The sequence below is a fragment of the Prunus persica genome, chromosome G5 (genome assembly GCF_000346465.2).
Source record: "Prunus persica cultivar Lovell chromosome G5, Prunus_persica_NCBIv2, whole genome shotgun sequence".
NCBI lineage: Eukaryota > Viridiplantae > Streptophyta > Magnoliopsida > Rosales > Rosaceae > Prunus > Prunus persica.
The window spans coordinates 10,208,752-10,327,854 of NC_034013.1; the positions used below are offsets into that span (position 1 = coordinate 10,208,752).

General features: G+C 36.8%; 15 protein-coding genes and 1 long non-coding RNA gene across 27 annotated transcripts in view; 9 read left to right on the plus strand and 7 right to left on the minus strand.

Annotated features, from left to right (window-relative positions):
- Nucleotides 1-93, minus strand: part of LOC109949372 — a 609-nt gene extending 516 nt beyond the window's left edge. The window contains exon 1 of the long non-coding RNA XR_002271880.1: nt 1-93. This exon is cut by the window's left edge and continues 181 nt beyond it. This is a non-coding gene — a long non-coding RNA (uncharacterized LOC109949372).
- On the plus strand, nt 6,417-11,408 carry LOC18777419 (probable transcriptional regulator SLK2). The gene is made up of 10 exons (XM_007208963.2): nt 6,417-6,810; nt 7,502-8,042; nt 8,199-8,330; nt 8,521-8,569; nt 8,672-8,886; nt 9,009-9,077; nt 9,233-9,333; nt 9,590-9,683; nt 9,760-9,829; nt 10,332-11,408. The coding sequence occupies exons 2-10, from the start codon at nt 7,581-7,583 to the stop codon at nt 11,111-11,113; spliced, it is 1,974 nt and encodes a 657-aa protein (XP_007209025.1). The 5' UTR covers nt 6,417-6,810; nt 7,502-7,580; the 3' UTR covers nt 11,114-11,408.
- On the minus strand, nt 11,689-14,832 carry LOC18775901 (F-box protein PP2-A12). The gene is made up of 3 exons (XM_007209369.2): nt 14,010-14,832; nt 13,579-13,697; nt 11,689-12,384 (listed from the first exon to the last, which is right to left on the minus strand). Exons 1-3 carry the CDS (start codon nt 14,328-14,330, stop codon nt 11,961-11,963), a joined length of 864 nt encoding a protein of 287 aa, XP_007209431.1. The 5' UTR covers nt 14,331-14,832; the 3' UTR covers nt 11,689-11,960.
- Nucleotides 19,205-22,571, minus strand: LOC18776291 (scarecrow-like protein 28). Its single transcript, XM_007208994.2, has one exon. It carries the CDS (start codon nt 21,715-21,717, stop codon nt 19,624-19,626), a length of 2,094 nt encoding a protein of 697 aa, XP_007209056.1. The 5' UTR covers nt 21,718-22,571; the 3' UTR covers nt 19,205-19,623.
- LOC18775932 (plant UBX domain-containing protein 8) lies at nt 24,582-29,810 on the minus strand. Of its 2 annotated transcripts, none has more exons than XM_020564144.1 (11): nt 29,565-29,810; nt 28,287-28,357; nt 27,594-28,179; nt 27,416-27,496; nt 27,220-27,335; nt 26,939-27,149; nt 26,615-26,815; nt 26,403-26,534; nt 25,314-25,457; nt 25,148-25,204; nt 24,582-24,932 (listed from the first exon to the last, which is right to left on the minus strand). In XM_020564144.1, the coding sequence occupies exons 1-11, from the start codon at nt 29,646-29,648 to the stop codon at nt 24,825-24,827; spliced, it is 1,791 nt and encodes a 596-aa protein (XP_020419733.1). In that variant the 5' UTR covers nt 29,649-29,810; the 3' UTR covers nt 24,582-24,824. The 2 variants fall into 2 exon arrangements, with proteins under 2 accessions (XP_020419733.1, XP_020419732.1); XM_020564143.1 differs by having other exon boundaries at nt 27,416-27,499.
- On the plus strand, nt 37,869-43,383 carry LOC18775819 (phosphatidylinositol glycan anchor biosynthesis class U protein). Its single transcript, XM_007209918.2, has 14 exons — nt 37,869-38,301; nt 38,384-38,431; nt 38,520-38,580; nt 38,893-38,925; nt 39,127-39,251; nt 39,644-39,778; nt 40,411-40,487; nt 40,680-40,942; nt 41,581-41,637; nt 41,741-41,909; nt 42,046-42,103; nt 42,188-42,273; nt 42,358-42,414; nt 42,693-43,383. Exons 1-14 carry the CDS (start codon nt 38,130-38,132, stop codon nt 42,786-42,788), a joined length of 1,437 nt encoding a protein of 478 aa, XP_007209980.1. The 5' UTR covers nt 37,869-38,129; the 3' UTR covers nt 42,789-43,383.
- LOC18776652 (cytochrome P450 87A3) lies at nt 49,774-52,648 on the plus strand. The gene is made up of 9 exons (XM_020564431.1): nt 49,774-49,967; nt 50,081-50,402; nt 50,492-50,641; nt 50,767-51,018; nt 51,109-51,198; nt 51,352-51,430; nt 51,531-51,637; nt 51,745-51,872; nt 51,973-52,648. The coding sequence occupies exons 1-9, from the start codon at nt 49,774-49,776 to the stop codon at nt 52,100-52,102; spliced, it is 1,452 nt and encodes a 483-aa protein (XP_020420020.1). The 3' UTR covers nt 52,103-52,648.
- On the plus strand, nt 55,464-56,141 carry LOC18775832 (putative B3 domain-containing protein At1g78640). The gene has a single exon (XM_020564746.1). It carries the CDS (start codon nt 55,464-55,466, stop codon nt 56,139-56,141), a length of 678 nt encoding a protein of 225 aa, XP_020420335.1.
- Nucleotides 59,106-62,073, plus strand: LOC18776946 (cytochrome P450 87A3). Its single transcript, XM_007210019.2, has 9 exons — nt 59,106-59,333; nt 59,439-59,760; nt 59,851-60,000; nt 60,173-60,424; nt 60,521-60,610; nt 60,701-60,779; nt 60,867-60,973; nt 61,067-61,194; nt 61,281-62,073. Exons 1-9 carry the CDS (start codon nt 59,140-59,142, stop codon nt 61,399-61,401), a joined length of 1,443 nt encoding a protein of 480 aa, XP_007210081.1. The 5' UTR covers nt 59,106-59,139; the 3' UTR covers nt 61,402-62,073.
- LOC18776904 (protein HAPLESS 2) lies at nt 62,090-72,041 on the minus strand. Its single transcript, XM_020563410.1, has 20 exons — nt 71,771-72,041; nt 71,543-71,686; nt 71,363-71,451; nt 70,400-70,439; nt 69,851-69,908; nt 69,693-69,753; nt 69,084-69,162; nt 68,612-68,746; nt 68,033-68,227; nt 67,578-67,658; nt 67,396-67,496; nt 66,601-66,718; nt 66,248-66,280; nt 66,078-66,171; nt 65,907-65,995; nt 65,571-65,686; nt 65,147-65,247; nt 64,612-65,057; nt 62,265-62,442; nt 62,090-62,156 (listed from the first exon to the last, which is right to left on the minus strand). The coding sequence occupies exons 1-18, from the start codon at nt 71,969-71,971 to the stop codon at nt 64,660-64,662; spliced, it is 2,133 nt and encodes a 710-aa protein (XP_020418999.1). The 5' UTR covers nt 71,972-72,041; the 3' UTR covers nt 62,090-62,156; nt 62,265-62,442; nt 64,612-64,659.
- Nucleotides 72,885-78,191, plus strand: LOC18775738 (raf homolog serine/threonine-protein kinase phl). Of its 4 annotated transcripts, XM_020563495.1 has the most exons (16): nt 72,885-73,315; nt 73,958-74,351; nt 74,439-74,558; nt 74,660-74,783; nt 74,877-75,146; nt 75,480-75,520; nt 75,628-75,696; nt 75,788-75,888; nt 76,143-76,221; nt 76,517-76,615; nt 76,693-76,761; nt 76,933-76,982; nt 77,135-77,216; nt 77,314-77,408; nt 77,492-77,570; nt 77,884-78,191. In XM_020563495.1, the coding sequence occupies exons 1-16, from the start codon at nt 73,023-73,025 to the stop codon at nt 77,974-77,976; spliced, it is 2,058 nt and encodes a 685-aa protein (XP_020419084.1). In that variant the 5' UTR covers nt 72,885-73,022; the 3' UTR covers nt 77,977-78,191. The 4 variants fall into 4 exon arrangements, with proteins under 4 accessions (XP_020419084.1, XP_020419082.1, XP_020419083.1 ...); XM_020563493.1 differs by having other exon boundaries at nt 74,660-75,146; XM_020563494.1 differs by lacking the exon at nt 77,884-78,191 and adding an exon at nt 77,810-77,877 and having other exon boundaries at nt 74,660-75,146.
- On the plus strand, nt 82,408-86,626 carry LOC18777293 (protein IQ-DOMAIN 14). Its single transcript, XM_007210444.2, has 4 exons — nt 82,408-83,210; nt 84,701-84,901; nt 85,555-85,632; nt 85,713-86,626. The coding sequence occupies exons 1-4, from the start codon at nt 82,788-82,790 to the stop codon at nt 86,343-86,345; spliced, it is 1,335 nt and encodes a 444-aa protein (XP_007210506.1). The 5' UTR covers nt 82,408-82,787; the 3' UTR covers nt 86,346-86,626.
- Nucleotides 87,689-90,718, minus strand: LOC18777322 (RHOMBOID-like protein 2). Its single transcript, XM_007209296.2, has 5 exons — nt 90,090-90,718; nt 89,248-89,411; nt 88,671-88,834; nt 88,279-88,529; nt 87,689-88,060 (listed from the first exon to the last, which is right to left on the minus strand). Exons 1-5 carry the CDS (start codon nt 90,365-90,367, stop codon nt 87,949-87,951), a joined length of 969 nt encoding a protein of 322 aa, XP_007209358.1. The 5' UTR covers nt 90,368-90,718; the 3' UTR covers nt 87,689-87,948.
- LOC109949378 (60S ribosomal protein L24-like) lies at nt 95,945-97,200 on the minus strand. Its single transcript, XM_020564928.1, has 3 exons — nt 96,797-97,200; nt 96,557-96,705; nt 95,945-96,306 (listed from the first exon to the last, which is right to left on the minus strand). The coding sequence occupies exons 1-3, from the start codon at nt 96,983-96,985 to the stop codon at nt 96,153-96,155; spliced, it is 492 nt and encodes a 163-aa protein (XP_020420517.1). The 5' UTR covers nt 96,986-97,200; the 3' UTR covers nt 95,945-96,152.
- On the plus strand, nt 98,225-102,207 carry LOC18776222 (E3 ubiquitin-protein ligase At1g12760). 4 transcript variants are annotated; one of them, XM_020564237.1, is made up of 5 exons: nt 98,225-99,170; nt 99,717-99,836; nt 99,931-100,063; nt 101,094-101,252; nt 101,462-102,207. In XM_020564237.1, exons 1-5 carry the CDS (start codon nt 98,599-98,601, stop codon nt 101,633-101,635), a joined length of 1,158 nt encoding a protein of 385 aa, XP_020419826.1. In that variant the 5' UTR covers nt 98,225-98,598; the 3' UTR covers nt 101,636-102,207. The 4 variants fall into 4 exon arrangements, with proteins under 4 accessions (XP_020419826.1, XP_007209235.1, XP_020419827.1 ...); XM_007209173.2 differs by having other exon boundaries at nt 98,226-99,170; nt 99,714-99,836; XM_020564238.1 differs by having other exon boundaries at nt 98,228-99,170; nt 101,097-101,252.
- On the plus strand, nt 102,632-116,251 carry LOC18776106. 5 transcript variants are annotated; one of them, XM_020564380.1, is made up of 26 exons: nt 102,632-103,029; nt 103,116-103,180; nt 103,571-103,841; nt 104,093-104,159; nt 104,332-104,482; nt 105,162-105,329; nt 106,023-106,121; nt 106,249-106,455; nt 106,558-106,659; nt 107,060-107,290; nt 107,612-107,692; nt 107,872-107,958; nt 108,042-108,227; nt 108,319-108,459; nt 109,238-109,330; nt 110,045-110,116; nt 110,437-110,554; nt 111,225-111,397; nt 112,307-112,391; nt 112,946-113,068; nt 113,698-113,804; nt 113,907-113,984; nt 114,064-114,159; nt 114,574-114,669; nt 114,760-114,943; nt 115,624-116,251. In XM_020564380.1, exons 1-26 carry the CDS (start codon nt 102,849-102,851, stop codon nt 115,791-115,793), a joined length of 3,432 nt encoding a protein of 1,143 aa, XP_020419969.1. In that variant the 5' UTR covers nt 102,632-102,848; the 3' UTR covers nt 115,794-116,251. The 5 variants fall into 5 exon arrangements, 4 of the variants coding, with proteins under 4 accessions (XP_020419969.1, XP_020419971.1, XP_020419970.1 ...); XR_002271806.1 differs by lacking the exon at nt 115,624-116,251 and having other exon boundaries at nt 114,587-114,669; nt 114,760-114,876; XM_020564382.1 differs by lacking the exons at nt 114,760-114,943; nt 115,624-116,251 and having other exon boundaries at nt 114,068-114,159; nt 114,587-114,669.

Below are 119,103 nucleotides of genomic sequence, written 5' to 3' on the forward strand. Positions count from 1 at the left end.
GAGGGAAGACCTCATCTTTTATCAATGTCAGGACCAGGTGGAAGGTCTTGTGGTTGGTTGGAGCAATTCCTCTTATTGTGACATTTTTTCTAACACTTGGTGCAAGTCACAGTCCCAAACCTCTTGAGCTTGGTACCATTTGTATCAACTCCCTTCTCTATTTTAAGATCTTTTTTTATGCTCCTCTTTGGTCTCTCCGATTGTTTTCTAACAATTGGAGTAATAGTGGTATTTGAGTTGACTTAGGCCACATGTTAAAGCTTTTCACAAGATGGATGATTGGCTCATAAGCTTTTAAGTAAGTGTCCTTATGATAACATTCAGCCACATAATCTTTAGGTTTAGCCCTATAAAGATATATGACAACAACCAAGGTCTAAAATATCGAGAGTTTCAGAAATATCGGTGGTCCAAAAACACGGATATATTGATGGAAATATCGAGAAAATATCGATATCGATAAAAATTGAATAAAAATCACGGAAATTGTGAGAAAAACTTAGAAATTTTTATTGAAACTTTAGAGGATGTTTATTTAGTCAATTGTCTATTATTTTATCACAAAAAACTGGAATAAAATGCATGGCATGGTGGTTAGAGTGATTTAAGTTGATTATGTAGGGACCTAACAAACACCGTGTCTTTAGAAAATATGTAGTAATTAGTGAAAGAAAATTAAACACACCACAATTTTTTAGTTATATTAATTTACTACAATATATTGCATATGATAAGATATATGAGCTTGACAAATATATATATATATATATATATATATGAGTAACTTACTACCACGTAGAAAGAATTCCTATTAAAGTTAAAACTTACTATCACATATAATGAACAATATTAAAACTCAATAGTGAATAATAATACAACTCCATAATATATAACCACAAAAAAAAAACCTCCATAATAAAATAATAAATAAAATTAAACATATGCCTAAATTTATCATTAGGGATTTTTTTTTTTAATAAATAAAAATTTATCCTAAATAATATTAGCTTGCATAAATTTTTAAGGCCATATAAATATTACACGTCGTAACATTAAACATATGCCTAAATTAAACATAATAAAATAATATTAGAGATTTTTTTTTTTCTAAATGAAAATTTATCCTAGATAATATTAGCTTGCAAAACTTTTAAGACCATATGAATATTACACGTCGTAACATTGTTAACAAATTGATTCGCAGTGTGTTGGATAAGGCCCAGTAGATGGATGGGACTGAGAGTGGTTTGAATCCCCTTGTTGGCAAAAGCACAATTTCTCAACAAATTTCATGTATTTTTCAGTTTCAATCGCGATATTATCGATAATATCAATAATATCGCGATATATTGCCCAAATAAAGCGAGTAGGAAATTATCGTGATAATATCGACGAAAATATCGATATATTGACGATAATTAAGTGGATATGGGCTAAAATATCGCCCATTCAAAAAAACGATGTTATCGGCCAAAGATAATATCGATATTTAAGACTGTGACAACAACAATGTGGATGCAAGGGATGCCATTAAGATCCCATCTCTTACAACTAAATGTCCTAGAAGCTATATTTATCACAAGTTGATCATGTAAATACTCCCTCACTTGAAATTCATAGGGTCCAGCTTGAATTGGCATACAATTCCTAGATGAATGTATCTTGATCTGTTCCAACTTCTTTTGAATTTTAGGGATGGCCTCCCTATTCTTTTGTAACCTTTTCATAAGGTTACACCTTATCATTTCAAGCATAGTTAGTATAGGTTTATCAAGAGCATCCAAAATGTAGCTGTTAAAGACTTCACACATGTTATTTAATAGCATGTCACACTTAGTGGCAATACGAAACCTATGCCTAGCCCACTTATCTAGGTCTTTTCCCATCAACCATTTATAAGCTCATGAATTCAAATAATTCAACTTATTAATCTCAACCTCAAACTCATACCTATTAGAAGCCCTAGCTGCACTCCATAATAGATCCTTGAACATTTTGCCCTTGAACTTTTCCTTAAAGTTCTCATACATGTGCCTAATACACCATCTATGTTGGGCTTCAGGCACTACAATGTCAAATACTTTGTCAAATCCCTATAAAACAATAATTAGATAACAATTAAAAGGTGCAAAAAATTAATCAAACATCAATCAAATAATAAATATCCCTATGTTGAAACCATACATTTTGTTGATTAGATATGAATATCCATCCATGGTCACTTACAGGACCAAGATCACCAATCAACAGCTCCGTGTCTCTTTAGTTTCCAACTCAACAGCAACATATGCAATAGGGTAGATGTTATCATTAGCATCAACCCCCATTGCAGCTAACAATTGCCTTGAGAAAGGGCCCTTTAAGTGGCTCCATCAACTCCTATGATGGGTCTGCAACCAGCCAAAAATCCCTTCTTGCATGCATCAAGGTATACATAAAGCCTTTAAAAATGTGGAGGAGGCTCTACCCTTATCTTTATTGTGCTCTGAACATTAGTTGCTTTCACCTCATCACAATACTCCCACAACCTTGAGTATTGCTCCTTGTAAGTATTTTATATTATCTTCATGGCTTTCTTATTTGCTTTGGAACACTGACAATGTGATACATTATACCCTAAATTCCTCTTCACTGCCTTCCTTAAATTCTTTAACTTTATCTCAAGCTCATCCATGATACGATCTAAATATTTTTTAGCAATATACACACAGTTGACATGTGGGTTAGTAGGGGTTCACAAGCAAGTATGTTTATCATTAAAGTTCTTGATCTGCAGAGTTTGCTCTAGTTGCACAAATGAAGCATGCAACATCCAAGTGCAGTTTCTACACTTCGCAGTAAGCCTCCTCTTATCATTTTTCACAAATTTAATTGCATAGTTTCCCATCACTGAATAATTCTTTAAAGTTGTTTTCAAATCTTTCTTGCTCCCAAATAACATTCCCTTTTCAGACTTAGGGTTATTCAAGTCAGACTTGCAAAACTCTGAATATTTCCTTTTCTTTTCACTTTCCTCACCTGAAGAATTGTTAGGATAGTCAAATCTTTTCTCTGAGTTGTTACCATCACTATTGTAAACACGAATTTCTTGCGACAAATGAGACAAGAACACGTGTGCAAAATAATTTTGTATTAATGAAATTTAGGGTTACAATCTCTGTATTGAATCCTCTGATTCGATCTCCAAAGCGTTTAAAGAAAATTTGTGTTTGATACAAGGGTCGTAGAGACTTGATCTTGATCAAACGGGTAGCACGAAGCTTGTTTGGTGTTTGAGATTTTTCTATGGTGAAGGAACCGGCACGTATTTGTTGTGCTTGGTGGCTCTTCCAAAGTAGGGTGAAGAATGCAGAGAGTTTTCTGTTTCTTCTGAGTGCTAGGTTTTTTTCTGACCCCCTTCTTTCGTCTTGAAGCCTCCTCTTTATAGGCTTTTGTCGGATGCTTGACCTAAATAACTTTCCCTATTTAAAACCTTGATTTGTGGGATTCTGATTTGATTTAAATCAATTCCCATAATCTGGCAATTTAACCAGATTATCTTTAATTGATTAACCTGATTAATATTTGATTTAAATCAAAGTCAATCACAGAAGATTCTTTCCTTTAATTTTGTCTTTATCTTGAACCGTTTGATGCACTCCGTCGGATGTCGTCATTTGTCATTTTTGACAACTAATCCGATTTTGATGAGTCACACGCCACATGGGTGAATTACGGGGCCCACGATTTAATCCACCGAACCCTAATTATTTTCTTGTCAATGGAATTTATTGCACCCAAAATTTCTTTGTCTACAAATTGCCCCCACTTCATGATGCATTGTAGACATGTGCCTTTTCACATGTAGGAGGTGCAGCTTGAAGTGTTCCTCTTTTTTTTTTTTCTTTTTTTTTGGTGGTAGATATCATTGAGAATATCTAACCTATTTCCAACGTTGGTTTCCAGGGGTCTTTTTTTTTTTTTTTGATATTATTAAGCTTAATAATATCCAATATTGGTAAGATCTTGGGAAGCAAGATACAAAATCCCATACTTTCCTAAACTAGGAATGAGAAACCCTAGCATCACTAGGAGCTTTGATGGTCTTTGGTTTCTTTAAATTGCACTATGTTCATGAATATTGAGATCAACCAAATAGAACAGCAGAAAAACTCCTCTTGTTGGCGAGAAGGTCTACGATTTTGAAGTTTGCATCATCCGAATCCTTAGCAAACAAAGTGGTGAGAGTTGCTTCTTTTCCCTCGTTGTCTGATTCTCTCATATATATATATATATATATATACCTACAACCTTGATTTGTGGGATTCTGATTTGATTTAAATCAATTCCCATAATCTGGCAATTTAACCAGATTATCTTTAATTGATTAACCTGATTAATATTTGATTTAAATCAAAGTCAATCACAGAAGATTCTTTCCTTTAATTTTGTCTTCATCTTGAACCGTTTGATGCACTCCGTCGGATGTCGCCATTTGTCATTTTTGATAACTAATCTGATTTTGATGAGTCACACGCCACATGAGCGAATTACGGGGCCCACGATTTAATCCACCGAACCCTAATTATTTTCTTGTCAATGAAATTTATTGCACCCAAAATTTCTTTGTCTACAACTGTCTTCTTCATCCTCAGAAGCCACAAAATCCTTAGGTAGATGAGTATTTCCTGCTCTTCCAAAGTTGGACTGTATATTTGCATCAAACAAGTCATTGTCATATAGGGCAGCGTCATTGTCAATTTCATAGATTTCCTTATCTAACTCATTCACCACTGTCCTCTATTCTTCTCCTCCTACCCTCAACATAAGTGTCTTCTTCACTATCCTCTTCTTCATTACCCTCTTCTTCACTACTCTCCTCTTCATGAACAACCAGCAATTTGAGAATGCACAGGGACCTCTACAGTTCCTACATTTCCATTTCCCACTTGTACATTGATTTGAGTAATCTGTGATTGTTGACTAAAAAGCTCATAAAAAAAATTATATGGGACCTCATCAAATGCTCCATTATAAGGAAATTGGGGTGGCCCAATATCTGAAAAAATTTGACAGAAACAACTTTTATATAATTGAAATGCATGTATCTCATATACTTTATGCAAATAGGAGGAACTTTATGCAAATAAGAGGGGACCACAACAAATAGAGATACCTTATTTATTTATTTACTTCTTAAAGTCTTAACTTTTTCGAACAACCATTCCACTAAAAGACAAATCTTAACCCAAAACACTACACCTTTTAAAACTAGAATCTGACAAAGTAAAAAATCAGAATCTGACAAACCCACCACAACTCTAGCACTAAGAGCATCTCCAGTAGACTTCTTCTCCTCTAATCCCTAGCTACTTTGGTTAAAAAGAAGGAAAATTCTCCTTCCAGCAGATTCCCTACTTGGCTATCTATTTTGGAGAACCAACTTTTGGCTCTCTATATCTAGCAAGGAGGAGAGAGAAATGGAGGCTCTCCAAATTGAAGAGAAAGAGAAAGAGAGAGAAAAGGGGGAGAGAGATAGAGACATTTGGGAGGTTGGTGGGGTTGGGTTTTCACTTTTCTTTTTAATATATTTGATTTGCAAGAGAAAGAGAAAATAATAATAAAATATTTCAGATTAGCCAACATAGAGAACATTGCTGGAAGAAACATCTTTTAAGTGGTTTGCTATAATAGTTTTCTAGCTATTTTAGCGAGAATTTGGCTAAAATTTGAAGACTCTCTTGGAGATGCTCTCTAAAACAATTGAATAAAGAATGCATTGAAAGCCCAAACAACTTGGAATATTGAAAGCCCGAAACAATTGAATAAAGATCTCAAACCAACTTGAACCTAATTTAAAAATCGAGCTCTCACCTTGTTTATTCCTGCATCCACTTCCTTCACCTCTCTTCGTCATTGTTGATGTTGTGAATGTCTGAATCCAACATAAGAGATTGTTTCGAAATTGACCAAATTGTATTCAAACCATAACCGTAGTTTGCCCAAAGTTGCAACTCTCGTATAATGGAGAAAGGCGTAATTTATTTATTTATTTTTGGTTGGTTTTGAAGAGAGAAGGCAGCTTTAGGTGGGCACGATTTGACTAAATTGCCCCTCCACATGAGGGGCACGTGACCAAAACATGACGGGCGTTAAAAAAATTTGACAGCAAATCACGATTGTCCTTGAATTGCTCGAAATTGAAAGTATAGGGACAAAATTGACAAAATTAAAATGACATGAACAAAAGTGGTAAAAGTCGCAAATTACCGGAACCAAAACGGACTTTTTATCTTCTTCTTTTTTTATTTTTTTGGGTATACTTTGTATTTCTACTTCATTAACAAATTTTTTTAAAACAAACAAAATGAAATAAAGGACAGGACAGCAAGCTCATTCGGCAAGGGCAATTTCGGAATAACTGGAAAATCCTAGGACCAAGGGTTGAATAAGGACGAAGGAGACAAGAAGGTTCATATGCCCTACTGCAAAATCTCCTTGAAGCTGTACGTGGCTTGTCCTAGGCTGACGCGTGCCTTAAGTCTTACCGGGACGTCCGGTTAACCCAAGTCCAGTAACCGGCACAGCCGGTCTCCACTCGCAGGCATCCACACTCTTTAACAAAGGTACCACTTCCCGCTCACCATAGCATACATACCAACCTTTGCTGCTACCTCACGGCCATGGCGGTTCTTCCAAACAAGTTCCACGCCACCTCTTCGTTTTCTGAAAGCTTCAATCGATTCTGAGTTGAGCCAATACTTTTTTAATATTTGGCAACAAAATCTGAGCTTTTTCAACTTATGCTTCAAAGTTCATGCTGCTTTGTGGGTGAGAAAATAGACCCAGCATTTTGTTTTATTTACTTTGCATTACTTTGTTTTGGCTTTGATTCTTTTACCAAGAAAGTAGATCCGTTTGGTTTCCGAGAAAATGTTGGAAAAGAACGTAAAAGAGAGCTTTGATTCTTGTGCCTTCTTGGGGCTGAAGATTGGACATTACCTTATCTACAGGCTCCATTTGTGATGAGACTGTTGTTTCCCTGACTATTTACTGGGAAAGGTTAAGGTTTTACTTAGTTTCTCAAAAGAAATGACTGGAAGGAAGAATTTTGGACATGGGTTTTGCTTCTTAAGGAACTTCTGTGCTTGCCCTCTTTATTTCCATAGAGAGTTTTCTTTGGGGATGGGTTTAATTGTTGTTCCTTGCCCCTTTTCACGGAAACCAACCAGTCTTATTTGTTGGTTTAATGCTAAGTTTGGTTCTTTGCTATTATTTATGTATGTGTATGAAAGCTTGAAAAGTTCTATGTTTTTGTTTCATAGTAAATGTGTAACTCAGCTCTTGGTTATATTATTGGTAGATATCCATGTGGAAAAATATGTTATTCGGTATCTGAAAGCCATGTACTTGTCTACTAGATACTATAAAAATTTTCAACCACGAGGGAAAAGGGTGTTTAAGATCTCTTTTTTTTTTTTTTTTGAACCGCCTGTGACTTTCTCTCGTTGCATAAATTCAGGTACCTTCAAACTCTTAAGTTATACTTGGTTCCTCCAAATTGCAGCAGACATCGCATTTAAAAACATAAATGCAACCAGATGCCGCCTAAAAGGAAGCAATATCAATGGCATTTCGGGGCTGCACCTCAGCCAGCATTGAAGAACCACCATTCACTTCTTAATGGTGGAGAACAGGAACCTCTTACCTCAAGTCAGAGGCATAATAAACCTAGAATAGACGTCAAGAAAGAGGCTAGTCTTAACAAGCATGCTATTCAGCAGCTACTGCAGAGTCAGGACTCTGAGGAATTGCAAAGAAATAAATTGCAAATACAGGAATTGTTTCATTATAATATGTCACAGAATCAAGATCAGCCAAAGATTTTACATCCTTCTCTGCAGTTGAAGGGTGATGACAAAGAAAAGCAGCAGCAACCGATGAGGCATGTAGTAACACAACAGGAGGTGGTGCATCAAGCATCTGTTATGCAGCTCCCTGATGAAGGTGTTTGTTCACGCCGGCTAATGCAGTACATATATCATCTCCGAAACCGGCCAGCTGTTAGTAGTTAGCTTAATAGATAATATACCGTTTATATTCATTCATGAATTATAACCATTTCGCAGTTCCTTTCATGTTTGTCATGACTGCTTCATCTTTGTTTTTCAACTTATATAACTTGAACATAATCTTACTCTCTTCTACCCCTCTTTTAGGACAATAACTTGTCCTATTGGAGGAAATTTGTGGCAGAGTATTATGCCCCAAGTGCTAAGAAAAGGTGGTGTCTGTCCTCGTATGATGAAGTTGGGCGCGATGCCCTTGGTATTTTGCCCCATCTAACGATGGTCGGTTTTCATTCTGTGGCTCCATTTGTTGATTTTTGTAACTTATGACTCCTACTAGATGCACAAATGTAGTTCCCCACTTGTAATATCTCTTAGCATGCATGTCTTGATATGAATGCACCTGATTCTTCTTCTTCTTATCTTTTCTACAAACTGAAAATTGGTAGTTTTGCTGCTGTTGTCTTGTCAGGTACCATGGCAGTGTAACATATGTGGTTGTAAATCAAGAAGGGGATTTGGTAAAAAAAAGTTTGCATTTTACTGAATCTATTTTCTCTGAATATCTGGCTTTATTATTTTTTATATCCCTCAACTTCTATTGGTCCTTTACCACTTGATAGAGGCATATTTTGAAGTGCTTCCAAGGCTAAATGAAATCACATTTGGGAGTGGTGTGATCGATGAACTCTTGTTCCTCGATTTGCCTCGTGAGATTAGATTTCCTTCTGGAGTAATGATGTTGGAATATGGAAGAGCAGTTCAAGAGAGTGTCTACCAGCAACTTCACGTTGTTCATGAAGGTCAACTTCGTATAGTATTCTCTCATGATTTGAAGGTGAGTGCACTTTGTATAAGTTGGTGGGTTAATTGCATACTGTTTCTAACTCTTTATGTATCTTGCTTACTAACTCCTCTTCATATAACTTTTCCTTGTTTTTATCCCCAATGATTTTTCAGATATTGTCCTGGGAATTTTGTGTATGTTCTCATGAAGTTTTCTTCCGTCGAACTGCAGTTGCACCGCAGGTATGAATCTTTCTTGTTTTGTGCTTTGTGTATTTTTGTAAGCTTGTAAAAGAGTCCAATTTGGTCATTGCTCAATGTAGGGTTCAGTCATCTTATGATTCCTTCCAGGATCTACTTTCTTGTAACTTTTTTTCTTCAATTTTGTCTTATTCTAGGTTGTTCAGCTGGTTCATGCCGTACAGGATTACAAGTGCTCAATTGATGATAGAGGATCTGATGGGGTTTTGTTCCAAGATGTACAAGCAAATTGCAATAGGTAAGAATGGATGGTTCTCCTTTTCTAGTTATATTGAAGACCAGTTACCTATTATTGTATAAATTGGCGTAGTGATGAAAAGTACTTGAGATAATAATTTTGCTTCTCATGTTATTCTAGAAACCTCATCTTTTAGGGGAGAGAACTGTATACTGCAGCTAGTGTGTAACTATTATTGGGCCTTTTTTTCTTCCAGCTAGAATGCTGTCATGATAGGTAATGATAATGTAGTTCTTTATCATTTAAATTACTGTAGGATCCTAGCAGCCGGAGGACAACTTGCAAAGACTGTGGATCAACAGCTGGTTGATGATTTGGGATTTTCCAAGAGATACACCCGGTGCTTGCAGGTATTGAACATTCATTTAGCTTTAGTTTGAAACTAATGTCCAATTTTTTTAACAGTTTCTTTTGCATTCTTAACAGATAGCTGAGATTGTCTACACTATGAAAGATTTAATGATTTTATGCCAGGATAATGTTACTGGCCCAATTGGTAAGTAGCAAGTCATGTGTTTCTGTTAATGGCTTCTCCCGTGTATTTAGTTTTCAGTTTAGCAATTCAATGGTTTTCCACCTCCATGGTGGTTATGCCGCTCTGACAAACGATGGAACAACTGCAGTTTTTTTTGGGCTTCAATAATTTGTATTCAATATGTTGTTGAGTAGCCCCTAAGATGGCTCTTTGCACCTCCTTGTGCATGATAACTGTGCTTGTTTGTCAAGCACATAACTCTCGGAGTAAAGGGTTGATTGTTTTTCTGTTTTTTGGAGATAAATTTTTTCAGATGGTGCTGTGAATGCTTGACTTTGTTTTTCATAATGGCAAGGAAGATTTTCTTTTTGTTGGTAGGAAGGAGATAAACTCATGTTCCTTATTTCCCCCCAGATGGAAGTTAAAATAGTTTTTTTTTTTTAATTTTAAACTGTTGCTTGAGTTCCTATTATCATCGTATTTCATCCCTAGTTGAGGTAATTGCTTACAAGTTTACTTGTAGAGAGCCTGGAAAGTTATTGCAGAGGAGCTGCCATGACCAAGCTCCAGAAACAGGAAATAAAAGGAAAGGAGCAGCTAGAGAGTGCACGAGATCCTCCAAAAGACAACAATAAGTTGATGGCTGCATCTTGTGGTTTTAGAAGCAATACAAATGAAAGCTCACCTATGAGTCACAAAGGACTTTCAACTAGCGCAGAACTGGCAGCATCATTGCTGCGTGGTTCTCACCACAAATTGATGGGACAAAGCAACTTGACCTCCATTGTGAGCAGAGCTAGCCAGGAGCCGCACATCCAGGACACCTCTTCTGAACCATTTCAGGGTCCTAGAACCTCAAATCCAGGACTGATTAAAAGCTCAGTGGAAAATGGCTTGTCAAGTTTAGATTCGTCTATGAAGCAGTACGCAATTCAAAAACTAGTACAGGAAATGATCAACAACAATAGCCGATCAGCAAATAAGCATGATAGGGAAGAACCCATCTGGGGCAGTGGTAAAGGTTCAGTTATAGAGTTGCCTTCAGGAGTTTGGGGCTGCCCAACAGCTGCAGCTGCCCAAGGAAATGTGTTCAATAGTATTGCAGGAAGGACCAGCAGCTCGAAGGCAGCCTTCAATGGGAACTCGTCCGAAGTTCATACCAATAATTGCTTCATCAATGGAGAACCAAATTTGTCAGGAAAGCTTTGTTTACCGGAATCAATAGTTAATATTTCTCATGGCTATCATGATCATAATTCAATTTATGGCAATGGCAATGACGTGGGTTATGGTTGGAAGGTCTGAATAGTTCTTCTTGGGTTGGTTTCATTGTGAGATTCTGAGGTATGATGGGTAAGTGCCTAATGCCAGAGTTTGTACAAGACTACAGGTCTCCAGATGCAGATTTTATCTTTTCGCTAATATTACCAGATATGTATACTGACACACTTCTAATGTCATTTCGAGTATTAGTTTATGATCAGTTTCAAACATATGTAAGGGCTCTTTCACAACCCAAGATCTTGTAATATTATCAAGCTACATGCTGTGATCTTTATAGTATTGGTATTTACAGCCTGAGCTGGTTCAGATGTTGCAATCAAAACCCTTTTCCAGTTCATATTTCTTTTTCGCTAAGCAAGAATGGACTGGAATGGGGAATGAGTTGCAACTGCTGTTCTGAGGAAGTAAAATATGATAAAACACTCGTTGATAATTCTGCAGTAGTTTAAGCCAAACAAGGGTTTTCCCCTTGACTGTAAATATATATGTGGTTGTGATCATTTCTCAAAATCAAATTCTATTCTAGACAGAAGACCTTGGCTATGTAACAGATACAAAATCTTAATGCTATCACTAATTAAACGAAAGAGCAATAAGAAAGTTCAACTGTAAATATACCCATCATTAATTTCTCAAAATCCCATACAAGGCAGAAGCCCCTTTGACTATGGAGACAGACAGACATACAAAATCTTAATCCACTGTCGCTAATTAAACGAATCAAACAAAGAGAGAATGAATTTACACGTTTCTTTGCTTACACACATATGACCCCAAGGAGACATTCACTATCTCTAAATTGGCTTTCTGCTGAAGATGGCCTAACTCTATAATACAGAACTACCTAACTGAAAAGGTAAAGCGCAAATTAAAAATGCTTTAGCCTTTCTCGAAATTCACTAGGGTATATAAGTACAGAGTCTAAACAGAGACCACCTTTGGTGTGGGTGCAATCAATCTGGGTCATAGAGAGTTTAATCTTTGTTGATGCATTGGGGTTCTCCACAACAAAATCCCCAACATGGTAGTAGTTCCATTTTCCAGGTTCAGTTAAAAAGCATTGGGACGAGGCATAGTGACCTTCTGAAGTCCATAGCTGAAACCTCACTGGTTTTATGTCCCAACCATGGACATGCTCGGTATTGCAAATTCGGCGACCAAACCTCTTCTGCGAAGACCGTCCCAGCTGCAGCCTAAAGAATAGGCTGTATGTCCCTGCTGGAAACGGGAACTCAACCTCCCCATCGACTTCTAACCACCATATTTGCTGAAGATATGCAACGCTGCAAAATCTGTGTTCAAGAAAAGAAAACTCCAACTTAGTTCCCCAAATACTTTTAGTGCAAAGGTAAATGGGTAAAGCATCTTATTCCAGTGAGGCAACCTCAATCAGAAAATCAGAACCAGGAGGGTATGCAATTCCAAAAACCCAAGAACCAGGGATCTTGGGACATCATAGCCACAACAGAAGTAAGCAATCCACAACCTTTCGGTTTATTTCACATGATCACATTAAGATGCATTGTATTAGTCATGAGGCCCAAATGAGCACCAGAATAAAATTAAAACAAAAATACACATCAATCTTGAATTGTATATCCTTTGGGATTCATTCTGTAAATGCTTTTAGACAAACTAAGTAGGATGAAGTCAACTTGAAGAGAAAGCCAACCAGCAATGCCACAGTACAAACAGATTCATAAAAAAGCCTATTAGCATTCAAAATAAGCTCAAATCAGGTTGAATAAATCTAGATTTTTCATAATATGAGAAGCTTTTAATTTTTGAAGAGTTTAATGGCAATTTAAATTAGCTGAAACTGAACCTTTTCTTAATATCGGATGCTTCATAACTTCTGACAAGCTTTTGTGGCAGTTTTAATAAGCTCAAACTCCAGTAAAGCAGTAACCATGTACCAAGAAAATTTTGCATTCTCATATCCTAGCAATGACAAGAATTAAGAATCACATTATCTATATGTTAGGTTGCTCTAAAGATTTGTTAATTTTCATTAGTTTCAGTGGACAAAACGAACAAATATGTTAATAAACTCCTTCCTCCTCCCTCCTCCCTCCTCTTCCAAGAACAGAAAGCAAGTACCTGAACAAGCAGATATTATGTTGATCCAAACCCTTACCACCGATCATTAATTGATCAAAAAATGGTGGTTAACCCCAAAAATACGAAGTTGCCCAAGGTTAAAAAAATTTGGCACGCTTTACCACAAAAACTTAAAAAGTCATTAACATACCACAAACGATCACAACCACAAACTTCCATAGCTCAGCATCATGCATTAAAACCGAAATATCATTAAAACTTCACAAAAGGAATAACCTAAATAAATAAATAAACCTACTTGGGAAAATTCCAGCAAGGAAACTCGATGTAATACTTGGACGTTCATCAGCAATCTATAACATACAAAATTTCCCATTTCACTGGAATTTCAATGAGAAAGGAAAAAGAAGATCAGTAATTCTCACCTAGATTCTTCAGTTTGAATATGATTCCAATATCTTCGATCGTCAATGCCAGTGATTGCTAATCCCTTTGAAGAAATCGACAAGCAAACAGATCCTGTACTTTTATCCAGCCAAACCGTCTGCACCCAACACAAAAAATGTCAAACACCGCACACCAAATCCAAAGCAAGGAAATAAAACATAGAAACGATAAGATAAAGATAGTAAAGCTTACAAAGTCAAATAATAGTCCCGAAACATGAAAATATCTAAACTTTCATTATAAAGTTTTCATTATAAAGTTTACTTCTTTCAATACGATTTCAATACGATTTCCTCGCTGAGACAATTCAAGTCAAAGCCTCCAATTTCTATCATTTTCCCACGCTTTCTCGATACCCAAACAGAGAAAGAAAAAAAAAATGAAAAATGAAAATCGAAAGATAACCCACCTTGGTACCATCATCGAAAGAATTAGGCTGACAAAGCCTCGTATAAACATCTCTTTTACCCAAATTTTCCAAACCATCACCGAACACTTTTCTAACAATAGTTTGATAATTGGAAGGCAATTTCGATTCCCAAATGAAGTCAGCCCAAGAAGCTCCACGAAAAGCCCGATTGAGCTTCGCCAATTTGCAAATCTCCGGTGGGTCCAAATAACCCAGAATCAGCGCCGCGCAGCTCTCCGGCAAATCGCCAAGACTGGGTTTTGATTGCAAAGGCAAAGCCCCAACTGGGTCTGATTTGCAAGCAGAGAAACTAGCACCCATAGCCAAACAGAGCAATCAGAGAGGCAGAGACAGAGAGAAGCTCAGAAAGCTGTGAAGAATTAAGCTTTGTGAAGAAATAGAGAGATGGGTTTGGTGGGAGAGGACATGAAATCTCGATGTATGCACTAAAGTATTGAACTTTCGTAGAGGGACGCGTAGAGCCCAAGCTGTGAGAGATGGTTTTGGTTGTTTGTTTCCCGAGAAAAGGAGGGGGCGACAGCGGTATCTGATGTGGAAGAAATATAGAGCATGAAGAGAGACTATTGTATTGTCGCCATTTGGGTTTTTTAATTAGAAACAGTGGATAGCTGTGGACGGCTGGTTCACACAAGTAAACCGTTTCTGGTTTTAAAACATTTTGGATTGCTTTCTGACTCTTCTTTTTCTTTTTCTTTTTCTTTTTCTTTTTCTTTTTGGATAAAAGGTTTCTGATAGATTGGACGATAAGGTTGTTGGTTAAAAAGTAAATCGTATCTGATTATAAGGTAAAACAAGATTAGACGAATTTTTATCTATTGGTGGCATCGATTGCTATTAGATTATTATCCCGATCAATTCGGTTTATCTGAAAATATGGTGTTTGTTTATCTGTTTTTTTGCCAACTGTTTATCTGTTTGATTACTATTAAATTGTTAAATTGTGGCTAATTTTTGGTAAGAAACATTCGAATCATTGATGAGCGGCTCATATCGGTGCGAATGAATGTACCTGGTGATTTTAAGTTCACAATGGTTCCATCTTTTTTCTTAAAAAGAATGAATTAATTGTTATCAATGTTAAGAAAATAGGATGAACAATAAAAAAATTAAAATAGACAGTTTGACATCGTCGTTTGGAAAAGATTAATGAGCACAAAACAAACTCAAATATTTTATTTTTATTTTTATAAAATTCTTGTGTAATAAAGAACGGAAATTCTCGACACTCATTTCCGTACGCGCTATGATTCTCAACGGTCAACGAGGGGGAGCTCCCAATAAAACTGTCAACCTCAACAATGGCATCACAATTTTCCTAGGAAAGACCTACAATATTGTAAATTAGCTAATCAACTGTATCTCCAAACCCTAGTGAGACTGCTTAACTACACATTTTCTAATTGCTTTTCTCCTTCAAACACAAAAGCTCTTGAATATTTTTCGACAAAAACAATACAAGGGTAGCCATTAATTTTTATATTGGAAATTCAATAATACCAAATTGGGAGCACTAGATTCCCATTATCCATAATCACAAATATTTAACAAGAAAAAACAAAGTCCTCGTCCCTTATATTAATCGCCATTTAAATTAAATGAGTGGTTGAGGTATTTAATTTGGAATTCAAATACGTGGACAATTGATCTACCTACAATTAGCGAAAAGCACATTGACCCTCAACGTGGTTCTGAGTCAGCTTTGAGGAGGTGGCATGCTAATATTTAGCCGTTTTGCAATGTGTCCCATGGTTTTCATGGTTAGGGTTTCTCTCAAGAATGGATAAGGGATTAGAAGGCCAGCCTCGGCCATGGTGGAGGAGAGTAGGCCAATTTTTTTCTTTAAATATTATATGGTAAGATTCATATTTTACAATGAGTTTGGTATCTTTGGCACCGTTGTCAGCTGGTATCTTGGCATAGTTGGCATTGTAATCTATTGCAAGCTTTGTTTAATCATAAACACTGACAAATTTTAGGATCAAAGCACATAAATCCTCTCAATTATCTTTTATTTGGTTGAAAGAAATCATCTCAGTTATCTTTTGTATCGATTTGATGTAAATTTAATTTGTAAGACAATTTAGAAAACACATTGTCGTTAATAATTTTGAATTTTTTAAACAAGCAATACTTTAAAAGAATAAATCAAACATAGAATCTCGCGTATAAGATTGTCGGTAAAACTAATTATAGATTACCATATATTTGAGTATCTTGTAGGATTCACAGAGCAGTAAAATAGCATATCGAATATTTGACAACAACATTAAAAAATTGCAAAAGGATCTTCAATGGCTTTTGAGTTGAAATGAGCATCTTCAAGTTTACGATCGTATGCCTGGGAGGTAGCTCCCACTTGGGTTTAATATCTAGAGTTGGACCCAGTGGTCTCTCCCACTTGGGTAGGAACTAGTCAGCTAAGCATAAGAGAGAGCTATTTAAATTCGAGAGCAAAGAAGAATTGTTTGAATGCACAAGGGGAAGACTGCAACTGACCACCTACCAGAACTCAGCCACTTCTAGTGGTTTTCAATGGGGAAACTGTCTGCCAACACCATGACATATGCAGTACAGAAATATTAGGTTAGCTAGCACGAAACCCTAATTCTTAATTTGTATCAATAACACGAATTGAATTAATCATGGTTGGTTAAGAAATGCTAGTGCAAGAATTGGCATGGAGTATACGAAAAGTATTGTGTGAACCAGAAGAAATTAAACCCTGAAAAGGAAAAGGATTTGGTCAGTCCAAGTAGACGGGGCAGATAAATGGTTTGATGTTAACATGCATATAGTTTTAATAGCTGCAAATGCTAATTAATCACATGGTTAGATTAATTAATTTATTATCAATGGTAAATATCCAGTCAGTCTTCATTGGTTGGTTTCATGTGTTTTTAATTAAGGTCACATCATCATGTTCATCATTCGGTCAAGACATGGCTCACGACCCTATCAAGCACACCGGAAAGACATGATGTAAATAAATAGTATGATCTTTCTGGTAGTTTATTAGATTTTTATGTTTGGGCACAAAGTTACAGGGATTTCTTCTCAAATCTATGGTTATGCCGTATACATATTCAAAGGGTTCAAGTGAAAGGATATTGAGTAGGAGTCAAGGCCGCTCAATGATTGTGAGTAGTTCCGCCCCTATATATGCGTGAACAATTGGCTTTGTAACTAATCTTATCTAAGCAGTTGTTTTGAGGAGTCTTTATGCCTCGTAAGTGATTTTATACAGGTACTTTTATTATATCAAAACGTGTTAAGTGCTATATGTTTCTAATATGTAGGATTTTTATAACTAAATTTTTCTGCCCAACGCTATAAAAGTCAGACTCCAAATAGTACATTCCTTAAATCTTTCATTGTCGTCTTCGAAAAAATATCACAAGGTTCAGCATTTTTCATTTAAATATGTGGTCGGAGTGTGAAGAAAGAAAGTGCAAAATTAATAAATCATGTCTTTGTCATGTTTGGTGATGATGTTAAATATGAAAGTCATCTTGATTTATTTATGGCCCTTGATTTAAATAGGATTTGCTGTTAAGAATCACATGGAGCAGGTAAAACATATACAGAATCTCTTACTCCTTTCTAACCATCTTCTTGACTTCTTCCAAGCATATATAATATACTTAATAAAAGAACCCTAACAGAGAACAAAGAAACCTGGCTGCCAAATTGAACGGTACAATTTTCAAAGAATATGGTACAATTGATGTAGATATAAAGGTTACTGTGTAAGATCTATTTTGTTGTTAGCAAGCCGGCAACAACTACCATTCCATAGACTGATATACGACGTTGCTGAAGAAGAAGAAGAAGACAAGAACATGAGCAAATGGAAAACAACTTGAACAAATTGACACCCATAAAAAGAGGTCTTGATATCGACATTAGCGGCAAATCTGAGGAGAATGGGGGGCCATTGACAGCTAATTGTTCATTTAACTTCGTACATATTGATATTATAACCCTGGCTGGTGCCATACAACAATGTCATGTAGATCTATTTGAGAACCTTTGTGGCTCAAATTGAAGCTTCTTTTCTACTTTCCGGACATGTCAAACGTCAAAATGCATTTTCGTTTTCAACAAACAATAAGATATTTGTCAAGGAGTACCATTTACAACTGGATGCTCACACGCCCACAATAATGAAATCAGTCACAAATAGAGAAACTAAGCTCACGCTAATAGGTATCCAACTCACATCCATGTGTGAATGTGAATTGAAGTTGAACTCAATACCTTCTCCAGTCAAGTGGAAATAACTTAACTACAACTAGAACAAACATCACAATTTTACTTAGGTGAATTTTTTCCTTAACATTGGAAAATAGGGTGTAAAGAAACAAATTTAATTTGCCCTAGCACACCCCTATATATTTATGTATACTTTTAGCTTGTAAATCAACTCTGCGTAGCTGTCGTCTTTGCTCCACCAGAAGCAGGTGTGCTAATGTGACAAATTTTGAGCTCATCCTTGTAGCCTTCAAGTTGGCTTTAGCCTTTTGGTTTTTGTCAATTTCGCATGGTCCACCACAAATAATGAAATTAAAGAGAACATTAATTATAAGATCAGAATAAAATAACATTAATGCTAGATAAACTTTTTAACTCTGCACTGTCGAGAATATACCTTACAGCACGTAGCACCGTCGGATATGCTGACTTTGTGATGAAGACAATATGTTGACCTCAAAGAATAAAGCTTAAGGTGATTAACTATAATAATATGAGATTAGATATAAAATACAATTAGATAAGAGAGTGTGACATCATGATATCGTATAAAGTGATCAACCATGTTGTGTGTTGATGCCTTTAAATTTGCAAACCCAAACAAAAATCTGCCTTAAAATAATATAAGGAGATGCTGACAGGTAACATTCTGACATGATCAAAGCTTTTGTTTTGGGTTTTTTTTTTTTTTTTTTGTTTAAACCTTAGCATTAAATGGAGCTAATTTGGGAGCTCCATGCCCAAGCAAGAAAAGCCCAATCTAATGTTAAAATTGGCTCACAAAGCTCGTCATGCTTCATGCTTTGGAAAGCCCACATAGATTGGGCCACTCCTATTATATATGTGAGAGAGCCCAGATGGGATTGGGCCAGAATCTCTGTGTGTGAGAGAGAGAGAGAGAGAGAGAGAGAGAGAGAGAGAGAGAGCAAAAACAACCATATTATATATGACAATGGAATTTCCAGCTACATGGTCCATTATTACCAGTACAACAAAAGATTAAATAGATAACATGACTTGACTGACTTACAAAGAATTTCAACTTACATATAAAAGAATGAAAGAATAAACACAAGTTGACTCAGAATGACTTAATTCTAAAGAACACTGACTGCAAAGAATTGAAATCAAAATATCAACCTAGTCACTTTTTTTCTTCTTCTTACAAAATAAATGGTTCTGACTCTACCGGACTGACGATCTTATATCTGCAAGGAAAGAATGAAAGAATAATACTAATGACAGATTTCCCCTACCTACAAAGAATTCTGTATCCCTTTTCTTTTCTGTATGCAACAATGGAATGAAATTTTTGTATGAAGAAACTAAAATCCGCGGCTATTTAACTTGGTTGCGAAAATGACGATGAGCTGCCTGCAACATCAACTGGTGTCCATGCTGAAACTGTGTATAGAGGCTGATCCATCCAACCTAGAGTAACTGCTGCTGCTCCATCTTGTCCTTGCTTCTTCACATTGTAATTCTCACCAGCATACATCTTCAACAGAAACTGGCTCTGAAGCATTTCCCTCTCCGTTATCCCCATGCATCGAAACCCTCCTTGCTCCATCAGCTTCCTCCACTTCTCAAAGCTCTCGTGCCTCTCCAACCTATCGCTTCCTTCGCAAGCAATGACGTTCCTGATTTCGCGTGCAAACATCTCCTCCACTTTGATCCTGGCCTGGCTCTCCGAAGGAAGGCTAGAACTAATCAAGTCAAATATGGCAGAGTAGTGCTTCAATGAGTTGGAGACTCTTGCCTCCAGCCTAGGCTCATTGTGCTCAGCCTCTTGCTCTGCCATGAGGACTATTGTCGGGTTTGTGCTTCGGATGAGTCCCAAAAAATCTCTCAGAGCTCCTCCAGTCCCGTCATAAAGAGTCTTGTGCAGTTGGAAAACACAATTCACTGCCACACTTTCTTGCTCCTTCACATGAAGCATCCAAAGCCTCACATCTTCCAACCTGTCCACAACGGGGTGGAACTCGAAGGGCAGGTTCAATGCCCCAGCAAATCCAGCAAGCCTATCTCCTGTCTCGTTGAGCTCTTGCTTCGACTCCCCTATACCAGTGATCCTAATGTGGCTTGGTGGATTGGCCCTAGAAGCTAAACTCTGGAACAAACTAGGCCACTGCAGCCCTTGCTTGATGTCGAAATCTATGATGTGAACCCTGTCCTTCCCTTCAAAAGCTCTCAGAAGTATCTCATTTGAGGTAAAATGAAGAAACTTTGGAATTGGGCTAACCTGGTTTAGAAGCCTCAGTGCAATGCCAGAGTCATCATCTCCTCTATCAAACTCTCTAGGAGGAGTGATCTGAAACACATGTGGCCAAAGCCTAGTGACTCTCAGAGCTAAAGCTTCAGTGTAATAGGCCGTAAGCCGGCTTATGGTGGTTCCTCTTGGAGAAGCAAGTTCCCCCAACTTAGCTATGAAATGGTTAATTGCTGCAATGTTCTTCAACCCAATTGCCTCCACACAAGCCGTAAGCAAGCTAACAAGCTCAAAATCCTGGTGCTCTCCTTCACTCTCATCATCATCATCATCCTCTGCCTCAACCCCTGCACCTCCATGTGGGATATAAGGATCTCTAGACCCATTACCAGCTTCATGTTCAGAGGCACTCTCATTTAGCCTCAAACCCAAGCTTTGGCTATCCGACGAAGCGCTCGATGCTGCTGCTGATGCTTCCCTTCCCAGTCCACGCCTAGTTTCGGCGTCCTTCTCGCCAAGGTCAGTGATCTCAGTCACAATTGAATCCAACCAAGGATTGTTTGACAATGGCAAAGGCTGTGAAATGGCTTCAGCTGGAACATAACAAACCCTCTCTTCATCTCCTGAGCATGTCAAAGAGAATGGAAGTTCAGGAGGAGGATCAAGGCCTGTGGTGATTGACTGAACTGACCGAGGCACATGGAAATCAGGCTGAAACCAAAAATTCCCAGCACCCAATTGGCCTAAACTCAAACCATCACCACCTTCATCCCCTTTGCCATTATCAAAGCAACCCTTTTTTCTCTTTGCTCTGTTTATGCAAGACTCATCATCATCCACTGAGCCCCGCTCTGCAAACCTCTTCAAGCTCTTACCTCTCTTCTTCTCCCAAAACTGATCATTAACCTCCTTTCTCGCCTCCACAAACGCCGCCGTCTGAGCTGCACTTGTCACAGGACCGCTGGTAGCCAGAGGAGGCAGCCTGATGCTCTGCTTCAGAGAACAACTGCTGGTCTTCGAATCGATCGATTTCTCCACCGAAAGCCCCACAGGCCTAATGGGTTGTGACCTAGAGGTGTCTTTCCGAGGAAAGCTGCATGGTAAGTCCAATCTCTGTGTGCTCATTGCTGGTAACTGGAAATGGCAAGCTTGTAACTGTGCTGCTGCTTCACTCCTCAATCTATGCCTTGGTGACAACAATGTGGAACTAGAGCACCCAGCCAACATCCTCTATGATGTTCCAATTTTGGTTTTTATCTTGGTTAATGTTTGTGCAACTAATATTCACCCACCCAATGTGTTTTTCTTTCTTTCTTCTTTAACTCCCTAGCTATCTCTTCTTTTGGGTTTCTACAGCTTAAAAATGTGAAAGAATGGTGTTTTGTGCAGAGAATTTCTATGATCTTTGAATGAATATGTGATTGAAAGAGAAATCCAGAGAGATAGACTATGTGAAACTATATGTGAGTGTGTGAAAGAATATTTCTACAGAAAAATCTGAATAAAAACAATAGGAATCCGATGAGTGAATAAATCAATCAAAAGGTGTGTATAAGTTTGAGTGTTCCTATATGTGTATTTTTATGCAAGAAAGAATCAAAGAAACAATCAGAGTATATGCTAAGAACCCAACCCCAGAAAAGAATGAAAGAATTTGAGACTAATCAAAGAATAAATTCCTACAAGAACAAGATCATCGGATTCCAAAACGTTCAAAGAAAGCTCATTGGGAAAAGCAGTGATTTTGTTTCACCATGGAGCTAAAAACAGAGTGATAGGGAAGAACGCAGATACATACAAGCTCAAACTGGTGGATCAAACTCTGAGAAATTTGCAGGCCCAGATTAGCATTTGGAGCCTCCATGAAGATCACCACCATGGCTGAAGCAGAACCAGAAGCAAAACCCAGAAGCCCTTTAAATGTGCATGCATGAAAAAGCTGAAGATCAAACAACAAGAAGAAGCAGACAACTCTCTCCTTAGCTAAGCACTCTCACTCTCTCTCTCTCTCTCACAACCCAAAGAAACCAAAAACCATAGAACCCTTCTGTTTTTATATACTATAAGCCTTTTAGTTCTTGGCCCCCCCCTCTCTCTCTCTCTCTCTAGACCACTTCCAGGACTGTCTCGATCATGGGTATTTTTCCTTCTTAATTTAATTTAATTTATTTAACTTGAGTGACTGATTTGATTCACCAGCATTGAAAAATTGAGGGGTGAAAAGGGTGTTGGAAAAGACTTCAGGAGGGGAGTTGGGTTTGTGGGCCGTGGGATTTTGATCAGAGGGTGTAGAGTGGTGGGCTATATGACCGTTGGGGGCTTGTCGGTGAAATATGACCGTTGGGAGGGCGTAGGGGGGGGTTGGTGGTGTACGGAAGGGGGGTTTTTTTTCTTTCTTTTTGGGTAGTCTGTTGATATACACGTAGGCCGCACGTGCCTGTCTGCTGCCTTTCCTGCCTTCGGTTCTCTCGACCGTTCGGTTGCTTCATCATTGGGCCTTTTGGCTTTGTTTAATTTTCCCCTTAATTAAGTATGCTTAACTTCCTTAACTTCTTTCATGGGCCCTCTGGCCACACAGATTTATGCCACGTGGTGCCAAAACCATCGGCACTCTACCTTCTTTTTTAGAAATTTTTATATGTTCCGCGTACACAATGTGGTTAGTGTTTCGAGTACACTATGTAGCTGGTGTACTATCTAATAAATATAGAATGTGTGGAATTATTGTCCAACTTACTGCATTTCTTTTTATAACGTGTGGCGAGCTGCATTGGAAATATTCCATATGTCCTCTGTCTATTGGATGGTACACGTGGTGTACCTAGAACACCCAAAAATTACTCATTTTCTTTGTTCTTTCTTTTTTCTCTCTAAATAAGCACTATACCATGCTGTCGGTTTCACGTGCCAACCTTTGCACTTGCTAACACAATATTGGACTCGTTCAAGGATAAAGAAAACTTTGCAAAAATAGCTTAAGTGACCAATAGCAGTTACTCATGATTTGAGGTCAGAGGCTCGAAGTTTCCACCTCAATATTGTTTGTATATAAAATAAAAAAATTAGCCTAACCCATGTATGTTTGCACGCGGTTTATACAAAAGCTAGGAGGAGTCATGATATAGTGGGATGAGAGAGTTGGGAAAAAGAACAAAGACATCAAGTACATGGACGTATGGAGAGCAAGGCAAATAAATGTCACTAGAATCTCCACTTGCATAGAAATGGTACAAGCCTAGGAGTAGTTGGTTTAGCTTTTACCAAGCCATATCATTGATCCAGTTGAAAGAAAATCATTCCCAAATATGCCTTGAACAAAATTGGATCCGTATAGGTTATGATTCTGCTAACTCCCAAGAACTCTTTTGATTTGAAATGAAAAAAGTAAAAGTGTAAAAAAAAAAAAAAAAAAAAAAAGACTGTTAAAGTGTTGTTGCTAAAACCAAAAACACATCAGCAAAACGAACTTGCCGCGAAGGCAAGGCTGGGAACCTGGAAACAACGATTATATTCTCCCACACCGAAAGTATAATGTCGTATGGCCCTTTCGTTTTACCCTTTACCCTTTACTTTCTACCTATTCTACTTTCTACTTTCTAGAGGATTTTGGATGCAGATTTTAAATTTTTTTGTTTTTTCAATTGGAAAAATAAGATAAATCAGTATTGGGTTCAGATTTCCATTTCTGGTAAATAACAATTCACAATATGAACAACATGACAAGTCATATGGTGTGAAATAGAATGTGATGGATTTTATTTCATTTTAGCAGATACTTTTATTTATTAATTTTATAGGAAAGATTCAGTTGGTTCAGACTAGAGGTACCTTAGCTCTATTCCAACCCAACCCAATTTTCAAGTACTGGAATTGGAAATTTCAGCCCTACCCTCAATCCTGGTTTGTAATTCCCAATCCTAGCTTATTCGTCATCGGGCAAGCTCGAATTGGCTTCTTAGCTGCATCAGCACGTGAATGCACTTGTAGCCGTTAGATCGATGACCCTTGTATTAGGGTATACGTCCATATCAAGGCAAGCAGGTGTAGCCGTTAGATCGATGACTCTATCAAGCTACTGGGATATGCTCGCATTTGGTGCAAATTCATACATTCATTCATTCCCCAAAACTCATGAACAACACACCACAGATGGAAACATACAATGACCATAATTATTCCCCCTTTTAAATTTGATTCTGCCCATGTCCTCAAATCCATGTATGAAGTATTTCATCCAAACACCCCCGAAAGCGCAAACAAAAACCAGGATTTCATTCACAATATATGTAGATAAATGAAAAATGTTCTATTGTTCTACATTTTGGAGTCAGCTACTATATCAACTCCAAAAACAAAGCTTCTTGTTTGCTGGTAAGGCCAACTTCATTCAATGTCAAAGCACTCTCTCCATCGCTGAAAGCACGCCTAGGGAACGGCCTCACCTATTTCAGCAACATAATTAAAACCAAGCAGAATAAGACATAAAGCGCAAACACAAATATCATCTCAAAGTTTGTTTAGGATTTCTAGCATTCATATGCAGTTGTGCTCTTTTTTCTCCATGAACACGGTTTAATTGATATAACAATTTGCAAAGATTGAAGACACGGGCTTTATTGACACTTCGGGTATTGAATAAAATTCAAAGTTTACTCACCACTCTGTAAGAGCCGGGTTTGAACCTCCTGCCAATATCAATGAAGTTGAAAAGAGACTGCAATGCAAATTACTATCCGGCTTAGCAAAGAGTATGTGCAAAGAGATAATGCAGCTAAAAACAATATCAATGCAGCTAAAAACAATATCCTTCACAACAATTTTACCTGCAGTTTGTCTGTCTTAAGAAATCGGCGGCCATGGCGGCTGCCATCTGGCATTCGCACCATAAGGGTTACAGCATTCTCATCATTTGATGCTGGTTCTTGAGGGAGAGTAGCTTCTTTTGCTGCTAATTGCCTCTCCAGTTCCTGCAAGGAAGAATCATGCAGAATGAAGATATAAGTAACTTCAAAACATAAATCCACCAAGACAAGGAGTCATCATTTCCTGCCCACTGAGAATGAGCAACTAGTGTCCCAAAAAAAAATTGTGAGTAGGGCCCAAGTATGTGTCTCAGTACAAACTACAAAAGTCAGTGAATGCATAACTGTCAAATAAGGGTAATACTCGCCAACCATAATTAGGATTTATCAGACCATCTGAGCAGAAATACTGAAAATAAAATACTAAAGCCAAAGACGAAGACGAAAATTTCCAAAATATGTGTATTCTTTTATTCAGTCTCCATAATAAACTTTAGTTATCAAAGTAATTTTCCATCTGAAAATTATTGCAAAATGACACCTACAAAAATTTATAAAAGAGTGGCTCCATTCCCATACTCATTGCTCAACACACCACTAAATTTCTAACCACTCATTGTAACATTCTTCACTTTTTATCTTATTTATCAATTTCAAACAATGAAAAAATTAAAACAATAAAAGATAAAAAGTAAGAACCACAGGCAGACCACCCCCTGCTGCCAGGCCAGCCACCAGCATGATGCTGGCTGGTGTTTTTCAAATTTTGAGGATAAAAATAAGAGAAGAAAAGAAAATATTCAAGTGACAGGGTGGGAATAGAGCCAATTTTTATAAAAAACACAAAATATATATATATATATATGAACTGAGAAAAATGACCATGTTTGGAGCTAAGTTAATTAATCATACAAAATACTACTAATGTAAAATAATTTAACAGGAAAGAAAAACTGATGAATGCAAGAGTTAAATGTATACATATGTAAGCATATATAGATAGATAGATAGAGAGAGAGAGAGAGAGAGAGAGAGAGAGAGAGCAAGTCACATAACCAACATCAAATATTCTAAAACTAAGAAGATGCAAATATATAAAATATACAGTACCTGCTCCTCCTCAAATTTCCTCTGAGATTCTTCCTCTTTTAGTCTGTCTTCTTGACGACGAGCTTCAGCTTCCTCAATAGCCTTCAGTTCCTTTTCTCTATCAGCTTGAAGTGATGCAAGATATTCATCATCCTGCATGTATCAAGTTAGTAAAACCATTAACACAACTTTTAGTGCACAACTTTTAGAAATTTCGTCCAGTATTTAAAAACCTGTTGTTCCCTTATCAACCGCTGCGCTGTCAGAGAGGGTGAAGGAGGACGAGGTACTGGCCGGGGATACGAACTCTCAGCTCGCATAAACTGATGAGGTGCATAGGGAAGGCGATATCCAGACCCTTCAGGAATTCCACCAAACATTGCAGCCTCAAGCATCACTGCTTCATCGTGCTCCTCTGAAGAAATGCCTCCCCACTTCAATTATAAAGAATAATTGAAGGTCAACATTTAGTTGGTGTAAACATTTACTAACATGATCAATTAAAAAGAATTTCGAATACTCATTCATAACTTATAATAACTTAAAAAGAAAGATACCTCATCAGTAGGGAAGACACTTCCACTGTGCCTAGGATGATTACCCATATCCTGCTCTCCAGGACTTGAAGGTGCGCTATCCTCAGTAGCTCCAACGTCTTTGGCAGACTCCACAGAGCCAGAGGACATTCGCCTGGACCTATGTCTGACAAGAGGCTGCTCCTCCACGTCTTCAGTTTCATCGTGGATGGATGAGCTTCCTCCTCCCAACCTGGATTCACTCAAAGCACCCTCATCAGAAATGATGTGTTTAACACTTAATAGCAACACAAGATATATACCTTCCGTTTGGTGCCGTTAATTTTTCCAGCTCCACCTCAGCTGCCTTAGAAGCCCCCATCTCTGATGGGCCAACATTTTCCCCCTGGCCACGCAATGCTTTCTCTTGCTCTGCTGTCTGGACTCAGTTCATGTCAAATGACACACTATGGATACCAATAATAATAATAATAAAATAAACAAAAAACAAAAACAAACCTTCAGTGACAATGAAACTGCATGTGCAAGTTCAGGATCCTCTAGGTGAGGCGGCCTTTGCGGAGGCTCGTTATCATCAAACTGCTGCATCAAGATGAAATTAATACAAAGACAATCTCTTATTACTAGAAAACCACAAACACGAGGTCCAACCCAACAGTGTAGGCTTGTCACATACAGTTGGTGCACCAAATAGTTGATTTTGTTGGCCTTCTTCAACTTCACGTTTTGAAGCCTCGATGGCAGCTCGAATCATTTCTTCTTCGATATCATTGCTATAATCCTGTGGATCATCAAATCGAGGAGCACTAGGTACAAAATTTCGGTGATGAGATCCATCACCTGAAGAAATATCTTGTGGTCCGCTGCCTTGTCCAGCCTGAACAGTTGGGGCAGCTGGAACATCATCATCTTCATCATCAATTATAACAGTCCCAGGGATACTTGGGCCATATGCATGCGCTGTTCCAGTGACATCATCAATGGTAGGAGCATGGCCAGAATGGCCGGAGGGATTGTCACCATCCTTGACTTCTATGGGGATCTCCCTGACCTCTCTTGGATGAGTAACAAATGGTGCACGTTCTCTAAAATCTGACCCGCTTTCAAATATGCTGCTACCCAAACTTGGATTAAGAAGAGAAAATGGATTTATATTGCGGGTTGCAGATAGAAGTGATAGAGGATCTCTCCGAGGTCCAACTGGAACTGGATCATCAATATCCATCAAATCATCTTGAGCTGCAACAGGTGTTTCATGCACACTGGACATGAAATGATATCAATGTTAAAGCCGGATATAAGTTCCAATAGTTGATGATGTATCATACTAATTATGTTAAGAATGAGCAGAAGCAGATGAAAAGCATACTTCACTGATGTGTTTCTATCTCCTTCAGTAAAATGTGCATTCACAGCTTCATTGAGATCGCCACCATGCTCCTAATAGCAAGCAAACACAAACGGAAGAAGATCTATAAGAAGCAATAAATTGGCCAACATGCTAAAGCTTTTTTTCTTTTATTTATCTTTTTTTTTTAGACTTAACCCTCTAATAGTCAAACAAGAAAGAGCATCCTCAAAAATCCAAGAGACTAAAACACAAGACTACTCTAATAAGAATCTAAATAGTTCACTTGTAATAGTAGTTAGGTACGCATCAATCATAATCTTATATGAAGGCAATAGCCTGTATCAGATGGAGCTGAAGTGAGTTTTCTTGCTCACCCCAAAGCATTCAGGTTTATCCAGCCACAACTCCAGAAAAATTAGTTGCACCTTAGATACAATTAGATATATTAATAGGGAAAATTATATTCCAAAGGTTTCAGAAAGGTTAGACTCAATCAAGTATAAAAGAAGCTAACCTTGCTGTAATTTCTACTCCAACTAGTTGCAGAGATATCCACAAGGCCAACTGAAGTGCACACCTTGTTCATTGCTTACCATTCAATAGTTACCATACTATTCACTAGTGAGTCTAACCAAGTACACTTGACCAAATTTTCTACACCAAAAAATTTTTCAGGTACCAGTACATTCACAACCCTTCTATTTTGTTTGGTCAAACAATTAATTGTACAAGCCAACCCTTCTCCAAACTCTATATAACAACCTCACTGCCCATATTTCATTGAACCGTTCAAAGAGAATACTAAAAGTATAAGTCTTTAACTGTATAACAGTAATCTCATTGTCCTAAAAATACCATCTATTCCTCTATACAATCACAACCCTTGTAAAATTCTTCAAATTTTTTTATTACTCTTTTGAGTAGTGCAAGTAACACCCTTTTAACTTTAATTATAGCCCACCATTTAACTGTAGTTTACATAAACTATAGCATAGAGCACTTGACGACTAATACCATCAAATAGCACCGAAGTAAATTCTCCCTTCATCTAAATATACCAATACACTGAAGCAAACAATACCATCCTAACAAACTAAATCCCATATTTAAATTTCAAAATTCTCAATAAAATCAATCCAAATACTTTTCAACCAAAATTCCCAATTAAAATCCATTACCCCAAATGCAATAAAAAACCTAACAGCAACATTACGTTATTTAACATCTTAAAACGGAGAATTGAATCGGCGATTCTGATTACAACCACAGAATTGAATTCAGGACATTAAGAGTTACCTCAAGCTTTTGCACGGCGACGGCTTCGGAAGCGCCGGTGATGCTGATAAAGGTGTCGATTGCTTCCTGATTAGGCCTCGCCATGGAAATTGCTGCAGAACTTCAAGCAATTCTTGAGCTCCGATTTTCAGTGTTGGTGTTGGGTTTTATGAATTTATTTTTTGTTCAGAGAGATGGAAGTAAATTAGTAATAGATATTTATGTGTGAAAATATAGGATGTATGTTATGCGCTCATATATATAGAGTGGAGAGTAAGGGCGTGTTTGGAAGTCGGTTTTTTGGAATTAAAAAGAATTTAAAATGGTGAAATTGCTTTTGGGTATTTTCTTTTCCATTCTTCCACGTCTCTCCTGTATGGAGGGTAAAGCATCAAAGACACATCACACAAGCACACATGGATGACTTGCTGTCTAAGCAGCTCTAAAGGAAGAACGTCATTAACATAAAGTTCGGTTTAATACAGAGATTTACATACAAGCCATGAGGTTTTTTTTTTTTTTTTGGTTCAATGGCATGAGGACTTTAGAAAAGGAACAAAAATTTAATTTTTATTACAAGCATGTCTAATTTTTCATTAAAAATTTAATAAATTCTGGCTAATAGGGTCTAATCCATTGAAAAATGGCCTTAACTTGCAGACTAAATGTCTCATGTTCGAACCCCATGGTATCTTTTTTTTTTTTTTGATTAAGAAGGGGGGCAAAGCCCCAAACAAAAACAAACAGACTACACAAACTGGTCTAAACAGACCAATCTAGAATGAACAACTCCCAGCAGATCGTCAACTAGATAAGCACTTAACCAACTAGGGGCATGCTCAAGAATGCACAGCCCAAGATCCACTTGGTAACTCCAATTAGCCAAACAGTCAGCAACAATATTCATCTCACGGAACACGTGCTGAAGGGCACACCTAGGAACCTGCTGCATAAGGTCACAACAGTTCCTAACCAAAGCAGCTAAGGGATGCATAGCAAGCATAGAAGGATTCTGGCAGAGGTTTACTGCAATAGCTGAGTCCATCTCAATAGTGAGATTACTGATGCCCTTCTCAATTGCAAGCTTCAAACCAAAGAAAAGCCCCCATATCTCAGCCTCAAGAACTTGACCTTTCCCCAAATTAACAGCAAACCCACTAACCCAGTCACCAAAAGAGTCACGAATGACTCCCCCAGCACCAATGCAGCCAGTAACATGTTTCCTTGAACCATCAACATTCAGCTTAAACTGTCCATGCTTAGGGGGCTCCCAGGCAACATGGATTTGAACTTTATTTTCTCCTATAGTGCGATTAGAAGATGACTTAATCCACTCTTGGGCTGCCCCGCAGATAACTTGTCTTGGACTGAAGGGAACAGTATCCTCATTCTGAAAAACATGCTTATTTCTCCAACACCATAACTGCCAGCAAGTGAACACAAAGACAGTACTCTAAGGAACATCACTATTCCATTTCGCCTTGGAGAGCATGTTAACCTTCATCCACGGCTGAGCATCTAAGCGGAAAAAATTATGGGCAAAGGCAGGGAGAATAGCATTCCAAGTAGTTCGAGCTCGCTCACAATCACGAAGGATATGAAGAACTGTTTCAGTAGGCCAAGAACAAAAACCACATGAAGAGTCAGAAGCCAACTGCCTTCTAACATGCTGATCGTTAGACAAAATTTTGCCTTGAGAAGCCAGCCACATAAAGTATTGGAGCTTAGGAGGAACATTTAAACTCCACAAGGATTTCCAGCAGGAGTCAGGAGTAGAACAGCCTTCAAAAAATAAGCTATAAGCAGATTTAACTGAAAAGTCGCCATTAGCACTACCCTTCCAAACCTGAGTATCAGGTAAAGAACCCAAAAACCCCACAGGAACACTAATGATCTGTTGGAAAAGGTCTTCACAAACCACACCTCTCAACTTGTCAATATCCCACCAGCCATTCATAGAGAAACTTGAGACAGAACATTTGCTATCATGGGCGGTGAGAACTCCAGCCTGCTGCAATAAAGGGACATCAGTAACCCACTAATCCTCCCAGAAATTTACACTATCTCCCCGACCAACTCTCCAACACATCCCTTGCTTAAGCAACTGAATACCATGTAAGATACTCCTCCAAGTAGTGGAACAGACCTGCCTTGCTCCAAGAGAATTATCAAAAATAGAAGTCCCTTTAAGATACTTAGCCTCATAAATTTTTGCCCATAAACCATTGTCCCTAGAATGCAATCTCCATCCAATCTTAGCAAGCAGGGCCTGGTTCATACTAGCAGTCGTTTTAAACCCCAAACCTCCTTTACCTTTAGGCCTACAAGCCAAATCCCATTGACAAAGATGGATCTTATAATTCTTCTCACTGCTGCCCCAGAAGAAATTACGGTTAAGTTTGTCTAGATCATTACAGACACTAACAGGAAGTTTAGTAGTTTGCATAGCATAAACAGGGATAGAAGCTGTAACTGCTTGAATTAAAGTAGCTCTTCCAGCTAAAGATAGGAGCTTACTCTTCCAAGATGCCAGCCGGTTATGCACCTTATCAACTAAAGAACTATAAGTGTGCTTTCCGATTTTGGAATGCAAAAGAGGCATTCCTAGATACTTCCCCAGGTCATTAGTGAGAGGAGAGCCACAGATCAAACTTATCTCCTTAGAAACTTCTTTACAAGTGTTAGGAGAGCAAAAGACAGCAGACTTATCAAAGTTGACTACTTGTCCAGAAGCAGCACAAAATAAATCCAGACAGCTCTTCATAATTTTAGCTTGGTTAGCATTAGCCTCCGCAAACAACACCAGATCATCAGCAAAAAACAGATGGGAGATCGCAGGACCAGACTGAGAAGGTTTCACAGGCCGCCACTTCTTCTTGCTCACAGCATCACATATGATATGAGAGAGTTTCTCAATACAGAGAACAAATAGGTAGGGCGATAAGGGGTCTCCCTGTCTAATACCATTCATTGGCCTAAAAGGAGAAGTCAATTCCCCATTCACATTAATCTGATATCTCACAGACTGTACACAGTTCATTATCAACTTAACAACCGGAGCAGGCAGCTTCAACTCAATGAGCACATACTCAACAAAATGTCAATTCAACCTGTCATAGGCCTTAGAGAGGTCTATCTTCCAAGCAACAAACCCTTTTTTCCCTTTAGACAACTTAAATTTATGCATTAACTCCTGTGCAATCAGAATATTATCTGTAATATGACGTCCAGGGACAAAACTAACTTGGTTGGGGCTTATAAGATCAGGAAGAATAGGCCTTAGGCGAGCCACAATGATTTTAGAAATAACCTTGTACAGAGTCGAGCATAAGCTTATAGGCCTAAACTGGATCATAGATTGGGGGCTTTGCACTTTAGGCACCAAAGTTATTAAAGTGTAATTCAGCTTGTCAGGGATGCAACACTTCTTGAAAGCTTGGGTCACCATTGCAAAAATATCAGCAGCACATTTATTCCATTGAGCTTGATAGAAACAAGCTGGAAACCCATCAACACCAAGAGCTTTCAAACCTCCAATCCCAAACAAACTCCACTTAATCTCAGCCATGTCAATTTCCTTCTCCAGCAAATCCAAATCAGCCGAGTCAATAACAGGGAACAGATTGGGTAAGATCAACTCTCTATGCTCCATAATCTTTTGAGAAAACAACTGCTCAAAATACGCCATAGCCAAACCCTTAATGTCTTGAGCTTGCTCAACCCAAACCCCCTCATTATTTTTTAATCTCTCGATTTTATTCCTCCGCCGCCTAATAATCGTAGTAAGATGAAAGAATTTAGTGTTTCGATCACCTTCCTGAAGCCACTGCAATCTGGACTTTTGTTTCCAGAACATAGCCTCTTGTTCCAACACACCATTATACTCCTCAATCAAAGAAATTTCCAAGTTACTCAGAAAAATATTTGAGCTCCTGCACAACGCTTTTTGAATACCATTAAGACGAGCCAACAAACAGGCCTTTCGCTTCTTAATATGTCCAAAAACATTGACATTCCAATCTTTTAGGGGCTGAATCAACTGATAAGTTTTATCCAAGGCTGAGCCAGCAGCTTGTCCCCAAACATCAGAAATAAACTCATTGAAATGCTCATGTTGCATCCACATAGCTTCAAACCTAAAATGCCTTAAGTGTGGAGAAGCAGCAAAACGGGAGCTCAACTTAATCTTAATTGGATTATGATCAGAAGTAGTCCTAGGCAAATGTTGAACATTAGCCTCAGGGAATAACATTCTCCATTGCATATTACAAATAGCTCGATCTAACCTTGCATAAACTCTCTTATTATTCCATGTAAATTTAGGTCCAGAATAACCCAAATCAATCATCTCATTTCCAGCAACCCAGTTCCTAAAATCTTTAGATTTGCACTCTAAAACTCCACCAAACTTCTCATCAGCAGTAAGTAACTCATTAAAATCCCCATCAATCAACCAAGGCAAGTTATGACTTGCAGCAACAAATGAAAGATAGTCCCACAATTTTGCTCTCTTAATAGCGTTAGGACTAGCATAAACACCAGTAAACAGCCAGGGTTCTTGACCACTGCGAGTCACACAAGCAGAAATCGTTTGATCAGAGGTGCCAACAACTTCTACATGAACTCTAGAATCATCCCATAACAGCCACAAACCACCAAAGAACCCCACAGCATCAACAATTTCAAAGCAAGGGAAGCCGAGAGACTTAACTACAGCAATAGCCTTTGCTCCACTAATACGAGGCTCACAAAGGAACAGCATATCCAGGCGATGAGTGCGAATCAAATCAAGCACATTAGACTTAAATTTGGAGCTTGTTGCTCCCCTAACATTCCAGCAACAAATATCCATGAAAAAACCCATCAAAGACAGAGTAACCTTAAGGGCTAAAACCCTTTTATTAAGCCTCAAAAGTCATACCTTCACCAGGAGTGAAAGTACTACTTGCCAAGCGTCCACCATGTGAACTAAAGTGACCTTCCGAGAAGTCCATTTTCTCTGCAGGCTCCAAACCCTCACTATCAGAAGGGATTAACACTTCATCATCACTGTCAGAACCAGAATTGGCATCCCTACAAGTAGCCACCTCCCCAATATTAGGTGGCTGATGCCCAAATATATACAGCCCTTTCCTCTGATGAACTGGTTGTCCACTGCCCCAGCACTCAAATTGCTCGGGTAGAGAACCAATGGTAACACTCTTTTTGCCTTGAGATCCCATGCTTCCTACAAAACCAGATACCCCAGCAGCCTGGCGACGTCCAGAGGTATTTTTAATTGCCCCACCAGTATTCTGCCAATTTTCCTTCACACAATTCTTCACAGGCAAGCCCTTGTTTGAAATGTCCTCCAGAACCTGCCTAGCAACAGACTTTTTACCCTTAGACTTTGTCCAAACCTTATTGCCCGTATTCAAATCAGCCGAGAAAGATTGCACTGGTCTGCTGCCAGTCTGATCAAAAAACTCACCAACATTCCCTTGATCCTTCCCAAAATTCTCACCAACTTGCCTAAGAGCATCAAACCTTGAGCCCTTAAATTTAACCCCAGGATCCTTGCCTCCCACTCCCTTAGAATTAGGCTGAGGCCTACGCCTAGGGGGAACATTCATCCATGGTCCTTTCAAGCTCTGGTCAGACTCATAGTGAGCCCTATTAATTCCCTCTGAACTACTCCCTTCCATAACAGTACTCCTGGTAGTAGTAGTCTCACCATTAACGGTTTCAACATCCTTCACATTCAATTCACACTTCTCTCGTTTATGGCCATACCTCCCACATAGGTAGCAAATATCTGGCAGCCCCTCATACTCAATGTTATACCAGTTCTGATTTATTTGGACGAAGGCATCTAACGGCTTAGTGAGATCTAATTCCACGCACAACCGAGCAAACTTGCCCCTATTTTGAGCAGTGGTAAGAGAATCAATCTTTAACAATTTCCCCAATAAATTCCCAACTCGTTTCAACGACCAAACATCAAAACACTCAAGCTGGATAGCAGAGACACGAAGCCAAACCGCCATTCGAGTAATCTGTGCAGTAGCTGGACAAAAGCCAGGCCTCCATTTTTGCATAACTAAATATTGACCAGCTATTATCCAAGGGCCACCAGTGAGAACAAAATTTAGGTCCTCCTCAAGCTCAAATTTTACCACATAATAATCATTCACCAAATCTATCAATTTCCACTCCCCTCTCAGACTCCATTTCTGATTTAATCGATCACGTAGATAGTTATAGGTATGAGACCTGCCCAATAGCTTGATAATCAGGGCATTCTTCCAAGGCCGGCATAACCTATCCATTGCCTTATCAGAAAATTGAATACTAGGGCCGCGATCACCCCGAGAAATAACCACATCCTCATCATCATTGAGATCCTCATAAGCATCATCCAGACAATTAACATCTATACCCACATTCTTAGCCAAATTCACCTTATTCATAAGCTTATCACGAAAACTATCAGCACCAAGTTGAAAGCGAGATACCTGCTCAGAGCCAACAATAGGTGTATGTTCCTGCATCAGGTGTGGATTAGAATCAGCATCCATGTCACACTCAGGTTCAGCATTCTCAGAGGCTCGACTTCGCTTAGGCAAGCAATGAGGATTCGAAAAAATTCCAGGTGAGCCTTCCGCCATGACCAACAGTAGACCAAAGGGAATCAGCCAAAACCGAAGGAGAAAGCTGCCTGGAAACCACCGCACTCGGCAGCTTCCAGCAAGAGGCGCTCGGAAACGAGCGAGATCTGAAAAACCAGAAAAAATCTCTCGCGCGTGGGGCGCGTACAAAAAAGCCCAAAAAACTTGTCGGTTTCTATGGTGATAACCCCATGGTATCTTGATTGTGTGTATGAGATAAACACTCATATTCTATAGTTTAGATTATCGTTTGTACTATAAAAAAAAAACCTTAATAAATTGCGAAATAAAGGAAGTTATTTGGAAAACCATGCTTTCTATATAACACTAAAAAGTACTTTTATAACTCATAATAAACGAATTTTCTTTTGGCAAAAACACAACTATTTCATTTTGAAGGCACAAATACGTAAAATAATAGTCTATAAAAATACAAATTACTAAAAAGAAAAAAGGAAATAAGAGTTCATGTCCAATATAAAAATTCTCTATAGATAAGTATAAACAACAAAAGAAAATATATTGAAGGTTTTATCCTTTCAAGTTTTTTTTTTTATATGCATAGTGAAATATTAAAGGTTTAATACGAAGGAATTGTATTAAAATAAGTCAATACTTTGATCCCTTTCCAATGTTACAAAAAGAAAGTATTATTCTTGGCTCTTTTTTTTCCCCTTTAGATATGAATAAATATTCGGTATATTGCGGAATTTTTATGTTCAAATGATTGGGATTCCATTCCAACCTTTGTTTATATTTTGTTATTTCTCACCAAGAAGAAAACAAAACAAAAAGAAATGGTATTAAAAGTGGACACACAAATGATAATGATGGTCACATGTCTAACAACCCCAATCACTGCGGCGACTTCAGCTTTCAAACTCACTGCTACATTTGTCCCGTTTCTGCCTTCTTCATGTTTCTTGGTACAATACTAAATTATACATAGTTCAGGGTCGGCATAAAAATTTTAAGAGTTTTATGCGAAATTTAAATTGAGACTCTCATAATAACATGAAAATACTATATAAAAAGAAATATAGGATTTGAACTCACATGTCCAATGAAATTAGAAGGGCCGCAAATCAATTTTATTAGGGTTGATTATGTAAATATGTTGCGCATTCATATATATTATATATATACATAAAAAAGTAAATAAAAAAATTTGGACGTCATGTGTAGTAGCACCACTTGCACCATGTCAGGTTGGTTTTGATAGAGTTATTTATATTGGAGCAAAATAAAGAAAGAAAAAAAAAACTTGTTTAACAAATTTTTCAAGGGTAAATTTCATTTCATGCTAAAATGAATTTTCTACTTCAGAAATGACGAAACCTCATATGCCCAACAAACCACAGCAAATAGACCCCATGGCCATCCTTTCAAACGACACTCGGTGAGGCATGCGGAGCCCCTCACCTCCTGTCCCAATCAAAAGACATTCATGCCGATTGCCCATGAGGCCCATTTTTGTTCAAGCAAATAATTCAATTATTCACAAACATGTGTCGTCACCTCGTGCCTTGTTTGAAGTCCCACACCAAAATATTACAAAAAGTCTAATTACATTTCATCCCATTCTAAATTTGGGTTAAGCTTGAGTGACCCTAAATTTTTTTATCGGGTTGGGCTGAAGCCTATACAACATATTTTGCTAGATTTAGTTTGATTTGTTTAAAAAAGGTATATGAGTTCGGATTCGGGTTAATTCTGGCGGGCAAGACGTCAACTCAATCCTAATTCAAAAGTGATCCAATCGGCCCAGTCGGGTTAACACCACAACGGGTTGGGTTTGGGCATATCAAGTTGACCCGACCGGACTTGCACACCCCCCCAATACACACGACAGAAACGAAGCCGTTTTAGTCCTTACAAACTCGTCTCCCTCTCTCCCAGTGATCTCGCTCCTAAAAACACAGAGCAAGGCTGTAAGAAAATGGAGGTGAAGGAGGAGCAGAGCACGAAGAGGAAGAAGCAGAAGCAGGGAAGGTTCTGGACATGGGTTGCAGCGTCAGTGTTGTTCAGGCTCATTCTCATCTACTTCCCCAAAAATCTCAACCTCTCTTCTCGCCCCGAAGTCTCCACCCCTCTCACCAGCCTCCGTCGCCGTAATTTATCTCTCAAGCTTGGTCAGAACCATACCTTCTCAAGTTTCGGCTTCTATAATTCATTGTTGTTTTTTTTTTTCAGTGGCTGAGGGTTACTGGTTGAAGCAGTCGTCAATGTCTCCCTATGCAGGTTTCTCATTGCTGGTTGTCTATCTTATATAATTCATGTTTAATTTTTCAAAGATTGTAATTTTTTTTGTTCTTTGCTGGTTTTGCAGGATCTATGTACCACGGATCTCCTTTGTTACTCTCACTTCTTGGGCCACTCACAGTTAAAAGGTACCGCTTCAGCTTAAGCTTTTTCCTTTTTCAGTTTTGTTCCCATTAGCATCATTCTATGTGATTTATTTTGAGCCATGTTTGGTTTCGTTAGTTGTTCTAAGACTCTAAGTTTTGGAATTGGAGGCCCAACTGCCAGTTCCAGTTTTAATTCTCTTCCATTTTCATTGTTTGATAAATCATTTTTTTTAGTTCAAGAAAAAAATTGGTTCAATGAATGCCCCAATTAAGGAAATGTTAAAATCTGGTGCTGGATTTTGTTTTTTCCTTTTTCAGTTGGTAATTTGCTGAACATTTTAATTGGTGCTGCAGAATTGAAGGGCAACCCAGTCATCTTCTATGCAGGTAAGAATTGTCTTTTACCATTTTCTAAGTTCTCTCTCTGTAGCTCAGTACTGCCTTTCAATAAGTTCATTTTTATGTTGTATAAGTGTGTCATATTTCATGTTCCAATAATTTAGAATTCCCTTAATTTTCTTCTTTCATTGGTTGACTTATTCCGAATATGTAGTCAGGCAGTTGATATCGACACATTCTTGGGTACAGTTTGGTTTTTGTGGTTGCAGATATATTGAATGCAATGGTTATTCGTGCTACTGGTCAGACTCTTCAGGTTGCATATAGGCAGAGTTTGAAATCACTAGATCTTGATACGATATCAGAAAGCATGGGTAATTCTAACATTTAAAGATCAATATACTTCTCTTTAGTCCTGTTTATGGATGGTCATATTTGATTGTATGAATTTCCCTAATGAAGTCTAAATTGTTATGCAACAAAGCAACTAGATATCGATAGATGCAGCTAGTATAGCTGGTTGTCATGTTGAGACACAGTTGTGATAGATCTAAAAATTTGGAATCTTAACAGACTGGCTTTGCCTGAATAGCTATATGAAATCATTATAATTGACTTATAGTTACGGGCATATGCCACTTTGTTGAAAAGCTTAACTTTTGATCTCATTTATGTGCATCATTTGTGCAATTACATTAAAATGCAAAGCTTTGCCTTCCGCATGCCATTCACAGGCTGATGCATGGCTTATATTTGTTGTTTTCAGAGGTCCTCTCTTCAGGAGATATTGCTGCTCTTGTGTACCTATGGAATCCTTTCACAATAGTTGCATGTGTGGGTTTGTCAACATCTCCAATTGAAAATCTGGCCATCATATTGGCCCTCTATGGAGCATGTAAACGTAAGTTAACTACAGTCCTTGTGATTTGGCAATTTAAATGTTTCTTTTAGGTTTTTTTAAGACTCTTTAAGTATTCTTCTTTCAAAACTTGTTTTGTCATTTTGTTCATGAGAATGATTACTTCCTTAAAAGGATCATATAATACACTCCACTTGGGTTACAAGATTCCTGGTTTCTGGTTTAGATTGTATAGGCACTCATGTGATGGACATTCTCCATATAAGTCCTTGCCTGTATATTGTTGTGAGTTGTGACAGATTATAATCTATTACAGAAACTAACAAGTTTTGGATGTTTAAAATTTCCTTGTAATTCTAGTTTTAGCAGTATCACTGGATGTGCCTACTTAAGTGGTAATAATACAATGCAAGTTCAGTCATATGACATCAGCACTCCATTTCATGGTAGAATAATATTCTGATTCTGTGTGCATGCTGACACTTTCTCAAGGAAGACATTCTTTCTAATTCCGTTTGACAATATTTGTTTGTCCATAATCAGTATGTTTTGAAGTGAGATATTAGCATTTGATTTAGGGATGGATGAAGGCACGTGGGGAACTGTTTTTTGGCTTATGCTCTTCTTTTTAACGTTAATTTCCTTTCTGATGTTGTTCTTCTGATGAACTGTAGGAATGGTTCCCTTGGCTGCTTTTGGATGGGTCATGGCAACACATCTGTCTCTTTATCCTATGATTCTCATAATTCCAGTATGCCCCTATTTTCATTGACTTATCATGTTTGATGTAATTAATAAAAAATTTGTGCAATTCTTCAATGAAATTATGTTTCTTATCAAAAAAATAAAAAAATTAAAAGAATTTTCATGCAACATTTGAAATCTATTTTGTGTGTTTTCTTTCTCACTCATGCATATTGACAAATATTTAATCTTGTTCCAGATAATTCTTTTATTAGGATATGGTCCAGATACTCCTCGGAAATTATTGCTGATGAGGAGATGTGGTAAAGTTGAAGATAACTCGTCAAGCGATAGTTGTCAACAACAGGAGAAAGTTATTAATCAATCAGACCTACCCAAAGTTTTCGCTTGGGGACCTCCCATGCTTTTCTTATTGTGGGCTATTATGTGGTCAGTCTATGTGTTACTCCTGTGTGGCATATCTGTTAAACAGTATGGTGGTCTCTGGGAGATGTTTGAAAGGTATCAACAGCTCATTGTACGTGTATGCATTTCCTTATGCTCAAATATTCTAGATGTTTGTGCAAAAGAAGATATATAAGAAAATTCTGTTGAAGAGGAGAGTTCTCATTTCTTAGGCCTAGTAACAGAGTGGACTGATCAAGCATTACGACTTATCAAAGTTCTGAATGTGGTTTATTAAGATATCACTAAAAAATTTCAGTTCTATTTAAGAAGTTGTTGTACAGTTCTTAAAGGTCATCCAGTCCACATATGAAAGTTGGAATAAGTAAACACTGAGTCAATAGAATTCCATATGAAAATAAACTGAGAAGAAAACAAACTAAAGATAGCACAGTTTTCAAAGCTAATCCAATTTCCTGAAAAGTTTGGTCAAATTAGTATCCGGCCAAGATCAGCTGCGTATAGACTAGAGCTCTGCACAGGATGTCTTGGTGTTCGCTATGGTCGGTGCTACTATAATTGATTCAGAGCACTTGTAGCCTATAATTAGGTGAATGGCTCACAGGGTAACCAAATGGGTATTAGCATTAATTGTTGTACTTCCTCTAGTGCAAAGGGTTGCTCCTAGTAATTTTTATCTTATTGTTAAATCAGTAGTCTAAGTTGTTGCTAAACATTGTGGCTGGTTTTTGCAGAATGTATGGTTTCATTCTTACTGTGCAAGATTTGTCTCCGAATATAGGTGTTTTATGGTGAGCCCCAAATTACCTATACTGAAAGTGGATTGTGCAGTAGTCAAAGTTTACTTCTGAGGCGTGGCATGAATTTGATCACTCATTTAATATTTTGATGCAGGTATTTCTTTGCAGAGGTCTTCGATTTTTTCAGAAATTTCTTCCTGATTGTTTTCCATATGAATATTCTCTTTATGATATTTCCATTGGCCATACGGCTCAAGCACCGTCCCTGCTTTCTTGCTTTTGTCTACATCACCATCTCATCAATGCTTAAGTCTTATCCTTCTGTAAGTTCTTGTTTTTCTTCAGAAGTCTTCTATATTTTCTGGTGCTGAAGCTAAAGTCTTCGATGCATGTTTCTGAAGTTATGTGATAGGCAGCCTGATTTTTTTTGTTCTTCCATTGTATTACAATTTTGTTTAGGTTGGGGATTCAGCTCTGTACTTTGGTTTGTTGGGCTGGTTTGTTAATGAACTGTCAGGCAAGTCAGTTGGTTCTCTTTCTATTCCCTTTATGCATTTGACATGGTTTGGCATCTTAAACATTATATTTTTATGATATGCAGAAATGCAATTCTCGTTCTGCCTCTTCAGTGTTTATGTTGGGGTTTCCCTCCTTAGCCCTGTGATGCACAACCTATGGATATGGAGGGTATGGCTCTCTCTACAGTTGTTCTGAACTTTAAAATGGTTATATAAGTGTTTCTTATAATTAAGGACTTTTTCAAACTTGCAGGGCACTGGCAATGCAAATTTCTACTTTGCTACTGCAATTACTTATGCTTGTTTGCAGGTTTGTGAACTCTTATCAGTTATTTCTTTGCATCAAATGATTCATATATGAGTTTCAAAGGGAGAAAAATGTAGCTTCCTTATTGTATAGTTGATTCACAGGATGATTTCTGTGAAATAAAACCATGACAGAGTCATCACCCCGCTATATCCACTTTGACACTTATGTGAATCTTGTTAGCCTGATCAACCAATGGCTGATTCGCAACTCAATGAATCTGTTAATTTATGGTATTTGAGCGTAACCCTCTCTACTAATGTGTGCTCTGGACCATGCAGATGGTGCTGGTGGTTGAAAGTGTTAGTGCAATGCTCAATCATGACCGGAAGCTAAAAAAGTTAACTAATGCAAAGCTTCAAAATGGAAAATCTTAATCAGTTCTTAGAAATGAAGTTTGTCTCTGATCATTCAGCTTCTCAGTATACTCCTTGCATCACCAAGAATAGCATCAGCGCTCAGCAGCGATTCATCTGTTAACTGCTTGCTTGCAAGAGTTCAAGGTTGTATTTATCATGGATAGAAGATCATCACTTCTTTTGGAACACATGTTTTCATCAGCAAATCTATACGGGGTTTTTATATCTTCTTTTCCATTTTAGTTTAAGGTGGGGTTTTTTGTTAACGGGGAGGATTTGTACAATCGGATACAATATTTCACACATTTTTTTACCATACTCCTGATGCGTATACACAGAGAGATTATTGTCTTCTTTCTCTTGTGCTTAGATTTCAAGTTGTGCAAAAATGATTAAGGGTGGTAATTGAGTCATCGTGTTGTGTTCAACACATCCAGTTTCTGAACATGGTTGAGTTTGCAGTCGCAGTTCTTCAACGGATTGTTACGGCCAGGACCAAACTAACTTAAAAGGAGAGCAGTTTCCACTAACATGTTTATGCCACTTGAATTTCATTGTAAAAACAAACCCTGCTATCCTTCATCTAATAAATGTTAATGTTTGATTAGAGTAACAGCATGCCGCTTACTTCACTCTGTTCATTTTCAGTCTTTTAGTTGGTTTATTCTTTTGCTCAACCGCGGTGTTACGGTCACACTCAAAATTTATCTTCTCTGGTATTAAATGACAATTTTGGAAGAAAGAATCCTAGCTGAAAGAGACTGAGATTGCCTTTGTGTCTTTGCCTCATATTCTGTTCTTTATTTCTTTCTCCATGATACTTCGTTGGTGAGCTGTGAAGAACAAAATCTAAATAAAATGAAGCCGGAGATTTTCCCAAGCGCAGGCCACCATAAACCCTGGGCTTTCTTTCATCCTATTGAAGATGGGTCGTCAAGTGCATGGCATAAATGGTCACATGGGTGCCAGTCGTTGTCAATTATACCATGTTGGATTGTTGGCTGACAAATTTCCAAAATTTGGCCGCCAAAAGAGGAGGGCTCTAATTCATCACTGCTGACACCATGAATCCTAGCTTTACTATATTTGTAAATCACAATTTATATACCATATGATATGGCAGCTAATATTTACATACCACATAAGTTAATTAATGTAATTAATATTTTTTGTTTATTTGTTAAAATATATTTTATTAATTTAATTAATGTGACATATGATATGGACATACCACATCATATCATATAAAAATGTAAGATAAAAATGTGATAAGGATAGCATTATTCGCATAGTAAACCTTTCCATAATTAGTTAGTCTGAACTCTTTGACATTGGTTAGTGGGTCATCACATTTGAAAAAGATTGGATCCAAGCCCATTTTAGTTTTTTTAGTATAAGCAATTGGAATTGGGGAAAGGGCTTTATACAAATATTCATTGAGTGCCTAGGGTTTCGAACTTCTGCCTATATGAATAGAAGTGAAAGAACTCAATCAACTAAGTTATATACCTAACAGCCCATTTCATTTTCTAGAAATACACTTTTGTATAAAGTATTAAGATACACTCCAAGTTCCAACCAAAACAAATAATATTAAGATGGCACCAGAAAATAAAGAGATGCCAATCATTCAAGACTTTATGAATGAGGGAAGATAATAAAAAGGAAAATAACTATTTTTTTCCATCCTATTTTCAATAATAAATGGGCATGCATGGTGTGACAATCTTAGCTCAAAGTGCAAAATAATATGTGCTTATATGATTTTGGGGGCCCATTTGTTTTTTTAAAGGAATTTCTGAAGTCTTTTTCATATATGAATAATAATATTGTCCAATCATGGGTTTTGGTCCATGTTGTAGAACATACAAATAGTCTGCTTTGACAACTTGGAAATGGGACCATAGTGAAAGAGCAAAGTTTGCGTGAGGTTCACGGAACAAGTATAATTAAAAATTAACATGTTTTCAAAAAATAAAAAACTTATTATCAAATTTAAACACATGCTATTTGTTAATTACACAGTTCTGCCATCCTAAATTACAAGGCATGAATAACCTCACAAAAGTTTTTCATTCTCGTGAATGTTTCACATTTTATCATTGCAAATTATATATATTCGAACATATTCTTTTATAAGATTGATTGACAACTTAATGACGGACTGTGAATTTAGACTATTGATCGAGTTAAATATATGATTCAAAATACCATGAGCTTACTATGTGGGTTGAATTTGGTCCACCTAGTCCCTTAATATGCAAATATATATATATATATATATATATAATATGGTAAAAGGTCAGGGTTAAGCAAAAGCTAACTCTATCTGATCATATATCCCGTGTCAAGGAACATGTGCCCTTCATTGTAGCTGAATCAAGAAACCGTTGAATACATGAACTTGAACCACTAAAAGAAAAGCCAATAGCGACCAACGAATGGGAATTGGATTGTTTCACAAGGCAAAAGCTTGTATATTTTCAAACCCTACGAGCTGGTCATGTTTCTTAGGCCCTTGAATTTTGATAGATCAAGTCATAAGTGATGATTATTTATATTCAGCTTGCTTAGCTCAGCACCTTCAACCAGTAGAGTGAAATGAAGGTTATTTGAGGCGATGTTTGCTTTGGGACCTTTTGATGCAAGAAATTAAGAAATGAGAGTCAAATATTATGGTTTGTGTATGCATGTGAGGATGAAACATAGGAATATTTGAGTTAAGAGATTGTGCTTGATATATATATAAGAAATGAGATATTCATACTTCCTGCAAATCACAATTTGATACATATGCAAAAATAATTCATCAAAAATATCAAAAGAAAAATCTATACACATATGTTAACCTATGATTGACATGAACCTACTTTCAGGAGAATGAAGCAAGTATTTTTCATTGAGAAAATTGAAACTATACATCCTCGAGTGGAAAATTAGACAAATTACGGGAACTACAATGTAATGAGGCCTTATACATATTTGTGTGTGTGTGTGAGAGAAGAGACTTACACTTTAAGCCATGCTGAGCTTCTGAGACTGAGAATGCTGTAGAACATCACAATTATCGAGTGATATTGTATGGTCAAGGTGGGTCTTATTGATTAAATATCTAAACACATGGATTAGATTAATTGTCTGATTACCCCACTCCCGTTATATGGGAGTAGTAGACCCATAGAGCACTTGGTGTTTTATAATCTCCTGATTATTGGTTGATATGGAAAAATTAATGGAAATCTGTCATTGATTAACGCCAGATTATTTATTAATACATGATTAAGGAATTTTCACTTATTAGTTTATAATAATTAATGTACACACGCATGTACGCGATACGATCATTCGCTAGCCATGTGTATACACGTGCAAGCATATATGCATTAATCCTCACTTACCAAACAAAGAAGCTATCATCAGATCCCTTCAATCTCATTTTATTCTTAGTTAATTAGCTCTTCTGACAATTAATTGAATTGTAAAACATAATCCAACTGGGTTTCTTGCTTAATTACATGTCATCTAATCATAATTAACACATGATACATGCTGGTGTACATGGCAACTTGAGGGCACAAGTGGGTGTGAATCATAGAGACACAAAATCTAACTGGTTTTATTGCTTAATTACATGTCATCGAATCATAGTTAACACACATATGTATCTGCCCTGTTTGGGACTGCTTATAGAAGAGTTAAAAGCGATTTCTAACAAAATTGGGCAAAAAAAAAAAAACTTTAAAATGTTTATAGGTCATAAAAGTGCTTTTTAGAGGAGCACGTAGTGTGTACTTTTTCAAGAAGCACTTTCAAGTTGTTTTCAAGAAGCACTTGAATATTTAATAAATATTTCAAGTAACTTCAACTAAAAGCGCTCCTTGCAAAAGCACTAATGGGAAGAGAAGAAGTGCTCCTTACAGAAGTATTTATAAACGGGCTCCAAATTTATTGCTTAATAATACCATTTTTTAAGAAGTACAAATATATACCCCAAACTTCAAATATATACAACATCTGAATGTGGCACATCAATGTTATATAGATTCAAATTCTTACATGATTTTCATAAATAAAAAAACCTTAATTTATGGAAGAATATGATAGCTAGGCTTGGCTTTTAATCCGTCATTTTATTTCCTCATGCAATTTGGGGTAAAAAGGCAGTTTCATAATTTTGACTCCTACTATTCTTTGCTGTTGCTTCATAATGCATTCCCAATGCGCACGGTAGAGACAAAAACAACAACTTTCTCCTCAATCCTCTCCTTCTCGAGTAACTCAAAACCCAAACATCAAGTAACAAATAATTTTGCTCTTTAAACTCTTTTTGGCCTTTGAGAGAGTAAGGTTATATATATTGTTAGACTCTTAATATTGAAATCATACGTGATTAATGATTCAGATTAATAATTGGATAATGAAAGATATCATACTATGTGAAATTGACAATTCTCGTTCTTTAAAGAGATGCTTAAATTTAGAATAATATCGAAATTATCTGAACTTGTTATGTTGTCACAACATCGATCCAAATTAAGCATTCAGATATGATTCTATATATTGAGTAATTTTAGTTACACGTCCACCAATAGCATAAGAGAACACTAATACTTAAATTTGGCGAATCAGATTTAAGTTCATGAATATATTGTGACGTTTTCTAGAGTTGAAGTTAGAGATGCTTGTATATAGGTTTGACCAGTCTTGATTGTTTCTTCCAATTAACCCCAAAGAAGACCAAAAGAAAAAACTTGATGTCCAATCACAGCACACAGACACAGACCTACAGTTTTAGTGCCAGTGTGCCACCCTGTAATTATAAACAAACCATATGGATCATCTTACACCGTTCAATTGGTAGACAAAATGAGGGCGGGCTGTGAGGTCAATAGAGATAATTGAAACTAAACATAGGAGATCTCTGGATGTGGACCCTTTGGATTGGGTTCCCACCAGCACATCCTTGCCGTTGTAGAATCAAGACAGGTAGGACCCCCAAACTCCCAAGTCCCCCACCAAACATGAGATCATTTTCCATGTTAAACAAAACAACAAATTGAAAACCCTTTAGTTTTTTAAGAGAAGTGATATTGCGATGAATGAATCCAACAAAGAATCTCAAGTGCAATGGAAAATACTCGTAACTTTCTAAAGTTTTTAAGTTGAAATTTTTTAATTTAAAGATCTAAGATCACATGCCAACGAGATCTAATCTAGTAGAAAAAATCATTAACTTACATACCAACAATCTCAGGTTCGAAATCTCATGACATCTTGAAAGTGTGTGTGAGAAAAACCTCACTCACCCTTATAGTTTAGACTATCGCTTGTATTATAAAATAAAATATATAAAAAATCTAAGATAACATAAATCTTGAACTCATAGCTAGCAAGCCCTTTTATACAAGGCCGTGCTAAGTAGTTGAGTAATCTGTGTCATGCTATCTTGTATTGTCTGCAAATCTGAAATTTTGTCAGCAGAAGGGTTGAGAGATGGTTGATTAATGTGTTTACCGAGTCAAAAGAAAAACAAGAAAACCTGGAGACAAGGTTGGAGGATCTCCATACTTATGTTTTCTAGCCCTAAGCATAGCCTAATAAGCTCCATTAATTGATGTATTTACATGTGAAATTTCCCTCCTATACTATGGTGACATATTGGATTAAACATATATTTTATAATGTAATTTGCATATAATTGTGATCATGCTCCACAGTGACCTACACCTGCATTTGTGGTTGTAGTTGTTGCATCCCATTTTAGTCCGTGGCTCAATGGGGCGGTGCTCTATGTGTCCAAATGGGTCAATCTCATCAGCTAGCTTAGCACACCTACTCTTGAAAATTCTCATTATGAATTCATGGTTGTTTACCATCGATTAGATGTGAGTCGAACTTAAGACCTCCTGAATGTATTTTGGATGTAGCACAATATTAGTCGAACCCAAAATCTGCTGAACTTTTAATAGAGACTTAGTCGAACCCGAGATCTGCTGCACGTTGAATATAACACAAAGTCATCAAGTTAGAAAAGGATTATGATACGAATTTCATACAAAAGAATAATCGAAAGCATAAATGGTAGTTGCATTAAACATATAGGACACTCTATTTGAGATCAGAATTGATGTAGGCATTAAGATTCAGTCCATTTGAGATCACTATTGATGTAGGCATTAAGATTGAGAGTTTGACATTTCTAGTATTAGACTAAAGCAAATATCTAGGAAAAGATCTTATTCTAACAAACAAAGAAATAAAGAAAATGAAACTGAAACTGCAACATCATACATAGATACTCTGGTATTTAGCCTAGATATTGATAAGATTTCAGATGTTGGTAAAACCCAATAAGGTTTTGACATTTCCAACATGAAGTTGGTTTCAGATGCTTAAGCTTATAGTTAGGCATATACTGTGAACCTCAATCTACTCAAAAATCTAGGGAAGTGTCCTGTTCCTGCAAAATCTCCTTAAAAAAGGCCAGAATTCTGCCCTATCAAAAACCACAAATCATTCAGCAAGAGAGAGAGAGAGAGAGAGAGAGGAAGCATCCTGTGAGGTTCATAGTCATGCAAGGCTCTCTCTTTAATCCAATTTTATAGAGGGCGTTGACAAAGGGTAATAAGTGTCCCTCTAGACAGAATTAATCTAAAATAATTTATTCTATCTCCAACTAATATATCATTTTGCAACAACCAACTTCACAAAACAAAGAGAATAGCTGAAATTTATTATTATTATTCTGACAAGTTGTAAGTTTTGGCCAGTCTATTTAAGAAGATCTCCTAATGGATGCTCAGATACATGCCAGCACTTCCTTCTCCTCTCTGTCCATTCTTTCCATTCAACATCTTCTCATTTCAAGTAATCTCAAGCTGTCCCTTGTTTTCTTTTTCTGTCAAAAAACCGAGTGCAGCATATTTATATATATATATTTGTTGTGATCTTTCAGTTCAGCTAATCTCCTCTTGGAAGTTGAAGTGCTGATAGTTTGGCAAAGATGTGGGCTTTGTGCCTTGCAGCATTGCTTATTATAAGCATTACGCATTGGGTTTATAGGTGGAGAAATCCTAGGTGCCATGGAAAACTTCCACCAGGTTCAATGGGATTGCCGCTACTTGGAGAGACCTTACAGTTCTTCACTCCCAACACCTCTTCTGATATTCCTCCCTTCATCAAGAAAAGAATGAAAAGGTGATATTTCTGATAATTAAACAGCTGCTTCTTCCTTGCCATCTTCTAATTCCTCTTTTTGGTTCTTGTTTTCTCATCTTCTTTACATGTGTTCTGCATTTTGGACTTTGCAGATATGGACCAATTTTCAGGACTAATTTGGTGGGAAGACCAGTTATAATATCGACAGACCCGGATCTCAATTACTTTGTCTTCCAACAAGAGGGAAATTTGTTTCAAAGTTGGTACCCAGATACCTTCACAGAGATTTTTGGCAAGCAAAATGTTGGTTCCTTGCATGGGGTTATGTACAAATATCTCAAGAACATGGTGCTGCATCTCTTTGGACCCGAAAACCTTAAAAAGATGATCCCTGAAGTTGAACAAGCAGCTCTCAGCAGATTACAACAATGGTCATATCAGGACATTACAGAACTAAAAGATGCAACTGCAAGTGTAATTTTCAGCCTAACCTTTCTTCTCTTTGATAAAATTTCACTAAAAGTTAATATCTTGTTTTAAGTCTGATCAATTTGTCTTTGCAGATGATATTTGATCTCACTGCAAAAAAACTTATCAGTTATGATTCAAATAAGTCCTCGGAGAATTTAAGGGAAAACTTTGTTGCATTCATACAAGGATTGATCTCCTTTCCTTTGGACATCCCTGGAACAGCTTATCACAAATGTTTACAGGTAATTGCGTGAGTATCATTCACAACACTTGTTTCGTGCTTTCACAAGGCCAATCAAAGCAAAAAGTTCCATTTTGAAAACAATCAAGTATGTTCTCTTGTTCTTGACCTTCAACAATTTCTCAGGGTAGGAAAAACGCAATGAGAATGCTGAAGAACATGCTGCAGGAAAGACGAGCAGAGTCCCGGAAGCAACCGGTTGATTTTTTTGATTATGTTCTTGAAGAACTTAAGAAAGAGGGAACAATCCTGACAGAGGGAATTGCTTTGGACTTAATGTTTGTGCTGCTTTTTGCAAGCTTCGAAACAACTTCTCTAGCTATAACATTAGCCATGAAGTTTCTTTCAGACCATCCTCTTGTGCTAAAGCAATTAACGGTACGAAAACATTTCAAACCATGCTATTGATTTCAACATCCTCATTGTCGCCCCTCCTAACAAGTTCTTAACATTTACATCTTATGTCAGGAAGAGCATGAGATGATTATAAAGCAAAGGGAAATTGCTGATTCTGGACTTACATGGAAAGAATACAAGTCAATGACATTCACATTTCAGGTGAGTCTCACTCTTTACACTTCCAATGCTTAAAAGCAAAATGTTGACCACAAAAAAAAAAAAAAGAAAAAAAAAAAAAGAGATGCAAATTATACAAAATCTGTTCATACCTCTGTTGAACAAAGTAAAAAACTGATAAATTTTGACTTGCAGTTCATCAACGAAACGGTTAGGCTGGCAAATATAGTTCCCGGTATCTTTCGCAAAGCAGTGAGAGAAATAAACTTTAAGGGTAAGTAGAAATGACACATAGTATTGTTTTCAACTATAAAATAAGTTTCAACTATGAACATCATCCTAATTGGACTTGTCATACCAATTTTGTTGTGCAGGATATACCATTCCAGCAGGTTGGGCAGTAATGGTTTGTCCCCCAGCAGTACATTTAAACCCAGCAAAATATGAAGACCCTGTGGCCTTCAATCCATGGAGATGGGAGGTGAGTTTCAATATTATATCAGACTGCATTGATCTTGGCTTGAAAATCTCCTAACCCTTTGTCCTTACACCTCAGTTGTTTGTACTAAAAAGTAAGTTTTAATGCAGGGAGTAGAAGTAAGCAGTGCATCAAAACATTTCATGGCTTTTGGTGGTGGCATGAGATTCTGTGTTGGGACAGATTTTACTAAGGTGCAGATGGCTGTGTTTCTTCATTGCTTAGTTACAAAGTACAGGTAAGAAAGCCCAGAAATCAAAGAGAGAGAACGGGAAAGAGAGAGGCAAGGAGACAGAGAGAGAGACTAATAACATTTTTTTGCATCCAAAATTTTTCAGGTGGGAAGCAATCAAAGGAGGAGATATAGTTCGAACTCCGGGTTTACAATTTCCAAATGGTTTTCATGTTAAGATCATGGAGAAGGATACAAGGAACAGAAAACAGCATTATATAGCTGCAGATGCTTAAACCAGAAATGTTAGTAGGCAAGTCATTTGTATGGCTAGAGAGAGAGAGAGAGAGAGAGAGAGAGAGAGAGAGAGAGAGAGGCACAGGAGATTTTTTCCAGCTTGACATATTTTGCACCGGGATTTTTATTTCTCTCAAGCTGCAAAGAGGATGACAGATCAAGAACATCACATTTGGAATATGTACAGAGAAGAAAAGCAATTATATCATGTTCTCTCCACAAACAAAGACCAACCCATATTTTTGTTTGGGGTCACATACAAAGTTTTATGCTTCTACACCAATTTTCTTCCTCCTTTTTTTTTTTTTTTTTCGAACAATGTTTAGTTGTATAAGGGTGGAAGCAGAAAAGAGAAAAAAGAACCGTTTAAAGACAAATGTAGAATCCAACATATAATACATTTTATCAAAATGAGGATATACTTGTAACTAGGGGTGGGCATCAATCCGGCCGATCCGGTCAATCCGGCCGAACCGATTATATTGGATTGGTTTGGTTTGGTTTTGACCAAAGAAAAAGTCAACATTTTGAAAAACCGAACCGAACCGGTTTGGTTTGGTTCAGCTGTGGTTTGAGAGTTTTAAAAACTGTCCTAAACCGAACCGGACCGATTATAAATCAATTTATTATTTATTTAATTTAGTTTACATGTGGCAAGGTTTGAGTGGTTATTTAAGAGTGTACCATGTACCCTGCAACACTTGATTGGACTCCAAAACTACAACTCACGGACACATCTAAGTTATCTAACCATTCTCTCTCCCTCAGAAGAGCCTCTCTCCTATCTCCCTTCCTTCGTCTCTTAACCCTAGCTGAAACTCCCTCTCATTATTTCTCCATCTCTCTTTGCTACATCTCCCTCTCTCTGCTACATCTCCCTCTCCCTCTCCCTCGACGCTAACTCAAGCCAACATGATTCGAACTCGGCGAAACCCACCCATTTGTCCTCAGCGAAATCCATCTCTACAAAACCCAAGTTCCATCATCGACCACCAGGTTATGCAAGGATTGATTATGGGAATATTGTTGGTGGTGGATCGTCATCATCAGCTGGGTTTGTAAAATATGCTAGTTCTGTCTACTACTTTATTTTTTGTATTGTCTCCAATAACTGGTTATACATAAAAAGTTAGAGAGTTGAAAAATAAAATGGTATTTTCTATGAGGCCTAATTTTTCATTTTTATGGTTGTAAAATATGCTAATCTATTTTATTGTACAAAAAGACTGTAGCATACCTTGCTTTGATTTAGTTTTGTTCATAGAATAATGTATATAAAATGTTGCTTATGTGATATTAATGCTTGATGCCTGTTCACAAGAGAAAAGATCAAATGTTGTGAACAACAGAAGAGACATGCGTGGGGAGGAAACCAACAGAGGAATCTCATGCCTCCTTAGTGTTTTTAATACCACACAAAAGCTGGTGCAGCACTTGGGAAGATACAAGTGTGGAGAATTGTCACCAAACCACCAGTCCTATTTTTTCCTTTGTAATAACTATATAATTAAGCACAATAAGATTGTATTTCTTTGAGAATCATGTTCTCTAATAATTATTATTGCTTGCAGCTTCTTTTATTTGTATGTTTTTTCTTTACCTCTTGTATGATTAGTGAATGTTTTATGCGTTTGATATTAGGGAACTTGAGAATGAACATGTTCGGTGACACAGAGAAAATGATGTTTTCTTTTATGCTAAACCGGCCGAACCAAACCGTACCGAACCGGATATGAATGGTTTGGTTTGGTTCGGTTTTCATTTTAATTTTAGCTCAACCGAACCACACCGAACCGTAAAAGTTTAATTGGTTCAGCTGTGGTTTGAGGATGAAACCGAACCAAACCGAACCGTGCCCACACTTACAAGTTGTAACATTCTGTGTGAAAATGCACCTGAATCATCATCATCACCATCACCTTTTTCTTCGTCTTTATTTTTATTTTATAATTTCAATAAAAACTAGACCCAAGCATGCCAAAAGAGAATAGTTCTACCTTTTATAATTCTTACCAAATTCTTAGTTAGCCCATGCTTGTGCCTGGCTTTATGGGACATTGTGATGCTAATAATAAAATATTATTATTTATACGCCTAAGTTGTTTGGGCCGCTCAACCCAAATTTGTACAATTTGGGCTAATTTTTCTTGTTGTGGGCTATGGGCTTTTCGGCCTAAATATGTGATTTTTTATGGCCGTTTAGGATGTTGTCCCTCTTGTAGAATTCTATAGTGAGGGTCTTGTCTAAGATCTTTAGGTGATACCTTATTTCTTAACTGTTAGATCAAATTAGTTAGTCGTTAGATCAAATTGATTAGTTTGATCCAACTGTTAAGATATAGGACCTCATCTAAGGGTCTAAAATGACTACAAGACCAATATTAGACAAAAACTTCATATGGTTTTGTCACAACAATCACTTAACATTGGTGCATCAACTATGAAATATTGCCTTGTCAAAGAAAAGGAAAAATATAAATATTCTAAATATTTTAACATTTTAGCCACTCTAGCTATAATGCATAATATATATATACTAGTTTCTCGATCCGCACTCACAGGAATATCATGTCTTTTATTTATTTTTTATTTATTCTTATCTATATAAATTTTTGTTAGACATAAAAATAGTTCTTAATGATGACAATTTTGAGTTACTTGAAAATTTAACCATAAGTCTAGAAGATAAAACTTATGATTCCATTTTGATAATACTAATTTATATTTTTTTGTATTTTCATCAATACTTCATGTATTTTAGAAAACTTGTAACAAACCAAAGCTTTCAAACTATTACTTGAGCATTTCTTTTTCTTCTTTATTTTCTCGGGGTGTTTTCTGACTTTCTTGGTCCTTTCTATAAATTTGAAATTCCAAAAAAAAAAAAAAAAAATTATGTGAAAAATATGATGATCTTGTGGCCCTCAATCCATGGAGATGGGATTTTGTTGTAGCTAATATTGGCAAGCAAACCCTCTTTACCATTTTATTCTGAGTCCTAAGCTGCACTGAAGGTTAAACCAAACCCAACAAGGAAAGGAAATGAAACGTTTCCTGATTAAAAAGTGTAGCAATGTATCCTTTTTCCTAACCCCAAACGGATACAATAAAAAGCCTTAACATCTAAACCAAACCCAACAAGGAAAAGCAAGTTCCCAATTGAAAAAGGATGTTTCCAGATCCCAAACTGATATGCTACAAAAACCTTATAAATACCCACACATTCTTGCACTTCTTGGCAATTTCATTCCAAGCAGCATCAAGCACAAAAACCCGTCTCTCCGTTTCTCCCCAACAACTAGAATTCATTATTTGATTGTTCTGTAGTTTGATTTTCTTCTATTAATTTCAACATTAACAATGGAGGAAGAAAATGAGCTCTCAGCACTCCTAGCCCTAAACCCTGGTCGTGCTAGTAGCAGTGCAAATCCTTGTCCACTACCGGGCCAAGTTTCCACTGCCCTCACTTTGTGTGATCCAACTTGGAATTACAACACAAACCAGAGAAAAGCAGAGGAATTCGACCCTGCTCCTCTCAGATTTTCCGCATTCCCTCCTAATCTGAAACACAAGAAAATAACGAATAATATGAACAAGGAATTAAAGAAGAAGAAAAGAAACCCAGTAGTGCCGGAAACTACGCTGAGTCCACAGCCTCAGGATCACGGGCCTTGGAAAATCAGGAAGAAGCTGACAGTAAGCGACCTTGGAAGCTGCTCAAGGCTACTAATGCCGAAAAAACCGGTCATCGACCATGTTTTGCATTACTTGGATGACACGTTTGCCAAAAGGGTTAAGAGTGGAGAGGGCATAGAAGTTATAGTTGAAGACTGCGATACAAACACCAGGCATCACATGACTTTCAAGCTTTGGGGGTCGGCCGAGAGCTACATTCTCAATGGAGATTGGAGACTAGAGTTTGTGCATAGGAGAGGCTTGGAGGAGAATGATAAAATTGGGCTTTATTGGGATACCTCCAAATCCATGTTCATGTTTTCTGTTCTTGAAAGGGCAAGGCAATCCCAGTTACCTGCTTGATCAATTTAGTGGGTCTAGATTGTTGAATTTGATTGAGATTTCATGATTAATTTCCTGAATTTGCAATTGTGATCAGAATTGTAACTAGCTAGATAGTTTAGTTACCTTATTATTCCTCAATTTGACACATTAGTTGTAACAGACTTTTTTAAATACAAACGATTGTCTAAGCTACTGTATAAGGGCGCAAGCAGACTACCTCGTGCAACTTGTTTAAACCAAGTATGCTTATTGTAATAGATTTGGTTTCACAATGTTTAAGTTGTTTTATTTTGGTTATTCTATGAATCAAGAGCAGTAATGTTCTTCCTCACTCACTCTATTTACATTTTTCCATCTCTGTTTTTATTTATTCATACTTTTACTTCCTGTTATGAGTTTTCGTTACACGTATAACATTACTTCATTCAGATAATACTTTCACCCAGTTTATGATAATTCCCTAGGTGTTTTTTTTTTCCCTATCGGATGGCTTCCACATTCAGATACGGGTTCAAACCACTATTATGAAATGTATCATGCAATTTAATAAAAACAAAAAATAAATAAATGTGGGCATACAAAGTTTCATGCTCAATCCTTAATTATCTCCATGTAAAGGTGGAAGCTGAAAAAAGAGTACATGTTAAGGGAATGCATAAAATATCCAACATGTTGAACAATATAAAGTCCCACATCAGAAACTTGACAAAAATATATACAATATATAATGAGTGATTCCACTACTTATATAATTGAGGCTTTTTGTGATAAAAGCCCCACACCTATTGGGCTTAAAATTTTGTGTGAAAATGTTTCAGCATCATCTTTCTTTCTTTTTTTTTCTTTTTTTAAAATGTTGCAAGCTAAGTATTCCACTAACATCAAAGAAATGGAAAGATCTTTACATTCAGAATGTGTTGTAAATGAGAGCAACGTTTCTTAGAAGAGATTGGAGGATATGGCAGAATAGTTTTCTCCTTATTATGGATGGCAACGGGTCGGATATGGGTCAGGTATGACAATACCATCCCTGTCTCCGCTCTCCATCTCCGCTCCCATCCCCGTTTAATAGGTTTCAAAGAATCCCCGTACCCGTCCCCGTCGGGGGACTATCCCCCATACCCGCCCAGAATCCCCGATTTTTTTTTGCAAATAAAAAAATAAAAAAATAAAAATCATACATTTTAACATTAAGTTTCATATTAAATTATCAATCAACACATCCAAATTAACTATAAAGTTCAATTCAACTATTCAAAATCACATCAATTCAATTTGACAAAACACACACACACACATATATATATATATATATGTATATGTATATATATATATAATCCAAATCTTCATCATGATCATCTTACAAATTTTGGAATCTCACAAAAATAAATAAGTATGAAATTTAATAAAAAGTAAGCACAAATATTATAATTACTAGCCACTTGGTATATGCTCACGCATGTGCCAATTAGTTTTATTTTTTATTTTTTATTTTATTTTTAGAATTAAGAAAAGATAACATGGGTAGTTAGAGCATCCACAGCAGAGGATGTATAATGGGGTGTATGTTAAATATACACCTTTTGTGATCGGAATCACCCACAATGGGAAGGTGTAAACCAGTGTAAATTTGCATCACCACCCTGATATGCAAATTTAGATGTACATGTACATCATTTTTTTACATCTTTTGCATGTGGGACCCAACTGAAAAAAGGTGAGATAAAGTGGAGAAAAGTCAGCAAAAAAGTTGCTGAACCAAAATTCATATGTGGGCCCATTTTTTGGTTGCCATCCCCCCCACCCTACAACGGTTACATTGCTGGACCAACAGCTTTAATTTTAAAAAACAGCTAGCTTTAATTTATTTTTGATGAAATCATATCTTCTCTGAGTTTATATATTTTTAGGTCTATTTGTTTGAAAAAATAAAATAAACCAAATGCACAAAAAATTAATTTTATAAAGTTAACACAATAACGAATTAAGCCAAAAAAAAATCAATTATACATCTTTCCCATTGGAGCAAAAACTACATTTACAACCTCCGGAGGTGTAAAAGGGATGTAAAAGTGGCTTTACACCCTCGAAAATACACCCCCGCAATGTGGATGCTCTTATGTTCTATAAAAGTAGGACCTATTATCTGATTTTGTTTTAATTTTTAATTTTTAAATATGAAAAATGTGAATTTACCATATTATCCTCATTTAATTATCATTTCAATTCTTAATATTTGAATTAACTAATGGCATTTTCTGGTATTTTGAATGTTTCACCATTCTCTGCCTTTTGCTTTTTATATAAAGATAAACATATATTATGAAGAATTAGGAGAGGGAGGTTAACTTAGGGTTAAACATAAATATTATAATTATATATTTATTTATAAACATTTATATTTTCGGGTCGGGTTCGAGGACTGGGATGCCAATACCATCCCTGCCGTAAGGGATTTTTCAAGTTTGGGGATTCCCTTACCCGATACTTGTTTTGCCTCGAAATCTTCCCCCCATTAAGATCGGGGACCTGACAAGTACCTGTACCGGCAGAGATTTGTGCCATCCCTAATCCTTACTTGGGTAAAAAAGTGAACTATACTAATTACAATTAACAAACAGCTAATTAAGGAATTAGCGTATTCTAGTTTTCACACCGACATAGGTAAATAGGATCTAGATCAAAAGAAGTTCAATTATCCCTCAAACTGGCTAAAGCATTCGAAGTTCCCCTTTCCTTTTTCACCAACAGTGTGAAGTTTCTTTGGATACACGTAAAAGAATATTATAATATATGCTTAATTGCTTGTGAAAGAAAATGTCTGAATCAAACCGTTCACGAGTGGGTTGGTTTGGCTCGCCTATGCACTAGTTTGAGTCACAAGCCAAACTAATTTGAGCCATGATGTGACATTAGTTTGGTCTGACCTGTCTATTTAACCTCTTCTCGTCTTGTAAGTGTAATATAATCTTCAGTAAAAGATCTCCTCTGAACTTGGACTGATACTTTGGCAAAAATGTGGGCTCTGTGCATGGCAGCATTAGCTATTATAAGCATCACACATTGGGTTTACAGGTGGAGAAATCCCAAATGCCATGGCAAGCTTCCACCGGGATCAATGGGATTGCCACTGCTAGGCGAGACCTTACAGTTCTTCACTGCCAACACCTCTTCTGATATTCCTCCTTTCATAAAAAAAAGGATGGAAAAGTGAAGTTTCTGATACCATATATAACAGCTACTACTTTGTCAATTTTTCAAGCATAGTTGTTTTTAATATTCCTTACTAGTATCTTGCATTTTTGGACTTTGCAGATATGGACCAATATTCAGGACTAATTTGGTGGGAAGACCGATTATTATTTCGACAGACCCGGATCTGAATTACTTTGTGTTCCAACAAGAGGGAAATTTGTTTCAAAGTTGGTACCCAGATACCTTCACAGAGATTTTTGGGAAGCAAAATGTTAGTTCCTTGCATGGGGTTATGTACAAATATCTCAAGAACATGGTGCTGCATCTCTTTGGACCCGAAAGCCTTAAAAAGATGATCCCTGATGTTGAACAAGCGGCTCTCAGCAGATTACAACAATGGTCATGTCAGGACATTACAGAACTAAAAGATGCAACTGCAAGTGTAATTTTCAGCCTAACCTTTCTTCTCTTTGATAAAATTTCACTAAAAGTTAATATCTTGTTTGAAGTCAGATTAATTTGGTCTTTGCAGATGATATTTGATCTCACTGCAAAGAAACTTATCAGCTATGATTCGAGTAAGTCCTCGGAGAATTTAAGGGACAACTTTGTTGCATTCATACAAGGATTGATCTCCTTTCCTTTGGACATCCCTGGAACAGCTTATCACAAATGTTTGCAGGTAAACGTAAATCAACGCTTGTCTCTTTCTTTCACAAGGTCATATTTCTCCATGGATAGGCAAAAGCTCATAGAGGCATTGAATTAGATCCTCAAAGCTGACTTTAAAACTAAAAAGTTCTGAGAATGTAGTCTCTCCTCTTGGTCTCAATCACTTTCAAATTTTTATGCAGGGAAGGAATAGGGCGATAGGAATGCTGAAAGACATGCTACGGGAAAGACGAGGAAAGTCCCAAGATCAGCCAAACGACTTTTTCGATTACGTGATTGAAGAACTTGAGAAAGAGGGAACAATCTTGACAGAGGAGATTTCTCTGGACTTGATGTTTGTGCTGCTTTTTGCGAGCTTTGAAACAACTTCAATTGCTATGACTTTAGCCATCAAGTTTCTATCAGACCATCCTCTGGTGCTAAAGCAATTAACGGTCTGAACTCTCAAAGTGTTACCAAACAGTTTATAATATATATATATATATATATATATATATATAACCTTATAAACATTTTCTATCTTATGCCAGGAAGAGCACGAAATGATTCTAAAACAAAGGAAAAATGCTGATTCGGGACTTACATGGAAAGAATATAAATCAATGACTTTCACATTTCAGGTGAATCTTGACATTTTCACTTTCAGTTCTTGAAGGGAAATCCACTCTATTCAGACCTCTGTTTTACAAACTGAAATTTTCAACTTGCAGTTCATCAACGAAACGGTTAGACTGGGAAACATAGCTCCATGCATCTTTCGAAAAGCGCTGAAGGAAATCAATTTCAAGGGTATGTAGGAATGACATAGAGTATTGTTTTCCTGCTATAGGAAATCATTCTAATTTGACATATTATTACCATTTGGCGTGGGTGTAGGATATACAATTCCAGCAGGTTGGGGAGTTATGGTTAGTAACACAACGGTACACTTAAACCCAGAAATATATGACGATCCTGTGGCCTTCAATCCATGGAGATGGGAGGTAGGTTGAATATCTGAGAATGTATTGTTCTAGCTAATCTACCATTTATTCTCAGTCCTAAACTGCAATGAAGTTGGTTTGATTAATTTAAAGGGAACGGAAACAAATAGCGCATCCAAAGATTTCATGGCTTTTGGCGGCGGACAGAGACTCTGCGTAGGAGCAGACTTTGCTAAAGTGGAGATGGCTGTGTTTCTCCATTGCTTAGTCACAAAGTACAGGTAAGAAAGAACTAATGTCCTGTAATGAGTGAGAGAGAGAGTGAGAGAAAGAGAGAGAGTAACATGTTCTCATCCAAAATTTTCAGGTGGGAAGCAATCAGAGGAGGAAATATAGTCCGAACTCCTGGGCTACAATTTCCGGAAGGTTTCCACATTCGTATCCTGGAGAAAGATAACAGGAAACAGCCTATAATTCCTGATCCTTGAAGCAGAAATGTCCGAGAGGGTAGAGCCACCATATGTTCTTTTAGATTGTGAAGCATGGACCATTGAGCTTGCCATTTCCTCAGTTTAAATATTTTCTAAAATAAGATTGGTTAGGATTCGGAATTTCTCTGAATGTCCCGGGTTCAGACCACTATTATGAAATGTACTCTGTAATACAATAAAGGCAAAGAAAAAAGATTGGCATGCTTCTACCTAGATCTTTCTCAATGTTTAATGATCTCCATGTAACAGCCATTCACTGAAGTTGTAGACAAAAATACTTCATGTGCAATAATAACAATCAAATTTAAGCATTAACCCTGTCTCTAAGTTCATTTGCAGCTTCAATAACAATCCAAACTGTCACAACATCTATAGTGAATGGACCAACAGTTTTCCATTTTATAAAAAGAGCATGTTAACTCTAGCATCTTAAGTTGGACCAAATCGACTGCTCTGCCCCTTCTCCAAACCTGTGCATAAAGACACCCAGCTTAGTTGACATGCACCTTAACAAGAACCATCAAAGAACTAGTACCTATCAAGATAGTAACGTGATAGCCCCCTTTGCCAAAGATCTGATAAAAACCATAGCCAACACTATGTAACTTACTTAATTCAGCAATTCATATCCCAAAAACCACCCAAAAAAACAAAATCATTTATCAAGAACTACAACTAGACTTACATGCCTGTTGGCGAGGATCCAACTCAATTGCCTTATCAAATTCTGCTACACACCCTGAAACATCACCCTTAACAAATAACAAAGTTGTAAACTTTTAATGCCAAACTATAAGAACATGTCAAATGTGCAGAGAAATTTAGAAACCAGTATTGAATGAACAAGGAGCAGATTTTACCCCCTAAAGAGTACCATTCCACGTCGAATTGCGGCAATGGCTTCGCAAGCATTGTTACCGCTAGCTAAGGCATCCCAGATGCCAGAAACTCAAGGGAGCGGTGGCTAGGTTCTGTAGTTGTGAATTGTTGAAGTAATTGTGCCAAAGAAGACGGAGCTGTTCTGGGTTTTGAATAAAACTGAAGGCGAGGTTAGGAATGGTGTCATATACGGTTTTTCTATTTAATTTTTTTCAATAAATAGGATCGGCTATACTATTTTAAATATAAAATAAAATAAAAAGAGTCTAGCCACATGGTTATATTATTTATCGAAAAAAAGGGACACACCTAGTGTCTAGATGCCCACGTGTCAAAACAGGTATAGCCGAGCTATACTATTTTTTTTTCTAAATAAATTACCGACGTCAAGCCGAGCGGCTATACTATTTTAAATAAAAAATAAAAAACCCCATATAGCCACGCGGCCATACTATTTATAAATAAAAAAAGGGAGACCCGCCTAGTGCCAAGTGCCCACGTGTCAAAACAAGTATACAATTTTTACAATAAATTACCGTAGTAAAGCCAGACGGCTATACGATTTTTTTAAAAATTAAAAAAAAAAATTGTCCTATTATAGCTGGGCGGCTATACTATTTTTAATAATAAAAAATATCCGTGTATAGCAAGACGGCTATACTATTTATAGAAAAAAAAAAAAAGGACCTACCTAGTGCCTATATGTGTCAAAATCTGTATAGCCGCGCAGCTACACTATTTTTTAAAAATAAAACATCGGAGTATTACCGCGCGGCTATACTATTTTAAATAAAAAATAAAAACCCCGAGTATAGCCTCGCGGCTATACGATTTATAGAAAAAAAAAAAGGGTACGTATAACTGTGCGGCTATACTATTTACTAGGGCTTTTTAAAAAAAAATAATAATTTTTTTCCCGGATTTTCGTTTATCAATAAGAGTACTTTAGAGCATTATCCATTACTACAAAGCCATTACTCAAGTATCTATTGTCCCTTTTTTATTTTTTACTTTAATGAGTTATTATCCGTTTAAAAATTTTAGCATTTTCTAATTTAATATTCATATTATATACATACATATATATATATTTCAATAGTTCTTCTTTTTTCCTTACACGTCTTTGTTTAAAAAGTGAAGATTACGGTGGATAAATCCCATTCAAGTTGGTGGTTCCCCAAGGATGACACATTGGGTTTACAGGTGGATGATTCCCAAATGCCATGGCAGACCTTACAGTTCAATGGGATTGCCACTGCTAGGGGAGACCTTACAGTTCTTCACTCCCAACACCTCTTCTGATATTCTTCCTTTCATAAATTTTTTATAAAAATTAAAAAAAAAAAAAAAAGGATGGAAAAGTGAAGTTTCTGATCCTGTGGTCTTCAATCCGTGGAGATGGGAGGTAGGATGAATATGTGAGAATGTATTGTTCTAGCTAATCTACCATTTATTCTCAGTCTTAAGCTGCACTGAAAGATGGTTGATTAATTTACTGGAAACGAAAACAAATAGTGCATCCAAAGATTTCATGGCTTTTGGCGGCGGATAGAGACTCCGTGTAGGAGCAGACTTTGCTAAAGTGGAGATGGTTGTGTTTCTCCATTGCTGAGTCACAAAGTACAGGTAAGAACTAATGTCCTGTAATCAGAGAGAGAGAGAGAGAGAGTAACATGTTCACATCCAAAATTTTCAGGTGGGAAGCAATCAGAGGAGGAAATATAGTCCTAACTCCTGGGCTACAATTTCCGGATGGTTACCACATTTGTATCCTGGAGAAAGACACAGGAAACAGGAAACAGCCAATAACTCTGATACTTGAACCAGAAATGTCATGTGCTTTTATATTGTGAAACAAGAAGCATTGAGCTTGACATTCCCTCAGTTTGAATATTTTCTAAAATAAGAAGCAATTTTCATATGGTTAGATTGGTCAGGATTCGGAATTCCTCTGAATGTCCCGGGTTCAAACCACTATTATGAAATGAATTATGTAATACAATAAAGCCAAAGAAAAAAGATTGGCATGCTTCTACCTAGATCCTTCTCAATGTTAAATTATCGCCATGTAAAGGTGGAAGCAGAGAAAAGAACCGGTTAAAGGAATGCCAAGATATCCAACATTTTAAAAAAATTATCTAACAAAGGCACTAGTAACATTCTGTGTGAAAAAAGATCTTTACATTTGCATTCTTCCACGACCCAAAGAAAATAGATATAAACAGGAAAATCAATTCACTGAAAGAGTATAAAACTGTAAGTGCCACTACTCTCTCTGTTTAGCATGCAGATTAAACTGATTGTTATCCAAAAGCCTTTTGTACATACCAAATTCACTCTTGCGTTCACTTGATTGCGTCTGGTCTGGTCTGGTCACTATGAATAATCTTTGGTTAGTCTCCTTTCATTTTTATGGCTGTGGTATCCGGTATTTTCATCAACTTTCTGCATAATACTTGAATGCTTTCTTCTCCCATGCTTGGGCTTGTCTTTGTGGACGTGGTGGAGATGGTAGTAATAATCGCTGCCTCTTTCAAACTGGTTACGCCTGTGATCATTGTGAATGTTTCTTCGCTTATGATGAGAACCATGCTTGTGGTTCCTTGCTTCATGCCCATGATGTTTATGAACATGAGTGTGCAAGTGTTCTACGTCACTTCTGTGCTTCCGAATATCCTTGGTGTGCTGATTATTATCCCAAAAATGATCTTCCCACCAATCATATAAAGGATCAAAAAGTCCCTTTTGATGTAGAAGCCACAGTAGCACAACCACTGCACATCCATGCATAATATTTTATGTATTCGTTGCATCTCTGAAATCATCTGCTTAAATGTAAATTTTCTGGAAAAAGTAGGTTTACCTGTTGGAAAAATTGCCAAAAGTAGACCAAACATCACAATCCAACTCATACATATATACTGTATGTGGCACCGGAAGTCAAAGAACCTGGGGCATTTCCTTCTGCCCACAAAAAGATGCAAAGAGAAATGGACCGGGTTTCATACAAATCAAAAGAGATTTAAAATGTGCAAATTCAACTACAATCCAACATCAGATGCATCCACAAGAAGAAAAAGAATATATATGATAGCTGAGCATAATATCTGATCGTGTGTGCAAGGCGTGGCGTGATTAAGAATTGTTAGAATGCAACCAGCATTTTGAACAGACAAATCCACGTTAGAATGGTTACCAAAGGACCACTGCCATCAAAACCATTACTAGAAATGAAAATTTAGAGCATAAAAAAGTTTAAAGAATAAAAAACTGAACCAGGCAAGTACCTGCAAGTTTTTCCAGTGACGAAATCTACCAAAATATTCCACAGATTGTTCCAAATGCTTTCAACAGAGTCAAAGAAACCGGTTGTGCCTGTCTTTGGTGGATTAAAAGGATTACCCTGCAGCAATTAATGACTTCAGTAGTTCATTCATCACATAAATCAATTTCCACAAGGTTAATTTCATTTCAAAGTATCATTTCTCAGTTGTTGTCTTTAAAACGGACTTAAAGAAATCATGCTGATCTAAAGTGCCTCATACATTGGACTTCAAAGAACTTCTTAACTTTCTTCTGAAAGGAATGAAGATTTACAGGGTAAAACATCGTTATGACTAAACCTGTGATCCATTATCAAGGACAGTAGATGTTGTAGAAAATTGGCACTCGGCTCTATCTACTTCTTTATAATCAGAGTCCTTTAGTATAGCTGCATTCAAACTAAAAAAGTTAGTACTACCAAAAATACTTTGGGCTACTTTATCATCTGTCTGAACCATGTCTCATCTTACCTGCACAAACATATTTTGCAGCTTGATCAGTTGCTGGGTAAAGTTTGAAGGCTCGCGTTGTTGTTTCTTTTGGCTTCATAATAAGGAATTGTTCCTGAAACACAGTATCATTTGTGTGAATATAATCATCATGTTCAAAACTGAATACATGGGCAGTAGGGAAAAAGTACCTCCATGAGGGTGACATCACTAGAGCAATCAAACTGCAAGATGGGAAAATTCATCACATCTGAAACTACATATTGCAACAGCCATTCACTGAAGTTGTAGACAAAAATGCTTCATGTGCAATAATCACAATCAAATTTAAGCATTAAAACCCTGTCTCCAAGTTCATTTGCAGCTTCACTAACAATCCCAACTGTCACAACATCTATAGTGAATAGACCAGTTTTCCATTTTATAAAAAGAGCATGTTAACTCTAGCATCTTAAGTTGGACAAATCCAAAAATAAAAGGGAAAAAGAAAAGAGGATAATCCATTTAAGTCTATATTAAAATTTAAGAATAGTCAATAAGGTACCGTTAAACTATATGATGCTTCCACTTCACCAGTATTCGTTGTTGTGATTGTCGCAGTTCCAAATTGAGTAAGGGCCTCAAACATTGGGACATTGATACTTAAGATTTTCCCAGGACTCCTACAAATGCATAAAAAAAACCTTCGGCAATAAGTGAAACTTAATGAGGATCAAAAAGTTATATGAAGCTTAAAAATCTTGGTTATTTGGATTCTAGATGTCCCAAGTGAAGACACATTTTAATTATTAGAAAACTACTAAATTCAAAAAGTTAAAGTTGTTAGAGAATGGACCAACAATACATATCAATTGAATACCCTCCCTCACATCCAGCCCCATCATGTACGTGCGGAGGCAGCAAAGAGATGGGGATAATAGAGACACATAAAGGTGCCTCCCTCAGAACCTCTGGCAAACAGAGATAAGATACAATGTTTAAAACTACTTATTTCCATCAATTACATGAGTGACTTGGCTTAACCGAAAAGAAAAGAACCTACACAGTTTTCAGCATATCAGTCAGGAGGACTTTAGCTAATAAAAGTACAAAAAGGAGCAATGGCATCTTTGTTTTCCAAGTTCATCTCATCTTAACAAATAAATTCTTGAAAATAAAATTAGTAAGAGTGCTTAAGGAAATAATAAAAACCTTGAAAATGAATAGCCCATACATGAAACAATTATTTCAAATACAAGCCAATCAAGCATACTCATTATAGGGAGTTGATGTTCATGCCTTTTAATAAATACAAAATCCTTCTAAAATAAGTCAAATACAGTAGCCTGAAAATACTAACCTTTGGTAGACATATTCTACGTCATCAGCACTTAGTTCTATCAAGAGATTAGTATTAATAACTTCAGTGACTCCTATGGAAAACGAATGAGTTCCTGCATTCTGCATCCAATCAGAAATGATAAATAAATCCCGATGATAGAAATTGTTGTGAATGTACTTCTAAAATTGCTAAGACATAACTGGATGCTGGTTTATCCTTTCAAACCTTCCTTCCACACCATAAAGTGGCAACTGATTCCTTTCAATTCGGTTCTGGTCAGCCTGTCAGAAAGAAAAAACTTGTTCCTCGGTTTCCACATCAGCTATAAAATAACCATGTACCAAATATAAAACAGCCACAATCCTCTGAAATATCTCATTGTACAAACGGAGAAAGAGACTCCTGCCTTTCTGCCAACGATATATGATAGAACATGAGATTTCACTATAGTTTATGTAAAGAACTTGAAGCACTTATGGAACTTTCAGTACCAATGTCAGCAATGCGAAACTATAGCAATACATTCAACAAAAATAAGACTGAAATGAGAAGCATACACTAGAGAAGATACAACTTTCAGGCTGGATAGACAAACCTAACCAAAAAGAGAAGCATGCAATAGATAAGATACAACTTTCAGGCTGGATATACAAACCTCCCAGAAATTCCATAATTGATTATGCAAGCAACTCCAGAATGGTGAAGAGCAAAAGTTTGGCTGCCCATTGAAAGCCTCATAACTGACACCAATTTTATTACATTCAACACCATCTAAAGAAAACCTTACTCTCTCTAGCAGCATCCACATAGAAAGGTTCCTCCCCAAGTTCTGGGGTTGACCAGGACCCCCCTTCCACAAAAGGAAAATGAAACTCTCAGCAATAGAAGAAAATAACAAATACTGCATGGCTGTTTATAAAGAAAAATTAATCAATTAGCTTGATCTTTTATAGTAACTCTAATATTATCAGTCTCATAGCAGATGCTTTCAAGAATCACACTTATTTAAAATGCGAATGCAAACCAATGAGTGATATTGGAACCTCAGACCAACACTACCATCCAAACATAGTGCAAATATTGTAGTGAACTTTTGACCTATTACATTCTCTTTTACAAAACCATTAACATAAAGAATAGCTGTACCTAGTTACTCCCGTAAGAAATACATACTTCAAATAAAGCATATATGCCAATGGTACTAACGGAAATTACATTGGTGGAGCCTGCATACCTGCCTCGGAATTACAAGGTAGAAATCCTCGAATGATGGTATATTTGTGTATCCAACAAAATCTCCAATAAGATTAACTCGTACAAAATTATCATTGGATATCGCTGTTCTATTCTCAGGACCAACAAGCACTTCCTGGTGGCAAATAAAGTATCCATAAATCTTTGTTATGAAATGAAATTTAACATTACTAAGAGCAAGATAAGAGGATGAAGTGCTGTAAAGTAAAAGGGAAAAGGGAGCTTCATTCCACGGGGAAAGGAAAATTGTATATAGTAGTTCAACATGAAATGAGCTCTAATTTTCAGCAGAGGTCTAATTTTTCGCCACAGGAAAAAGACACAAGATTTTCAAACACATGTTACAAGACTGAATTAGATTGTAATGAGTAATTGTCTATAGCAGAAACAAGCACAATACATTACAAGCAATGAATATATAAATGGTACACATATGTGGAGAAGCAACATACCGAAACTTTAGATCCTGTCTTCACCTGAACTAGAACACTGAATCCCACTGACCGCTGTCCAATACCAAAAACATGGAACCTAAGTGGATTTTAAAATAAACAAATAAAAATTCACTTCTCGGATAATGGCCAAAGGGTATGAATAAACAAGAACATCAAAAAGGAAATATATTGGCCATGTAGAATTGTTTATAGTTGTAGCCTCCATCACTTATATTGTCAAACATAAACAATTATTTCAAGCAAAACAATATTGGACTCTTAGTAATCTTAGTTCAACCTTCGTAACTCCCCAGAAGAAAAGAAAAACCAAGCTTCTTCACATAATTTTAAATTTGATAAGATTATTTGACGGTAGAAATGTATCATATTTCACAAATTCATGAAAATTTATGAATATGATCTCTATATGAAAACTTTATTGAAAGTAAAACAAAAAGAATATGAGAAAAAGACAACTACTACCACGGAAAATGACATAGCCTCATAAATTTCTATAAACCAGAGAGCTATGGCATGTCGGCTGGAACTTATCAAAAATCAATTATGAACCTTTCAAGAAAAACATAAGCACAATGAAGAACTTAGAACTTAAAGCAAGGACCTTACCAATCACCCGGAAAACGGACACAATGGGCAGTATTCGCTTTTCCCTTCATCAACTTATCAACTAACAAAAGAAAAGTATCAAATTCAATAGTCCAAGATGGCAAGAGGCATTGTACAAGTAAAATTTAAGAAAATGTAAACAACTAAAATGCACTTACACACATTTCCACATGATGAAGGTACCCGCCGCTGAGGCCCACAAGGACAGCAGATTGGCTATGCAGAACATAACAGACAAAATGGAAGAAAAGAATACATCACAAACTGCTTACAAAAATCTATGATAAATAATAACTGTTAAGCATCAATAGACTACTGAACATATAACTTTGGACATTTTTCAACATCAATTCAACAAGAGCAATCTACTAATAAATTGCGAGTGACCTTAGAACGTAAGCTAAATAGCAATACAAGCATAAATAATCAGAGAAAATAACCATATGCAACCAATATTATTATGGGATGTACTTAAATAGTGTGACAACGTGGAGAAACAATTATTGTGGGATGTCACAAGGCCTAATATGTATACATATAATGCTATAGAACCCCTGATCTATAAGAAAGAATAAAAAAAATAAAAAAAAGGCAAAATAAAATGATAACTTTGAAAGTACATATACTAAAGACTCAAAAGTACTACTTGCACAAAAATAAAATGATAACTTTGAAAGTACATATACTAAAGATTGTAGAAATGGCACCTCAGTGTGCTCAATAATGTGATCGTTTTCATCCCGTAACCTACAGAACATGCAACGGAAGTCCACTGGTCATATATATAAACATGGTAAAGAATATGATGTTTGTCTATGAAGGCAACCACCCACCACCCTTCCCCCCCTTCTAAATGAATTTTTTTTTCCTCAGCATGTTAGTTAACGAAACCAAATTTAAATAGATAAATAAATTAAGGCTACTGTAGCTGCTTCTAGAAACACCACTATCACTCACCACAATAAGATTAGGGTTAAATTTAAGTGCCATAATATCAAAATTGAAGAGGTTTTTTCTTGCGTATATTGAACATCACAAATCTACCAAATATGATGAAGGTCTTGAACCTTCCTTCACACTGAGTCCTCATGTACTAAGTGTCCAACTAAGCATTCAAAACTCTGAAGTGACCAAACAGATATTTTTTTAATAAGTCTCTCTATACAGAGTAAGTACATTTCTAGTGATCTTTTTGACATCTAAGCCCCGTAAAACAAATATAATGTCCTTTACTTGGTAACATAAACATAAGAATCTACCTCAGAATGATAATTTCTAAAACAACATTTAATGTAAATCGGCATCAATAACGACTAGGACTAGCAAGAAGGTGTGTAAGCAAACTCAGACTTTTGAGGAGTAAAAGAAGTGAAGCAAACTCATTTCACATGGCAACCAAAGTAAACATGGTTAAGCAGTCATCGCCTTTATATTCTGTCTTCTTTTGCACCCAAGTTTTTGGTCCCATATTTTCACCCGACAAATGGACACAATCTACGATCCTAACTGCAGCTTCCAAGTAACTCTTAAAATGTATAATCCCAAAGGTAAAATCCCTATATTGGCATGAGACAATAAACTATAAGAACCCTTTAACTTGTACCAATCAAAAGCTCAATAAAAATTAAAAACCAGTGAAGGAAACAACAAAAGGCTAAAAGATTGTTTGCCTCTCACATATCTTCACAACTTTTGCATCTGCATCTCGCTCACATTTGCGGGTCTTAACATAGTACTCTTCCGGTTTAAAGGCAACATCCTATACAAATGTTACAAGTACCAATTAAAACATATATGGAAATCGAAAAGTACCAAGTAAGAAGTTAACAAGAAAGTTTCAGTTACCCTACTCGTATGTACGTAAGCTCATACAATGCATAAGCCGCGGACTTGTTGACGGTCAGAACAGGGGGAATTCGAAAATTTTGCATCTTTTGGCTTGAATTCTCTTCCACCTCTACGATTTCGGCAACAATTGATGCCTCTCCGCCGCTCTGTAATTTCATCAAACATCTCACAATCATTACCTGCATTTAATTTCAAGCAGTGAAATTAGGGATGGTGAGTTTGTCGTTTACCGTGCCACTAGGAATGGCCATGTTGAGGACGATCTTCTTGGTGCAATTCAAGTTTCCGGAATCGGAAGTCTTCTCGCACTTCTCGAGCTTCGATTTGGAAAGAATCTGAACTGCGACGACGTCGTGTGGAGTGAGAAACCCGATGAAGCACAGAAGGAAGAGGAGGGTCTTGTGCCCTAATTTTGGCGTTTGGGTTCTCATTTTCTTTTGCGATTTCTGTGACTGAAATCTGCCACCAACGGTTTGGTTTTGTAGAAGAGCAGTTGTTGGAGGCGCGGGTAGACGTTTGGTTTTGAAAAACTGCCACCAACGGTTTCCTTATTCAAATGACGGTTGGTTATTCCAACGACGTCGTTTCTGTTGATGAAGTCACGTGTGTGTATAATGCCCCTTCACGTGGGGCAGGGACACATGGGAAAACCTGATGAGAAATTGAGTGTTGACTTTTTTTTGGGTTACAAAAAAGCACATGCGGAGGATTTAACTTGGAACCTCATTAAGGAGTCCAATCGTATTCGCCCAACATATGTAATGTAGCCCGTTCAATTTTTCACGAGACCAAACCCACTTAGGTTGAGTGTTGACTTTGAAATGTGTTAACATGTGTATGTGTGACATTTACATGCTGTACATCATAATGCACCATATTGAGTCGGCATGTAGTTACGAACACTCATAAGTGAATACATATTAATTTCCACAATCACAATACTTTATCAGGATATTAAAATTTCCTTTTTAATATCAAATACTAATGCGTGCTAAAATCGAATGAACTCACTCTCTCAAGTCATGGACAAGATGCATCCAACGGTTGGGCTTAAATCAAGCCATGAAACCATTCGTTTGCTAGTGATGGTGATGGTGAGGATAGAGATGGACTACGTTGCAAAAACAATTAAATAAAGTCGTGAATTAAGCAGCCAACCGCTCCCCGCTTCCCAATTTGCTTTAAAGTTAAACTAGTGGCCACAAGCAATACACATCTCCGCACCTGATTGCTCCCTCCGTTCGGTGGGGACACGTGGCGGGTCCCTGCTTCGTCCAGCGATTCGTACACACAGAGAATTAAAATAATAATATAAAATAGAAAATATTACAACAGAGAGAGAGAGAGAGAGAGAGAGAGAGAACCATTTCGAGAGCAGCTCTTCGTAAAGAAGAAAGCCAAAAGCTATATAGCAGCTACAGCTATGCGCATTGCGCACACCCCTTTCTTCTCCACTGCCGCGAGACCTAAGAGACGACGGCCATGGCGGCCCACGACTCACCGGAGAGTCTGTACCGAGTTCTCTTCGATCGGTGCCAGAGTCTGGAGGCGAGCTACGCCAGGCTCAGAGCAGAGCTTCATGAGCTTCGGCACCACGGGAGGAAGAAGGAGGAGAAGCGAGAAGAAGACGATGCGGTGCTGACGTCAGACTATTCTGGTTCGAGCTTCCATCTGCCCGGGTTCTTCCTCTCTGGCAGTCCGTACAAGGGCGTATTGGACTCCATGGGCCACGCCGTTCTTGTGTGCACAGCTTTCTCTGGAGAGATCAATTACTGGTACGTAATTGCAAAACTGCGTCGTTTGATTCGTTTTGTTGGTTTCTGAAGTTGTATGTATTTTGACTGTGTCATTGTGATAGGGTGGTGGTACTGTATATATGATATTGATGAAACAGTTGATGAATTTATGAACTTCAGCATTGCGCGAATGTGTTTTGTTGACTCTTAAAAATTTTCGAGGATTTTTGGTAAAGAATAGCTAGATTCCTCCAAAATTTGTGCGTGTTTAGCGTTTACCTCAACAAATGTTGACATGCTTTCAATATTACGTCACATATGATCCGTTTGAGCTCAAGAATTTGAGTTTATGACATATGAATGTAGGAAGAAGTGTTTTATATTGTTAGTTTTCTGTAAATTTTTGTTGTCATACTGGTTATGCATTATTTATATCAATGAACATTTATATTGACTGAATTGTGGTTATGTTTGGTATCCTAGAACTCATGCATGTTGGATTGACCTCTGAAATCCTACTAAAGACGCCGTCGTTGATAGCTTGCATGTGTTAGCTCATGTGAAGTTAAATTGCTTCAAAAAATTGTGCCTTGTTTATTGTTTATCCCAGAAAAGATTGACATGTTTCGGCACTATATCATATATTATCAGTTTGAGCTCAATAATTTGAGTTTAATACAGGAATCGTTCTGCTGAGAATCTCTATGGATGGAAGGACTATGAAGTCCTTGGGCAAAGGGTTGCTGAGCTCCTCATTGCTGAAGATTACCATGCACTTCTAAAGAGAATCATGGAAAGGTTGAGACTTGGGCTAACATGGTCAGGTCAGTTCCCTTTTAAGAAGAGGTCTGGAGAAATATTTATGGCGATGGTGACCAAAAGCCCTTTATATGAAGATGGTGAGCTTGTCGGTATTATCACAGTTTCAACTGATGCGGCATTGTGTAATAGAATAGAATCAGATCTGAGTGCATTCAAGGATCGTGCCAATGCCAAACATAGAGGATGGCAGTTAAAGTACCCGCGACCACCAGTTGTACCAGTGCCACAGATTGCATCATCTGTTTCTAATCTGGTGCTTATGCTACACAACCACAATTCTTGTGATTTCATTCAGATAGCTGAAATTGTGTTTTACTCATTATACTGGTGAACCAATCAGGCCTCAAAACTTCTATCAAGAAATGGAGATGATGTGTGCAATTCAAGTGTGATGGACGAGGTCAGGGAGGACTCTACAACAGCCACTGAAGATGCTAACTTAGAGAAACCTGGTTCGCTGGTGAGTCTCCGTCATATTAAATCATGATGTCTATGTTTTTTTTTCTTCCTCTTCATTACTCTTTAGAGTGTGTCTAAATTATTTGGTTGAGATGGGTGCAGACAGTAAAGTTCTTGGCAAAGCTGCAAATTATAGGAACCAACAAAGAAGGGAAACAAGAGGATCCTAATTCCCCGAGAAAGTCAAAAGCATCAAGTTCATGCCACTTCTTTGTTGATACAGACGGTAAGGAAGAAAGACCCAACAAAATAAATTCTTCTCTCGAAGATAAGAGAACTCATTCAAATGCATTTTGGCAAAAAAATCCAATTCCTTCAGGCAAGAATTCTGTTTTAGCCTCTTCAAGGGAGTGCAACGAATGTTTTAGGTTATCCAGACCAGGTTATCCGAAACCTGAAGAACACAACTTGAATGCTTTAGAGATACAAGATGCAGTGCATGAACAAAATGGTAAACAATTACCAAGTTCTGTGGAGAGCATTGGCAACCATGATAGTTGTTCAAGCAAAGGGGTTAATGACTCTAATCCCAGGGAGGATTGTGAGATTCGCTGGGATGACTTGCATTTGGGAGAGGCAATTGGACACGGTAAAGGGGGCTATTTGTGCTTTAAATCTAGTACCTATTCAAAATTAAAAAACCTTGAATGCTTTGGGGGTTGGTAGAACCCACTATCACTCTTGCAGCTTTGTTAGGACGTTCAATATATAACTCTGCAGGAGATTTGTTAGTTATTCCATGTTTGACAGTCTGTTAATATAAATGAAATTAGGTGATGTTACCAAAGCTATTTTTCGGAACTTTTTCTTTTCGGCCCTAATAGCTATCCTTACTTTATGTGGTGGAATTTCTTAAAATGTGAAATGAGTTTGGTGGTCTTTGGTTTCTAAACGTACATGTTTGTTTGTTCTTGCCTCCCAGGTTCATGTGCCATTGTTTATCGTGGAATCTGGAATGGATCGGTACATGTCTAAATTTAAAGAGTTCCTTAATATCTTACTGAAACCAAAGTTAAATCGATAATTTGAAATTTTGACCCAATATTTTCTATTCTTTTTTGTGTTTTTAGGATGTTGCCATTAAGATGTACTTCAAAAATGAATACAGTGAGGGGATTTTACATGACTACAAAAAGGAGGTGATATAAATTCTCAATTGACTTTTATTGTTTGTAATTGTTGTTTGAGAAAGAAAGCAGCTGATCCCAGGATCTCTTTTGAATTCTTTAGATTGATATAATGAAAAGATTGCGGCATCCTAATGTTTTGTTGTTTATGGGAGCAATATGTTCACAAGAACGGCTTGCCATTGTCTCAGAGTACTTACCTAGGTAATTGGAAGTATACTACTTTTCAATGATTAGTCAACAAATCATATTAAGAGTTGACGCATTAGGTTACTATTTCATGTTATGTTAATTTTGAATTATACCATGTTTATGTCAGTTCGTATTATGCCTTTTTATTTTGGGTCTGTTGGTACCGATCTTATGAAGGCTTAATAAATGCAAACCATTTAATACCGTTCTCCTCATGATATGGCAATTATAGGCTAATATTACATTGATTCTGTTTGTGTGGTTAGGGGAAGTCTCTTTAAACAACTTCACAAGAACAATCAGACATTAGACATCAGACGACGGCTAATGATGGCCCTTGATGTTGTACGTCCCTCTCTCCTTCTCTCTCTGTGTATTTGTGTCTGCGCACGGTTGCATGTCTTCATGTCTTCATTACAACAAAAATTATGCTGTCACAGCATTAGATGCACAAAATGTGCGCAAATCCAACTTTGGCTATTTACAGCAGGGTGTGACACTATATGCAATTTGTGTATGACTTTTGCAAATTGCATACAAAGTCATGCGAGGATCAGTTCTTTTATTCTTATTTTTACATAAGAGTGTTTTTAAGCCTTTCATCTGTCAATAAGATAACAAATCTACTCTTATAATGCAGGCTAGAGGCATGAATTACTTGCATCATAGGAATCCACCTATAGTTCACAGAGACTTAAAATCGTCTAACCTGCTGGTTGATAAGAATTGGACTGTGAAGGTAATGTGAACTGGCCACTAGTTATTCAAGCAGAATAAGTATATACCCGTCACTCAGACAAGCGCTTTTTCTGTCAGGTTGGTGACTTTGGCTTGTCGAAGTTGAAGAATGCAACCTTCTTGACAGCAAAATCTGGAAGAGGAACGGTCAGGATCTCTTTCTGAGGTCTTTTAGTTACGAACTGTGCTCACAGATAGGCTATAGAAGATATTGAAAAGTGATTTAAGTGATAAGCTTCGCTGTTGTAATTTTTCTGATTCATGTGACTACCTTTATTAAATAATCTTACTTCGACGTCTTTATTTTTCTAAATGCAGCCTCAGTGGATGGCCCCTGAAGTCCTTCGAAATGAACCTTCAAATGAGAAGTAATTTCTAAAAACTGACCTTTAAAAGTCAATTAAATAAACAGTGGCTAAACTTTCTGGGAAACTATGTGTCTGCTGTATACCTGTCGTTGCTCCCTTTTTTGTGCAAATGTTTTTTTGCCAATGCATTGAGCTGCCTTCTCTTTAAACAGGTCTGATGTGTTTGGCTTTGGTGTCATCCTGTGGGAACTAATGACCGAATCGATTCCATGGAATAACCTCAATTCTTTACAGGTTCTCTCTCTTTTTCTGAGTGAGCACATGTGCACATATAACCTTGATGCTCTGTGGTTCTTAAATCTCATTGAAAATTGTTTATTTCTTTTGGAAGGTTGTTGGAGTTGTAGGGTTTATGGATAGAAGATTAGACATACCAGAAGGCCTCGACCCCCAAGTCGTGTTGGTCATCGAAGACTGTTGGCGAAGGTACACTCAGCTAGCTCGTTTTTCTTTACAAAAACTTGGAACTTGCAAATTGAACTAAAATCATTCTTGTCAATAACAAGCAGTGACCCAGAACAGCGGCCATCATTTGAAGACATAATTCAGAGAATGAAGGGTCTGGTCCACAAAGTTGCAGCACCATCGGTAAGAAGGAGCTCAGAAGCTTAGCTATTTAATATGGTTTAGGTTAGACATGCACCTTTTTGCCAATCGTTAATAAACAGTTCAGAATGTGCTAATTTTTTTTGGACAAAAGAATGTGCTAATTTAGATTAACTGCGTGATGTATATATATCTATATATATATATATATATATATATCTATATATATATAAAGATTTTTTCTTTTTCTTTTCTACAATTGTGTTTATTTGTTTTACAAGTGGAACCTGAGGGAAATAAAAAGGTGTCAGACCCCCAATGTTGGGTAGTGTTGAATTTTACAATCTTTCTGTAGAAGAGGGAACTAATGTCTTTTGGGAAGCCAAGTGTATGGGAGCTAAGTTTGGTACCAGCTATCTATCTTCTATTCGGCGCGCCACACATGTAATACCAGCACAATCTAGGCACTTGTGTGGTATTAGAATACTGTCATGTGATGTTATTAATCGTAGTATTTCAACATTCCTTGCAATGGTATACGGATTGGATTGTATCACTTGTGGCCTCCTTCCGGGCAAATACACTAGTGATCTTCCTGTTATGTTCTCCAAATTTTGATCCATTTTTATATTAAGTCAACAACAATAGATAAGTTGTTTATACAAGGAGACGTAATGTTTAAGCATTGTATATTATTGCATGATTCGCATCTTGATTGGGATATTTCATTTCGTAATTTATACGAGAGACGTAATGGTTTCTCTTGACCCTACCCTATCTTCTGATCCTGAGGAGAATTTCATAATTGGCATGTTTCATGCACGAAACATTTATTTTCATCCTCTGCCAAAAAATAAAACATTTTTCATCTGAAAGACATTGCATTATCATGAAAATTATTTATGAAAATCATCAATTTTAGCTTGAGTTCATGGCCTGAGTCCAATATGGAATCATCAATTTTAGTTTGAGTTCATAGCCTGAGTCCATATGGGCTCGGATAAACAGGCAGATATGGACTCATACCAAATTTGACTTATATATTGTATTTTTTTGTAATTTTTTTTATTACTTCATTTAAATCTTTTTTTATAATTATGTATATACTAATATTATTTATTATTTATTATTTTAAAAAAAGTCAATAACTTTATTTAAAGTATATTTAAATAAAAAATGATTAAATTATTATTTGGGTTTTAAAAATTAAAATTTGAAAAATAAAATTATTATTTTATATAAAAATAAAACATTAAATTTTAATATATATTTTTAGAGAAAAGAAATACATTTGAATTTAAGATATAAATGTAATAATATTATGAATTTTTTTCTTTAAAACAAAGTATAATTGAATAAATGGACTTTAAACGAGTCAGTTCGTTGGATTTCAAGCTGGCATGGCCTGCTACGGGTCACGAGTTAGCCCGACTCATTGAACTTAATTAACTCATCTTAATATGGTTTAAAAATACGAACCGTATCATATTAAATCTTACTTAAACGGGCTATATTCGTGCCGTATTCGTGCCGGCCCAATCCATTTGACACCTCACCCAATCCAACTGCTCAATATAAAACTTAAAACAGAATTCTCAACCATACGAACCAAGTGCTCCATTAGATTTTTAAAAAAAAACATTGACAACCAAGGTGGTTGGTGTGAGTGGTTCGGCATTCTCATTCCTTAAGAGAAGGTCAAGGGTTTAACCCCTGCTCTCGTATGGAGTCACCACTTTGGCCATCACTTTATCCCTCAGGACTGATCCGATGTGAGCAGAGATTAGTCTAGATTGTGGTTAAGGCTTAAAGGTGCCACCCACAATTAGGGCCCATTCAGGACCACCTCGTGGTTCAGACCGAAAAACAAAAAAAAAACAAAAAAACATTGACGGAGCAGCGAAATTTGAATTTGACTCGTCGTCAAACTTCGCACACTTTTGTACAGTGTAATCCAATCCACATTGGTTGCCTCCAAACCATGGTTTTCCTGACATCTGGTGCACGTGGACATAGTTGACCAAGTTTCAGGTTTGATCCGGATGCCTGTCGGCAGGCAGCTGGGTGTGAAGGGTAGAAAACTCGGTGATTTGAGCATTTTGTTGTTTCTCCACCGTCCATCCAAACCACCCACTCTTTTTTTATTTTCTTTTTGTCCATATTTAATCATTGCCGTAGTGTTTAGGGTAAGCTAGACCTAGTTTGCTAGTGAATTTGTGAAATGACAATGCATTAGGGATATGATTGGACGTCATATAATTCTAGGGTGCCCTATAAATCTAGGGTACATACAACGTACATACATGTGATCCTCCCCCCTTTCTTCATCATTTTCCTTTGCTTCTATAAATCTATTTCTGTCTCTTTTCTGTCTCTCTGTGCCCATAGAAGATCTCTGATTTCTGATTTTTCTGGTTCATAGATATGATATGATCATGCAGTCATTTTTCCACAACTTTTCCAGTGATGCCCTTGTGATTAAAATTCACTGGGTCCCCAGGTAAAGCCATTGGTCCGATGGGGAGGTATCATTATCACCAAGATTTTGCCCTCCCTCTGATCTGATCAATCAATGTGGTGGCCCACATGTTATTGTCTTATAAAAGGTGGGTCCAATGGCATCTAAGCCATTGGAAAGGCACAAAGATTATTTACCTAAGTTGGTGTGGGTTAATAGAGCAGTGTCTTATAGTTGTAGGGCAATCTGTGTATATATTCTAGTACGTGTTTTGATCCACTGGTTTTTCTTGCAGACACATATGGAGACAAACAATTCCACTTTCTCTTTTTGTGTTTTGTTTTGTTTTGTTTTCTATTTTTCTGTGTTATTTTGTTGTTGTTGTTCATATAAGATGGTATCTAATCAATTATCAATCTAATCTCACTTGACTTAGATTCGACGTACAACTAATACATGCCAAAAAGCCATGGCCTCCCATGCATTAGTCATAAACTTGTCACGGACGTTTTCGGCCGTGTCTCTCTATCAATCAATTACTCTTTAGAATCTATCTTTTTATCACTCATGATATTTGGGATTTAGGAATTTAGGAATTTTTTAAATAACTTTAGTTGAGATGATGTGGGAGAGAAAGAAAAAGTACTGGATTCAAAGGTCGATTTTAATCCAAAATTAATATATAAATTGATGGTACATTTACTAGTCCGATTATAGATTATGAAGAATTGAATTGCGAATGAATTGGATTGAAGAGGAGTTGAATTGAGGAGAATTAGATTCCGGATTCCTATTGAAGTTGTTTACTAAACTATATAGATTGAGGAAAATTAGATTCCGAATTTTTATTAAAGTTGTTTACTAAACCATATAGAGTTGGAGTTGGAGTGATACTAATTACTAAAATGTTCTCGTTGTTGGGATAAAGTATATGATAAATTTTGAATTTTTAAAATTGTGTGAGAATATAATTGGTAAAAATAAATAAATTCCTAATATGTTAAATCTCTAGGAATTAGAATACTACATCACACCTAAGAATGGAATTCCTCCAAAATCAAGAATTCAACTCCTAATTTTGTGTGAGCTCCACTTACTTTTTAATTTCTTGATGTGAAGTAAGCACATGAATCCTTTATAGTTGAAATTCAATTTCAATTTCAAATTCCAATTCTTAATTAGTAAACACACAATAAGTTAAATGTGCTATACCAAAACACCAAAATCTTGTGTCATCCAAATACTCTCATTTGCTTAAGTCCCTCTTATAGTCTAAACTCGTGCCATTTGTTACCTACCTCTAAATGTGTTTAATGCTTAATGAAAATTGAGGTAATGTGCTTAATGATGATGCATGTCATTTAGAGAAATTATTGAGTGTGACCGTCATATCGTCATATGATGTTATCAATCAACGTATTATAATATTATTAGTAAGTTATATAGTTGAGATGTCATATACTTTTTTTGTTGTTGAGAAATTTTAGGATTGCATTCATAATTCAACCCAAAAAAAAAAAAGTCAATAGTCACAAAGGACCATTACAATAAAAAAAAAAAAATCGGTCTAACATCAAAATTAAGACAATCTGGTACACATCTACTAACGATCACACAAATTGAAGAAACTTTGACATAGACATTCCAACTGATATTGCAAATTCAGAATAATCAAAAAGATATATAATTGTGGATCCAAAAGAATCATGAGTTAGTTAGAACAAGGAAGATAAATGTAGAACAAATTCATTTTTATCTGGTGGTAGTTGGTAGTAGTTACCACTAAGTTGAAGTAAGTCACAAATTTGACTTAGGTAGATAGGAATCTAATGCCGATTAATTTATCATAACAAAGACAGGAAACATATTCTTTTCTTTTTTTCCTATTGTAAAAAAGAAAACAAAAATAAATTAGAAAATCAACTGAAAATGAGGATAATATGTGCACAATTACCATAGTGCTACGAATAAGAAAAGTTTTTTTTTTTTTTTCTTCAGTATAACGTAGAATTAGCTTTAACATTAACTCGTGACAAGAAGTTGTCAAGAACTTCTCATATTTTCTCACTCTTGTCCTTGTGAAGCAAGATCCTCTTCTTTATTTTTTCTTCCCTAGAATTTTCTTTACTATTTTAAACACATAATTAGACAAATCTAGATCATTTCTTTGTCTTGGCAATCCATAGTTTTATGCATATGTATAGGTTCTAGTTTGTAAGAACAATTCAATACATCACAACTAAAAATAGGATGTTCATCACGCGACTGCATGTGCATGTGACAAAAGTTATGAACAAGAGAAAACACAAAGCTAGATGATTAGTCTTTTTATATCTTTTATTTATCTTGTTCTTTTTAAAATAAACACTAAAAACCAAAACGGCATCAGTGATCCCAATTTATTCCAATCTTTTTGTTCTTATTCCAATTTGTAATTTCCAAAAAACTAGAAAAATCCAACAACAAAAAAGAGAGCAAACGACGACCAATGTAATGAACCAAACGCGCCATGCAGAGCATGGAGTTTCACTTCCCTACTAGCATGTGTTTAATCAACTCCCCATCAATGTCCCCTCCTTTGACAATCTCCGCCATATAAATAAATTCCCTCTTTTTCTTTCTTTCTTTGCTCCCAAGTCCCAACCTTTTATCTCTCACTCTCTCCCTCTCTCTCTCTCTCTCTCTCTCTCTCTCTCTCTTCTGCAACTGCAAATGCAACTCCATAACCAAACCCACTTCCTCAAACCACTCCCATCACATCACCCTTAGCCTCTGAGACACTTCTCCGAACAACCCAAAAAATGGGCAAAGCCTCCAAATGGTTCCGCTCCATCCTGGGCCTCAAAAAGCCCGACCCGACCCACCAAACCTCCACCTCCTCCCCAAAACCACCCACCAAAGACAAACGCCGCTGGAGCTTCGTCAAGTCCTACAGAGAAAAAAACCACCACCGCCATCAAAACGACACCCCGCCGCTTCCTTCCGACTCCTCAAACGACGCCGTGGTCGATCCCAACAAACACGCCATCGCAGTCGCAGCCGCGACCGCCGCCGTGGCCGAAGCCGCAGTCGCCGCCGCGCAAGCTGCCGCCGCCGTGGTCCGCCTGACGAGCAGCGGACGGTGCCCCAGCAACCCCGCGGCGCACGTTAGCACGGCCCTAATTGGGGTCCGCGAAGAAGAATGGGCCGCTCTGAAGATTCAAGCTGCTTTCCGAGGCTGTTTGGTTCGTATCACCGCTGAATTATTATTATTATTAATTTTTTTTTTGTACAAGTTTTCTTAATTGACCGTTAATTTCTGATTAAGTTACTGGATTAGCATTGGGTCGGGAAGCTGACACGTGTCCCTTCTTTCCCGTTAGGCTTCGTGCTTAGAAACTAGTGTTCCTTCTTCCATTCTACCACTACACAGTGAAAACTGCTGCACGTTCTGTAACTGAAGGTCCCATACGGCGTCGTTTTAGTCTTTGTAGAATTCATCTCATACCCAGTTGGGCTACTTTGAGAGCTGTACATTCCATGTCGTTTTCTTTAAAACGGCATTACGTGCAGCTTCTTTTGCACTGCCGTTTCTGGGTCATCTCTCTGTCAAACACTGAAAGAGACCCGTCAACATTTTTCGAGGATGTGAAATAGATAAACCCGCTAAAATACACAGGGATGCGTACTATACCACCTTCTTCCAAGAAAAACCCGTGTGGACCACTGGACCTCTCAAGGGTTTTTCTTACAGCACATGGTCATTTAATTTTCAGAGGCCTTCCATTTTGGTTGTGTTGCCGTTTTCACAGAATGGGTGGGGCAGAAACTTTTCTCTTTGCTTTTCTAGAGTAAGTTGGTTTGGTTTGTCCAATGACATTTTTTTAAATGTCAAATTGTCAATGTCTTGGTATTCTTACTGTGGTTTTGGCATTCTTTAATTTCCTCACCTTACCTCTCACCTAACACTTGTTTAATTGGAAGGTAAGGGACTTAATTTCAATTGGGTTTCTTAGTTCTTTTGCCCTTTTTGTTAGGGTTCTTTAATTCCAACAGTGTTTGATGTTTCCTCATAGTAGAAACCAAAAGGCGAAGACTTGACTAATTTAATACGATGGAGTCATGTGGGGCTTTCTAAAAGAAACCAAGTTGTTTAATTAACAGTCCCTTTGTAATTGATGCATTTTAGAGGAGTGGATGTAGATGGCCAAAAGTTTCAACTCCATGCGTGTTGACGTTTCTGACTGTTGGGTCCTGCACACTTAAAGTTTTGGTGGGTTCCTTAAAAAGAATTTTCTAATTGACTTTCTTAGGAAGAGAGGAGGGGGTGTGTAGGTTGGGTGCTTTAATGCTGAATTAAAATGTAGACAGCACAGTACAGTCAAACAATGGGATGCCTTTTTGCAGGGGCTGGTAGTGAAACGTTCCTGTTTTCTTATTTTTCATGTCAGAGTTATAGATTCATTTGGTACTGGCCTAAAAATAATTTCATTTAGGCTCTTGTTCCATTCGAATTTCTGTGTAGGTCCGCGCACCTGCTCCTCAGCGCCATAATTTAAAATGTCATTTAAGTTTAGGCTATTCAATCATTTGGTTGGTACTGATATGGTGTATCCTGGTTTTGTTGTAGTTGACATTTTGTGTTATTACTTGGGTGGAGTTTTAGTATTATCTCGAATGCGTTTTAATTAGTTTTTCATAAGTTAAGTTACTTTGTCAAATGGATATTTTGAAGGCAAGGAGAGCATTGCGAGCATTAAAGGGATTGGTGAGACTTCAGGCACTGGTAAGAGGTCATATTGCGAGGAAGAACAATGCTGCGCGATTGCAGCGGCTGCAAGCAATCTTGCGTGCTCAGGCGAGAGCTCGAACAGGGCGGTCCCAAATTTCTGAGCTCTCACATTCAAGGACCAAGTCTTCTCAATTTCACCAACCTGTAAGGAAAATTTTCCTTTCCCTCCAATATGAGTTTTTTTCAAATAGATTTGAACTTCGAGTTGTGGGGACCATTATTTTTCAGAACAACTTAGTAGGCTTTTCTATTCATGCATGTACTTTTCAGTACAGACACATATAATGTTGTGAAGGAGGGTTGTTTGGTAGAAAATTTAAAGAGCTCCATGATGCATTGATGTGTAATTATATATTATAAGAAACTTCCAAACTTTTTTAGGTTCATATGGACAGTGGACGCTACTTTTGCTGTCAAATAAATGAGAATGGCAGGTTGACAACTAGGATAATAGATATATAACAGTTAATGTCCATATCAAACTTGTAGACAGATAACATGTTAGAGGGGAAACGTTGATGGTTAAAAAGCTTACTACTACACAGATGTTGAGCCTTTTCTCATTCACAAGTTTTGCCTCCTCATCAGAAAAATAAAGTTAGTTATTGATATGATTAACTGAGTTGTGATTGACTATCTGCTAATTAGCCATTAATTAGCCATTATCATCTGAGTTCTAATTGACCATCTGTAATTGATTTGTGTGTTTTATGAATCAGTGATGACCTAAATATATCATCTGCATTCACCAAATGTTTGTTTACTCTTTAAACAAGAAAAATTTCTTCTACATGCAGGGTCCAGCAACCCCTGAAAAATTTGAACATCCCATCCGATCCAGGAGTACAAAACTCGAGCAATTTTCAACACTCAGGGTATGCTCAGATCTTGTATTTTATCTGCATTGTCATGCTTTCTACTTATATGCAATCCTCATGCCTACTACTTCCTGCAGCGGAATATCTCCAGATCATATGGCACTACAGATGATGAAAAGAATGACAGGGTCCTTGAAATCGATACTGGGAAACCATACATCGCAACTAAACGGAGAAACCTTTTCCACTCTACTCATCTTGCTCTGGCTTCAGACCAATACAGCCATAGCTTTACCACTTCAAAAGACTCTACAAGCCATCAAACACTTCCAAGTCCATCTTCTTGCGAGGTCCAATCTTTAACTCCATTGAAATTCTCTCGAGAGGTTGAGGAAGACTCTTTCTGCACTGCCAACAGTAGTCCTCAGTTTTATTCCACTTCATCAAGGGGCGGTAATTCAAAGAGAAGTCCCTTCACTCCCACAAGGAGCGATGGCTCGAAAAGTTACCTAAGTGGCTACTCAGATTACCCGAGCTACATGGCATGCACGGAATCTTCAAAGGCGAAGTTAAGGTCTCTTAGTGCTCCAAAGCAGAGGCCTCAGTATGAAAGATCTGGCTCTGCAAAGAGGTACTCCATTCATGGCTTTGGCGAATCGAAATCAAGTGCTCAAAGGGCGTCCGCCTTGCACGCAAACTTTGCAAGCAAAGCCTACCCGGGATCTGGTCGGTTGGACAAGCTTGGGATGCCTGTGGGTTACAGATACTAATGGGGTGCCCTTTTGGGGTTTCAACCCCCTCCACTGTAATTTTGAATCTAATCTGGCTAACTGATGTACTAAACTACTTCATTGTCCCTGTAATGTTAAGAATTCTATTAGCGTAGGGGCGTACATTTGTGGGTCTGAATCAAAGGCTGCTTCCGGAAAATGCCATTACTTTCTGTGTCAGTTGTAAAATTAAGTTGGCAGAAGGTGAAGTAAGTGTATTGCATGAAACTTTTAAGAATGAAAAATATATAGAAATATTAAGTGGTATGGCATTTGACCTTTGTGCTCTCATTGAGGAAAAACTCTGGTTATTGTTAAAGTCATTGAATCTGTTGACTTTTCATTCATTTTTCCCCCTTCGGAATATCACATAGATAAAGAAATCTGGCCATACAAGAGTGAGAGAGGAAAATTAAAAAAGAGGAAAGAGAAATTGGCTAAAGAACATCACCTACGAACATCACCTATAGAATTAACAAAACATGAAACGTCATTTACAAGTATGTCTGAACGAACGCGTACGCATGCAAATGTGTATCTAAAATAATAGTAAGGCACTTGTCTGTGTTCAATGGATTTCTGTTCTTTTTTCTATATACAAATGCGAAGTCTTTCATCTCCAAGGAAGAAAACTTCAATGTGCAAAATTCCAGCCAGCTGTACTGCCTGCATGTCAACTTTAGAATTAGGGACTGGAAAATGGGTTGAATTGAATCAACCTTGCATTGCACTAGGACCAAATGATTTTGGGTCTGCAGATGGGTCATTAGATCATATGCCAATTGGGCCACTTTTCAAAGCTTCTGCACACACATATTTTTTAATTACACAAGCGATATTGAAAGATAAGTGAATCGAACCTAAGACCTCAAGTGCAGGGTACATGTGGGCATGATAAGTTACAGTTAAACTGGAAACAAACATAATAAGAGTAACACATGTGATTTAGACCAGTTGACGAAATCGAAGTCTGTCCCTTTACATTGAGTTCAACTTCACATAGATTAGAGTAGTTTAAAATATCACCTATCACAGACATTGATCAGCGCTTGTGATAGCATTACGCATGCTAATACTGTTGTAAACCTTGTCAGTAAACCTTATCAAGTAACAATCATAAGTAGCTTGACTTTGTAAATCTTATCAAATAACAATTAAAGTAGCTCGACTTTGGCGTAGCATAGCACCCACATAATAGAATGTCAAATGGAAGTCTCCTATTGTGTATAAGTCGGTAAACATAGTTGGTTTTTGCAAGTCTTCCCCATACTGAATGGGCAGCAGCCTTAACTTATGGTGATAAAAGTTTGGCCAAAAGCTGCTCAGAACGGCAACACAAGTCCAACAGAACAAGGAGGAAAATATCCATTTTGAAAGAAAAAAATAACATCTCATGTATATAACGGAAAGACATCCTCTGTACCAAATATACATATTACTACATATCTCCATGTACCAAGCAAACTAGAATATATCATGTGTTCTATGCATGTACATCAGCGAGGGTTCCCAACGAAACATATTATATAAAAGAAGAAAAGAATCAGAGACAAGATGAACAAGTCAAGGTATGGAAGTTTGTAAAAAAGAGGAGGGCCATCTCTCAGTTCCCACATTTCCATCTTGAGGTTGGCACACAGCTTAGGTAATGGCACCAGCTGCAGTGCTTGTTTAAGTTCTCTCCTTTGAACAGCAACACCAATCCAGTAGTTAATCTGCATTTAACAAGAAAATTGAAAATTACTCATCTTGAAACAGTTTCATATGTGCTAATGTGTATACTTAAACTCATCCATGACAGTAGAAACGAAAAGGGATGAAAAAAAGACTGACACTACGGTGATGGTCTCCGATTTGAACCAGATTAAAATGTAATGGATACTAAATCATGCAAAATTCAAATAATAAATTAGAATTCCAGCAACAAGCTTACCCAGCAATCAGTAAGGCAGAGGCAACCAACAAAAGAATATATTGATAAGGCTTGTGCTTAGATTTGACACGAGTGTCAGCTGGAAGATTCCGACTCTCCATCCATCCAAACTGAGGACGAAGGAGCAAAATGAAACCAAGGAGAAACCCAGCCAAGAATCCTCCGATGTGGGCGAAGTTGTCAACATGAGGAAGAATTCCAACTGCTAAGTTAATGGCGATAATGACTATAAGCGTCAACAGAGCTGCAGCCTGGAAGGGCAAGAGAAAAGCAAGAGTTAATGACAGTAAAACATTCCGATCTTAATACGAAATCATGACACAAATGCAAACATCAAATCCATTTAAAGAATATCAACTTCACTTTATAAAATTGGAAAATCGGTAGCAAACCTTGTTGGTGTATATACTCCAGTTAGTGAGAAGCTCCGATAACATAGCTCCCAGAAGTCCAAACAGAGCGCCAGAAGCACCAACAGAAATATTGCTCTGAATAAAAAGGGCTGATAATATGCTCCCACCAAGTCCTGACAACAGGTAGATTATTCCCACGCGCACTGCCAAATCATTCAATCCAGAACTGATGTTAGAATGCAACAAAACCATCATAAAAATATGTCAAAAGAAAAAACACTAATAATGAAATTGAACAAGGCTTAAAATATCTACACGGTTATCATCAGGAAACAAAACAATTATTTGAATTGCCTTTAATTCAATTTGAATGCACAAATGCGTCCAGCACAGTAAAGTGATGCTGGAGACTATAAATAAAAAAGGCCTCATACATAATTTAGAATAAATTCAAAAGAGTTGAATATAGAAAATTAAGAATGTTCCCATATCCGCACTCTTCTAAATGTAAAGAACAAAAGGCTCCCCTTTTAATATGCATAATCATGGAAGTCCTAAAATTGACCTCATTTTACTTAAAACCTCAATTCAAGGCATGGTAAGAAAAATGGCATACCAAACCCAAATTGCTGTTCTAGGCGTATGCCGATAAAGATCAAGCTCAGCATGTTTGCAAGCAAATGAATGACACCGGCATGCAACCACATACAAGTGACAAGTCTCCATCCTTGATGCCCATGTACAACCTTGGACCACTTCAGAGCTCCCAATTTTTCCAATCTGCAAAAGCAGGAAATATTTCTCAGATAATAAAAACCAAAAAGCGAAAAGGAAAGAGATATTATTTTCCCATCCAGACACACCTGGAAACCACTTTCATCCAAGTATAATAAGCAAAAATAAAGGAAACTTAAAAAATAAAGAAGCGAAAAAACAATCCAGTCTTTGAACTATGGCTTTTTAATTTCCAGGATTCGACAGAATAACAAAACTTCCAAGCAGAATAACACAAATTGAAAAGGGTAAGAAAAAAAAAAAAACTAGTCCCACAAATGCAATTAGAAAAAAACTCACACTTAGGATATCAATGAGTTAGAATCTCAGACCAACCTAGCATTATGAATTAGGATTGGAAGTTTAAAAACCCAAAAAGAATAAACAACACAGGAAGAATCAGAAGAAAATCATGCACTTCAAACAATTCTATCAGCCTAAACTCAAGAGAGCATGCCCAATCAAAAACTGAAAAGGAAAAAATATCAAAACGAGATATTGAAGTATAATCATACAGCATTGGAAAAACAGTAAATTCTCAAATTGCACACAACCAAATAAGCAAACCGTATTTGCCCCAAAATCATAAACTTTACAATTACAAAGCAATCAAATTTCTCAAACCCAAATCCAAAAACCGAGAAAAATCTCTAAATTGAGAGATGGGTAAGTCAGAGAACTCACGTGGAAGAAGATGGGCCAAATAGAGGGTTCTCCCGGAGAGGCTGAAATGAAAGCCGACCAAGAAACTTGGCTACACACTTGCCATCACTACCAGTATTGTTCCTTGGACAGTTGTTGACAAACATAGCCACAATGAAGACAATAATATTGGCCACCACAAACATAGGAATCAACCAGGATGTCCATTGATGCTCCTGAGTTCCCACATAGTACTGGTTTGGGTTGTAACTGCTGTTGGCTCTGGGTTTTTCTGTTCCTGCTCGTTCTAGATCAGCCATGGTTTGATTTTCTTTTTCTCTCTCTGTTTGTCTCTCAAGTCTCAAACTTTTTCTCTGTACAATGAGAAAGGCCAATGTTTTTTGGGTTGGTGTTTATATTGTGGAAGAAAAAAAATGGGAAGAGGGATTGAGAAGTGACTTGGAAGCGAGTAGAAGACGTGTTTTTGGATGAAGCAAAAGAAAATATGAGAGACTTGGAAGCAGAAGAGTTGGGTGGGCAAAGAAGGTTGTAGATTTAACAGTCGAACAAGTAATGTGAATAATGTTTAGGAGGAGAGAGTGTTTTGTATTTCTCTCTCTCTCTCTCTCTCTCTCTCTCTATTTCTTGTATGTAGGATAGAGAGTGCTTTGTGCTGACTTGGCTTGTCTGTCATTTTATATATTTATATTACGCGGTGCTGTTAATATTCCTTAATTAATAACGTTTAGCAGTTTCCGAATCACATTCACATTTGGTTTTTGTGAAATTACATCGTTATCCCTGCTTAAATCCTTATGCTTTAAAAAAAAAACCAGAGAGCATTTTTCAACAGAAAAAAGAAGAGAGTTAGGGCACATGGACCAGTTCTATACTTCTATGTGGAAGTTATGATCGGCTACTGTTTTTTTATTTTTTTATTAGACATTTATGTTTGCAATTTCTTGTGATGTGGTTTGTTTTATGTAGTGTTGTTGAGGTTTTTTTTTTTTTTTTTTCCAGTTCGTTTTGTTGAATAATTAAAAAAGAAAAATTAATATTATTTGTGTTTTTTTAAGCCGGCCATATCGAGCAAGATAAATTAATTCAACGCTTTAACTTCCTTTTTAATTACACAATCGAGCCATTCTTTAATTTGTTAATGCAATTCAGCCTAGTACAATTAACCTAAAATTAAAATAATCAAATTCAGATTAATTTTTCAATTCCAAACTTGTGAAGGGCAAAAAAAGCCAGCAGCCAAAGAGTATAACAAATTTGTCATTTTAATATTTGAGGAATTCTAGCAACCTTTTCTTTTGGACCTTCTCTCTTCTCTTCATGACATATGACATGTGTCACTTTCTTTCCACTTAAAACAATGTCATTAATACATTAGACAATGTATGTTTTGTTTCCCAAAATTACCCTTGTTAAATGCATTGGACAAATTAACTTTTATTTCCACCTTGTTAAAAAATTAAAAGAGAATTTTAAAATCTTCCACAAAATTAACGTCAATTTTTCTTTTTATAATAAAAAAATTTCTGTTTGCTACTTTTTTTTTGTGAGGGAAGGAAGAATGGGTTTTGGGGTATGGATTGAAAGAGGAGAGTGAGAAGTACAGTGCACGGTGGGTTTTGGATTGGAAAGGAATGGTGATGATTGGGTAAGGATGGGGACTCTGAGAGAGAGAGGGAGAGGGGTATGGATTGAAGGAGGAGAGTGAGAAGCACAGTGCACGGTGGGTTTTGGATGGGAAAGGAATGGTGATGATTGGGTAAGGATGGGGAGTCTCAGAGAGAGAGAGAGAGCGAGAGAGAGAGAGAGAGAGAGATGCTGTAATGGGTTTGGGTTTTCAATTTTTTTTCTGTTTCTTTTTATCTTTTAATCAATTAGAATGTTCATTAATTTTAAAAAATATTTATCTGTATTTTTAAAAAAAGTTTTTTAGGGAAGTATACATAGTTTTTATTTTCAAATTGAACTTTTAATGTTTATTTTTTAAATTTAATTGTTTATTTTTTAATAAGGGTAAATTTGGGAATAAAAGATATATTGTCTAATACATTAATATTATTGTTTTAAGTGTAGAGAAAATGACACATGTCATGAGAAAAAATGAGAATGTTCAAAAAAAAGAGTTTGAAAGAAGATTAGTAATATTCCCCTTAATATTTTTTTAAATTAATTTCTCATTATCATGCCACCATCAAAATATTAAGTCCCAAAAACACGAGTGAAAGGATCATGCCTCCACGTGGCTTCAGAAGTAGAAATGCAGCACATCAAGATCGCACAATGGTTTGGGAGGACACATGACAATGACTCAGCACTTCTCCAAAATAAATAAAATAATGCTACTTTTATATCAGCTGATGTGACAAATGAATTAGACAACAACATTAATTAAAATTATTTAATATTTTTTTATTTTTATGATCTACAATGATATTTTTAATATTTTAAATGTTTCATCATTCTTTATTTCTTACTTTATATATATAACTTAACACTTAAAAAAAATTATTAATAAAACTTTTTTATTTATTAAAAAATTCACTTCATTTAATTTAATTGATGTGGCATATGAATAGACATGCCACATCATATTATATAGAAATATAAGATAAAAATATAGTAAGTGTTGCATTACTCAAATAAATATATCCGAATAATACCTCGAATGGATTTTACCATTAAAGTAAAATTACAACAGACAAAATGATTTAAAAGGAAAATTTCATATACAATTTGGGATGATGACCTTCTTTTTTAATTAACCTTTTACTTGATTGTATTGTAGCTCTAAATTTCATCATTTGGTTCTGCAAATTTGATTTGACTAATCTTTCTTAAAAGGTAATAAAGCATAAGCTTCTTCATGATTCTCTATAAAGGCCACAAATTGGTGGGACTTTCTAAGCATGATTTAACAAAACCTGAGTTTTGCATCCACCTGTCATATACCCATAAAGCCAAATTAGACTTAAATACGAGTGATCTAGTCACGTAATCGTATTAACCTAAGAATTTTTCACATAAGTCTGATTTGCTGTGCCACGAATAACATATATTCCAAGACAACACCCACCAGAACTTAGCTTTGGGTACACTAGAATCCTTCCTCAATTTGGAAACTGATAATATATTCTTTGGTTCCAACACTCTTTGCAAAATCCAAAGCTTTTGGTTTTTTTTATGGTTTTCACTTTTGAAAAAACTGCTCGAATGTAGATAAAGTGGCTATAAAGTAAAAACGCATGCTTCTAATTGCTTGTGCCAAGGAAATCTTTGTAATCCTAGAGATTATGTTCTCAATTTTCATATGTACGGTATATAATTCAAATTATTTTAAATTACTCTTATTTACAGGGAAAGAAATTGAATTCGAATATAAATAGATAAATACAATGTTTTGAATAACTGTCTTAATCCACATCGGCTTGAGTATTGTGTTGTATTTATATTGTAATAAAAGTCAACTATACAAAATACAATTGTTCGGTTGTTGTCTTTTACTTTTATACATTACGTGATATGAAAATATTGAACAAAGACTCATTCTGGTATATATTAAAATGAAAGGTTCACAATTTCAAGGCCAAATGACACTGCATGCATAAACGTTTGCTTCCTCTTTCTTTCGTTGTTTGGAGAACTTAGTCAACATGACAACAACATACCATCAAAGTGAAGTAAGAACAACCAACCTACCTGCCCCACAGAATGCGATTATAAAATCAAAATAAGCCAGCACTAAACATAACTTCAACAAATGGATTCACATCTTTAATCAATACACCCAACCCAAGTAACAAAAATTGAGTTTTCCATTTTATTCGGTGCCGAGTTATATAAATAAAAGATAAAAATAAAAACCGAAAAATCTAAAATGAATCAATCTTGATTTATTTAGATTTGTATTTTTTATTAAGTTTTTTAGCGTCGATTTTGTGTTTACGTCTAAAATTACGTGGTTTGAACTATTTGGGTAATTTGGTGAGAAGTAGGCACGAAGTTTAGGTTGAGGTGGTGGACAATGCATGAGCAAAGCTTACGCGTATGTATGATCCCTTTTGACACAAACAAGACAAAAGCTGGCAACACACAGCATGGTGTGACATTCTGGTTGTTGGGCTTCAAAGAGTTGAAGGTAGAGACAGTTGCTTAGAAGCTACATGCTCTCCTTTTTTGTCGCTGTTTTTTTTCTTTTGCCATCTGTGCATGCCATTCTTGTGTGTTTGTTCAGCTTGGCAAGTTATTATAATGATGTATTTAATTAAATAATTTAAAATACTTAATGGAGGAGGAGTATCAAAAGACTGCATGCTTAATTGATTTAATTAGTATTTTACAGAATAAGAATGGTTCTTCCATGAGCCAAACATGAGATTTTTGAAGATGACCCTATTGGCCTATTTCAAGCTGCTAGCCTTTTGCTTCCATGGAAATTTAAACCTTAAGTTTGCTTTTCACCTAAGCTAAGGTTGTTGGCTCTGTTTAACCAACAAAATGACTTTCATTACATTGACAATCCTCTATACCCGCGTAAACAACTAGAAGAAAGAGCTAAATCACTCACTCACGAGAACGATTATGTTTAGCAAACTTGGTTTCCACAAAAACTTCAAACGGAAAAAAGTTTTTAACTTTCTGTGTGCAACTAAGCAAACCAAACCAAACCACTATTAGTATTTCTGCCAAAGGGTTGACCTTTATTGCATTTGTGTTTTGCCCCCTTTTGCTGATACTGCAAGATATAGCCGTTGCTTGCTGATATCAAATAATCAAATACTATTTGCCCTCCCACCAAGTATTTACAGCTTGCGCAATAAAATAAAAGCACGAAGAAAAACAAACAGCTCATATGAGGGCTTTTAAATGCTCTAAAATTTCCTTTGACGTTCTCTCACATACTCTCCTCCTCTCTACTGGTACAAGTCCAGAATGACAAGTGTGTAACTATTTCTCTACAGTTTTGGGGGGCATATTTTAATTTGTTCATGCTAAGTAATAGTTTAACATTTTCTGAAACTTGATCACACGAGCAACAAGATTTGAGTGTCATTAAGCAACAGGATCCTTGTTCATGTGACGCAGAGATACGGGGTCAATTAAAGAAACCGCTTTGTATAACACTCAGCCTCGTTTGGTTCTTAAGATTAGATTGGATAAGTCACTAAATCTAGTATAAATTTTTTTGCATCTAATATACAGGACTACATCAATTACTCATACACACGTAAGACACGCACCTTTATTGCAGGAAACTTTGTATCTCTTTAGTAATGTGACAAACAAATACATGAGATTATCGGTCTTCACCGATCTATGAACTTTAAACTAGAAGTCGATTGTGGCATCCGAAGTTACAAGCATAAGTTTATGCGTACAATCTGGATGAAACCTTATTTGAGACTGCTTGTCGAAAGACTAAAAGCGACTTTACGACAAGTTCAGAAAATCCTAGAAGTGCTTCAAAGTCTTGAAAGCGCACTTGATTTCAATTAAAAATACGGGACCTTAAACTGATTTGCTTCCATCTCATACGAAATAAACAATATTTAGCAAAATAATCAGGTGAAAAATACCAGCTCTCTGTACAAAACCTTGGATTTGTATTGCCCAAATTTCGAGAGAAACATAACTCATTTCACCTATTGGTCAATGGTCATGCTTGGTGTCCAATCCAACTTAATCCCAACCTTGGGTCTAATCCATGTTTTTAGACTACCAAACATCCCACCATCCTTGACCAAAAAAAACAAAACATCCCACCATAAAATCCAAACCCACCAGACAAGTCCATTATCAAGTCATACTCAGAGGGTTTGTACATACAAATTACCAAAACGAATGTCTAAAACGACTCAACTTTTCCAGGTTGACAAAACAAGTTTATCAGCTGTGAATAAAAGATATCTTTTTTCTGAACTCAAGGGCATTAAAATATAAACGATAAACTTTCACTAATGCAACAATATCCAAAATTGGAGTGGCCAACAATGCCAATTAATCCATACATCAAATCGAAACAAAAAATGTCGATCGTCTAGGCAAAATGGTAAGGAGAATAAATATTGAGGATGGGGGGAAGAAGAAAACTTATCGCTTTCCACCACCACCTCCAAGCTTAGGGGCTTTTGGGGCAGCAGCCTTGGGCACATTGCCCTTGGACTGACCCTTTGACTTGGACACCAATTCAGCCTTCTTTGCCTTCTTCTCATCCTTAGTCTTCTTAATCCTCTCCTTGATTTCACTGACAAACACGCATAAACACACATCCATCATTGATTTTATACAATACAAAATTGAGTTTATCAAATAACACAAAGTTGAGTTCGTGAAGTTGATCAAATACCCAAAATTGATTTTATCACGTTGATCAAATACCCCAAATTTGATGTTATCAAGTTGATCAAACAACCCAATCTACATTTTATCATTGTTGATCAAATAACTCAATATAGATTTTATCACTGTTGATCAAATAAACAGCAGAGCATTACCGGAGAGCGGCCTCACGGGCGGCGTCGCGGACCTCGGGCTTCTCGGTCCTTCGCTTCTGAATAACTTCCAATGTGGCACCAACAATGGACCTCGAATAAGGCTTTTTGTTTGAGCGTCGCTTCTTCTTCACAGCCTCAGCAGCAATGTCCTGAAATCACAAACACACACAAGAGCTTAGAATATTCAATCGATTCGAAACGAAACGCATCGTTTCGTGAATGTGTGTTTTGTGTAGGTACCTTCTTGTGCTGCTTACGGTACATGGCGGTCCAGGTGAGCTTGGAGGGCTTGAGGCGGTTGTGGAAGTACCTCTTGCATTTGGAGTTGGCGAAGAGGAAGACCTGAGAATCAGAGCGGATGAATCTGATTCCCTTTCCGGGGTAAATCTTGGCGCCACTGAAACGACAGAGCTCGGTCTTCAGAACCATGGCTGCTCTGCTATGTGGTGGTCGAAGCTTCAAGCTCTGATGTCGCCGCCGCCGCCGCTGCTGCTCTGCAAAATCCCCGAGCCCTGTCCAGAGTCTAAAACCCTAATGCTTCGGCTACCAATTTAACTTCAACTGACTGACCAAAGGTCGCGCCTTTCTCTGGGCCAGAAAATGGCAACTAAAGATTGAGCGGGCTTTGGTTATTACAACTCTTATCGATTTCAAGCCCTAAAAGTGAAATTTTAGGTTTGGGCCTCATCGGTAAATCTATCTAGAGTTGTACGCATCCATGTTGTTAGCCCCGAGAAAATTTTGTAATCTTAGAAAAATGTTTTTGGATTTATTTTAATTTATTGGAAGTGCTAGAAAAATGTTTGGAATTTTTTTTAAAGGTTATTCGGAGAAATGGAGGTTAAAAATAGTACAAGCCCCATAGAATTTTTCGGGGAATTTTTTACCAATGATAATGATATTGACAAAATGCTATTTATTTGTATGATAAAATTGGATTTTACTTTTTTAGGCTTGATTATTATAAATATAAATTGCTTTTGTTTTACTTTCTATAATAGTTTGATTTTGTCTCAAATGCAAGCTAGGGTGTAGATCCTTTAATAATAAATACATAAAATGATAAATAAACAAAAAAAAATCCTTCACACAAGACATAATGTTAAAATGGTCGAGTTCCTCTAGAATTGGACAAATCGGTCCAGTCAATGTTCGATAATGACATGAAATAACTCTTTATGCCACTGTTGGATAGTGACTCAACCAATTTATCTAATTTTTATGGGGTTGGACTATTTTGTCTTGGTGCCCTCCTATTTGTCCTTATATAGTAAAATCCCTAATAAATATTGGTTAAAATTTAATAATGTACAACAAAAAGAAAAGAGAAAATAAAGAATGAAAGCTTCGCAAATTGGTTATTTATTCATTAATGAAAGCTTCGAAAATTAATTATTTATTCATTTATATACAAAAAGATATTGAAAAAGGGAGAATCAAATCCATGGTCACTGTAAGCAAGTTTATGCGATCACTATGTTATTTATATGTTGTATTCACTAAAAAGTTTACGACGAATCACATATTGTTGTATTCAGAAGCTAATTTTGTTTTTTTGGCAAATTGTATTCAAAAGTTAATTAAATTATTGGAAATTATTTATCCACCGTACAGCGAAGCATTTAAGCGGTAAATCTCAACCGCCGAGTTGGCTTCCACTGAATCGACTCCACTCGCATCCCAAACCGCAAACAAATATTACCGCTGTTAACTGTAATTACCGAACGAACCGTGTACGGTATGGTCAAATCAATTTACCTAGCCCTGGTCAAAGGAATCAAATTTATTAAGAAAAGAAAAGAAAGAAAAAAAGTAATTCCAATTCCAAAGCCTTGTCTGTATTCGAACGACATTATCGTCATCGTCGGCGTTGTCTTATCCAACCTTTTCCATGTTCTCACCGCCACAAAACCTCCGCCCATTTGACCACAGGTTCCGCCAATACGCACCGTTTTGAAGATCTCTGCATGGGCTCACCGAGTTAAGGCATTCAATTCCACAATCTCGCTGAAAAATAAAAATTCCAATACGAAATTCCCGAAATGGCCTCACCCAACCGATCCGTGGACGACATCGTCGATACGACGCCGTTGCTCAGCAACTCGGGCGGGTCGTCCGACGAGTCCAACTCGGGGCGCCACCGAATTGTGCGCCCCCAGAGCCTGCGCGACGCCGCGCGGTTTCTACGCCAAGCCAGCAGCCGTCGGCTCATGCGCGAGCCGTCGATGCTGGTTCGCGAGACGGCGGCGGAGCAGTTGGAGGAGAGGCAGAGCGATTGGGCGTATTCGAAGCCCGTGGTGGTTCTCGACATCATCTGGAACTTCGCATTCGTCGTCGTCGCGGCAACGGTCCTGGTTCTAAGCCGATACGAATTGCCGAATATGCCCCTGAGGCTCTGGATCATGGGGTACGCTTTGCAGTGCGTGGTTCATATGGTTTGTGTTTGTGTCGAGTTTCGGAGAAGGCAGTGCCGACAGAGAAGCCGGGTTTTGGGGGTGAATTCGACGGAGGAAGGAGTAGGGAGTGTTGGGAACTTGAGTTCTGGGTCGAGAGAGGAGGATTTGTCATCGCAGTACGTGTCTTTGGCTGATCATATGAATGAGGAGGGTACCAGGTAACAAATGACTTTTTGCTATGTAATGCAATTGAAATGTTCATGCTTCTATTTGATGTTTGTTGATGGGTTGTTGTTAGTTGCCGCAATTTATGAACTTCTTGTGACAATTCTCGAGTGTTTGCTTAAAATGCTGGCATTTGATTTGGAGCAAAATAAAAAAACTTTTAGCAGAATAAGATTTTATGTGTACGTTAACCCATTATGTTGTTTAACATGAATTGCGGATATAGGATATATCTGCAGAATCTATCATGCAGAGTAGAGCAGAGGATTAGTTTTATGATTCTTCTTGGCTTTTTAAGGCTTGTTGATGACTGATGACTTTGGTTTTCATTCGATTAATACTTTCTAAAATCCCTAGTTATGTGTAATATTGACTATATGTATGCATATTAAACTCTGTTGTTGATTACTGAACTGGTTTTCCACTGGAAAGGGAAGGATGCTTGTTTATTTGCAGCTGGTACTGTGTGAGAAATTGGATGATTTATTTTGGACTATTTCGTTTACGTGCTCAATGTTTTTGCTTTAATCTCTCAGCAGCGTTGCAAAGCATTTGGAATCTGCAAATACAATGTTTTCATTCATCTGGTGGATCATTGGGTTCTACTGGGTATCAGCAGGTGGTCAAGCTTTAGCGCATACCTCCCCTCAGCTTTACTGGTTTGTGCTCTCTCTCTCTCTCTCTCTCTTCCATTTATTTGAAAATCAAGACATTAACAAAATCTTAACTATGGCTATGTGGCTTTTTCTGCAGGCTATGTATAATTTTCCTGGGTTTTGACGTGTTTTTTGTCGTTTTCTGTGTTGCACTGGCATGTATCATTGGTATCGCTGTTTGTTGCTGTCTTCCATGTATTATTGCACTTTTATACGCCGTGGCAGACCAGGTAGTTCTTGTGTATTCTTACCTCTTTTCTGTGTGTTGAGTTCCATGTTCATAACTATCAGTGTCTTCTATCGTTACCACTCTGTAGGTTATGTGAAATTAATGCAATACTGTTTGAGAAGTATGATATTTGTATGATGTAAATGGTTACAAATTGAAACCAGAAACTGAATCATTCTCTGTTGTTCTATGGAAGGAAACAATATGTACCTAATAATTAAGTATTATAAAAATTAATCGGGTTTTGTTAGTTTGAATGGAGATATGAACATATTAAGATCCTTGGTTGCAGGATTTTGGACTCTTTAATCAAACTTAACTATGATGGGATTGGTTCCAATTTAGCATAAATAACTCTATCTGGGGTGGGGGTGCAAAGTCCGGCACAAATGTTTTGTATAGTTGAATGAAAGAAAGTTGATTGAGTTGATTGCCTTCATGATTTCAATGAAACAAGCAAGTTCCCGTTGTGGTAAAATAATGTGCACTGAGTTAAACCAATGTCTGCTTTCGTCTGGTATATTTATCTTACATTTTGATACTCATCTTAGACAGTTGCATTTCACGGTCTCTCCACAGAGCACCTATGCAACCATTATGATTGAGAGCTGTTATTGGCACTCCAAAATAGTCATCATGCACTCTTCTCTAATGAAAAAAATAAGGACAGAGTGTAGAATGACTATTACAATGGCTATTTTGGAGTGCTAATAATAGTTTTCAAATGGTTTTATATCTTTCTCCTTCTGTTGGTGTACAAGAGTTTGAAAACTTGATGTATAGTAGTTGGCCTTGAAGCACTTGGGGACAATAGAATTATTTATGTTTTATCAATTCTTTTCGTTTGATCCAAGTTTGCTGACTCTGTTTTAATTGTTTCAACTTTGAAGGGGTTGGGCATGATTTTTTGTTGTTGGAAGTATAGTTTACCTGATCTGTAAATTTACTGTTGTGTAGTTTTAAGAATCTTATATTAAATTTTAATGGCTTTCTTGTCCTCTCTATTGTGTTTCTATGACCTGTTATTGAAGCAGGATGGAGCATCCAAGGAAGACGTTGAACAGTTGTCAAAATTCAAATTCAGAAAAGTTGGCAATGAGAAAGTTGCAGGTGATACACAAGGTGGAGGAGTAATGACTGAATGTGGAACAGATTCACCCATTGAACATGTTCTTTCGCAGGACGATGCGGTGAGTGGGCCCTTTTTTTGGATAACTAATCTTCTTCGCTTTCTGAGTTGTGTTTGCAAAAGAGGATGTTGTCTACGTGACCTGTTATGTACTTGGTTTCCTTTTATATTCATATAACAAATCCCAGTTAATTAGTGGACTAACAAAATCTTTTTGGACTGCTCAAAAGATTCTTGTCACATCTAAGTGATGATCATTGTGATTTATAGGAGTGTTGCATCTGCCTTTCTTCTTACGATGATGGAGTGGAGCTAAGGCAACTTCCTTGTGGCCATCATTTTCACTGTTCCTGCATTGATAAGTGGCTTTATATCAATGCTACCTGTCCTCTCTGCAAGTACAATATATTGAAGAGTACCAGCCATGATCAAGTGGAAGTGTAGAATACTTCTAACTGAACAATTGTGCCCGTGCATGCTGGGGGTTTACATACAATTCTTGCTTGAGTGTAATCCAACGCCAAGCTTCGCACTTGACTCACTGCAGGTTTTCTATATGGTCATTGTCGATGTTGTTTCTTGTTGTAGAGTAGGTGTAGCAATTGTCATCGATCTTCTTGTTCCCGTAGTGATGATGACAGTGGCACTTCGTATTTGTTGTTGCTCTGGCATCTTTAGGTGCCTTTGTACATGGGTATTGCCAGGGTGTCTCCGCAGTAATTCTATATCACAAAGACAGTTGTCTTGAGTTACATTTCAATGTGAAGGGCTCTTTGTTGCCAATATTTGCACTCGACGAATGTTGACTTGATACCTTAGAAATGTTGTTAAAAGTTAATAAGATTCTTGTTCATGAAACTTGTTAGATTGTTGTAACATATATGTGGACAGTCACACTGATTGTATCTGATTTGTTGAAAGAGAGGAGCTTGTTATGTGTTGATTTGAACAAGCTATTCCTTGGCACTTTCAATTGGATAATTCGTGTTGTTAATAAAGCTCTCCCATCTATGATCCCTTTTTTTCCCTTCAAATATTGAATCGAAAATAAAGAATGGTATCCCCTTACTTTTCTGAGTAACCACGAAAATATTCACAACTCCTAGGAGTATTTTTGTAAGACTCCAAGAAGTTTGTAGTTCAAGCGATTAAGAGTAAAAGATACAAAAATTTTTAAGAAAAAGCCATGCTAAGCTAACAACTCGATCCTTTATCAAATAAAAAAAGTTATTCCATTATCCATACGGTTATATTAAGAGATTGTTAGGGAAAATTTTGAATTCAAATATCATAATTATTCAACTATAAAAAAAAAAAAAATCTTCATGCTATACCTCATCGAGAGGTATATTTGAGTTGGATTTTAAAATTCAAAAGCAGGCAGCCAGAGAAAAAAAACATAAACAAAGACAAGGGGTCAACATAAAAATTATCAAAAGTCTGAGTCAAAAAGTATAATAAACCCAAAAAAAAAGACAAAAAGCATCTGCCGAAAGCAAGAAATGAAAAAACAACATTGTGGGGTGGGCTTCGTGCTCCTTTTCGCGCTCCTCCTCCTCCTCCTCCGAATGTCTGTCGTCTGAGCTGTCTCCTTCTCCCTTGGTTTGTTTCGTTGTTTGTCGTCACTGTCGCAAGTAGGAGGAGGTGTCTGCTAACGATGGAGCACCAACCTCTTTTGCAGCGATATCGCCGTGATCGTCGTAAGCTCTTAGAATTTCTCTTGTCGTCGTCGGGTCTCGTCACGGAGCTCCGGACCCCGACCGGGTCCGCCGCCTCGCTTTCCCACATCGATTTTGATACTCTCAGCGCCGATTATGTCCTCGACTGCGTCAAATCCGGCAATTCTTTTTTTCATTTTCCCGACAAAGTTCAGCTATATAAGTAAATATATTTTTGTCTAATTTTGTTATTGGAATTTGTTTAGGTGGAGTTTTGGATATATCTGAAGCAACCAAGAAGTACTTCCATGAATCTTCTTACCCTCTAATGGTGAGCATGAACACTCTGACACTCTTTTAGCTATTTCTTGAGCATACATACATAGGCACAGATAGTTGTGAAATTTTGATTCTTGTTATGGTTTGAAGTTTTGGTTTTGGTGGTGGTTCTGCTTTTGTTCAAGAACTGGGCCAAATGTGAGTGTTTTGAAAATGCTATGTTTAAGAGAGATTAAACATCTTCAGAAGATTTTCAGAAGCTGTTTGGCTGACATAAAAGTGTGATAAGAAGTAAAGCAAACTGACCCAAAACTCATAGAAGCTTGAAATGAATCTCCAAGTTTTTATTTTTCTTTACTGCTGCTAGCTCAAGTAGGTTATGTTTCTTCTGAAAAAACCATAGAATTCATTTTCGTTTCATAATGCTCTAACTTTTCGACAGATTCATTCCCAATTAGGCAATTCCTTTTTTCTACTTTCTGATCCAGAATTATCTGGATCACCTCCTCGGCGTGTGCCTTCTCCCATAAATGTGAACCGAACCTCCGAGAATGCATCAAGTTCATCCACCCAGATGGATTCTTTGAATGTTGAGGACATTGCAAAGGCTGGTGATTACTATGGTTTTAAAGATAGAGCCATGCTGAGTGCACCTCCGAAGCCTGTTAAAGATGTTACGAACATGTCATTGGGATTGCCTCATCTGAACACAGGTATGGGTTGCTTTGATTATAAAATAATGGCCCCTGCTATTTGGTATGGTCATTTCTGAAAGAATGTAATGAAATCAGCGTGTCCTCAAATGATAGTCAGACTCTTCTTTTTTAGTGATGAAATTATCTCTGTTCCACAACATCATATGGTTTTTTTTTTCTTTTTGCAAAAGATGTATATATTTGTATCCTGAAGCTCCGGCCTTTCACATTTTAAGTAAAACTGTAACGTAGCTTCAGAATTTTTGAAGGATTGTCGGATGATGACTTGCGGGAGTCGGCCTATGAAATATTGCTTGCATCTATGGCAACTTCTGGGTAATCTCACTTTTCTCTTTCTATGTGTGAGGGTGGTGAAACCCCTGTTTCTTGCATTCAACATATTTACTACTTTTCAGTTATGGCATTTTGAGATCTTGGTTCGATTTAGAATCAGTCTTTTACTCTCTAGTGCTCTCTTGTTGTCTTACTCTTTGTCTTCATGGAACAGGATTGTAATATGTTCAATTGAGGACAGAAAGAAGCAAAGGAGTTCCAAATTGCTGTCCCGATTGAAGAGTAGAAAGGATACAGCAAATGTGCAGTCTCAGCCTCTTGAAAGACATTTACAGCTCCTCAACACCATCCGTGTGCAAATGCAGGTAACTATTATTTTCTCCTCTTCACTTCTGAGCTGTACTTTTATGTGCTCAGTAAAGAGTGTCAGACTTTAAGGAAAGATGCAGAAAGCTTTCCAATTTGATGTATATTGTGGATATATCGCAGAATCCATGCCTGGAAAGTTGTTTATATATATGACGTCGAAAACTGAATGCACTCATAATCATCTTTTAACTAAATGCTTCACTTGAAGTCGTCAATTAATCTCTGACTTTGAATTTGAAGCAGTGTACTTTGACATGTCAGATATCAGTAGGAGTGTGGCTGGTTTATTTCATATACCAGAAAAGATATACGATGGATGTCTTACTCTTAAAATAGTTGGGTGGTAGACGTCGAAAAGTACTTTCTAATAAGTTGATGTGAGAGAGTATGGATACATTAATACGAGAGTCTAGCTTAAACCAGTTTGATTTGAAGTTATTCTTTCATAATTCTACCGCTTAAATAAAGTGTTTCTAGAAAGAAGGGGTAAAGAAAAGCTTATGCAAATATTTTTGCATTTCTGTTTGTGTTAATAATTTTCCATGACATGGCCCTGGTAGGGATGACAAACACCAACGTAGACAAGAAGGATATTTCTGTTTCTCACTCAGTTTTCCTTTCTTTCTTAGTAGTTCGACTATTCCATCTCAGACGCAATTATTTCTTCTTTTGTAGATTTCAGAAGCGATGGATGAGAGCACTAGGCAAAAGTTGATGCTGTTAGCGTCAGGGAGAACACGGGTGCAAATCGATGTTCCTCAAGTTTTGTTGGGGCTTTTAAATGGAACTTTTAAGTCTGATTTTCCAAATGAAAAATCTTATTTGCAATGGAAGAATAGACAGGTATGGTCAACTTTGGAATATTTTAAAAATGAATCCTTTTAATATCAAAACTGGCTAGAACAAATAGCTGGACTTGGTAAACTGTCATATTAGTCAGACACCTTTCACATGCTGTAGTTTGGCACAAAATTATTGACTAGGACACATTCTGAGTGAGACTGATATAATCCATGTACTTTCAAGGACATGCTGTAAACCTTTTACCTACCAGGCTCTGGAGAATGTGATACTGGTTGGGCTTGTGATTCCATGAATCTTAATACTCAAAGCATTAGCCCTGATAGTAGGGTAGACAAGTTGCCAAACTTAGTGTAAACATGCTGGCCTTACCATGGCTGTTCTCAGTTTGGGCCTTAGGTTGGTTGTTGGTCAAGAATATTAGAGCTGCCCTGATGTTAAAGGTCGATATATCACCATTTGGCATTGTCATAGCAACTTTAGCAGTAATGGAAGTTGTTTTTGTGGGATCTAGGCAATGTGTAATGGGTCCTGCCAGAATCTGTTCAGCTGGTTAATTGTTTAATCCAAAATACAGGGTAAATTTGAGAGGTTGAGGAATTTGATAATTGGTAAGATATCGACGTAGTTCTTGTCATGTTTGTGTTGTACTAAAGGACTTTGTTACCTTGTTAAATATAGAAAGGATCGTTTTACGCTTTGACTTAACAGAATGATTTTGTACTAATTTTGTAGGCAAGTATCTTAGAAGAGCTTCTCTGTTTTTCTGCTAATCTTGTAGCACACGATCAACAAGCTATTAAGCGCTCTCTAGCTGTGGTCAGAAATTCGAAGGTGTGTCCTTGCGAGTTTGCAGCAGTATAGCAACAGTTAATTTGACTACTTATTGGGATGCTTATTATTAATTTTCTTAGCTGTTTCCACAGTTTGATTATGGCCCTGATTGGTCTTGATGTTGCAGGAATGGGACTTTATGTCTCTATCTGAACGGGCAGAGGTTCTATCAGTTATCAAACAGGTGGCCTTGAAGTTTTCATCTCTTCCAGGACACTTCGGTATCCAAAGTGAGACCTATTATTGGACTTCTGGGTATCACCTGAATATTAGACTTTATGAAAAACTACTTCTTGGAGTGTTTGATGTTCTTGATGAAGGCCAGCTGATAGAGGTAGATATATCCTTGTATTAATTTCAGTTAAAGATCTTCTGTTTTTGTACTTATAGTTTTACTTTTGGTTGAAGCTCAACTCTGCTGCTTTCGTTCTTTTAGGAAGCTGATGAGTTCCTGATGCTTATAAAGATGGCATGGCCTACTTTAGGCATTACTCAAAAAATCCATGATGCACTATATGGGTGGGTTCTTTTCCAACAGGTATACATATTATCTTTTATGTTTAACATCTGTGGAGCATGTTTTGTGATGCAACTTTATAGATGCATTCTTCAATCATGATAAAATTATAGTAATCATTTACCCTTCTCTAAATCTATGTGTACTTGATCATGAATGTTAATTTTATAGTGCACGGGGTAAATTTAAGTAAAAGAAGCAGTAATCTATAGTATTGTAACTGAGCAAATGTCCTCAACAGTCCTGAATTCCATATATTGCATTTTGATGGCATCAAACCTTTTCTAATTTTTGGAATAGTAGATTGAAAGAATATTGCACCATTGTTGTTTAGGTTACCTATACCATTGCCTTTCACTTGCCATGTCAATACTAAGTACCATCCCTAAGCAGTTATCTGAGGCAAATTTCTGTGCTGAAGTTTGTTGCGACAGATGAGCCTGTGCTGTTGGAATATGCAACACTAGAGTTGCAGAAAATTATATCAGCTGAAGATGATGATGAGAAGTTGAGGCTATATATGACTAGCCTGTTATGTTCAAGGCAATGCAATGGCAGTGAGATAAAGCTTAGTTTGGTAGAGGCTGTCTTCTACTTGATAAGCATCTGGTCCGAGAGTAAATTGGAAGATTATCATCTGCATTTTAGTCAGGTTAATTTCTATTCTTTAACAGTGTTGTTATATTATATACCATTTGCGTTTAGGTTTTACTTTTACGAAGAGACAACTTGTTATATCTTGCAGCATTGTCTACAAGATGATCATAATCTTTATCATTGTTACTCAAATATACAAATGAAATGATAATAATCTAAACTTTGTAACTTCTTGTTAAATAATGTTGACTTATTTCATTTTTCTTTTGCATCCTTGGATGTCGTGTGCAAGTGAAATTTACATATTGAAAAAGGCTTGTAGAATGGTTTTGCATTTCCCGATATTTTCCTTCTAATTTTGAAATTTTTATTTCAGCAACCTTGTCACTTAAAGAAGGTATGGAGCTTAGTGTCAGTAGTTGGCATTCATACTTTCCGTGATGGTGGTGATATGAAGGTTAGCTTATTGTCAGGAGTTGGCATTGATACTGCTTCAATGGTCTAATATGGTTCTGCTTGTTGCTTGATTAAATATTTAACTACACACATTAGTTTTTGGATAAAGAAGCTTGGTGGTTGGATCTCAGTTGAATTTTGAACGGACAAATAATCTTATGAAAACTTTCATACTTGCAGTTGAGCAGGTTGAATATTCTCGATGAGGATCCTTCTACAATATTTGAATCTTATGTGAAAAGGTCCATTGAAGCTGCATACAGACGGGTGAGAGATGTTTGATTTCAAGTTTGTATAAGATTTAGTTGGCCTTTCAGTTTTGGATGACAGTTATTTGTTTATACTTTTAGGTAGCAAGTAACGTAGATCATTTATCCAAAGTGGAAAAGAAACATCCCTTAAATGTGCTTGCAAATGAACTGAGGTTGATTTCTGAGAGAGAGTTCAATGTGTTCTACCCGAAGCTATGTAAATTGTGTCCTCAATCTGTGATGATCGTGGCTATGCAATTGCACCGGGTTTATTGGGAAAGACTGGTCTGCTTTTGCACCTCTATAAATGAATTATCAATTTTCTTGCAGCCTGTAGGCTGTGAACTTGTAATTAATTTGTTGTATTAATGTGCAGAAATCATTTATTGATGGAGTATCATCTCTTTCTGAAGATGTTATATCAGTGCTTCCAGCTGCTCATTTATTGGATCAAGGCCTAACTCAGCTATATAATATTGGTAATGGAGCAAACAGCGGAGATCTGCACCATTATCCGGTTAGTTTATGGTTAATGTATTTATTTTTTAAAGTTTTTAATGTGAGGATATTGTATATTTGTTTTTTTAATTGCATCTCATAAATACTGTCGTAAATATACCGGAAACCAGAAAAAATATGCAGATGTTCAGTTCCATTCTTGTCTCTTTTTTTCTTTTGGGCAAGAATGCTGTTATTGTCACGTTTTCTGTTTGAAATGTATTTGGATTAGCAAATCTACTAGCTTAAGTTGTCACTTAGGTCTGTTAACTGAGTTTCTGAATTTCAATTGCGGTCGATGCTCAGTTTTATTAAAAAAATTATTTTGCTTTATTCTGTGATCTTCCTTATCTTTTTCTGATTTGTTTTCTGCTTGCATATAATTTTGTTGTACTGCTGATGATATAATCATTCTGTTCTGGGATTAACGCACATTGAGTTCTTTTATTCTCTATACATATTAATGACTTAATGGCTAGGTGATCATTGTGGTCTGTAGACTTCAGGAGCCTTATAGCATTCAATTCAATTTCTGCTGTTCATTTTGTTTGGTGATGGGTCCAACGTAAGAAGAAACTCAAGAACTGACAATGTCAGTTTTGAAAAGATTTGCATCATGCATGCATTTTAGAGCTTATGATTGTGATTGAATTTTTCTTTGTTATGTAGTTTACAATGTACCGGATTTGTTCTTGCGTTCTTCAGCTTTAGGTTTTGTTTTTTCTTAAATAATTTCTTCGGCTTTAATTAGATGAGATGTCAAAGAATGATCTGTTTGGCCTTTCTATTTTGGGCAGATTGGCGAGGTTGCTAAACCTATCATTCTTGATTGGGTGATTGCTCAGCATGCACGTATATTGGAATGGACTGGACGCGCGTTTGATCTTGAGGTTGGCTCTACGTGGACTTGGATGGTGTTGTTTAAAAATGCAAATTTAGTTTTTTCCTTCCCGTCTGACTAAACAGATGCACTAAGTTAACAAGGAAATATAACAAGGAAATAGTATATAGCTTATCAAACAAACTGATAGTGTGATTCTAGGCAACCAGTGGGTACAAGAAAGTAGATACATTGCTGCTTGATGATGTGTACAAATGCATTTGTCAGAAAATAATGTATTTACTTTTGATCAGTTGTCATGCTGATCAGCCTATAAGACACTTTAGCATGGACCTTCACATGTGCTTGTGCATGTGAGAAGAGAGCAGATGATGAAGGCAAGGGATAACTTGTTGAATTTTGTCTTTTATATATTTCCTCTCTTATTTTCCATGATTTAGCCTGTCCTATTCCTTGTGAAGTGTAACATCAACAATCCTAATTAGTTGGGATCTAGGATTAGTTGGGTTGCGCCATATAATTTTAGCAATATGTAATTATGTCAGCGCACAAATGAATGAAAATGTGCCTCCAAGTTTGAATCTGTTGGTAAATTTTTCTTTTTCTTCTTTCCCAGTTGTAGATAAGTTTGATATCTGATGTATTTGTTGACCATCTACTTGGTAACCACCTAACGTGTTTTCAAGTTTGGATATGCTTTAAGAAGAGGACGTCTTCTCTTTAATGCTTGGTACTTTATGTTTTAATTTTTTGGAATGTGCAGGAATGGGAACCATTGTCATCTCAGCAAAGGCAGGCACCATCAATAATTGAAGTATTTAGGATTATAGAGGAGGTACTTATAGCCAAAACATGATTTGTTGCATTTTATTGAACTGAGATCCAACTGTTTGCAATGTTTTCATGATATTGTGATAGAGGTTCACTGAACTGTCTTGACAGACAAATAGGTGGGAAGTTCAGAGAATGGAAGTTGTTTGATTCAGCTCTTTGCATTCTTTTTCTTTCTTCTTCCACTTAGAAATCTCCTTCAAGTTTCCTGTGATCGTTATATTGTCCCAATCCAGATTACTGTTCTAATTGTTTCTCTAAAAGTATATCTTATACCAGGTTTGATATTTGCTTCATTCCATTGTTTGTAAATCCAAATTGCAGACTGTGGATCAATTTTTTGGTTTCAATCTCCCTATGGACATCACACATTTGCAAGGTCTGTTATCTGTTGTCTTCCACGCCCTGGATGCCTATTTGCTGAAATTGCTCGACGAGTTAGGTATTACACATCTCTGCATACTAGTATAATTAATGGATTCATTTATTACCTTATATGCTTCCTTGACTTTCACTTGAAAAAAATCAATCTTAACATAACTTCACTATGGAATTTGATTTTGGTGTTTTGACTTATTTTCTTTTGTGGTTGGGGCATGTGTGAAGGCCTGGATGCTTGTTACTAGAGAATGATATAGTTTTATCTTTTTATCTCTCCGTTGACATGTTTTAAAGCATAATGTTGATACTAGAAAAATACCTTACAAAAACTTTCTGAATTATCTATCAAGTTTCTATATGGACATGACTTATCAGAAAAAGATTTTTAAAAAAAGCAAAAGTTTTGCTTATGGACACTGTTTGTGTAGCTGTAACTATAATGAGACGATTCTTCTGCCTGATCAGGCAAAACAAGAGAGTTGTACAAGATGTATTGAATCAACTCCATTCATTTGTGCCGAATTACGTGAGGCTTTTGAGAACTTGACAACTAAAACTTTTTGCTAATGATACCAGGTGTCAATATATATGTGTGTGTGTGTGTGTGGCTTGATGATACACAGTATATTTTAGTAAGTTTTGAGTCTGCATTGAGTGGACAGATAATTTACTGTTAGTCATTACAGGGAGATCTAGTTTCTTGTATTAACAGTCACAGTGCCTCCATGCAGTTGAGAAGAATCATTTATATCCATCACCTCCTCCATTGACTCGTTACAAGGAGACGACGATTCCTGTGATGAAGAAAAAGTTGCTGGAGTGTGTGCCTCTGGATGATAATGTGTATGACAAGTTGAATAGTTTGACAATACCCAAACTCTGCATCAGACTGAATACTTTAAAAGTAAGTGAATGTTGTGATTTATAAATACTTAAATAATCAGTTTATTTTTTGCAATTTGTATAAATAATTTTGCAGGAACAATTGAATCTTTTTCTCTGATGCTATAGTGTTTTTTCCTTTTATCTGATGCTTGTAATTTTCAAAATGGATCATGTAATTATGTCATCATTCATATCAAAATATTGAAGATTTGGATAGTTAGAGAAAGATTAATATCAAAGTTGAGTAGTAAGCATCATTCATAAGTCTACTTTAATGAAGTTTATTGGCCAAAAAGAGACATTTCCAGTTTATATTCGAACGCCTGGAGACAACAATTATTTGGGACATTTGAGTCCTTTGAACACAACGGAAGACTACAAGCCCAATTTTGATAATAAGACTGCAACCTGTAAGAGTGTGAAAATCTAGAAATATATTGGAATGATGAAGGTTAAAGTAGAGTCGTAATCCCCCCAAATTTAGTGTGCTGATGTTGCATGCATAGTATAAATACTGATTACAAGACATGGATGCAAGGGAGAACTGATATGAGGATTATGGGGGTGATGACAGACAATGATTTAACTCAGAAGCTCTATATTTTGATACTTTTTTGCCTTATAATATCGGCAGTTATTATTGTATTATATACCATCTTACCAAATCTGGTAAACTAATTTAAATGCCTGTGAAATATTTTATGTAGTAAGCTCAAGTCAAGGTCTTTAGAGGGATCATTTGTTACTCCCATATCCTCGGTTCTGATGATAGAACCTCAACTTTGGTATTTGGTATTGCAGTATAAGTTCTTGAGCCCATCTTGAAAATTGTTTGCATTTCATTCTTTCTCCCTTTTCCTTTAGATGGTGCTACTTTTGTTAATTATTTGAAAGAATACAATATACTGATATATGTTTGTTCCTGCAGTATATTCAGAAACAAATAGACATACTAGAAGAGGGGATCAGAAAATCTTGGGCACTTGTCAGACATTCTTCTGATAAAAAATGGGGTATGCTACTTTGTATATTGATACTCAGTGATGCCCTTTGTATCTATTGCAGTTAAGTTGTAGGTTTCGTGCTAGGTATAAAAGTTTCCTCATAAGGACAAAACTAGAATTTTGGCATTACAAGGGAAGTACTTACTATTATTGTGGTACTCTTTTTCCTTTTACTACTGTGCATAATAGCCATGGTGCTGACCTTGCCTAGTCTTTAATTAGGACAATGCTTTGCAAGATGGACCAACCAATCAACTGATTCTGGTTGGTGCTGTCACAGAAAAAGGCAGATCTTAAGACTTGAATGTGTCATGCTTTATCTGAACTTCATTCCTTTTTTTTCCACACAGAAGGTCCAATTGCTTAGTTAATGGATAATCAAGTTGAGGACATTATAATCACATGTAATATCATTAACAAGAGTTATGCCATAGTTAAACAAATGCTTTGTTTCCTTTAACTGGAAGATGACAAGCAAAATCAGAGTAAAATGACAATTTTCCCAAGTAGTACAACTGAATTGATTGATATTTGCACGCTTATGGTAATTTTTATTTGATCAGACAAGAAACAGTCTCTAGGAACCTCAACATGTAATGAGCAAGTTGATGAGCTCTTTGCCACCACCTTTGAAATTATCAGGGATACTGCAGCAAATGCTATCAGCAGACTTTGTGACTTTACTGGTGAGTTAGCTTTTTCTATCAACTCACTAAACGTGCTAATAATATGCTATCTAAATTTTGTATGTCTCATTTCATCCATAACATTATCATTCTTGTAATGGAGATATTTGTCTGCATAATTTGAAAGTCAGGTCCCCTCATTTGTAATTGTCCTTCTTCTGCTTGATTTGTGAAACATCACCGTGAAGCTATATCTACAGTTGGTTTTACTGATGACCAGGCAATGGATAAACCCTCTTACAGAAATGTGGCTACATTGAAGTTTGTTATACAATGACCAAATATGTGGCTTTCCTATACACATCTAGCAATAGGCTTTTATGCTTAGCTTCACTTGAAATTTTGAATAGAGTGTATGTGAATGTTAAGTTTCATGCTTCAAGGGAGGGGGTGATACTTGATGGTCTAATATAACTTGTTTGCCTAACCTGCTCTTGCTCACCATTCTGTATTATTATAATATTATTATTATTATATTTCTGTGAACTTATCTCATTGTCGCTTGGTGAAATTAAGGAACCTACTTAGTTTTCTCCATTAAAATAAATTTAAATGATATAAGTGTGCGGGTGTGCATGATGATAGAAGACAATTATGCTCAATCATGTTTGTTAAAATTCAATTTCTAGGTGCAAGAGTCGTGTTCTTGGATCTCAAGCATGCATTCCTTTTCGGTTTATACTGTGGTAATGTTGAAGGTGCTCGTTTGGATGGTGTTCTCACACATATTGATACTGTAAGATATTAATTTCTCTCTCTCTCTGTGTATAAGTTTGTGGTTATGGTTTCATCAAATATTGTCAAGTGGATTCTCTTCATCTTAGAGGCATTTTTGTAGGTCCTTGGTCATCTATGTGGTTTAATTGATGATTCTCTTAGAGATGTCGTGGTTTTAAGCATCTTTCGGGCATCACTGGTATGTCTCATTATTAGAAACTAATCTTCTGTGGCCCGTTTCTTGTGGTGGTTTTAATCTTGCATCATATGTGGTTTAGGAAGGCTTTGTATGGGTGCTGCTTGATGGAGGGCCTTCTCGTGCATTTTGTGATTCAGATATTTTACTGATGGAGGATGACCTTGCCACACTAAAGGTATGGTGCTCTGTCTCTGTCTGTCTGTCTGTCTGTCTGTCTGTCTCTGTGTATCTCCAACTAGCATTGAGACAAAATCACTCTTAATTCTTAGATGCTTAGGTAAACTTGTTCAGAAAGAAATGGTCAAATGTGTTGCCACTGACATTAATATCAAATTTCTTTCAAACTCAATGACCTAAGAGAAGAATTTCCAAAACTCTGGAAGTTGCACCTGTTTATGTCTCTCATGCTTGCGTGCTTAAACTTGAGCTCATAAACAAATACCACTTGATGTACATCCCTAACTTATGGAGATAGCTTGGGTCTGTAAGTACCGGGGGATGGTTTACACTCATACATACTCATTACTTTTTGTCAAAATACATAACCATATATTGGTTGCTAATGGAGCTATGCTGCTAAACTTCCTAGGAATTTTTTGTAGCTGATGGAGAAGGCCTTCCTCGATCGCTAGTGGAGCAGGAAACAAAATTTGCTGAGCAGATACTGAACGTGTATTCTTTTCAGGTTTGGTCTCTTGTAATGAGAATTGTATACCCTCTCTGTTGAACTTGAAAGGCTGAAACTGGAAGCATGACACGACCTCTGTTTCTGTAGACTGAAAGTATTATCCAAATGCTGATGGCTGCAAGTGAACAAATATCATCAGGCTTAGATTCACATGATCACAATCATGTGCGCTTAAATAATGCCCACACTTTGGTACGGATTTTATGCCACAAGAAAGATAGAGAGGCCTCCAAATTCTTAAAAAGGCAATATCAGTTCCCCATGTCTTCAGGTAATTTTTCCTCTCCATCTATTTCATTGCATGAAAGATAGGGTTCTAATGCAATAATATCTATATGCTAGTAGAGAAAGTGGGTTTTGGTAATTAAAACAAAAAGTTGGAAAAAGTGGGGATGGCGGTTTGCTCTATGTTATACTGGAACTCTGAGCCCGTCTTAGCATACTAGAGATTAACCTAAGAAGATCTCCACGAAGATTGTGTACAGGAGGAAGTTCTCCCGTTTAAATCTTGGAGGAGGAGCATGTTTACGTCATTGAGCAGCAAATATATTGTTAAAGCATTTGACACAATTGATTCTGAAATGATTCTTTATTTTTTAAAAGAATGTGCTTCAAGAATAATAATCAAACTATTTTATCTTCAGAATCACAAGAAACAGAAAAACTTAGTGGAAACATGGCTTGTAACTGTTCGCTTTTTATTTAAAATTTTTCTTTGAAGACATTATATTTCCAACTAACATCAATGTGATGATGTTTCTCTATTATGGTTTTCTATTTCTGGTTTAATAATTGAAAAAAAAAGGTAGGTTCCATAATTCTTGCTTCTGATATTTTATGGTCTAACCTGCAGCTTTACAACCGAATTTCTCTGGCTAGAAATAGTCAGTTTATATTAAACTCATGTCAGCATTTCTCTTTGCTTTTCTTTTTCCCTTTTTTCAATTGCAGAGTATGATGACACTCCGTCAAAGGATCCAACTTCCCGGTCACCTCTCAGATCAGATCTTACGAATCGAAGCACGTCGTTTCATTGGAACAAGATGAGTCCTACTAGTTTTAAGACATTTAAGAAGAAACTTCAAGATGCAACATCTGAAATCAGGAACGTGGCGTGGTAGTGTGCAGCAAGAGAACGGGCTGTAAGGCAACTTGTTCTCAAATAGATGCCGAAAGGGCATCGAGTTGGCTCTCCGGACCGGCAGAAGAATGAGGCACCGAGATTTGTGTGCAGCCAGCCAATTTTTGTGTTCCGGTATCCGTACAGCTTTATTGGCAAACTACCACCTCCATTATGATGCTAGCTAGTTTGTGCGTTAATTTATTCGTTGAACATAGGGGGACAAAACATAAAATACCAAAAGACTATCAGTTCTGTTATTCTGCAGCGGCCCAAAATTGGGAGATTTTAGAATAGTTTGTCCCTATATTGCGAGTAGAATACATTCCTAAAACCTTAAATCAAGTAATTTCGCACTAAAATCCAATTGCATGTAGCATCGAGGGAAAATATTCTCTTGTTAGACTGTATGGCGACATTCTAAAACCTCGAATCGAGTAATTTCCCACACTATGGCAACATAATCATCTTATATCTGTGAATCTGAACAAGATCATGTTGATATTCCTAATATTAGGATTAAATGTACAAATTGAGAAAAATAGAGAGCAGTATTTGTGTCAATGTCAATGACTCGATGTGATCTAATTTTGCACCTATGGCTACTTTCCATCTTCCACATGATATCATAATCAATTACACCTTTATGTTTTAAAATCAGCACTCATAATTTAAAATTAGAGTCCCGACATACTGTCCAGGTCTTCGGTGCAAAAAACACGCATCATCTCCAACAAGAGATCCACACTCAAGTACTACCTCAACTTTACTTTTTCTCTTACGTAAAATAGACTCCAGTGATAAAGACTTTATAACTCCAATGATTAAGAGCATTTAAACAATCTCAAATATTCCAAGATATGAAAGAATATGAAGAGGGGGTGTGTATTTTCGGAGGTGTAAAGCCACTTTTACTTCCTCTTCACATCTCCGGAGGTTGTAAATGTGGTTCTTGCAAAGGATGTAAAAAATGATGCACATGTGCATCTAAATTTGCATCTCACAATTGTGATGCAAATTTACAATCGTTTACACCTTTCCATTGCAGGTGATTCCGATTACAAATGGTGTATATTTAACATACACCTCATTATACAACCCTTCACTGGAGATGCAAATTTATAATAGACTTAATAATTTTCTCTTGCATTCAAGATTTTGTGTTGTATTCTTTCATTCCTCCGTCCGATGGAAAAAAGAGAATATTTTTGCTTACCACTTTAACTCCAAGTATACCGTCATTACCTTTCTCAACACTTGACATTTGTCTATGGGTATAATCATGATTTCACAAATACAAAATAAAGAATTAACTATAGTTATACCCACGGACATATGTCAAGTATTGAAAATAATAATGATGTATATATTGAGTTAAAAGTAGGAAGTAAAAATATTTCCCTAAACTCTAAAGAAAAAAGAAAAAAGGAATCTACATGATTGATGTGGATCTCATATCATGTGACATGGAGGGGATAAAACTTTGAGAAAAGACAAACACAAATATGGCCTCATGTGGGCTCTTGATTGCTTGAGTCACCATGGTAGTTGTGAATTAGATAGCCCATCACATTCAGAGCACTTTGATAAAATCATGGGATTTGAAATGGTTGTAGGTAAAGATGAGCTTACAGTTGCCATGGATTTACACTTGGGAGGAATGTGGAAGGATGATGCATGAGTGGTGATAGTTACCTAATTGGATTTTCATGAGTAGCTTTACTCACTTTATTTTCCAATACTTGTACTTGACAATCAGTGACAATTAGTGCTAGTTTGCTTTTTTGGTCCCCTAAATTAACACCTCTCTCCTTCTCTTTTTATCTTTTTCCTCTTTTTTCTTCGTAATGGTACTAAAATAAACAGTGCTTATAATGAAAGATAAATAATTTAAATTTGCGACATTTTTCAATATTTAAACGAGAAATACTAAACCAAAAGCTAAGCTAATTGGTACATAAAACACGCATTTTTTTAAAACTTGATCCAACGTCAATTAATGGAGTGGTGATACTCGCGCGTTGAGATACTCTCTCAATTTCTGGAAGGGTGCCCTTCAGAATCACACGTGGCCCATCTATGTGCCTCTTTGCAACCAAAACCCACGTGATCTAACTGCCCTTCACAATTCACAGAGCACTCACCCAAAGGGGGCAGTAGAGCTGTCACCGGCGTACCAATGACTGTGCCAGTGCCACACATGCCAAATGCTGGCGCATTGACGGAGTTTGTTTGCCCATGACCGCTGACCGGACCCAAATTTTCCAACTTCACAGAAAGGTTCACAATCCCATTGGTCCTGGAACCGTCTCTAGCCCGTAGCCGGTAACTCAAGTACCGTGCTGAACCGGCCGGCGGAAACCCAATATCTTGAGCAGAGATTTGGCACCAGCCCAACTGGGTCCGGCCCATTATGAGCCGCTTGCTGTAAAGCTGCAGATATATGCAAGAGTACCTGTTTGTGAAGAAACTTGTGTCCACAGGGACATGAAATTTGTCACCCCATGTAGGGTTGATACCTCCTTCATCATCCACCCCTGTGCTGTACACGTGGCACTTGTGATCACCGTTGGTGGTGGTGAGGGTAATGAAGGTTCTGATCTTGTTTGAGAACGTAGTAGGGGAGGTGGTTTTGAGGCCTTGGGCTGATATCACTGTGATCTCCATCTTCATCAGTGGCTAGTGATTGTACTCCTTCAACATGATGTTATTGAACTTGGCTTGGAGTTGATTGGTCTAATTATATACATATATATATATATATGAGTTTGTATATATATACATATATACATATATAATATATGTGAAAGTGTGTAGCAATAATAGGAAATTAAATATGAGAGAGAGAGAGAGAGAGAGAGGGTTCTTGGGAGCTTCAAAGGGGGTTAATTACAGTGCAGTTTCCTTGTGGAATAAAAATGGAGAATTTTGGAAATGGAATTTTGAAAGGGTGGATGATGCAGCTTTATATGACTCATACACTCAAAAAAGCAATGGAATTTTCCCGCTTGCCAAGTCAACTAGATAGACGGTTTTTGTGTTTTGATGTTTTTCCCCTACCCATATGCCCGTCAGTCACTAAACAAAGTGTGCCAATCATTTTTAATGTTTCTCTCGAAAGCAATAGAGCCTAAGCTTCGCCACTTCTTGATGATCCGGATCGTCTGTTTGAATTTTCCCACTCATTATATGTTTGTCTTTTATTCTCGATTACAAATGATTGTAAATATTTAAAAGTAATTTATGATTTGCGATAATTCATTTTTATAGGTTGTTTATTGTTAATTATTTTGTTTTTCTATCAAAAATAA

Bases quoted from the DNA above. Each gene is read 5' to 3' on its own strand.
- LOC18777419 (XM_007208963.2), top strand. From the start codon at position 7,581: ATGCCGCCTAAAAGGAAGCAATATCAATGGCATTTCGGGGCTGCACCT. The intron at 8,043-8,198 runs GTTAGTAGTTAG...CCCCTCTTTTAG, and splicing joins ATCTCCGAAACCGGCCAGCT to GACAATAACTTGTCCTATTG. The intron at 8,570-8,671 runs GTAAAAAAAAGT...ACCACTTGATAG, and splicing joins TAAATCAAGAAGGGGATTTG to AGGCATATTTTGAAGTGCTT.
- LOC18775901 (XM_007209369.2), bottom strand. From the start codon at position 14,330: ATGGGTGCTAGTTTCTCTGCTTGCAAATCAGACCCAGTTGGGGCTTTG. The intron at 13,698-14,009 runs GTGGGTTATCTT...TGTTGGGTGCAG, and splicing joins CTTTCGATGATGGTACCAAG to ACGGTTTGGCTGGATAAAAG. The intron at 12,385-13,578 runs GTGAGAATTACT...TCTTGAACACAG, and splicing joins ATTCAAACTGAAGAATCTAG to ATTTTGCAGCGTTGCATATC.
- LOC18776291 (XM_007208994.2), bottom strand. From the start codon at position 21,717: ATGTTGGCTGGGTGCTCTAGTTCCACATTGTTGTCACCAAGGCATAGA.
- LOC18775932 (XM_020564143.1), bottom strand. From the start codon at position 29,648: ATGGCGAGGCCTAATCAGGAAGCAATCGACACCTTTATCAGCATCACC. The intron at 28,358-29,564 runs GTAACTCTTAAT...GCTTGCTATTAG, and splicing joins TCGCCGTGCAAAAGCTTGAG to GAGCATGGTGGCGATCTCAA. The intron at 27,150-27,219 runs GTATATATCTTG...GAGTGAATCCAG, and splicing joins TTAACGGCACCAAACGGAAG to GTTGGGAGGAGGAAGCTCAT.
- LOC18775819 (XM_007209918.2), top strand. From the start codon at position 38,130: ATGGAGGTGAAGGAGGAGCAGAGCACGAAGAGGAAGAAGCAGAAGCAG. The intron at 38,302-38,383 runs GTAATTTATCTC...TTTTTTTTTCAG, and splicing joins TCTCACCAGCCTCCGTCGCC to TGGCTGAGGGTTACTGGTTG. The intron at 39,252-39,643 runs GTAATTCTAACA...TGTTGTTTTCAG, and splicing joins TACGATATCAGAAAGCATGG to AGGTCCTCTCTTCAGGAGAT.
- LOC18776652 (XM_020564431.1), top strand. From the start codon at position 49,774: ATGTGGGCTTTGTGCCTTGCAGCATTGCTTATTATAAGCATTACGCAT. The intron at 50,642-50,766 runs GTAATTGCGTGA...ACAATTTCTCAG, and splicing joins CTTATCACAAATGTTTACAG to GGTAGGAAAAACGCAATGAG. The intron at 51,199-51,351 runs GTGAGTCTCACT...TTTGACTTGCAG, and splicing joins CAATGACATTCACATTTCAG to TTCATCAACGAAACGGTTAG.
- LOC18775832 (XM_020564746.1), top strand. From the start codon at position 55,464: ATGGAGGAAGAAAATGAGCTCTCAGCACTCCTAGCCCTAAACCCTGGT.
- LOC18776946 (XM_007210019.2), top strand. From the start codon at position 59,140: ATGTGGGCTCTGTGCATGGCAGCATTAGCTATTATAAGCATCACACAT. The intron at 60,425-60,520 runs GTCTGAACTCTC...ATCTTATGCCAG, and splicing joins TGGTGCTAAAGCAATTAACG to GAAGAGCACGAAATGATTCT. The intron at 60,780-60,866 runs GTATGTAGGAAT...GCGTGGGTGTAG, and splicing joins GAAGGAAATCAATTTCAAGG to GATATACAATTCCAGCAGGT.
- LOC18776904 (XM_020563410.1), bottom strand. From the start codon at position 71,971: ATGAGAACCCAAACGCCAAAATTAGGGCACAAGACCCTCCTCTTCCTT. The intron at 67,659-68,032 runs GTTTGTATATCC...TCTTTCTGACAG, and splicing joins AATTATGGAATTTCTGGGAG to GCTGACCAGAACCGAATTGA. The intron at 65,248-65,570 runs GTACTTGCCTGG...TTTTGTGGGCAG, and splicing joins GTCACTGGAAAAACTTGCAG to AAGGAAATGCCCCAGGTTCT.
- LOC18775738 (XM_020563493.1), top strand. From the start codon at position 73,023: ATGGCGGCCCACGACTCACCGGAGAGTCTGTACCGAGTTCTCTTCGAT. The intron at 75,697-75,787 runs GTGATATAAATT...TGAATTCTTTAG, and splicing joins TACATGACTACAAAAAGGAG to ATTGATATAATGAAAAGATT. The intron at 77,217-77,313 runs GTTCTCTCTCTT...TTCTTTTGGAAG, and splicing joins ATAACCTCAATTCTTTACAG to GTTGTTGGAGTTGTAGGGTT.
- LOC18777293 (XM_007210444.2), top strand. From the start codon at position 82,788: ATGGGCAAAGCCTCCAAATGGTTCCGCTCCATCCTGGGCCTCAAAAAG. The intron at 83,211-84,700 runs GTTCGTATCACC...GATATTTTGAAG, and splicing joins CTGCTTTCCGAGGCTGTTTG to GCAAGGAGAGCATTGCGAGC. The intron at 84,902-85,554 runs GTAAGGAAAATT...TTCTACATGCAG, and splicing joins CTTCTCAATTTCACCAACCT to GGTCCAGCAACCCCTGAAAA.
- LOC18777322 (XM_007209296.2), bottom strand. From the start codon at position 90,367: ATGGCTGATCTAGAACGAGCAGGAACAGAAAAACCCAGAGCCAACAGC. The intron at 89,412-90,089 runs GTGAGTTCTCTG...CTGCTTTTGCAG, and splicing joins TTTGGCCCATCTTCTTCCAC to ATTGGAAAAATTGGGAGCTC. The intron at 88,530-88,670 runs GTTTGCTACCGA...TTGCCCTTCCAG, and splicing joins GGAGTATATACACCAACAAG to GCTGCAGCTCTGTTGACGCT.
- LOC109949378 (XM_020564928.1), bottom strand. From the start codon at position 96,985: ATGGTTCTGAAGACCGAGCTCTGTCGTTTCAGTGGCGCCAAGATTTAC. The intron at 96,706-96,796 runs GTACCTACACAA...TTGTGATTTCAG, and splicing joins ACCGTAAGCAGCACAAGAAG to GACATTGCTGCTGAGGCTGT. The intron at 96,307-96,556 runs GTAATGCTCTGC...CGTGTTTGTCAG, and splicing joins GCCCGTGAGGCCGCTCTCCG to TGAAATCAAGGAGAGGATTA.
- LOC18776222 (XM_007209173.2), top strand. From the start codon at position 98,599: ATGGCCTCACCCAACCGATCCGTGGACGACATCGTCGATACGACGCCG. The intron at 99,171-99,713 runs GTAACAAATGAC...TTAATCTCTCAG, and splicing joins ATGAATGAGGAGGGTACCAG to CAGCGTTGCAAAGCATTTGG. The intron at 99,837-99,930 runs GTTTGTGCTCTC...CTTTTTCTGCAG, and splicing joins ACCTCCCCTCAGCTTTACTG to GCTATGTATAATTTTCCTGG.
- LOC18776106 (XM_020564380.1), top strand. From the start codon at position 102,849: ATGGAGCACCAACCTCTTTTGCAGCGATATCGCCGTGATCGTCGTAAG. The intron at 108,460-109,237 runs GTTAGTTTATGG...TATTTTGGGCAG, and splicing joins GAGATCTGCACCATTATCCG to ATTGGCGAGGTTGCTAAACC. The intron at 114,944-115,623 runs GTAATTTTTCCT...TTTCAATTGCAG, and splicing joins TCAGTTCCCCATGTCTTCAG to AGTATGATGACACTCCGTCA.